At 39.4% G+C, this 144,179-nt stretch overlaps 2 protein-coding genes across 2 annotated transcripts in view; one reads left to right on the top strand and one right to left on the bottom strand.

Annotated features, from left to right (window-relative positions):
- LOC108875774 (zeta-sarcoglycan-like) overlaps nt 1-47,973 on the bottom strand; it is a 303,691-nt gene extending 255,718 nt beyond the window's left edge. The window contains 1 exon segment of the mRNA XM_051070717.1: nt 47,238-47,973. Within this exon segment, the coding sequence (XP_050926674.1) occupies nt 47,238-47,276 (39 nt within the window). The 5' untranslated portion in view covers nt 47,277-47,973.
- Nucleotides 47,974-54,370: 6,397 nt separating this feature from the next.
- Nucleotides 54,371-116,225, top strand: tusc3 (tumor suppressor candidate 3). Its single transcript, XM_018664922.2, has 10 exons — nt 54,371-54,521; nt 78,228-78,397; nt 83,703-83,820; nt 88,092-88,265; nt 90,010-90,150; nt 90,464-90,553; nt 101,891-101,954; nt 107,320-107,394; nt 113,938-114,028; nt 115,956-116,225. The coding sequence occupies exons 1-10, from the start codon at nt 54,417-54,419 to the stop codon at nt 115,969-115,971; spliced, it is 1,044 nt and encodes a 347-aa protein (XP_018520438.1). The 5' UTR covers nt 54,371-54,416; the 3' UTR covers nt 115,972-116,225.
- Nucleotides 116,226-144,179: the final 27,954 nt, after the last annotated feature.

Raw genomic sequence — 144,179 nt, 5'->3', positions numbered from 1 at the left:
AGCAGCGTGTTGGTGGAAAAAGAAGCTTTTATAAAGCCTACATCTGTTCAGCAAGGCAAAAATAATTCTAAACCAATGTTTAGTCATCACCCATTGACTGTCCTGTAAGCTCACAAAATAACCTCCGGAGAGGAAAACAATATGAGCACAATAAATCATGAAACACGCTCGTAAAATAAATCAGGGGTAAAGAAAGAATGTGTTATCCACAGAAGGCGTATTATGCTGTATGACTGGGCTCATAGGTTTAAGCATTTTACCTGTTCCTCCCTTTATCCATCTCATTCCTTCCTTTTTCCATTTGTGATGATGATCAGACATCGCCGCATTTTCTTAGTTTCTGATGTTTCACTTCATCACCTGCTTGTCCATTTCATTCTGTCTGACATTCCCTTTTGTCTCTCAGCATCTCGTTGCTCTCTTTCCTTATTTGTCTTTGCATTTTACTAAGGAAAGATGTCAAGTGGTAATATATTGCTGCAATAAGCCATTGTGTTTCCCTCCATCCTTCCTTTCATCATTCCACCCTATTCTCTCACTTCATCATCTCTGTCTCTTGGAGGTGGAGGTCGAGACTCTTTTTTCATAAGGTGGTGAGATAAAACCACAGTTTATTTCTGACCCGTTCAATGTATTTAATGATAACATTCAGCCACTGACTTATTGTATTTATTGTCTGCCACTGTGCTTGACTGCCTCGTATTAATGCACAAGTAAAACAAAATAAGCAAGAAAACATCATTATTTATGCTGATGAAAACACAGGCTTGTGTTTAGGGAGATATCCAGTTCAAATTCTCAACAGAGAAATAAGTGGAACTTGCTCCTCACTTTACAAAAAAAGTGTAGGTACCCTTGAGCAAAACACTTAGTTTGAGTGGGCGTTTTGGTTGTATGAATATGAAACAGCACTACTTTAAAAAAAAAAGCCTGAATACTTAGTTTGCTTTCCCTTGATAATAAAGTTTTGAAACAAAAGCACCTACAACATAAAAATAAAATATTTTCATCATTTTCTCTATTGTGTTTTCACTCATTTATCAAGCAAAAATATGCTGTCAGATTTGGTCTGACAGATTCACATTGTAACTAGTCCTATCTGTCACTAAGGAAAATGTGCTAATGAGGTAAACTTGAAGCAAAATATTCTGCCAACAGAACAGCACGTGACCTTAATGAGGACAGATATTGAGTATTTTGAGAAATGTGTATGCTATAAACAGCAGCACATAGTGAAATAGGTTACATGTTCTTGAAAAGCACAGCTGCTGATTCATAACTGTTTTGAATGCTCTTTGTGTTGTTATCCTCAAAAATGAGAATTTAAGCACAGATATCCACCTAGACCCTGGTTCAAGATAAGTTCACCTTAAAACAAGCTGCCACTTTATTGTTTATCCCATGACACACACACACACACACACACACACACACACACAGCATGAGTCATGGATTACAGCCTTGCTGAGGCGTATAAGAACACATCTCTATCCTCCCACCCAGCTAGCTGGCATAGCCTACTGTTACACATCACAAGAGCCCATGTCAAAACCACAGCAAGGCTTCAAGCTGCCTCATAGCATGTGTGTGTATGTGTGTGTGTGTGTGTGTGTGTGTGTGTTTGTTGCTTACTGATGCTTTAACTGTTTTCACTGCTCACACAATAGCTATCCGTGTTCATCTCAGTGTGCATCCTGTGGATTTTGTGTGTGAGACAGTAATTGCACTTAAACTGAATGCTGGGGTTGGACAGACACTGACAGCGGCTCCTGCCACCAAATCTAAATAAAGTTCATCTGGATTGGTTTCATTTCTTTTGGTACCATGAGGACTAAATGCTATTTTAGCTTCAACCCCACTGAGGAGCACTCCAGTGAAAAATTGCTGCCATGCGTGGTCCAGGTTCAAGTTCAGGTTTCGGCAAGCATCCACCCTGATAAACTCTTCTTGAGCAAAAACACCAATGCAGCTCCAGCTCCTCTGTGCTGCTCTGTGCCTGATTTTGACCGCTGTCCTCCTTGCCGAGGAGTGGAGGAGAAAACTGAATTTGTTTGATTATTTTCCTGTTTTTCCTGTGTTTTATAAGGAATCATAGTCATCTTGATGAATTGCGTTAGTCGCAGTTTAAAACCAAAGATGAAAACCTTCGCAATCCCCATTAGCAAATTAGGTGACAATAAAGTATACACACATGTCATCCTAAATGTGCACAGGTGTTGCCATTTTATAGGCTCAACTTTTTACTGCACCCATTGCACACAGCAGTAAAAGCAGTAAATTTAGGCACCATCTGAGGATTTTTTATTTCATTTTTAACTGCCTCATTTTAAACTTTTCAAGGGTATGCATGGAACAGTTTAACAATCAGAGGGTTGCAACACATGAAATATAATTTTCAAAAGGAGGTGACATAATGATCAAGACTATTTGACAACAACAGTACATTCCTTCCTGGTTCATTTTGCCTCCATTTGCCTCTTCTTTTAAAGAGTGTGAAAAGTGACTGGAAACTCTCAAAGAGAGAAAGAAAGAAGAAATGTCCATTACTGAAAATGGCAGTGAGTTGAGTTGACTGAGTGACTCTCACTCTGTGATGATGAAATGGAATAAGAAAGAGCTCACCACACACACACACACACACACACACACACACATTAATATATATGACTTCATTATATTTGGTTCAAAGTGTTCAGTGTGGTTTTATATTTTGATCAGTTTGGTTAATTAATGGCTTCTCATCTTGACAAGCCTCAAAGTGCTGCTAGATACCAACGCCCTTGTAGTTAAAACAGATTTGGCAGTGCTCCTAAATGATGCCAGAGCTCAAACATGGCTCTTCCCATGTTAGCCAACAAGTTGTGTCTGCAGATGAAGATTCAGTCTAATAGTTCACAGACCTTCCAGCCCACCCTGCTGCCAGCCCATCTACCCCACAGCTTCCATGTTGTCGGTGATTAGTGCTGGCCATGTTTGTTGCCAGCTACGATGGCTGGTTACTATGGAGTCCAACAGAGAGAGACATCTGGAGCTGGGTCGCCGGGGCAACATTGCAGTATGGGTCCGGATTGCTGGGGTGACTGCCTTGATCGCGGACCTCGTGAGGAAGTGTGTGTTTGGCCCCGTGTCATGGTGTTTAGGAGGGAGTCGGTGTAAAGAGGTGATGACGACTCTCCTTTCTCCTTTCCCCACCTGCCCTCCCATAGATGCAGAGTACCAGAACATAAGGAGAGTGCCAGAGGTCCAGCATGTGGAGAATGCTCATTAGTGTGTTCATCAGAACATTACTTGAGCTGAGTGAAGCTAATTGGTACTCAGACCTTTAAATGGGGTGGATAGTGTCCTTTGGGTGTGTTTTTGGATGAGACAGAAGGAAAAAGAGAAGGAGAGAGGGAATGAGCACTGGATGAGACAGAGAACGATAATGACAAATTTACAACACCTACTGCAGAGTACAACTGTACATTTACTGCCCACAAATGACCCATCCACCATTTACACCTCACCACACAAACTCCAGGCGCCACATTAAGACATCTGAACTCGCTTCGGGAAGTTATATTTCAAGCTCTCTTCCAGTAAGGCTTGATGCATTGATTTTTATTTTCGACTTAAGAAACCTAATATGAACACTTTCTGGAAGGCAAACCTGGAGGACAGTCAGAGCATTACCACCAGATTCCACTACACCCACTAAGGAAAAGCTTGCACTAAAATCCTAAAAAGCTGTTGCTCTGCCTGTCACACCATGTCCGATGGAAGTTTCCAAGCTCATCATGTTGCCAGGTGTAAATTCCCGATGGTTGACACAGGTGTTCTTCCTCATGTGGTGGATTTAATTAGTGTGAAATTAGAAGGTGCTCAGAGAACACAGACCTCAGTACTAACACTGAGCAGTCGTCCAAGTTGGTGTTACACCTACAGATATGATTCCATCTTTAGATTCTAAATATGAATTTAGTTATTTCCCCAAGAAACATGTCTTATAGATTTAAGCAGTTATCTTACAGAATCATAATTACTGCTTGAAGTTGATAATGGTCAAAATCCCAAATCCATGTTAGCATTAAATCCAAATCCATGTTAGCATTACAGTTTAATTAGTTGTTTCCTGGCCCAAAACATGTCTGTCCAGCAGAACTGTTAAGAAATCCATTAATGCATTTTTGAGACATCATACTGACAGACAGAAAAATCAACCGTGGTAATGTCAAAACATAACCTCTTTGGACAAAAATAATGAAGTTGATATCGGTTGTCCTCAAGTGTACTGGCTCATATAATCAATATCAACCCACAGAGGATATGTTGTCTAATTAAAAACTATGAACTTTTCTTTCATTGTTATTAACTGTTTTCCCAAAATATATATAACAGACAACTCAGGTTCCTGTTTGATTGTAGTGATACTGAAGTTTGTGTGAGTTGGAATTACATTAAAACACATAACATTTTGCCTTATTTAATAAATGTATTATGGATCCCTTTTGACTTTATTTTCTCTCAAAGCAACATTGTTGTGGGGCAAACAATTAATTCCTACAATATAATTGTTTGTTGATTATTGAATAGATTGCTCAGGTCTTAGGTATACATAAAATGGACAATGATGCCATGTCAACATCAGATAAGGGGTAATGTCATTAGGTCAAATGTAGAATGTAACTACTGACCTTAACTCTTCTTAAGGTCATTAATTAAGAGTGACCATTCATCAGTAAACTGCCCCACAAATGTCATACATTTTGATTTAAATGAAGCTAAACTCCAATTTGTGCACAGAAATATTTCCAACCGAGCCCCTGCATCCTTCAAACCAAAGAGAAGAGTGCTGAGGAAACACAATTACAGAAATCTCTCATGTGAAATAACTGAAACTGTTAAAAAAAAAATTCAGAAGAAAATAGTGTGCTCATGTAGGAGTCCATCATTCAACATAAAAAAATGGATGTGAATGAGAATTGAGAAAATTGGTTTTCTGGACCTTTAACCAGTAAAAGTGCCAACGAGGATGTTTTACCTCATTTATTTAGCCTGCTAACCTCTAAACTAACTGCACAGACTTAACTGCCCTTTATGCTGTTGTTTCTTCTTGTTTATTTTTGCTGTTGCTGCAATAACACATGTTTCCCAAAGGAATCATCAGGAGTACCATCTGATTAGTGTCAGTCCTAATAGTGTGCAGAAAACCTAAAAGGGTCCATGTGGAATGATAAATTACAAGGCTCTTATTTTCTTAAAAGTGGTCCATAATGGAATACTTCACTCTTTGTCCTGGGAACACCTATGGTACTCCTTAATAAATGAACCACTTGTGATCTACTTGAATTGCCTATCCAGACACAAAAGGAGCCTCTAAGGAGGACATTCCTCTCTCAGCACAAGATAAAGCCTTATGGCGCTTTGCATTTGACATCTGCAGGTCAAACGAGGAGAGAAGGACGAGAGGAGGGAGTACAGGGAATAGAGCAGGGAGGACCGGGACAGGAGGAGAGGAGATGAGAGTGAGGAGAGGAGGAGATTAGACAGCTTAAGGTCTTAAGACTAGCGTCTGAGGAGGTGAGGTCATCTCAAGAGTTGCAGGGTGAGGGGAGACAGAAAGAGAGAGAGAGAGAGAGAGAGAGAGAGAGAGAGAGAGAGAGTCAGGGGAGGAGGAGTGTGAACGGGAATCCATTATGGCATCCAGTAAGCTTACTCTCTTCACTCCTGCCTCCTGGACTCAATACCATGTCCCTTGACACACTCTCTCACTCTCTCTCACTCTCTCTCTCTCTCTCTCTCACACACACACACACACACACCTCAACACACTCCCACATTGCTAACTTTCCCTGAGGATTCAGTAGACCAATTCTCTGTATTGATTTTGATGGAGACCCGAGCAGCTGCAGAGAAAGACTTACTTTAGACCATGTGGACCTAAGCTTTAACACAGAAAGACATGCTAAACCATACTCCATGTGTGTGTGTGTGGCGTGTATGTGTGTCTTGTGTGTGTGTCAGTGTTAAGAAACAGAGAAAAGGGAAGAAAAGAAGAAAATGAGGCCATCAGTTGCTTTGGTCATGTGTGTACGTGTCGGCGCATTTGAGTGCATGTGTTTTCTCTCCTGACACACAGCGACAATTGTATTAAAGTAGAAGTGGGACCCAGCAGTGTCTCTGTGTTAAGTGAAGTCAGTGCCATTTAAACAGGCAGATGTGACATTTGATACAGGGGGAAGGGGGAGGGAGGCACAAGTAGGCAAACAGACACACACTCACAAGCTTACCACAACACATACTGCAGACAGGAGTATTTGCACATTTACAAATGTGACATTTGAGCTGAGGGTGAGGAATAAATGGAAACAGTTACAAACTACAAGTGAAATATTCCTCCACATAGGTGGCATAAAAATATCTGCAACACAACACAGATTTTTTAAATAGATAAGCATCTATTTTTGGATGTTTAAAAAAAAGAAGAAACAAAGGCATTTCTTTAGCGGCTGGAGAGAACCGCGAAATTCATCCATCACTTTCCACAGTCGTGATGTGCTTGGACATGTGAGGTTTCTAACTAATGGGCTGGTAAATAATGCAAATGCAAAGCGTGTTCATTGGTTTCCACAACATACACCCAGAATGTGTGAAGCTTAGGTTAAACTCTTTCAAGTGTGAAACAAAGCATTTCCAGGGAGGACAGCATTGAGACTGTGCAAAGTTACATAGAAATTATTCAGTGGGAAATAATAAAGATAAAAAAAAATCATATGAAAATAACTGAAATTTCAGGATAAACAGTACACCATCAAAAGATTTAGCTCATTCAGTCCACATGATCTCACCTTCGGTCACCCACGTTAATGCAATAACCTAAGCCTTATGGGCTGCTTATGACACATGCAAAGAAGACCAAAAGAGCACATACTTGTTTCAGAATAGTTTCTTTTTTCACACTGCTGGAGACAGAGGGTAAAATCTGCATGGGTGTATTGGCCCTCATACTTTCCTCCTCAGGCCCAGCTGAGTCACACAGCACTAACCCTGAGATCTCAACAAATTTGCTGCTTGACAAAACACTGCAGCTTACCGTCTCTCTAAGGGCACAGCTGCCTGTTTACCTCATATGCCAAAAATGATACACTGTAGAAGTGGATTCATGTCTGCCTTAACACACTTCTTCACACGCAAACATACTCCCCTGACCTTTCCTCCCGAGACTCTACTTTGAGCATTGTCCCAGACAGACGTGATAAGTCGGCTCACAGTCAGCCACGTGGTCATAACATGGAGATACTACTTACTCGCGTACTCACGGATAATGATATGACTCATATTTAGTCATCCACACTCATTTGGTTTTGGCATAGGTAAAATTTAATTACGTCACTCACACACACACGCGTGCACACACACCTGAGTGCCATATGGTGGCACAGTGAAGTCAGTGGTTACAGTGAGTTACATCAGAAAGGTAAGCCAAACCAGTGAGCCAGCTGGACTGAAAACAAACACTGACTTCATATTGTGAGATGCTGCCAAATGATAAACTGAATCATACATAGGGTAAATAATTTCAGCCCAGGAAATGAATGGATTAAACAGGCACCCTTTAGCCATATTTTTAACATATAAGATTGCATCAATGCAGTGCTGAACTTTGAGCCATTTTAACTCACTTTTCAGTCAAACGTGACATAACTCAGCTGGGGTGCATGATGGTGGCAGATATGGGATGAGGAACATCTGATCATATGAAGATATGGGCTTCAAAGGCAAACCATAATAAGTTAAAGCCAGGAAATGTTTGTTTGTTGCCTCATTGTGGGAGTTATTTGATTGAACATCAGTTCAGACTGGGGACACGAAAGAAAAAAGAGTTTGTCCTTACCCTATTTTCAAATCCAGAATCTCTGTAGTGGCCCCTAAAGTGGTTCACTGACTTTTCAATGTCCTTTCCTAATATTCCTCGGCATGGTTCCATAATGATACCTTTTTTTTTTTTTTTTCCAACACCTGACCTGGCTAAATTCCCTCAGCAGATCAAAACACTCAGCTTTGCCCATCTCCTCTTCTATCTTTTCTTGCACATTTTCAAGTAACCTTTACTTGTCCTCACACTGCAGGACTTCCAAACGCAAAAAGAAGAGTGCAGTTGTCCCCTTTTACATGACTGGTCTGACTTTAGCACAGGCTGTAACCCAGTCTAATGAATCTACTAAGTATGACACCACTGTTAAGCATGACAGATGATAAGAAGGGAAGTAGTTGTATTAATATAACATTAAAGACAATATGCTAAACTGAAGAAGAGCTGCCAGCAGCTGGCAGTCATTAGCCATTTTAATCATTCAAAAAGATGATTTGGTAAAAAGAAATTTTCTGTCAGCCTAAACAACATACTCACTCACAATCATTCAATAAGCCAGCTCACTGAGCATAAAATGAATTTAGTAATCATTGTGGTATAAAGTATGTTCATGTAGTGTGTGAGCAAACACATACTGTAGACCAACGGTTCTTAAAAAGATTTTAAACCACAGCAATTTCTCTATTTTTTCCAGTGTGCAATCTAATGTCAGCACAAAGTCTGACCATGAAATGTTATTAAAATTGCACAATAAATAAACAATGAAAGGAACAAATCTTGAGGAAGGCGTTGCAGGAAGCTTAGACCAGAGGTTCTCAAACTGAGAGTTCTAACAGTGAGGCAAAGATACTGCATGAGGTGAAAGGGACAAGTGCGTGCCAGTATTTTAAAATCAATGGGAGGCTAGTTATTGTAGTTTGGCTGGCTAGTTTAGTTTTATTTACCAATGTAGTCAGCAGTTGCGGGAGCAGCACACAGCTCATGGGGCAATTAAGGTACATGAAAAAACTTACTGTCCAAATGCTGCAATTTATGTCAAATTTATTCTTCTAGGAATCATAACTCAGTCAAATCTGAACACATGCACAACACATATTTTTAGTGTCAATGTGACACTAAAACTATTGACTTAAACTTTCCAAAGATATCACCATCTCTGATGTCCATTGCAAATAAACCTACAAAACATGTTTAGAAATCATAGAAAAAAGATGCTCCTTAAGCCTCCAGAACTTCATCATGACATTTTTAAGTTTTCCTCACTATCAAAGCAATGCAGTGATAGTTATCTCTACATACATGGGTACACTGCAAACAGGAACTGCTAATTGGTAATTCGGCATGCTTTTAATAATACCATTTTCCAGGATGTAAACATATATAGACTGAAAATAGGGTACAAATTGTAGCAGCATTACTCACTGAACCTACGGGAACATTATACTTCCTGTTTCCATCCTTCAAAGCATTATAGTGTAGTTCCAAAACTCAGAAAGAGATTATATACAAAATGGAAGTAAGACAAATAATAATAATAGGACTAATAGAATATCTACTTTTTACTTTACATTGTTACACCATCAGTATTTTTTGACACTACTGAGGCTTAGTAATGTCAAAACAGTCCCATCGAATTAATTTTAAATGAGATGGATTAATGGAGCCTGATGTCTCTGGAGTTCTTCTGATGTCTGAATACACCAGAACATTATTTTAATTATGACTATGAGTGAAGACCAAACAGTATTGTTTTGTGATCTCTGGACAGCTCACAGTAATTATTGACTTCTGTATGTCAAAATGTGAAGAAAAACTGATAAAAAGTAAAAACAGTTGAGTTGTGGCATCAAATGCGGCTTTAAAAGGAACACCAACCCTAGTCAACTAGCATGTCACGTTTCAGCTAGGTGCCTTGAAACAAGTGAGCCGGAGTGAGCTGTCAGGTGAGGGCTGTCATTCATTTTCTGAGACACCCCGCATTGATCATGACAGCCAATGAATGTCCACCTTCACCTTGGGGACAACCAATCATATGTTCTTCCCTGAGTCACAAAGGTGGAGGGTGGGGCTTGGGGGGGTTCTGAAAAGCCAGCATCAATAAGGCCATGAGGGGACCTCTGGGTGAATGAGTTTAGTGGTGATTAATGAGATGGCCTCTTAATGGGATACTGACACACTATTGGCTGAGCATCAGACAGAAAATCACCAATCACAGTTCTGGACTGTGGGTACTCAGTCTCATCTGCCCCCCTGATAAGAAGCGGGTGAGTCAGAAAGATAGAGTGGTGGAGATCGAGTGAACAAAACTGAAGCATTAAGAGAGAAAATAAGTGGAAAACGGAGGAAACAGAAACAATAAGAGCTTGAGCTATGAGCGTGGCGCCACGTAATAGTGAGAAATGCAGGAAATAAAACAATTCAAATGATGCAAGACATCCTCTCAACCGCTGCGCTCTGTCTCTCAATAAACACACACACACACATAAACACAGCAGTACTGACAGCTGGTATGAGACTAATCTGACTATCAACATCTGCATTCTTCTGCCTACATTTCTTTCTCAACTCTTACTGTTCTGCTGTGTTGTGTGTGTGTGTGTGTGTGTGTGTGTGTGTATGTGTGTGAGAGTGCTGTGTACACACTTTCCTAATTTGACCTGAAAGAGAGCCAATTAGTTCATATGTGCAGTCTGTTTATTTGTGCATAAAATGAATAAATTATAAAACACATTTGAGTGTGAAGTGTACATACAGTAGGGGTGTGTGAGAGAGAGTGTGTGTGTGTGTGTGTGTGTGTGTGTGTGTGTACTCCCCATGTAACTGACTGTGGTGTTCTATTCCATTTGAAGCTGTTTATGCTGCCTGGTTAAAGTTTGATGAGACCTCTGCTAGTAAATGAACACAGTTAGGAATTTGGAGAGAGACGCATTGCGGAAAATACATCAAGTTTGTGTGTGTGTGTGAGAGAGAGAGAGAGTGTTTGTGTGTCGGCCATTCTGTCAAAATTTGCTCCAGCCACAGCTACACTGAACACAGTTTGTTTGTCAGTATGCAACGAGTGTCTTACATGCTTCCAGGCACAAGCAGTTGTGGCTGCCTGTGATCTGTGTGTGCACGCGTGTGCTTCATCTATGAACCCAGCCTACATAGTGTGTTTGTGTGTGTCCATGGCGGAAATGAGAGTGTGTGAGATTGGCATGTAATTATCAGAGTGTCAGCTCAGTGATATTCTGCTGGGTCATTCATCCTCTGACTGTCATTGCTCCACACCCTCTAGGACTCACTATTCTGTGAGTTAGTGAAAGTGTATGTGTGAGTATCAGTGTGTGTGTGTATGCGTGTGTGTCATACATGCCTTCACTTTTAAAGTGAGAAGGAGAAAGTGCAGAAATTCTAAACAACAAGAAAGAAAAAAGAAAACATCATGGGTGAAGTCCAGCATTACTTCAAAGCTGTCTGTTCCATGCTGGGGTGAAAACTAACATTCGCTGTAGTTGCTCTTAATTCGCATTAGGACTTAAATTTGACAAAGTCTGTGAAGCCACATCACACTGAATAAGAAATGATGTAAAATCCTTAGGCAAACATGCACCGGCATAAAAGACAGATCATTTACAGTTACAGAAAAGCATTAAGCTGTGTTTCTTTGCTTAAAAAATAAATATTTTATGTAACTTACATTAACTTAATACTGATCATGTGGAATTATGAAGGCAAAAAAGGTTTACTAAAGTCAAAATTAGCATATAAGGAGGTGGGCAAACTTCTCATATCCATGTGAAATTCTAACCTATATTTATTCAAGGTAAACTTTGTCCTTGACTCCAGTCATGTTTATCACTGTTCAAAGAGAAGTTTTTAGTTTTACGTTCACCGTCTAAGACCATCCCCATAAATCGTAAAACTAAAGTGGATGAAACTGGATGTAGCCCAAAAGCTCCCAACGTTTTAGACAAATGAACCCAAAAGTGGCTGCCAGAATGAATACCACCTTATTAGTATTTTTGATGCAGTGCTTCCACTTCCAAGAGCTTCCATTATTACTACTCCATTCCTAAAAGCTATCATTATTGTTGTTATAATCAAGTCAAAGGGACATGCAGTCTAATCCAATGGTTTTCTATGTTAGTCATGTGGTTTAATTGGCAAGAGCGTATCCCCAAAGAATACTGTATGTTGCTCTCATTTTATCAGCGCTTTAAGTGCATTCTCAGAAGACATACAACTGTGATGTCTCCTCTGGAAAACATTTTTTCCATTTTTCTTTTTTTTCACCCCTTGACCTCCCTCCTTCATTTCACTCTTAAAGCATAGAGTTCTTCCCACAGTTTAGGATTCCATGGTTGGTTGAGCTGACATGCTACTCTATATATAGCCCATGCCACTGTTTGGAAAGCTAACAATTTCTCTCATTTTTCATCCTCTCTGTGCTGCCACTCAATGACTACCATAAAATATAGCAAAAAGACCTTTTATGGAGGGCGTGAAAGTGCAAACTACACTGAATCTCATTCTGTCATCCATTCAGTCTGAGAGTAAGATTGAAAAAAAATTGTGTTTAGTGTTCAATTTATGTCTGAACTTGAAGACATCTTGCTGTGTTCTTTACCATGCAGTTAAAATAACACAGACTGAATTTAGTGTCACACAAAACAATGCAAATATCTGACCCTGCAGACTTTCTGACAATAAAACCTGTGCTACTGCTGTTTGGTGTGATGCTACCTAAAGCACGCGTCAGCAACTCAACCATCTCAAAGTGTCAATATCAGGAATGCAAGAATGTCATAGAGGTGCATGAATAATTAAAGCGTATTGGGTAAGTATTAGATGGAATCAGCTCTTCTGTTGCTGACAGATCTGCAATAATGACAAAGTAATCGTGATGGATATGACTGCTGAATCATGCATCTAACCATGTGGCAAACAAGAATGCTGCTGAAAAAGGGGAAAAGAAGTTGTTTGTTGCTATGTCTACCACATCCACTCTGTTTTCTACAAACAGTTTTATTTGTGTGGCAAATAGTCATTAATTGTTCATAAAACATGTAATCACACTTTAACTCTAATCAGCACATATGAGGAAATAGAATAATAAAAAGTTGTGTACATCCACATGAATGCTGCATTCATTGTAATGTACTTTTTATGTACTGAACAATCAGCCACCTTGTGTGCTATCAGGCTTTGTGAACCATGAAGAATAAGTAATTACATAAAACTAAATGGAATCAGATCTTTATTGTTGACTCTGAAGCATCCCTGTGGTCACATCGTAGAGACGGATGTGTTTATTGATGTGTCATACAAGCGTTATTAGATCAGTTGGAACCCCATCAGGCATCATGAAAAATAAATACAAAGCAATTAAGCAGAAACAAAATGAAACAAACGGCTTTCTCATGTCGATGTCACAGCAACATATCCAGGGCTTCGCAGCTGCTAGAGAGGCTTGTGTTTGTCTGTTTGTAAGTAAATGCACTGCCGCGCTTTGTGAACAATCAAGCAGAATTAATCTGAGATTAAAAAATAATATGTTCTTTTATACAGGCTACAGCAGCAATACAAATATGATCAGTTTGCTCAATATCCTAATTTGTATATATGACAAAAACATCCCATCAACATAAATGCTACTGAGGTCCTTGAACAATAGTGCCCAATTAAGCAAAAATGAAAAGCAATCAGCTTTCTTTCTTATACATCATCATTTTCTTGAGCTGATGTATTAACTGGTGTTTCAAATGTCTATTAGTCACACAAAGAGAGATTGCTATCATGCTTGATGAACAGTAAAGCACAACTAAGCAGAAATGCAGCAAAGGAAAGACTCCGTTATTTAACTTTATGGTCCTGCAGCTTGATTAGCCTTTGGTGGGATCTTCTTTTTCAAATATGGCTCCTGTGATACATGAAACGAATACAGAGGGTGAATACTAGCAGCTGCTGATGTGGCCAAGACTTAGTGAATGTCTCAGTATAAATAAATTTTTCTAATTACTTATAGGAACTGGTCAAACTTAAATGCAAGTACTGTTCACAAAATGTGAATATGGATAACTCACCATAGTTCTTCACGTTTATTGCCATAACCATATAGCTAGAGTTTGAACACTTATATTCAATTTTCCATTTGAAAGAAATAAAAACAAACATTCTTTTCCCATTTGCAGTTGCAGATGGTGATACATGCACAAGTTATTACTGATTTTACAGAACTTTTTTTTTTTTTTTTTTTTTTTTACATTTCTCAGTCTAACTTCAACTACGATTGAAGATGCAACGACTGTCCTCCCAAGAAAAACAGACTTATGTTTACGTCCTCTAGGTGCCATAGTAATTTTTAACCATGATCATGATTGTTTCGCTAAAACCTTAACCAATCATTTTTATTGTAACCATGACAACAAAGGTCCCTTAGCCTTTGCAAAGTAGTAATTTTAACCCAAGCCATGATCTTTCCCTGAACCTAACTAATTTGTTTTTCTTCCAAAACCTAACCAAACTAGTGCTGTCATATGATAAAACAGATTTATTTTTCAGCTGTGGTTTGTAATGGTCTTGGAGGGTGCAGACAAGTGATGTTGTCCTGCTGGTGGGGGTGTTAGATCAGAGAATGTTTCTATACATCGCGCTGGAGTGCAGGAACCAAGAGCATATTTTGTTATTTAATTTTGAGGACCTTTTTTTTATACCCTTATTTCTTTTCTACTTCAAATCTGTCAAGGTGCAGTAGGAAAACAGCCATGCTGATCACTGTAGTATGGTTCTGTTGGCTGGGAGTCTGCCTTTTGAAGTTTTTGCTCCAGATGCTTCAATCTGAGAAATGTACAGTCATTAAATTAGATCACAGAATTGTGCGTAGATGTAATTTTTTCACGTGAACTGTTGCTCTCACCTAGCTGGGTATAAATCTTCAAGAAAGGCAACTAAAATGGCCTGCTAGTCTATCGTAGAGTTCAAGAGTGAACAAAGCAGCCCATGCTTTTCATTACAATGAATGTTATGTGTGAAAATGGAGAAAGGTTTTTACCATGTCATTGATTTTTCAGTCTGTCATTAACTGTATGGCTTCATTGCTACTGGAAACAACCTTGAGGTGTTCTCAAAAGCTTTCTTGGCAATCTGTGACTGGCAATGTGGTGTTCCTTTGGAGAAAATTCTAAAAAAGACTGAACAGTTTATCTATCTGTAACAGTGTTAATGCTTTTGAAATAAGCTACCAACTGCCTTCACTATGATCTCATTTGTTTGGAGTAATTATAGCAAGGTATCACAGTTAATTAGACAATGTGATGTTCAGAAATGCTTAGAAAATCTGGTTAATGTTCCCTGTGGTGCTACATTTCTGGCATCCGCAATACATTACTGATGATTTGGCTTGGGCTCCCGGGACGGCGAAGCATTCTGCAGACATGAGAGATGATGTCAGCTGTACACTACATGCAATAAATTGCAAATTCACAAAATAAACGGAGAGGAAATTGATACCTAAAGGACAGCAGCATTTTTTCCAACAGCAGCTTAATGAATATATCCTGCCCATTTTTTTTCTACCTGCATGCTCACAATACTGTATAAAGGCCAGTGAGTGGGAGTAAGTAAATAATAAATGTATACTGCAACTGCAGTACTACTCACACACACAGACACATGCACACTTAGCGCATACTGTATATCCAAATAAGCCGCAAGATAAGTGAGTCTTTGAGGATGTAGTTTATTCAGCTGGCCCCCTCAATACAAAAACCTCATAGAGAGAAGAAGTGTCAAAAAAAGAAAAGAAAAGAAACAAGGAAGGACAAAGAAACCAAGAACAGAGAGAGAGAAACCACACATCACACTCCACTAATCTTTTCAGAGCTTGTCCAAGGCTATAATAAAACAGACAATACTGTCCATTTCACCGGGGGAATGTTCCTGTCATTAGAGCAGTGATAATGACATGAGGATGTTCACTGAAGCTAATGTTTTTACTTACTGTAAGTCACTGTGGATACCAGTGCCAGCTAAATAGCTAAAATATCAAATGTAATTACTCAGATTTGCGGCGCTGCACTTGAGGCATGAGGAGGTCGTATTTAGAGCACAGAAGAACTGACCCTCTTCATGGAGATGCAGAGCAGTAGAAAAGATATCTATTGGATTTATTTTGCTTTACTTAAAACACAATGAATGAATTGACAGTGAAGAAACATCTTATTTTAAAGGGTACAGATATACTCGTCGGTGCTGTTGCTTTTGATTATCGTCATCCATATTTTCAACCTTGTTCTTCTCAGGTCTTTTTTAATCATCGAATATCCTCATGGTTCCCATTGTTGAAAATGAATAAAACATAGCACAGTTGCCATCACATTAAGGCCCAGCGGTGACTGTAAGTGGTGCTTCCCCAGCCAAATCAAACCTTTGTGTACGTTTTTTTTTTATGTGGTGCTGAACAATTTTTCTCTTCTTCTTCTCAAGTTATGTCATTTCACTTGCTCCAAAGTTCTCTGAATAACTGGAAATAAATAATTTCTCTGGATGTATGTAGTGCTTAGACCTAAGCATGCATGGCCACATGCTCACACTCTCTCCTCATAGAGCCATTACCAAAGAAGCCTTAGATAAGATGTTAGCTAAGTGATATAGGCTAATTGTCTACTTGAATGCTGTGAATGCTGAACTGATGGTGATCAGTATAAAGCAAGAGGGGGGTGAAAAAGGACTCTGGCAGAGATAGCTGCCAATAGAATAGAATTCAAACACTTACACATGTGCACACAGGCCATACACTTAAGTCAGAAAATGTTTTTGGTGAATGCGTGTGAATAGCAGTGACTCATTTCTCCATTACAAACCTTCACGTCAGTAGCGAGGCCACACACAGAGCTATATCTTATCACATTTATTCAGAATACATAATTGCCTGTTGGAGAAGTGACAGCAGATGAAGGGAAAGAAGCAAGATGGGGGGAAGGAGAAGGGGAGAAAAAGAGCAGGTGGAGGAGCATAGAGAGAGGACAGGTGAAGGATGTGCAAAAGGTGATCTTTCTCCTCTTTTTTGAGTCTTTTTCATCACTTGCTGCTCTCTCTCTCTCCCTGCTATCCCTCCTCTCCTTCTCTGCATCCCATCTCTAGCTCAATTAACACTGCTGCAGTCACTCTCTCTCTCTCTCAGCTTATGCTCTACTTGCCCTCCCCCTCCTCCCTGTTACCTCTCCTCTGTTCTCCTCTCTTCGCGTCCTTTTCCTCTCCTCCCCTCTGTTCACCTCTCTTCGATTCTTCCCTTCTCATCACCTCTCCTCCCAGTTTGTCTCATCTAATCTCCTTTCATCTCTCCTCGCCTTCTCCCTCTCCCCTCAACTCTCACTGCAATTAATGACAAGTTTGGCAGCAGAAATCATTTTGTATCCGGATTAATCAACCTGACTTCAGGATATTTTTAGTCAAATTACCTTTATGTACTAGATCATTTTGCTAATCTTAATGAATTAATCACAACACATGTAAGCATTTGAAAGCATCAACAAGGAAACAGAAATTCATCAGAGCTGCTGGATATTGTTACGATCAAAGAGAAGTAAGCAGATTGTTCAGTTCTGACAAGAACTCAGAGCATTCACATAGAAATCCCAGCAAAGAGCAAAGTTTATAGTCATCTTTCTGTCTTTATGTCTATGCATTCTTACTAAATGATGATTTGTATTTTAGAATGCTTGTCATCACAGGGCCTGGTTTTCATTTGAGCAAAACTCGTACTACTATTCTGCTATGGTATTTATACAATAATACTGCTGGAGTCAGTGCGTAGGGTTTACATTAAACCATCTTAGGTTGTTGGTCAAATTTTGATTCTCTACAACATTCCTAAATGGCTAATTTACACACCACCACCAGTCCATCCATCTTCCCATGAGCTCCAGTGACCCAAACAGAGCATGCATTTACTTGCATATTTCAGATTTGGAGTCATGATTTAAGCAATGCAAAGTAACTGTGAATTTAACTTATCATTGAAAAGTAACTTTAAAAAAATGACTTTTAAACATTGCAAACAAAGAAACAAAAAACTGGTCTTGGTTAGATTCATAGTCAGGGTGGATTACAAATCCCTTGTCAGTTTTCTTTTTTTCCCCTCTCCTCTCCATCCCCATTTCTTCTCCCCCTTCTCCTAATTTCATCTCCTTCCTACGGCCTCCTGCTTTTTGTCCCACCTCTCATCATCATCATCATCATTCTCCTCTCTACACATTCACTTTGATAAAATCACAGTGGAAAAAGGCAAAAATCCTGAATGACCTTTTGATATATCCAGCCAGGTCTGGCTTCCTGCTCTAAAAGTCAAAATGGAAGGGAGGAAAGGGAGGGAGAATGAGAGGGAGGGGAGTTATTACTTGTTCACAGTATACTCTCTTCAGAGAAGCTGAGCTATGAGCTCCACCAGCCTCAGACCGTCCTCTTCACTCTCTCCTGCTTCCCCCCATTCTTGGTCTTGTTCAGCAACCCTCTGTATAATCAATAGAAGAGTTCTTACTGGAGATCTCATTGACGTACTGAGACTCACTCTGCTCATCAATAGAAACAATGATCACTGGGAGAGAGGGAGATGGAGTGAGAGAAACAGAGAACACGCTCTCTACAATCTCCATGTTTTCCTCAGCACATCCTGTACTTGCTTTTGAAAAATAGCTTAAATATAACTAATTGCCTGCTCTGCCCTGAGTTACATTTATACACACCATTGACTGGCAACAGTACTGCACCAAGACCAGGATCGGAAGTTTCTAATTGGCTGCCCCAGCCAGAAGAGGGAAATATAGTGTCCTCATTATGTGTCTCTGATGCTGGACTAATGGAGATGGTGCAGAAAGATGACGGCAAAGGGGTCCTATAAGATTATGTCACTGCTAGAAATCAAATGGATAGCAAAATTATATAATCCTAATTAAGCAGATTGATAATTCTACCATTTACATCATAGCCCCTATCCTAGCAGACCAGGCTGCACAATTCTTGAAGGGACACTTTGTATTTACGTTAAAACAAAGATAATTTCAGTCCTGAGCACATTTATTTCCTTTTTTTTCCTGATGTGATCAATGTGATCTCTTGTCCCTGGGGCAACCTAATAGGTCAACAACCATTAGACAGCCATGGAGCGCCCACGGTAGACAATTGGAAAGGGTTGTGGGTATTTCAATTGTTCAGTTTGTCAATACTTTAAAATAAATGAGTTGAATTATCTCACCGATGAAAATGAGCTAGATGGTCTGATTAGACTAAAATCCATCCATTCGTGATCTGATGCTGCTTATTTTATGGACAAAGACACTAGTTACTGTATCTGCGGACCTTAGCTGCCATACAACCTCAGCACCTGTCATTTATTCTGCAGCAAGTATATTTAATCAAGCACAGCTTCAACAAGTTCACATATTCACATTTTCCCCTGATAAATAACTAACATTATGTGACATTCAAATGTGCTACTTCATCTACGAAGACAAACACACCTGGACCTGTTAAATAGGTAACACATTTAAACTCACACCCTTATAGCAGAAATTTATGACAAACCAAAAACACTTAGATATGATTGGCTCATGGTCTGAGAGTAGATATAAATGTAGAGATGTAGATACTGGAGGTTCTATATCACTGTAAGAATTTAGTAATGGCTTTAAAACATTAAGCAGTTAATTCTGTAGTTGACTGTTTTGGTAACATCAGTTAAATCTACAGTCGTGACAACCTGAATGAAATAGGCTGGAAACAAAACAAAAGTTTAAAATAGGCAGATCACTTGTTAAAATCTCCAAACTACTGAGGAAATCCAGCTCAGCTCAATGAAACATAACATGCTCCCTCTTCAGATATAACGCTTCTGAACAAGGTACTGGCCCTGAACATCTCCCTGTGCAGCTGCAGTTGTCTGTGGTATAATATGTGCACACTCTGCTTCTTTAGTAAATATGTAATACACATGTACAAAAGGATGAGAGGGCTTCAAAAAGGCCCTCATGGAGAATATTGGAAGCACATTGTTTGAGGAGATGAAGAATATTTACTAGTGCATCTCATGTATTAAAATCAATAAAAGCACACACAGAGCAAAACAAATATAAGTGATTGAAATATGCAGCTAGATGAGGGAAATGTGTTTCAAGTCTCTTCAGTGCAGCTTGAGGAGGAGCACTGACCTTAAAATCAGCCTCTCATGTCTTTTCTACAGTGCTTTATTTTCATTTCTGCAGATCAATAGAGGCTTTAAATATCAATAAATAATATCAATATAGGTCCAAACCTATTTTCAAGTACTGCAGATGTCCAACAGGTTTTATAAGTGAACACACACACACACACACACACACACACACACACACACACACACACACAGTATAGACTTTCTATGCACAGCTCTGCATTTGTGTAAATGAAAAGTTTAACCAAGAGCACTTTCCCCAGTGTCTGGTGTACAAAGGAATAGAAAGCCTACATCAATATTTAGAGCAAAGGTGCATGAGTGCCACATCACTCACTCACTAACTCACACACACACACACACACACTCCAGATCTGTATACAGTGTAGCCAGTTGTCACCAGTAGACTGTAAATAAAAGGCTGAAGATGGAACCGTTTCCAAACAAAAACTGCGTGGCTTTATGTCTGTGTGTGTGTGTGTGTGTGTGTGTGTGTGTGTGTGTGTGTGTGTTTGTGTACTTTATGTCTGAATACCCTGTAGAGGCCAAGGCATTTGCCCAGTCCACTGCTCTTTCTTCCAGTCTGGCAGGCAGACAAGGGGAAGTGAAAGAGATAAGTTGAAAGGAGAAGTTCCTGGAGTCAGCGTACGGGCAGGATATGGTCTGATTGAGATAGACACTGACTGATTGCTATTTGGACTCCACTTACATCATCAAGCCGGTCTCTGTCTCCACCAGGTCTGGGGTCAATACAATCAATTTAAAATAGAAATCAATTTAAAGTGCAACCATGAAGTGATTACATTTTGTAAATAGCGTGCCTTTATAGTGCAATATACAGCCATGACAGCTGAAAAAGTGGGAGTTATGAAGTTAAGTATTTAAGTTCTGTAAACTTTCATTTCAGATGGACTCCACAACCTTGTTAAATGTTATGATTCCACCCCTGTTTCTCTCATTTAATAGGTATTTGTTGGAGTGTGAATGAATTATAGCAACAAAGTGAGTGATTTGAGCTCAAGTTACTACATGAAGCCAGGTTTTAAGCATATGTCTGACAGATATTATTACCATCACAGTTCTGTAACCAGCTGTTGGGTCGCAGATGCATTTGAAACTAAGGATTGACTCAATATGGGGTAAGGATACAGTCCTGAGGAAATGCATCATAATGGAAAATAAATTAATTTTATGTGACAATGTTTATGTGAGATGTGAATGAATGTGTGTGACTGGCAGGTTTTACTACTGTAAGAGAAGTATTGGCAAAACAGGCAACCATGGTGTATTGTTACTAGCTAAACTGTGAACAGAACCAGGATGAGTAACTGAGCCCATGGGTGCTGTGTGCTCAGTGTGGGGTGAAAGACTATAATCTGTGACACACACACATATACGCACACTGACACAGACACGTACAAATTCAGACACACAAAGGATATCAAACCTAGAAACACTCAAACACCTCACAAACACACAAGGAGGCACACAAACACACACATCATAGAAATATGAATAAAATGCACAAAACATATTTACACCTGGAGGTGTAAACATGTTTTGTGCACATGTGGAGGTCACATTATTTTACACCCACTCACAGAAACACGTAGATACATGCAGACAAACACACAAAACTGAGGACACACTAAAAACTGTGCACTGCTAAAATACAAATTCACCCACATATCCATAGAGTTCACAAGCACTCCCACACATGAAGGGATAGTGCTATGGGGGGCTTTGCCCGTCTGTTGTCCCCCTACAGAGCAGATCAATGCACAGCTTCCATGTCTTTCATCGGCTCAGACAAAAAAAACACACCCACATAAAGTCAAGTCACACTACAGGAAAGAGACTGACAGTAGGTAGGGAGAGAGAAAGACACACATAGAGAGAGAGTACTAATAGTAGTCACTTTTGATTCATCTAGTTATCAAGTTTTGGCACTCTTATATAGTGACTGTTGGTTGAAGAAAATGATATACATTAAAGGGTAACTCCACTGATCTAACACATCAAAGTGTGCAGGTTTTTAGGAGTAGACTGCTATATATGTGAAAAAGGTTGCATAAATCCTTTTGTGGCCCCAGAAGGAGTGAGTTTGTCAGACCTCTGTAACTTTGCTTAAGGCTAACAGCTTGAGGCTACATTAACCACAGCTAGCATAACACACCCAGATCTCTGACATAAACTATCAGTGGTTGAGCTGCATCGTGGGTAATGTAGGTTGCAGGTTTTGAGAAGGAAGAAGGAGGCATAAAATAATAATAAAAAAAAAAAGACTGACTCTAAGGCAATTTTGATAACAGCCCATTATGAGTCTGACAACATTGTAGGAGTGCAAAATCAGTGGAGTACTCTTTTTCTTAACAGTTTTATCTTTGTTATTCTGTAGTGCCATCAAATGAAACCTATCCATCTATAATAGTTAGCCTCTAGCCTAAAAGTATTAACATTTTTAGGCTGACAACAATACTTATATTTAAGACATAAAAACAAAAAACACTTTTTGATAATATAACAGTAACATTTTGAAAAATACACTTCACGTCAGTGCAGGTCAAACATATCTTTTCTGTTTTTGTACTTCTGGCAATATTAAAGTGTAATGGGTATAGATAGATGTTTCTGTACTACAGTTTATGATGTAACATACATTCCAATACCAGTGTCTCTATCAGCCATGCTAATCTTCTATTGTTTCTCACATTTTTCACAATACAAGTTTTTCACAACCAAAAGTGAACATTTTGCCTCTCAAGTTTGCTTTCTTGTAAACATCCCATTCCATTCCAGGTTTTTAAGTGATTTAAGTGCTGTGTGTCTGGTGTGCAGGTACTTTTTCTGACTTGATTGAAATAAATAACACTGGCTGAACAGACTAAGGAAAGAAGGCCACCTAGAGCCATCAGTAGAAAATCAAGATAAAAAAGTCATCACAGCACTGAAAACATGATTTGATTGACAGGTGACACACACATTGTAAACACCACCTCTGTCTTCTCTTATTTCCCTGTCTTTCTTTCCATCTCTTCCTCCTCCTCTTCTCCTCTCCAGTGGAGCATATGTGTGTGTGAAAGTTTGTATGGGAGGAGGGCCTTGCTACTGTTTTCACAGGGAGATGGCGAGAGGCCAGAGAGTGGGAGGGATGGAGAGATGGAAGATGGAGACTGTAATGCAGGGATGGAGGGAGCTTTACAAGTTGGAGAGAAAACATGTTGAGAGCTTAGAAACAGCAGTATAAGTTAGGTGATTGATTTTAATTTAAGCTTTATTGCATACTTTCCCTGATTCCCAGCTTCTATGAAGTCTTCCTGGTCTAGAGGGACTACTTCCTGCCGGTATAGAGAGACATTACTTGAACAAGAGTCATTTGAAGCCATATCCTTCTTCATTACCTCTGAAATAGCACCCAGCTGACACAGCTGAGCCTGTTTTTACAAACAAATTGATCCTTTTGTCATCAAACACTTGAAATTAGTTTGACAAAGTGGAAAAAGTGATTGAGTCACATGCCTGGTTTACATTTCCTGTGACAAAACAGTACAAGACTTGGGGGTGCGCTTGATAAGCTAGCGACCGGAAACAAAGGCATGCTGACATGCAGTTTGTACAGCTAATTATAAAGAAAGCATTTCATGATAAATGTACTCACCTCCTCATGAACTACCGCCGAAGGAGTCTGAATTAATGCTTCTTCTAAAACAGCTCCTCACGCCCCGAAGATCTTAGTCAGCAGCCGAGTTACACTGTTCCCCCGTGTCCCCTTCTACACCACAGACTCAGCTGTCTTAATCGGGTGAAGGCCAGGGAGGATGCAGCATCTGCCACGTCAACTTAACGCTCCCTAATGAACGTCAAGTTGGACCACATTCTGGTGTCAGTACAAAGTAGTTCACCACATCAAAATGAATAATATCTTTCTTAGCATTTGTTTTTTAACATGCATGTCCTACTTCAGAATTAGCAGTGAGACACAGATTCTCAGTATGAGACCCAGGTTGATCTAGAAATGGTCCAATCACATCTACGTGTGCTAGTGAGGGAACTTTTTCTTTCTTTCTTTCTTTCTTTTTTTAAAAACTAGCTGCCTGAATGTTACTGACATTTTTTAACAATTAGACCCAAGTCTCCCACCATGTATGTGATGTAATACAGCTGCTATGTAGACCCAAATAGAGAGCTGAAATTAAACTGAAATTTTGTTCTGTTCTGCTTCAGAAATAAGAGAAACTCATTAAAAAAACAGTGGTTTGGTACACAAATGGTTACAATGCATGCCTCATAACTGCAATGTCCACAGCCCCATTTCAGCTTGGGACCTGTGTTGCATGCCATATCCTCCAAAAAATAATCCTACCAATAACAATGATATGTGTATACACAAATTATTGCCCTGAGAGGTAGCCCTGCTTATCTTTCATTCAGTCTGAGAGTTCTGTGTATGTGCGTGCAGACAGCTAGCTGCTCTTGTTGGTATTTGGAGTGTCTATACTGCAAGTGGAGGTTTACTGGGTGTGTTTTTTTAGCTGAAGTGAGCAGAATATTAATCAGAAATGGAGAGAATGGAGACAAGACCAAGATGACGGATAGTCCTGGATTCATTTCCTCAGTGTTTGTGTTGGAATCTTTTTAGTTGGCACAAAGAAACACTTCATAACCTAGGGGCAAAGAAAGGCACACAAGACCTGGAGCTATTTGTATGAGAGGTATAAAAAAAATATTTAAAATGCAAACACTCTCAGCTGTATTGACTGTGGCTCTCAGGAGTGGCTAATGTCAGTGGCTGACTGATTGCCTTAAATACATCAGTTTTTTTTTGTTTTTTTTAAATTAATAACAAAACAAAAATGTGTATTGAACACCATGTCTATTTAAGGGATAGTTTTCTCCATGTTGCACGTCAGAAAGACTAATAAATCCAGAAAACATTGCTTGGGGCTTATTGGAATTAAAACGCATAATTAAAGAAATAAGAGGTGGAAGCTCTGTCTCTGAGGAACAGAAGGAGAGAGAAGAGAAAGTGCAGAAGAGGGAGATGAAAGCCAAAATGGATGAGAGTCTGGCCCTAGAGATGCCAGATTTCAGACTGGGTGACGGTGGTGACACACACACACACAGGGTGTCAAGGTATGTTCATGTATATGTGTGTATTAGTCAGAAACTTAAGCTTCAGTTTCTCAGTGCGTGGAATGAAATCTTTACCGACACTATCATAGTGTCACACTGAGAGAGATAGAAGGAGAAAACTGGAGGGGGTGGGGGGCAGAGGGAGGGAGTGTGGGTGTAAAAAAAGAGAATGCGCCTCAGGCTAATCTTTGAATCTCCCTCCAACAAAAAAAAAAAAACCAACAACAACAACAAAAAAAAACGTGAGACGTAAAAGTGTGTGTAAGTGCATTGTATGTGTGTGTGTGTGTGTAAATGCACCAGTCATCAGTGATTTGGGTTGTCATGTCTTATCCAAACAATTCCTTTGATCAAACAGCTTTTCTTTTTCACTTATTTCCTCAAAAGCACTTGAAATGCAGGACAGCAGCAAGGGAGTGAAAGAGGGATGGAGAGCAGATGAAGCGAAACAAGAGAGGGAAATGGGAAATGTTGTATGGGTGTTTTCCACCACAAGAAAGGCTATATGTGCGTATATAGTGTTTGTATATTAGATTTTTTTTATATGTTAGGTGGAGATAAGAATTGATATAGACATCATCATTAGAGACACTGGAAGTGAACAGACAGAATGGATAGAAAAAAAGGGAAAACAAAGAGACACAATGTTTATTTGTATTTTGTATCCCTATACTGACTTTGCTTAACAGCCAAGCCGATGAAGTTATAACACCAAACTAAGAGGATGAAAAAGAGAGAGAGAAAGTAGAATATGCCTTTTTGTTGGAGAACAGCAATGACAGATTAATAATGCACAGAAATAGACTCCCGCCTTCGAAAGAGAGAGAGGGAGTGAGGGGGGAAGAGGGAGACTGGATAGCTCAGTCGAAAGAGAGAGAGAGATGGAGGATGGCGAGAGGTGATGAAGACAGTGATTTAGAGTGAGGAAAAATAGATTTACGGAATGGCAAGTAGCCATGAGAGAGGAATGTGGGGAAGGAAGCTGGCACCGAAGAAAGATAAGTCCGGGGGAAAAAAAGGGACAGGAGGGAGGGGAGTGATTTACAGACAGAGAGCGGGATTTGAAAAATGAAAGGAGGGAGAAAGAGTGGAGAGACAGAGAACGTGTAATGAGAAAGAGAGGATTCAAATGAGGGAGTAGGAGTAGTGGGATGCAGAGAGGGAAAGATGGTGATGGAGGGAGAAAAGGTGGAATGAGGCAGCAATGACAGAAGGAGGGAGAAAAAGTGACAGAGAACAACTGTGCACTGCTGACATATTGATCCATATAGTGACCACCCTCTCACTCCTTCCTCCTGCGCCTGGCATGGATTACTGCTACAGGCCTCAAACCACATAGGTCACCGGTCACACGACACTCAAGCACACAAACATACAAACAAAGATATATGGACACACGCAGCAAAAAAAAAAAAAAAAAAGGCAGTTCTATCTACCGCAGTGTAGACAGGAAATATGTTAGATATACTTGTTTGGGAGGTTTAAACCAAACAAGAGGCACACACACAGACACACACACACAGATTCCTAGGGGCAGTGTGACACCATTCTTTGTGTTCATTGATCCACAGTAAGAAAAGTCAGACCACTCAAGCTGTGACACAATCTTGGCTCATGCACACACTTCTACTTACACACATATATGCACACACATAGACATGCACGCGCTTGGCCTTCTAGTGGGAGTGTGTGTGTATGCGTGTTACGTGCGGGGTTGGGGTAGGAAGATAAATGGATGGCAGGAAGGCAGAAATGAGGGAGGGAGGAGGAAAGGAGGAAGAGAGGGAAAGAAGGCGAAGATTGCAGGAGTGCAAAGCAGACGCAAAGGTGAACTAGACAGGAGAGAAAAAAGAAGATGATCCTGGGAGGATAGAGGGAGTGAGGGATGCAAGATGAAGAGCTAGAATGGACAGAAAAGTAAATGAGAGAGAGGAAGGAGAGAGGATCGCTGACATATTTACAGGATAAGACAAAATCGCCTGTCTGGTCTAAATGCATGCTAGATTAAAGCAGGACCTCTGCGTGTGTGTGTGTGTGTGTGTGTGTGTCTGTGTGTGTGTGTGTGTGTGTGTGTCTGTGTGGTTGTGTGCTGATGTCTAACCAGACAGCAATTCCTGCTCAAGGCCAAACCTATATAGATCATATCCCAATCATCATATTATTGCCTTCAGCTCAAGATGGAAAAGAAAGAGAGAGAGAGAGAGGGAGAGAGAGAGAGAGATAAACACAACAACTAACTGCCTCTCTCTCGCTCTCTCTGTCCCTGAAACACACACACACACACACACACTTTCTCTTCCTTAAATCCTCCAATTCACATCCCATTAACTTGCTGTCTATCCCTCCATCTCCTCTCTTCACCCTTCTCATCTTTTCTCTGCTTTTATATTTTTGTCTCCCCCTCCTACTTTTCCCTCGTTTTATCACCCACTTTAAATCTGAACTTTTTTTTCCATGCTCCTCAAGAATTTGAACTCTGATTCAACCTGTCCACTTAGACATTTGCAGAAACTATGGTAACAACAACCCATGACTGTGAGGTTTGCCAGAAGCAGGAGCTGGTCATTTGAGGGTGGTTCCCTAGAAGAGTCAAGGGAACTGTTCCCATGTTCATCTAAGTTTTACTGACATGTAATTTAGTAATAAATAACCGTAATGGGATTACAGAAATTTAATTTAAAGTTATTTTTTTACCCTAATACATAATTGACTATTTTAACTGTATTATTATTATTATCACACGGTGAGCTACTTAAGCCCACACACCAGCGCTGTTGTGACACAGGTGGATACATGGTGATGCATCAGGATTCACCACAGGCTCAGGGATGTGCTCTCCAGAAAAAAACAATTTTATCACATTGTCAGCTGTTGTGCACTGCCTGCTTAACAAAAATCATTTTTGTTTCAGTCGCCTCTTTTCTTCCTCCTCCTCTTATTATGGTATTTTGTCATTTTTACCCTTCCGCTGCTTCTTTAATTCTGTTGAATTTGCTCCTCTATCTATTTCTGTCCCCCTTCTGCGTCTCCTTCCTACATTCATAGTTGTTTCCTGAGAGCAGAATGACAGCAATTGTTTTCATTACACGATCATTAAACCTTTCAATAACACTTACTCATCGGTCATGTCACACATCTTTAATAGACCATATAACAGGTAGCGTAGCAGAAATGTGAAATAAAATTGGCTGTGCAAAGTAACACTAATTCTGTCTTTTTTATTCATAGTTGATAAGGAAACATGTTGGATTGGCTCATCATATGAAGTCATGAAACATACAGTACAGTCATTTGACAGAGCATGGTATAAATGGCATTGGAATACAAAAATAAGCTAACCCTGACAGTGACAAAAAGAAAACAGTGACATATTTGTGTCACAGTCCTACAGCGAAGACGACAGATTTCAGTCTGCTGCTGAAATGTTCCTGTTTGTTCTTTGTATCCTTCAGTGAACCAGGTTCACATTTTGTGTTAAAGAAAACAAAACAGTGCACTTTAAACACCATGTTCACTGAATTGCAATTGGTAAATTCTAACCCAAAGTTGGCCTCCATAGAAAATGGTGCCGGGGGCTCCAAAAGTGTAGCGCTGGCCCTGCCAAACCTCTCTCTCCCTCTCCCTCTCCCTGTCTTTCTTTCTCTCTCTCGCCCCCTCTGGTGAGACCAGCTGTCTCATAGCAACAGGATGACACTGTTCCTGACTGCCTGACCACCTCCACACACACACTCTCCCTCTATCTCTCTCTCTCTCACACGCAAAACATATACTTTATGTATATTCCAGAGAAATTTGTCACTGTTTCATTCTCTGCATTCAGTGCTCCCCGTTTCCTTAGTTTTAGCATAATCATGTTGCCATGATTATTTCTTTCACCATGTCACTCTTCTTAATCTACACCTCCATCCCCACCTCTGTCTCTTCATCCTTGCTTCTTCCCCATCTCTTTAATGTCACTTTCGTTAATGTCATTATTATGAGAAAACCTAGCATTACAGGAAGCTTGGATTTTGTGTGTATACACGTGATGTACTGATGTAATATATTCCAAACTTAGTGTCCATGTATTGTGTGTGTGTTTGGTTGTGTGTGCATAATATTGGGTCCTCATTGCAACAAAGTCATCTGCTACTCCAGTTACCCACATAAGGTTGTGTTATGTGTGGTTTTGTGTGTGTGTCCTCTCTGCTGTAACAAAGACAGATCGATAGACACAGCAAAAATCACAAGTTCCTTTTCAACCAATACAAACCGTGGCAGAGCGGTCCAGCGTTCTGCTTTTATTTTGTTCTGAAAGCAAGCCCCCCCCCTTCCACTATCCTCCCAGACACATCTAAAGTCATCAGCACTATTTTGTTCCCAGACCTCAGCCTCTGAGAGGCAAGTAAAGCATGCTGCTGCGATCAATGCCCCTTTAGGACTGCGAAGGTTAAAAAAAAAAAAAAAAAAGAGAGAGAAGAAACCTCTCTAGGCTTTTTCAAAGAAGCCACTTCCTTTCTTGTGGCGTCACTTTCAAATGGAAGGAAGGAAGACGGTTAAGACAGCCTCGTCTTGGTAAAATTACAAAGGTTGTATGCATGATGCCCTTGAAAGGAATCTGGTAGAAGTGTGGGGACGTAAGACACACACACAGATGCAAACTGAAAGTCAAACACACACACTCATAGATGCACAGACACATCAAACCCATCCAATACAGACACTATCTGCGGCCTCTTTCATGTCTGAGGAAAAATCAATACAGACAAAAGTATGCAAGAGGAGAGAAAGGAAGGAAGGAAGCAAGAATGGAGGAATGAAAAGGCACCATTTCTGCAGAGGTGCCCCTCACAAGGAATTGTAAAGTATCTATTACACATCAAAGCCATTTCACTCACTTTTTCTTTCTCTGCTCTGTTTGCCTGCAATATAGAGAATAGGTTTGAAACTGGCAATGGAAGGAATAAAAGGTGGTTGAGAATCATGGTGGGAAGTGAGAAAGACACATGGTGGCCCACTTACAACTCTGATGGATTTTATCTCTGGTGTGTTAGCCATATAAAACCTTACATGCATTTTTTTAAACTTAGGTTTTAGGTTGTATGGGGCTTTTACTCTCACTGGGGACTGTTCAAAAAAAAAAAAAAAAAAAAAAACCAGACCTGGGTAGACTGACTGTGCCCGCATTTACTAATTTATTCTGTACAGAAAAATGTGCTATGCCTCACGCCAAACACTTTATTTCAGTCCAGCCTAGTGAAAAATTGTCATCATTAGCCAGGTTTGGAATGCAATGTAATGAGGATGACGTGGTATGGAGATATAAACTGACGTTTGGCTACACAAAATCTATAAGCCCCATCCCACGCTCATGTCTGTGTGATGGTTGATAACTGGAAGATGAAATGGGGGAAAGATATGTTGCAGTTCTTCAAATGTGCCTTTGCCCTGTGCAAATCAGTCTTCATGTGCACACTTAAACAATTTTCTCTCTTAAGTTAGCCAGTTTGTCAGTACAATGACAGCTCAGTCCATCTCAACTTGCAACAGAAATGATTGTTCAACTTGTTATTCCAAGTGGCTGTTGTTTGCTGCTGAGAGGGAAAAATCACCTTGTTAAGGTGGTTTCTTTGTAGAGGAGTCGGGGAGATTTTGGGACAAAGAGGCAGGCTCCAGTGCTGCACACTCGAAGACGATTTTTGATTTGAGAACGCATGTGGTCTTTACAAGTTCAGATTTGTTTGCAGCATGCTGAGAAAGGATGAAGAGGGTAGAAAGGATGGGAAAAGCTCAGCCTGGTACAAACAACAAAAAGCTGACATCAAACCATTCAGATACAGGCATATGCCTGCAAATTCACTAACACACAGAGTCTGACGCCACCACACATACACACTGCACAGACAAATTCACAAAGCATTAAAAGCAGGTATAAGGACAAGATCAAGAGAATCGCCACAAAAAAAAAATTACATCAACAACACAGTATCAAAATAAGTTTCTTTCATGTCAATAAGAGAAGGGAGTAAGTTATTTTCCCACAATGCATTTTTCAATTTCAAGAATGAAAGTTGTTGCCCATCTACTTTTTTGGCTTGAACAATATGTAAAGCTTTTTCAGAGCTAACAAGTGCAGAAGTAATAAGCTTGAGCCACAGCACAGCTCTGTGTGTTTAACAAGCATCTCACGGCACACTGATGGTTCAGTGTGCGTGTTACTGCTTTGTTAAACTTTTTCTATGTCAAACTCTATTGATCTCTGAAAGGAAGATTTATCCCTGTACTCTTCTATGCTCACACAAACACACACACTATGTGCTCGCACAGTACACAGTGATAGAATGGGAACACAATGACAGCATCCTTAAAGCTAAAGTGACGCTGCTGCTGTCGGATAACACAGGGTCAAGCATGGGAGCCTCTTTGTGTGACTAGCACAACGTTACTCACTACCCAGAGTTGGCAGTCATGCTAACGGTTGTGCGGCTATACTTAAAGACACAGTGTTGCTTTGAGCTAAACTCTAATGTCAGCATGGTAACACACTCTCATTGACAACGTTAACATGTGTCATGTTCAGCAGATACAATTTTTACCATCTCTGTTTAACATGTTAGCATGCTAATATGCACTCATTAGCACTAAAGACAAAGTACAGTGCAGCTGAGGATGATGGGAATGTTAGTTTTGCAAATTAAAATTTGGCCTGGTGATGACACTATAGGAAAAGGAAAAGTTGTTCTGTGATAAAGACTGTGCACATAACTTCCTTTTTATTTAGCGAGTAAAAGTTCTTAAAAATACATCGATAATCAATAATTAATAATTTAAAGCGATGCAAGGGATGATTTGTAAGAGTAGGAGATTTGAATGCTGTTTCCTATCTTGTGTATTTTTTTTTTTACAAACTAATCAATGTGGTTGTTTTGGGATTACACGTTCACAACTGTAAATAAGAAAAAATGCAAGAACTGACTAAAATGTGTTTTCAATGTGATGCATATTCATGTTTTAATTCATCCACAACAACAAACATGTATTAAAATGTTATTTGTATCTGGCTGTCTTAACTAAAAAAGGAAAACATATGAAGCGCAAAGTGTTAACACACACAACTCTGACTACATCAAAATGAGAAACGATGTGATGCCAGACCACCTCAGTGGGTGGTCAGTTCTCAGCCAGGAGTGTCTGCACTCAGTACTCTGTGTTCTCATTTGTGAGAGAGTCCTGCCTTCTGGGTAGGAGCCTCACTCTGAAGTTTGCTAGCTACCGAAGAAGTCCTGCATGATCTGTTCGCATCAGTCATCACTCCTTTCCCTCGTCCTCAGTGAGTAAAGCGCAACTGTGTTCATCATATCTGATGCAACTTTCAAAACCATTACAAAACATGACTCTGTCCATCCTGAATAAAGATTTAATCCAAGCCTTGATATCCCTTCTCTGTGCACCTGCCATGTTTATTCAAGCTGACAATGCCTCTGTTGAACCTAATGCCTACATAATATATACAGAAATGTAGCCTGATGACAGTGAAAACAGCACAGAGGCAGATAAATACCAGCTGCAAATGCAAAGGCAATGATCAGATTGATCATTATCCAAATAACATATGTGGAACAGATTGCATTTTCATAACAGCAATAAAGAGGGCATCAAACTAGATACAACACACATGTTTATGCTAGCTGTCAGTTTACAATGTCTCAGTCAATGTTGCCTGATAAAATCAGGCTTGAATTTGGCAAGCTGCCCAGTGAGCTTTTACAAATGTTCAGGGTTTATGTCTAGGGACGATGATAGCTGTCCTCTTGTGTCAATGCTACAGGTTCAAGAAAATTTTCACTACTTTGGATTTCTGATCTCCTCTGCTCCTTCTGGCCTTCTTTTTTTTCCCACCTACCTTGGACTCTTGTTCTCCGACTCAGCTCTGTCTCTCTATCTATATTATCTAAACCTTTCTGTGCCTCATGCCTACCTCTTTCTCTCTTTCTTCTTCTTTCTTCTAATTCCTCTCTCCTCCTCTCTCTGCCCTCTGTCTATTGCTGCATTATCATCACTCTCCATCTGTGGCTCTCTGAGGCGAAACACAGCCCTCTGTCCTCCTTTCCATCACACCATCTCTCTCCATCCTTCACTCCCTCACTCCTAAATGACAGGGACAGGCAGTGACAAGGACCCTGTCCCAGTCTGCTTCATTTCTCTTACACATTCAGTATTTTTTGCTCTTAATGTTGACAAAAATGCATGTAAGATTCAACAAGTCAGACAACATGTTATTACAGTGCATGCCCCATGCACGTATGTACTGTGGGAGTGACTATCAGTCTCTATACACATATTCAACCGGATCACTTAATGCAAATCAGAAAAGCATCAGGCAGCACACTTGTCAAAATGGATTGTCAGGATATTTATACATGCATAAGCAGGATGAGGTGTTTATGCACACTTTTACAGGATGGGGATATTATAAAGGAAATGACATTGGCATTTTAGCAAATGAAGGAGAAATCCAATTCTAATGTGTATACAGCAGGCATATTTCAATATAAGGTGTGAATGTAATCCGAGTGAATTAAAGAGTAAGCATGATGTGGAAAGCATTTTAATGTGAACTAGAAAGAGGACTGTCCTATCTTTCCCTTGCCGCTGTTTCTCACAGTCTGGTTGTCTGGCTCACATGCATAGAAAATGATTTTATTCCTCATTTTCTGTTTCACCCTGTCTCTCAATTAAAGTCATTTTCAGTTTGTCTGCATGAAGTACACAAAGTGCTACAAACAGCAAAAACAAAAAAAGGAACAAGCACAAACAAGCAACGGATGACAAAACCAGACACAGCAACCTTGACAGTATCACATTAATAACTAAATGGTTAACAAATGTCACTAAGGGATGAGTTAACTGAGGGACATACAATAATCTCATATTTTATTATTACTGGGCAAACATTTTTGTATTAAACAAAGCTATTCATAAGTGCTACACTGAGTTGTAAAAGTAACTAGATATTCTTCTTTTAGACAAGTTTCTCTTTTCACTCTTCATGATTTTACCCTTCCACCCCCCACCCTCACTTTCTCTCTACCTCTGTCTCAGTCCCTCCACATTTCCCCGAGCCTATTTCATGCCCCTGAAATCTGGTGGCTGGTGGCCGGTCGCCTCGCCGGCATATAGCTCCACTCATCCCCCCTCCATATTGCTCCATCGTTCCGCTCCATCCATCCCTCCATCTCTCCTCTTTTTCTTCCTCCTCTCCTTGCCACTCTTGCTTCATTTGGCTCATGATGAGGTGTCACCGCTCTGCCCTTGAGTGGGCGAGAATCCCCTCTGACGAAAAAGTGTTTGTGCGTGCGTGCGTGCGTGCGTGCGGATGCCGGCGTCTGCGTGTGTAATGTGATTGCCTGTTCCTGCTTGGCGGTGTGTATGTGTGACTATGCTCTGTATGTGTGTGGCCTGGCCCCGGCCTGTAGATGTGACAGACGTCGGGATTGTGCTGTCACAGCAGGAGAGGAAATGATTTACTTGTCAGGGGGCTGAGGGACAGGAAGGCAGATACAGCGAACAGATAAATGCGCTGTGCTGCTGGTGGGGTAATGTAAAGATGCTAGGCTATACCGCTGGGACATATACAGTAGTGCTTGTATGACCATTGATGCAAAGTGAGCCAGGGCACATGTTGTCTACCTGCTGCAGTGCATGTTACAAATCATGATTCAGATCATACCACCCCACTGTCTGATAGTCCTGACTTACTCTCCAACCAGGCGAGATATACTTTCCTGAGATCATGTGGTGCTGTGTTCAGCTGAAAGAACTAATTGTACAGTGTCAAATAAAGCTGAGAGTTCATTAAAACAAGACTTGAGTAGACTATTACACTAACGTAAAATGCCCTTGCCTGGACTAAATTAGACTGAAGTGAAAAAAGTGAACTGACTGAGCTTAACAGGATTTTTTTTACTGAACTAGATCAAACTTAAATGAACTGGCTCTGGACTTTAACATGTCTAGAGTGGACTGAATCATCTTCTGATTTTTGACTACTCTTGAATATCAATACACAACTGAACTGGTTTGGCTAAAGTAGACCAAACTGGACTCGATGCGGTGCGTGACTGAAGTTGTCTCCCTCATTGACAGTGGAAACACAGTTAATCATCAACAAGGGTAAAAATCACCCCCACCCTAATATTTCCTTTGACTGTGATCTTGAGCCGAGTTCATGTCATGAGTGGCAGCAGAGGCTGTGGTTTGGGGTGGGGGAAGCGGGGGTGACAGACAGAACAAGATGGCGTCTGAAAAGACGAATATTAGCCTGTCATTCCAGTGTCACTTCCACAGTCTCTGTAAATGATAGCTATGCTGGGGCACATGATAGCTGGCTTGCTGCAGGGAAATGACAAACTAAATGTTATCAGGGAATAAAGGTTATGCCACATGTGTGAGCTGGAGGTTGAGGAAACGGCGAAAGAAAATGGTGCAACAAGCCCCTTATCTGCTTTCAATTTTGTACATCTCCCATATCATTAACATAGATTTTGGCAGAATGTTCTGAGCATTTTCTGCAGGGTCCTTGGTTAGACATGAGACTCAGCATAAAAGGTATGCAAAATGTTCATATTTTCTTTCAGTTTATGAAATGCACCAATATTCTCTTTTTGTTAATAAATAGTCTGAAAACTAAATATCATACCACCTTTATTTTAAGTTTAATTTAGGGACAGTGAACATTAATGAGCATGAAGGCAAATGGGCCCCTGAAGCTAAAAGACATTCACTTTCATTTATAATCAATGTTAGAAACTGCTAAATCAGCTTCTGCACCTCCACCATAGCCACAATAAAGAGGCATTGATTTGTGTAAGTGACAAAAACGCAGGTGATCATTAGCCTGTCGTAGCAGAATCAGGTAATAATTACCAGATCATGATTACCTTGCCCTTGTAGCATAATTTAATTTTAAATTATAATGTTGTTGACAAATTGAGTCATATTGCAATAATCTCCAAATGATCATGGCAATTTGGGGAAAATTAAATGACTGAGATTAATAATGGATGCAAGTCCCTGTTTAGCCCCACAGTTGCAAAGCAGTCTATTAACTTGTCATCGATGGACAGGGGGACATAGCCCACAGCAGTGCACATAATGACAAATGTAAATGTTCCTTCATGGTGGGATACACCTCATATTAAAGTCTAATACTCCATATGTAAAGGCTTGTGGCAGGAGCAGGGATTTAGGCTGTGGTTGAAATGGAACAATGTCATTTTAATCACATGGACAAAATTATCACTTAAAAAGGAGAAGTAGGTAGAAACACACATGTATGAAACCCAAAGTAATAAATCCACATCCTGGTCATATACACATTATACATTGACTGTAGCTATAGCTGTAAAGTTGTGATATCAGCAGTGATTTATGCAGCACATCACTAGATAGGCAGTTGATGTACAGTAAGCATTTGAGTGTCAATGCCAGAATCAGAGCAACAGTTAAATCAGGGCCAAGCAATCAACCAATTTGACATATCAAGGATAACTACTCCCATTGATCCTTGATTGCTATATTGAAATTTATTTTCTAGTGCAGAATACCTGAATCAGCACACATTCACTACCCCTCATTACAAACTATCTCAACAAGTTCAGAAAAGTATAACAAAGGTTTATTATATACAAAAAAAATCATACATGAGAAAAGAGCATTTTCTAATGTGACACATTTCGGTGCAATATTACCACATTGTCTGCTATAATCAATATAAATGACAAAGTGAAGGTTTGTTTATAGTCATACAAGCTATGTGTTTGACTGAAATAACTTCAACTTTCAACATTTACTGGATGGATTGGCACAACATTTTACAGACATTCATGATGCCCAGCTGATGTATACCACAGACTTTAGAGATCCTCTGACTTCTCCTCTAGCACCATCAGCAGGGTAACATTTGTGGTTTTGATTTCCAGTTGGCAGCAAGGCTTGTGTAACCATTTCAAACTACCCTGGAGTACTGTATGATCTCAACAAACTGCACCCAACCCAGGATCCCCAAGAATTAGGGAAACAGATCTCTCCACTATTTGGAGTGCTCGCTCACTGCTGTGAGCACAGCGACAGCTTGTATTTTACAGTTTTTATTCATTCAGCTATTCTCTGTTGCTGTGCTACATTGTGATTTAGGCGGGTAATATGGCTATAATTGTACATCAAAATCTTGCCTACTGCAGCGGGAAGCATAGGCCAGCTTCATCCACATATCCTCAAAATGCCAAGCTAAAATGACAGATTTGGGTAACTGGTTTATTAAAGCAGTAATACACACACATCTCTACCCTGCACTTCAGTAGAAATTTCACACAAGCTATGAGATGAACACTCATATCCTCTCCAAGTGTGTAAACTGGTTTATTATTGTTGTAGTTTGGTTTTGCTGCAAAAGGGAGTAAGGAGATGCCACTTAAAGGGCTATGAGCCCTCCCACATAAAGTACATACACTGCCTGGACTGGAAAAACAGCATATAGAGTGACAGCAGTGGAAGTCAAAACAGGACTGTGGTGCAGATAACAAGGAGAAAAATCATCATGTGACAAATGTAAGAGGAACACACTGTATGACTGGATGCATTGCTCTAATTTGCTGCAGAGAAAGCATAATGCTGTATCATTTGCAACTGAATTAATGTACATACACAGAAATGTACATTAACTTGACACACTTACTCATGCGCACACACACACACAGGCATCAAAATGACTGCAGTGAAAGAGGGCCTACATAGCTGCCAGAGTATGTCAGAACACGAAGCTGACAAAGTATTACCTCATGCCAGGGTCGGCTAACATGGGAAATAAAAGTCACACATACACACAAATGCCCACATGCGCCATCACACACACCCTGAGGCTTACAGGGGAAAGGTTGAGTGGCAGGTAGTGAGGTGAGGCATCAGTCACTGTTAAGACTGAGCGTTCGTTTGGGAGCTTTAGGCTCTGTGTGTGTGTGTGTGTGTGTGAGTGCGATTACTGCTGTGAGTGGTGACCTAGGGCCAAGGTGTACAGTAAACACGCCTGAGGCAAACATGTGTTTGCGTTCATTTGTGTAGCTGCATGTGAACATGGAGGGTCATATGGTATGTCGCTGCATGCATTTTCCCCTCAAGCTATTATTCACAGTAAGTGTTGGTCTGTAGGGCTGTGTGTGTGCCTGTGTAATTATTACCAGTGTACACTGATGTGAACCCTAGAGCCTCCCCAGGGCCGAGTTCAACACCATCATGTTTTCTCTCCGCTTACAAAACACCTCTGCAGTCCACTCTGCCTTCACCTCCCCAGGTGAAAACACACACACACATATACACACACACCTTCCCTGTCTATAATTTCTTCCCTGTGGGTTTGAGAGGGCCTCTATATCAGTAATTGTTACTCCGAGGATGCTGCCTGTGTCCTTAAAACATCTTGGACGCTCCAGTAAATTCTGCTTGAATGTAGTCAGTGTTCAGTGTGTAATTTCATGCTGAGAGTGCTTAGCTTCCAACACCATTTACTTGCAGAGCACACAACTTAACTGGCAGCACTCACTCGTTTCTGTGAAGCATTGGCTTGGCAGTGCCCGTATTTCTTAAAAATAATTAAATTTGCCCTGTTGAGCCCATAGCTCATTAACCTTCAGTTTGACCCCCTAAGTCTATTGGACGTTATACTAATAATGATAATAGATGGCATGTAGCTTAGTGGTCTGTACAGGCCTGTGTTTTTAACATCACACCCACCTACACCTGCTGCTCTGTGCATCACCTGCCTACACCCACTGGAGTTTCACAGCACCCATCACCCATAATCCGTTGTACCGAGCCCTCTTTTTAGCTGGTAGTCTCCATTCTGTTACCATCACGACATCAAATAAGGTTTGACTGTCAGAATTTGAAGAGCTTTAAATGCTGTTTAGTGTTAACCACTAGGTGCCAGATTAGCAATTTGTTCTGAGCCCAGTAAGCTATGGCTCAGCTATTCAGCTCCTTACAAAACACCATCACCCATCTAGGTCTTCATGGAGCTGAGGCCCTCTATATCTGTACAATAACATAATGCCTTTCACCCTCTCTGCACAAGCCAGTGCATGTTTTCAACTCACAAAGGAAATATAACGTATATACTTCACCTTTGCAAATTACAGCTAGTTGCTTTTGTGGAGTTAATAGTAGCGAAACTAATTGAAAACAATCACAGAAAGTTACAAAGAATTCACCACAACGTACACACAGACAGACACACACTCACAATTAATATAGTATGTGTCCTTAGGCAAGATCCAAGCAATGAATTCCATGGATGCACAGAGTCATATAAATAATTGGAAGTGTCTTTAATGAGATTGCATCAATTGTTGTGTAATATATTGACAGACAGATGGAAGGAAGTTCATGCATGACTATACCAATTAACTGCTACAAGTTTTGCTCTGATTGTGTACTGCCCTATGTCAAAGATTAAAGATCTGAAAAAGAGATGTGTTGCTTTTGTCTATGAGAGGCCTAAAGAAGACTTTAGGACCATTTTGGGATAGGGACCTGTTTGCTCTGTTGCCTCCGCTGTGCCTTCACTTCACAGAAGCTGTGTAGTAGATCCAAGACCTTTTTAGACTCAGTTTGGTCAGCCTTGGAACAAATAAAAGCTAGCCTTCTCCAAAAGAGAAAATATAGACTTAATTCCAACTGGTCCAAAATCATCTTATTTATAGTGTTAGCAAGGTATCCAGAAATACTTTGAAGAACTGTCTAGTCTTTGTTCAAAGTTGTGAACGTATGCCATGTTTAGTTGGTCATTAAATACACCCACCTGTGTATAACTTTCATTAAACCACAGAGGCTTGTTCCTGTTTCTAGATGTCTTAAATACAGACACATATTGGACATAGAGTACATATGACAGCATTCAAGATGTTGGAGGGTACTTTGATAGGGCTAGGTTAGTTGTTTCCCTCTGTTCCTATTCATTGTGCTAAGCTAAGCTAAATGTCACAGTGCAACTCATTCAGGGAACACAATTATCTCATACTACTTATCTAACTATCCAGGAAGAAAGCAAATAAATGTAATTCCTAAATTCTTGGTGTCCCTTAAATGCTGTGCAGCACCACTGGTTAAGTTCACCTTCAGCCTCAGTATGTGGACTGATGGGAAGTTCACGCACAGATAAAAAAGCACATACACACACAGATGCAAGTAATGTGGAGGTGAGGGGTTCCACAGTGTGAATGATTTCACTTTCTTGTTCAGCAAACAAAACTAAATTGTTCTCACACACATGAATGTGTATGCGCACACACCACACACACACAGTTTAACTACTATAAGTTAACCTTTAGAAGGCCAATGGTAGTCCTGCTAGCTATTAGACCTTTCAACACTGCTACTTGAGCAGCATGCACACACACACACACACAAAAAATACAGGGAGGAAGTGCTTCAAGGTTGGAATTCCATTCTTTGCCATCACACACACAAATGTAATGAAAGTGACATTTCTGTAAGAACAGCTTATTAACTGTAAAATGGACTGATGTGGACCAAAAAGGTGACTGACTAGACCTAGCAACTTCCGTTGAGTATTGCATGCTCACGGTCCAGGCTGTGCATGTGTTAGTGTGTGTAAGAGAGAGTGAATCAAATAGTTGATAAAGTAAGGGAAAGTATGAGAAGGCCTAGAGTAAATTTGAGGGCTTTGCAGTCAACCTTGCCTTTGCATTTGTCTGCACAGACAGACCTCTAATGTGTTCATGTTGTTCTGCAGCTGCTGGGGTGGTATAAAACCTGTCCCAGTGATAAAGTGCAGTGGAACTGCTACATGCCTAAAAATATGTTTTGTTTTTTCTGTTTTTCCATAGATAAGAGGAACTCAAAGATTTTTTTGAATTTGGATGATTTACAGAAATGGAGAGAGGAAAGGATGGAAGGGATGTCCATCAGTAGAACTGAAATGTCTGACAGAGGGAATAAAATTGTTACAGTAAAAACAAACTAAATTAACTATAGACTGCAAACTTTAATTAATAACTAACACTAATCTGTCACAGTTTGGGTAAGAGGGGGCAGTAGCCAAAATGCAGACACAAGAATGTGGTGAAGCTGTCCAGAGATTTACTGTAACCAAAGCAGAAAAAAAAAAAAAAAAAACTTACGGTGAAGATGGAGATGGTGAGGGCAAACAATTCCAAAAGAAGACAAGGGGAGCACCCAAACAGAGGGGGATTAAAGTCCAAAAGCATGAGAAGTCCAAATACACAGGTGAGCACGCAGGTTACACTGGGGAACATGAGAAGCACAAACCACAGCTCACAGACCAAACACAATACTCTGACAAACAGGCTGAGACAGGACTATATATACACTGGGGATGATTACAGATGAGACACAGGTGAGGCCTGAAGAAAGGGGGGAAAGAGACAAAGACAGGAAATAAAAGCACAAGAGACAAACCAGGAAAAGTAACTACAAAATAAAACAGGAAGTAACAAAAAAAAACCCTGCAAAGAACACAAGAGGAAGGGGAATACCAAAATGAAACAAAGAAATGAAAAGCCACCAGAAGCACAAGAGAAAAACTGAAACTAAGAAATGAAGGTCACTAAGGGAGCAGGTCATGACATGATCATCAGATTGCACTCGAAAGATGTCACATCAGTACAATAAATGACAGAAAGCAGGAGTGTGTCTTGGTCTAATAGAGCTAAATAAATCACCTGACACTTAAGCTGACTTATTTTATAAGCTCCAATATTTTCATGACCACAGTAGTGTGTTTTTAGTTATAAAGTTGTCATTAGCCTAAGTGTTGTACTCTTTACTATTCCATTTGCATGAGTACCAAGGCTCCTCCGAATGAATTATACATGATGATATTTTCCAACATATTTCATTTATTAGTTTTTGTTTAGATAAATAGTAGTGATGCATGTGGGGTCTCTTTGCAAAGATTGAGAAACTGCCTGGCAGTTAAACCCACATGTGGCTGCCTCTGGAACCATTTGGCACCCAGAGGAGGCTTTGTTATTAATGCGATGTCACCCTCAGTAATCCTCATACATCGTTGCCTATCTGCTACGGTTTTAAAAATGGAGTGAGCACGCATGCAGATGTTTGGGAAAGCTCCACTATAACAGGAGTGAAGTCTGTTTGGCTCGGAGTGAGGTGCCCACTTTTCAAATTGTGCAGCTGTCACACTGGCAGCTTCAACAAACATGACTGTCACCACAGTATAATGTATTTCACACTGCAGCACATTAAGTCATCAGTGCATGCGTGGTTTATGCTTGTGCTTGTAACATGGTTAAACTGAACTGGTGCCTGCTGATACACAGATGAGGAATTGTGCTTGCCTGAAGGTTAGAGAGGCAGGCATGGAGCTGGCTGGCTTAAATGAATGAGTAATGTTCTCCCATCCCTCAGCAGCTACTGTTGAAGTGCCCTTGGAAAAGGCACTGAACCCCCAATTGCTCCAATTGAGCTGCTCAGCGGCCAGAAATGCAAAACTGTGGCTGCACTGGGTGGTTACCAAATGGGGTTGTGTGAAAGAGTGCAACCAGGGTGGGAAAGCAGCCACCATGCAAATGCTGCTTCATTCTGGCTGAAGCTTGTACCATAAGTTGGTTTACTTTGCCAGCCACTTTGGCAGGTAACTAACCATCATTTGGTAGTTCTGTTCTATTCTGAAAATCTAGTTGGCCTGTAAAATATTTTTTAATAAGTATGTCTAGACTAGCAGCCACATTGTCAACTAGCCAGCCGTAATTTAGAGGTCCTACTCTAATAGGTCTTTAATTTAGAGGTCCTACTGTAATTTCAGGGTCTTAAATTTTAGTTGACTAGAAAAATAATTTAAGCGCCTAATAGGTTTGGATATTTTTGTGAGTCACAGTGAACAGTGGAGAAGACTTTTCATGCCCTGCCGCTCTTCCTTCTTGCCTTGGCTGGTCACAGATACAGGTTTCTAAACAGTTGTTACATGCATAAAAGCAACATTTTTAATGCCTTCGGTTGTCATATTATGTGCTTTTATTTTGTTTATGTTTCATATTTTTTGTGTTTAAATAATTTATTCTCTGGGACAGTGTAGATCCAAACTGAACTGGTTGAAACAGGGTTAAATTATAATTTTGACCAAAATTAAACTACTCTTTTGTTTCCCAATACCTGTTCCTGTTACAAGTTGAAAGCCTCTGATCTAGAGGGTCAAATTCAATCTGACTGCCTTTATTATAGTGCATATAATTTATGGTGCAGCTATTACTAAAGATCAATAGCACTTAAACTGCTCCATTGATATTGAAACCTGCACTGATTTACAAGCAGATAGGTCCTTGGTCAAATACACACACACAAACACACACACACACACACACACACACATACCACTTGTATATTTGATATAATGCAGTGTCTTCCCAATGTCCCAATGTTGTCCTTGTTCATTGTTCATTTCCTGTGATTGCTCTTTGAGGCACACACACACACACACACACACACACACACACACACCACACACAGAGTGATCTGGCTTTTCATTAGATTGGATTGCTGTGTGTGTGTGTCGGTTTGCCTCCAGTTTACTTTCAAACTTTGAAAGGCCAGCTGGCCAGGAAACCTTTACACACTCATGCAAACACACACAGAGTTTTTTTATACTTGAAAGGATGCTGTATTGCTTATGAAAGTACAATGGGTTGTGAAGGAGTCCTCACAAGTATAGATAAGCATGCTTACAACGACACACAGAGTCACACACATCCTTGTACACCTATCTTTATGGGTACCTGACATCATACAGTCTCTAGCCCCTTACTGTAACTTAACCATCACAACTGAATGCCTAATCCTAACTAATTCAACCCTCAAACAACCCTCTAAACTTGCAATGTCCAGCATTTTGATCCCCATGAAGCTGTTGGACCCCACAAGTATAGCAACACACAGACACACACACACACACACACATGACCTTCACTATAGATAAAGCACACTGCAGGAGACTGTGTGTTTGTGTACATTGGAGTGCCAACTACCTATGCACTAGGACTCAGGGATTGTCAGCACTGCCAAGGATATGACACCGGCTCTACAGAAAACTACCAGCAGATGGATAGATAGATGGACTGGTGGAAGTGAATGGTAATCCTTTCAACTCATAGGGCAGAGGGATTGACTAACATTGTTTGAAATGTGATCGACCTAATTTTATCACTTGGGTTCCACAGCAGGAAATTTTGCACAACCATGCTGATTACTTACTTACAAAGGAGCAGTAATGGCAATATGCTTTGAATTTGGAGCTACAGCCCTTGGGTCACCAACACTTAAAGCGCACTTATCAAAATGGAAGGTGCTTTTAGTGCATGGTAAATGAAGGAGTGTGTGTGGCTCAGACTCAGGTAACAGAATTATGCAGTTAGCTACCCTGGCTAACCCAGAGGGCTAATTTATGCTATTAATGCAACAGAGGGGTGACGGAGTACAGGAGGCGTGGTCATGTCATGTGTGACGTGGAGGGTCAGGGGACATTGAGGAGGCTGCTTAGTTTAACATGGGCAGAATCAGAGTTAACCAGCCATGAGAAGCTGCTGTCGGACTTTCTTTTTCTCTGATATGTTGTAACTGAGCTACTGGCTCTGCAGTGAGAGGCTAGTGTATGTGTCTGATGGGGGTGGTGGTGGTGGTGGTGGATGGCGGAGGGTCAGTACGTAGCCATAGCCTGCTGTTTACCACGATTAACGATACTGTTCATCAGTTTGTTTCTTGTTAAACTCTGAATATAGTACAGTTTTCAGAGGGCCAGTGCTTTTAATGCCACTGCAGAGGAATAAATCTTATTCATATGCAACGTTTTTTTTCTCTATTTATCAAGCTTGCCAAAACAAATTCTACTAGAAAAATCACCTATATCAATATCATACTCTTTGTGATTATGGATCCAGCACAAAATGATGATGTAATTACTCATTAAACATCAGAGCTATAACATTATAACATCCCAGCTGGCAAAACTACTACTACTGTAGGCAAATATGACTTAGAAAAGTGCAGACAGCCCATACAGGTGACAAAAACATCAATACTCCTACAGTTCCGCAGGTCAAGCTCATTGGTTTACAGTTAAGGTCATTTTTAAATCAGAATGTCAATTTCCATCTTTGGAATCTACAACCAGCCGGCTGAGTCAAAGTCAATTTGGAGCACCGCATCAGTGCAGAATCGAGGTCCCACTCTCAGAAATTTGATCACATAAAATGCTACTTGAAATGTCAAACCCCTGGGGAATCTCATCGATTTGCTGATTTATCCAATCACTGGTTATCAGTAACAGCAGCAGCACATAGAAAATGGACATTTCCACCCACAATTCCTGTCTACATGACATTCCCTGATGAAAACTCAGTATGGCATTAGACTTACAGTACGCATTTGGCATTTAATATCTGGCATGATAGTGACCTGCCTGAACTTTTTGGCTTATTATTGCTAATGGTATCACTCACATAGTTCTTAAGATGGAACTTTTGTCCTTGTGCGGATCGATACTTTTTGCCATGGAAAACTGTTTTCGTTATGTCACTCAAACGTTTACTATCCAGGTTTTGGAGGGCTTCAAGTGACAATATATATGTGCACACACTCAAAAACAACACACATAAACACCAAAATGACCAAACAGCTTATATAAATGGGATTTATGAGCACAATTTGGAGCTACATTTTCAAATTACTGGTGCAAAGCCAAAATTTGCTGAATGTTCTCCTGATGCAACCGCTTCCAAACAGATTTTTTCCATGTTTTCGCTTTATTTTGTTCTCCAGTATGAAGTGCAAGATTACTCATCCCATAATTTTTCACCTGTACATAATTTGAGCTCCCTAGATTCCAAGTGAAATAGGGGTTGAACTGAGAATCACGCACCCATGCTCAAGCCACTACCCACTCATCTCCCCTCTGACGTGACATGTGGATACCATATGGACACAGTAACACGCGAACATACCTGTGTGGGGAGGTGGGGCAAAATTCTAACCAAGAGCAGGAGAGAGAGAGAGAGAGAGAGAGAGAGAGGAGAGAGGAGAGAGCGATATAAGCAGCGACCCAGATTCACACACACACACACACCACACACACAGGCAACTGAGGGTTCACGCGCACACAAGTAGAATATTTATTTCTCTCTTGAGAGGCAGGAATTGTGGACTTTTGAACAGGTAACACACTAAACTGAGAAATAAACATTAAGTCAAACTAATTTGCGAGAGAGTGGGGGAAAAGGAGAGAGAGGGAGAGATGTGATAACAGGATAGCGTCGTCATCTCTTCCCTCTCTCTCTCTCTCTCTCTCTCTTTCTCTCTCTCTCTCTATCTCTCTCCCCTCTTAAATGTTTACACAGACCCTCTGCACAGTAGATGCCGCCACGTCGGGCAAATCCGTCCCGTCTATCGAACGTCCCACCGACGCCCACAACAGCTCTGCAACAACTCTCCGTGCAAGCAAAACATATTGAAATTCACCCCACGCACCGAATACTGACATAGCCTACAGACTCCCCTCTCTCCCTCCTTTATTCGCGAACCAACAGAGAGAGAGTGTGGGTTTGTGTATGTATGTGTGTGTGTGGGGGGGGCAAAGAGGTAGAGACAGTGTTGCAACAACCCAGAGCTGGGTGCCCCAGCTCTACTGGCAAACTCCTCCGTTTATTGCGTTGCAACCTTGCTCCCCAGCATCTTAAAACCCCTGGGTCACTCAACGAGCCCCAACAGGCGCCCGTTCACCCATCCAGCCACCTATCATCCAACCCCAGTCACCCAGCACAGCCACCAGTTTTACCATCAGTCACTCTGCCGCGGATTAACCTAACCAGCCATCCAGTGATAACAGTCATCCGACCAGCCACACATCATCCACAGTCACCCAACAGGCCACCCAGTCATCTATCCATCCAGCCACCCGACCATCCATTCATCCATCCATCCAGCGGCGGGGATCGCAACTCTCCCCGGAAACAAGTGCGCGCCACCGGACTGCGAGCGCCTTACCTTGAGCGCTTCAATATCCAAAGACGTCGACCGGTCCATGACAGAGAGTGAAGTGCTGCAAATCAGTCACTAAAATACAAGTCCCACGGGCGAAGAAGAAGATGGTGAAGAGGAGAGGGGAAGAGATTATAAAAAGGGAGACCAAAAAAGTTGGGATGCTCTCTAGAGTCTCAAACTCTGCTGCAACATCCCCTGAATCTTAGGTTATAGATATTCCACCACGGCGACGGATTTTCTCAGTTTCATTCCTCCCGGTGGGTTGCTTGGTAAAATCAGGACTCCATAACGTGGAAGTCCTCCCCCCCCACCTCCGGTCCCCGGTTTGTCCGTGCAGGGGACGGAGGGAATAGAAAATAATTAGAAATAGAACTGAATTAGCCGTGCGCAGCCTAATGTTTCAAGCAGTGGGCTTTTGCGCACTTAACGATCCGGCGCGTCTTTTTTTCTTTTTGGATTGTTGTTACATCTGAGTGAGAAATATTTCCCCCTGTGTTGGAATGAAGCCGGGATTGAGTCTCTCCTGTTTCTCGGTACGCGAACAAATGCCGTTATATCCCGTTGAATCCCTGTTAATGTGAGTGCGGCGCTGTGTCTGCTCGCGCAGCGGACGGCAACTGGAGAGAAGGAGTCAGGATCAGACAGCTGATATTCTGCCTTGCCTGGGCGACTTCCATGCGGCAAACCGCCAGAGATACCAGCTCTCCACGAAAGAAAAGAGAGAGTGTGCGTGAGTGAGACAGAGAGAGCGAGAGAGCGAGAGAGAGAGGGAGGGAGGGAGGGAGAGAGAGAGAGTGAGAGAGAGACCTGGTGGGAGAAATACTGAAGAGAGGAGGTGAGGAGAGCTGCGAGAGTTGAGACGAGAAGGGGGGGGGGGTTATTCTGTATATTGTTCCAATGACTGACGCACCGGTGTGTGGTGTGCCCGTGTGTGTTTGTGTGTGTGTGTGTGTGTGAGAGAGAGAGGGGGGGGGCGAGGTAAAGGAGGGGGGGTGGGTGGGGGGGTGTCTAATCAAGTAGATGAATCGAAAATGCTGCTTATGGACGGGAGATTTAAATGCAGAGACTGTTGGAAGGCTGTTGCAAAAAGTCTGAGGCTGTGTGTGTGTGTGTGTGTGTGTGTGTGTGTAGATAGGGAGAGAGGGAGAGAGAGACATGTTTATGTGTACCAACTGATTAACTGGTATTTTTTATATTTTGTTATATGTTTATAACAGAAATACAATCAAATTGTGACTGTAGAGAGAGAGAACTGGCTGACAAAAACTTCTTCCTTTCTTCCTTCCTTTCTTTCTTTCTCACTGAATTATCGTGCAGATTGTCTCCATCCTTCTCCTGCATAATAAGGTGTCGCCGCCTGCCGACCACCGGGGCTTTTCATTATCTGTCACACACCTTTTGAATAAGGAGAAGAGCAGAGCAGTGGAGAGGAGAGGAGATGAATGAATGAATAAGACAAAAGCAATGGATAGAGGAGGAGGAGGAGGAGGAGAACTAAAAGAGACAAGAAGAGGAGGTGAAAAATTTAGGAGAGGGCAGGAGGCAAATGAAGGAGAGAGGAGCAGTGGAGAGGAGAGAGCGTACAGAGAGGAGAGGATAGAAGAGGATGAGGGGAGGTGTGGGGGCAAAGGGAGGAGAGAAGAGGGAAGCAGTGGAGGGGAGAGAAGAAAAAAGGGTTGAGAGGGAAGGAGTAAAGATGGTGTAATGACAGGGGATGGGAAGGGAAGAGAAACGTTTAGGAGAGTTGAACAGGACAGAAGGAAAAGAAGTGAGGAGAGGGAAGGAGGTGACGATGACAAAAGGAGAAGATAAGAAAAAGAGGAGAGGGGACAGGAGGGAAGGAGGCAAAGTGAGGTGATAGAGAAAGGAGAGGAGAAGTGGGGAGAGAAGTACTATTGATGTCTATCTCTACTTTGTCATTCTGTGTTAGTGACACGTGCCAGCCAATAATCTATTATTATCTCAATTTAAGGCAGATTGTTTTCTTCAAGGTCTGTGGTCCATACTTTAGATTTTGTAATAAAATGACAGAAAATGAATACTGTGTTAAAAAAGAAGAAGAAAGAAAGAAAGAAAGAAAGAAAGAAAAGAAGCCAAACTGCCTTGGAAACAAGTTAAATGTTGGAGGGCAGATTGTTATTGTCCTTAAATCATTTAATACCACACTATTTGTAACACAGAATACAAGATTAATTACTTTTTTTGATAAAGTACCAATTGTAGTGTACAAATCTGCAGACCTCTGCTATCTTTGGCAGTTGTATTTTGCTCACAGAAATTTTTACTATTGTCCTCCTGACCTATCATATTAGATATGATGACTGCAGGCGAGGCAAGACAGGTAGGATATGCTGAATAATGTTCTCTCACAGACTCAGACCTCCTCTGCTAGCCAAGCGGAAAACACCTTGCCATGCTGTAACAAGGAAGGATATGATTATCACTTCACCCAAACCCTTTATCCAATCTATTCTGCTGAGGATTTAAACCATGTGAATTATTATCTATTCTATCATTTATAATTTATTCATATTCTATAAGTCTGCAAAGCCCAAAAGTTGGGTGTTTAGCTTCATCACTAGTTATCTTTTATGTCTAAATGCACTGTTTACCAGAGTATAATATATAATTAAAGTATAGATATAGAAGATAAAGAGAAGACCATGATATCCTGCTATTTTGTTGATCTACAACCTCAATGACTCCTCGAAGAGGTCATCATCCTTGTCTTCCACAGAGATTTCTGCTGCAGTTTCAAAGCATGCAATGCATTAAGGACCATCTGAATCTTTTCTACTTTATACTATTATGGTGTTCCATAGGCTACAAGTGCAGTATGCCTGTGTTCTATTTAATGCATCTTTTGAGAATAGCCACACATGGCTACATCACATTGAGATACTTGAAGAATTCATACGCATAGGTAAACACGTACACTCTTAACACACACACTCACTCACACACACACACACACACACACACACACGCACCAACACACACACACACAGCTATAGACCTATTGAATTGCACACAAGGGAACACAGAGGAACATTTGTTGAGGGAGTCGGCCAGAGAGAACGAACATCATATTAATGAATGCCTTCCTCATTCTCTCTGCTCCTCTCTGTTTGTCTGACTCTCTTCTTTTCTTTCTCAGCTCTCTTGATACATGCCTCTCTCTCTCTCTCTCACTTTTCCTCTTCATCCCTCTCACTGTCCCTCTCTTCGCCTCCAATCCCTCTCTACCCCCAGATCTCTCCTGCTCTCTCTCTTTCTTTTTCCCTTTTGATGTTGCACTCTCTCAACCCCTCTCTCACTCATGCTCTTTTGCTATTTCCTGCTCCTCTGTAACTCAGGGACCCTCGCCACCACCTCCACCTCCCCACCACCATCTCTCTTTCTTTTCTATAAACTTTGTGCTGTCGGGCAATTAATCATTTTTCTGAGCACTCGTTATTTTTTATAAGGGAGCGGCTGACCTCGGATACGGGCACCCAGTCCTGTGCCAGCTGGAAATGACATCACCCATCTCTCCCCTCCTTTTCTCTCTCTCTCTCTCTCTCTCTCTCCCCGTGTGTCCAATCTCCCCTCTGCCTTTCCCCTGCATTTTAAAACACTATAAACAGTTTTCTCTCCTTCCAGACTGTATCTCATTTACTTGGCTTTATATCTCTGCTGCCTTCCCTGATATGTAAATATACAGAATCTCCTTCACTTATTTCAGTGGTTTTATTGCCACAACTGTTCATCAAAAGCAAAAACAGCTAAGCACTATACTAAATGTAATTTGCTGTACAAAATGGCACATTTTATCATATGAAACATAGTTTCCCATGAGATATAACATGTGGTATTCACATGTGAAACCATGCATTTCACAATTGATGTATCTCTTCTTGTCCGTTTATCATGGTATACTGAAGTCTCCATTCTCACGTGTTTACCTGCACCGCCACTCTCAAGAACTGCGATGCAGCTGTGCAGCGGCAGTAACTGACTTTAACAGGCTTCTCTGTCTCTCTCTCCATCCCTCTGCTCTCTCCCTCCTACAGTGCTCCTCTAGGCTGTGATCAGATAGGAGCTTTATTCTCCTGCTCAAATGCAAAGTGCAGCTGTTTGCCTTGCTTGCTGCAGAGAGAGCAAAAGCTCCTGGGAGGGTCACATTATTCTTGTTGTCATGCAGCACAAAGTTTGACAGCAACTCGCAAGTTGATTAGCTTTATAGCTAATCTGAGATAACATACTGGATGCATGTGAAAAAGGAGATGAGAAAGTTATTGAATGCTTCACTTGCTGAAACTATTTAAGAATTGTTTTACTCAATAGTATTTCATTAATGAAATAAGGATAATTGGTGTATCAGTAATACTGTTTGGATCTCTCCACAAACTAGAATCATATCTATCTTTATCTTTATTTGGGAGAGAAAAACCTACTATCATCTTCCCCATAACAATCTATTATGAGGTTACTTGAGTGACCAAAAATTAATCTCCTGCTATTGTAAAAATTGGTGAATTGTTTAAGTTGTTTTTGAGCAAAACAGCCAGAAAATTATCTGGGTCCAATCTCTTGAATGTGAATATTTTCTGTTTTCTTAGTCATCTGTGATAGAACACAGAATTTATTTGTTTTTTGGACAAAACAAGCGATCTGAATATGTCAGCTTATGTTTTGGGGAACAGCAATGGGAATTTTGAATTATTTTCAAACACAGACCAAATAATAAATCATTTAACTGACGAAATAATCTACAGATTAAGTGATCATCAATAATTAATGGATAATGAAAATAATCATTAGCTGTAGCCTGAATAGGTGTTTCTTATAAGACAAAACCTTTCCTAGATGCAATCTTTGGTACAGCTTATTAACTTACATGACCTTTACATCAAAAAGTTCAGGAACTTCAGTGCTATGTAATAACCATGTGAGGCAATTCCAAGGGAATCATTTGACAACTTTTGCAACCAAGCCCAGCAGGTCTACGAATGTTTCCATGATTGAGCTGCTATAGAGCGAATGAACTGTGGTTTAACAAGACTGCAACATGTACTGATTGTTTCACGGTGCATTGGCTTTAATATTCCAACATGCGTTTCATTTTTGCAGTGCCTGTGTGTATATGTGTGTGTGTGTGTGTGTGTGTGTGAGAGAGAGAGAGAGAGAGAGTTTGTTCTTTCATACATGCTTAATCATGTCATCCATCCCTCACAATTTAAGATTTTTGTGTTCATTTGTGCACTTGTGTTATTAACATTCAGTTGTACTTCAAAGATATTGCTCTCGCCGCTATTTGACAGAAGATTCCAAAGCACTGGGCCAGTATGCAAGTTTCTTTACATTTCTTCCAGCAGGTCATCAGACCTTGCACAAGCCATTTACGCATCTATTACTGGGCCATTAACACCCTCCCCCTTCACCCCCCTTGCTGGAGGGATCCATTCTCACTGGCTGTATTGCTGTAACATATCAGCACATAAACTGCCATCTACCATAACATCTACCTCAATGCCCAGTTACATTGATTCTGTAATTGATGTTTGTTTTTCAAACAGTTAGTGTTTCATACCTGCAGTTGAGGTTAAATATTAGCATGACCTGTGCTGGTGAGAATGTCCTGCACTTTTTAAATAGCATTCTTATGTTGTGTTGTGCATATAGGATGAGAAATTCTAAAGGAAAAATAATCATTAACTTACAAGAATGACAGATATTGGCTTTTTTGTCTGTTTGTTTTTTTTCTTAATTTAAAGCCCTGAATAAATCTAGTAGCATATTTTCAACACTATTTACCAACTGAAAGTAATAGTTTGTGGCTAAGAGTTGAAATGAGTCAATAGAGGGTGTATCACCTCAGTAGGCATGAAATCTGAAAGACTGGAAGTCTTTTTTGCACAGAAGCGAGTGAATGTAACAAAGTAAACTAGATTAGGCACTTTCTCTCTCTTGCCTCTGGGTTATAGATACAGGGAATTATGCCAAGTGGCCAGAAAAATGGTAAACCATGTCCACTGTAATGGAATTCAGTACAATATCCATTGTGGTACTTAAAGGCTTAATGGCCATTTTTTGCTGAGAGTGCATTAAGGCAATGAGGTTCTAGTTGCTTGTGATGTTGCATTGGACTGCATTACACTGAAAGGTGTATAACATCTGTATTATGTCAATGACAGTACCAATTCAATAAAAAAGGGTGAAAAGTTTTACACTGGTAATATTTATTGCAAGGCTAATGTACTGCATTGCATTAGTCGCAAACTGCTTAGGTGTGATTTCATGGAGAGACAGGGAGACAACTCACCAACGGTTTCACATAAATCATTTGTCCCCCTCAATTAACGCTATCAAGTGTCTGTGACAGACTCACCCCTCCCAGTACATATGAGCAAGAGAAATAGAGAGACAAACTCTGCAGTCCTTAGTTGACATTGGTTCACACTTTTGACAAATTGTAGGCCCAGCTGCAGACCAATAACTTAATCAGAGAGAAATGTTCACTGAGTCACTTGTTCTGTGTCTGAAACACATTCACAACTGAAACAAAATTAATTAAATTACAAAATGGCAGCATGTTGATTGAAATAATGCTGAAAATCTTGTGTAGTGACTACTGATGAATTTCATAATATGAATATTGATATCTTTCTCCACTCACATGGTTCACCCAGCCCAGAAAGCCTGGCTAAGACACAAATTTAGTCATCTTAATGTGCATTTGACTGCACACAGAAATTATGTATTCAGTTATTTATACAATCAAATCAATTAAGTCAATCATCATCAATATCTTCTTCCTGTTTTTGGTGTTGCTTTTTCTTTTTCTATACAGATCAGAATTAGGCCAACACCTAACTTGTCCTGGACTCATTACACTCATTAGGTCAGGATGACATGTTAAATGACAATGTATTATGCTGTCTGTACTACAGTTTATGCAGTTTAATACCATTACACATTGCAAACATTAGGCTTTCTAATGCCACGTTAATTGTACGCCTCTCAAGATGTGAATATAGTGTATTAGTATCATGTACACTGTTCATGGTTAGAGTTGCTGACGAGCTCAAAAACTACAAAATCCAGAGGCTTCGGCGCTTCAAATCTCTTTATGCTGATTGGTCGCTTCAGAATTCAATCCGCTGGCGGAGACGTGTTTCCTAGTCAGAGCATCCTTCCGTCATGGCGTCTGTTTGGGCGAAATCCTTCTCTAACCTGACGGTCCTGCCTGTTTTCCTCCTCCTGCTGCTATGTCTACCTCCCGGTGGAGGACAGAAGAAGAAGGAGGTAACTCTTCAACCGCGTTAATTATTTTTTTCCAGCGAAAATTGTTGTTTTGTTTAATGGAAGGACTGTACGGGTTGAATCTGCCGGTGTGCGTTAAGCTAGTGAGGTTTAGCAAGAACAGACAGGAAGTTAGCTGGGCCTAAGCTCTACTTGCCTACTCCTGGAGGACCATTGTTGCTACGCATATGATGCGAATGAAAGAGACTCTACTTACAATTCCCCCCTTTTTGTACATGTGCTGCCTGTCTAAGCTTTGTTCGCTCTCTGTGATGACATGCGTATGTACAGGATTAGGCATGGCACACTAACTAACTAATGTAGCCTAACTACTGTATTGTGTGCTTATAGTCGTCTCTAAAAGGTCTTTTGTGTTGGGGAACACCGCAAACGTATCCTCCGTGTTTACACTGACATTTTATATTGCTCCGAGAGGAGCTTCACAGCTCAAAAAACATTATTGCGTTATTGGCAGCAAGGATTTTATTTTGAAACTCGTCTTGCAGGAAGTGCTCTGTTTTACTCCTTGGCAGCTTAACAGTGATATTAGACGATGCTTGCGAGAATCACACAATAACCACAATAACAGCTAGCTGCGTGCTAGCTGCATTTAGATTGTTGCACAGCTCCCGAATAGCCACGTGTCACTACTGCTGGTTAAGTGCAAGAAGCTGTCATGTGGACCTTTTATTGAGGCGATAGTAGACCAGTTTCAGTTGAGCAGGAAGTGAGGAGGAAGCTGTCGTGGCGTGGTTGCTCGACCTGATTTGTCACTGGGCTGTTTGGTCACATGCTGTCTCTTTCCGTCTTCTTTTTACCGAATCGACTCGGTTTACTTATAAATATACTGTTGGTTATGTTAGTATCATGCTCCCTTATGATAATACTGCCAGACACACGTATTGGTGATAAGTTTAGCAGTGTTACAGCAACCCAGACGTTGGAAGTGAACGTGCAAGTTGTGATTGAACAGGGGTAATCTTTGGGATCATTACTCTGATTTGCATGCTCTGCATGCTGTGATCTTTTTAAAACTGTTGCAATCAAAGCCAGTATATCATGTATGTGGTGACATGAAACAGCATCTTTTTGTGCCGTTGATTCCTGCTTTTTGTTTTCTATGGATATTTTTTCTTTATTTGAAAAACTAAACACTGTTATTATTATTTAAGTTTGGGAATAGTAGTTTCACAAAATAATCTTAAATTGAAATTCATTTATTAGCTATATCAAGAGGCTTCACCCATCTCACATAGACTACGAAATTAGATTGTAAAACTATATTATTCATGGACACTGTCTAATTACACTGCAGTTTAGCACAGCAGAGCAGCAGTCTCATTTAACAGCTTACATGTTAAGTCTCACATTTTACCTATTGTTGCCTTTACTGGCATCTTACATGAGCATCATCTTGATGTAAAAACATCAGATTTCCACACAGTCAAGAGAAATTATAATTTAAAAAAATCTGTCCACATAATATTTAGGTAGTAAAGACCTGATGCACTGTTGGGCACCTCCAGCAAGGCTTGTAACAGCGCTGTTAGGGAAACCACATGGGATGGCAGCACAGGAAGCGGTGTCTGTATCTGCATTTAGCATCATAGCTGTGCAGGCGAGAGTGTGAAGAAACACACAGCGAAGACGGAAACATCACGCTGCTCTGCTCTCCTTTTCTGTCATCCCTCCTCCTGTTTTCATTCAAAGCCAGGTTTCCAGTTAGATCATTTTGAGACGACACTGTATCCTACAATAACACAACAAAAAAAAGTAAGATCCGTCACCTGTCAACATGAGGTTCCAATCTGGGGCTCAAATCAACATTTAGTGGGCAGCCTTAGTTGGTTGTAATATATTGCCATGAACCAAGGCTTCGAACCAAGTCAGAGTGCTATTAAGTTTACTGTTGCAACGCCTCATCAGCACCTTTCTTCTCAGCTGACTTTGCATATGAATAGAAAATTGATTGAGTGGACAAATTGTGGAATGAATAGATGAAGAAATGCATGGAAAAATACATGACAGGTGAACAAATATTTGAATTAATGAATAAAGAATTGAATTTGTCAATAAATGAAAGAACAAAGGACTGACTGAGTGGAAGAATAAACTGGTGAGCAAATGGACAGATTAACCGATGATGGAAAAATATTTGAATGAGTGCGTGAATAGTGAATAATTGAGACTGACATGTTTGCCCAACAGTTCACTGTAAACATTTCATTTTTTCTGTCTCTAATTTTGATGGCTTACATGGTGTTTGCGTAATTAATGTGTCACTTCTTGCCATTTTAACATTCAGAAGACTTTCTATAATAAAACAGTAACTTCTTTAGCCACATTTATTTTCTTATTACCTGTATTAGACACAGGGAACATTTTCAGTTAGAATGATTATGTAAAATCAAAATACATTTGAATTGTTTTACTTTTGAGAATGTAACATGTATGTATATATATATATATATATATATATATATATTGCAAAGTAAAACACAGAGAGCTGAAGATAGTTAGTACATGGATGGCAGCATTATGTATTGTTAACATTTTCCTGGTGCAAATTCTGTTCCATACATTGACCAGCATCCTGTTTAAAGGGCCTCTGTCAAAGCTTTGTGGGAAAAAATCTTGTCTGTGTAATGTCTCTAAAAGTTGTAGTGTAAAGGAGTTTAAAACTCAGTTTTACAGGTAATAATGAATTCTCTATTAAATTTCTATTTTTAACTTTTTTACCCAGGGACAGTCTGCTAACATCAGTGCTTATTTTCAGCAATGCCTTGCTTCACATTCACAAAAGTACACCAGGGAGTTGCCCATTATAGCCACAGTCTGCTGTTAGGCACTGACCGGCTCAAGGACACCTCAACATTATCTAATGAGTGACAGAGAGAGCATTTCTCAATCACTTACCCAGCTGAAATTTATCCAGCTATTATTAGTTTGCTTTTCTGACATTGAGGTGACTGTCTTTAAAACCTTTGAGCTAAATATTTTGTTAACTTTGGTCCATCCGGTCTGAAAGATCTGAATGTGACTCTCTAGTAACAGACAGAAGCTACACATAGGTGCGCGCGCGCGCACACACACACACACACACACACACACACACACACACACACACACACACAGACATACTTTCAATGAGCCACAGGAGAGATATTGAGGGGTTATAATGTGAGAAATGTACTTTCCCAGTTGCCTGCCTGGGGCCATGGCAGAGGAGGTGGAGGAGGCAGAGGAAGATCTTATTTAGCTGAAAATGGACAAAATGGTGAAGCAGCACTTTGTATTCATCCCACCAACTTCAGCTCTCCCTCACTGCCCTTCGTCTTGCCCAGGCCACCATATGCTTTAACTCTAACTTTCATGTTGTCTGCATTTGCTTCACAGTAAAAGCCTTCTAGTAAGTTAGTGGTTACAGTTGTTACAAAAGTATTCTTAGTTGTGTAATACAAATTGACTCCATAATATTGATTTACAGTTTCTTTGTTATTCACCAAAGTCAGATGGAACTAAAACACTGCTGGAAAGTTAATTAAATCTAACAAAGGTATGAAGTATGGAGCCACCACTATAAGTCTTCCTCATGAAAGAGCAGTAGAAAGTGTTGAGTTTGCATTACCAGAGCAAGGAACAAGTAGTTTCATTACAATTCAAGTTCACGTGCAATGGTGCTTCTATCTGTTAAGAGCAGAAAAAGAGATAAAACAAAACCCTCCATATCCATTCTATTACCCAGGACATGCACAGTTGGTCTTTTAAATATCTCCTGTTGCTGCCTGCATGAAATCACATCTTTGGCAAATCAGTTGACTGACAGTAGAGTTCAGCTGAGCGTGGGCTTGGCTTGGTAATGTTGCTTCATGAGCTTGCAGTGGAATTTCAGATCAGCACAGTACAGTACAACACTTTGCAGCAAAAGTGTGCTGTATCATGCTGATGGAAAATGGTATTACTGTCAGAGCCAGACCCCAGAGCATTGATAGTGACAGTTTTGGCCACTATTATTTATGCCCTAGAAAGTTTAATGTGTAAGAAAGCACAGAAAATGTTCCCCTTTTCTTATTTTCCTCTCCTTAGAGCTAATCAGGATGGATGTATGATTGGGTAGAGGATAAAAATTTAGTCTGAAATGGGGTAAGGAGAAGTTAAGGAGAAACTTAAGCACTGAGATCGGACAGACAGAAAGAAAGAAAGAGAGAAATTAAAAGAAATAAAAAAAAGAAGTTAGGGCAGCAGTGATGGACCCCTGCCTTTTTAAATCCTGCTATATGCCCCTCAGGGAATAGAAGAAATAGTCATGGAGAGAGAAATGATATTTATATCCCTTCAATACTCTCTCGTTCATCACCACAGCTCTGCCAGATATTATATCTAGCTTGTGTTGTGTTTCTGTCTTTAAGGCTGACTACAGCACAAAGAAAGAACCAATGTAAGCACTTCCTATACCCAGGCATATGGAGTCAGGGGAGGTAAAGAGAGGAAAAAAGTCCAGGACAGCGAGTCTGAGGCAAGGAGAATTATATATCTAGAGAGTTATATATCTACAGAGAGATAGAGATTGCAAAGTAGTGGGCTTGGTAGCACACCCAGGGACCAGTCTAATAAGTGGATCGGAATAATAAGAGCCTGCTACCTCTGCACACAGAGGCGCAATAAACTACTGGGTAGACCCTTCAGGGCATAACCCAAGCCACTTGCTGAGTTTAGACTGGGGCTTATGAAGCTGAACACTATGTAAGCACTATTGACTCTTGGTTTTTTGTATGACCTGTTCATCAGAAAATAAACCGTAGCTCACTGTTCATACTTATGCACTGTCTTCCTGCCCATGGATTTTAGATTACAAGCGGGTTCTCTCTGAGAAAGCATAACTTTTCCCATTAATTTGTTAATGCATACTAAGTTTTTGACCTGCAATGTGTAAAATGTATCTGATCAAAAGTGTAAATTGAAGTGGAATAATATGATAAAAATGTAAAGTTTACAAATGATGTCTAAAATACTGCCAATATCTGACTCTGACACAAATTGGAGTTGGGGGTACAACTAAGAAAAATATGGATTCAGTGAAATTTGACCAGCTGTCTGATGTAAGGATTATTTTGAGAAAAACAAAATCTTTGGGAGATGGGAGACCCATTTTGACAAGTGCTGATCATAAGAATACTGATTTGAGATGGAATTTCAGTAGAAGTAAGTTAGTTAACACCAATAGCTCTTAAATCTGACATTAAGACACAGACTGTAGGCATATATTTCTTGATTTATAGCATGTCCTAACATTTAAGTTTTAACATTCATAAATAATTGATATGAGCTTAAGGGCTGTGAAATGTTTTTGTTTGGATTGATACTCCTAGACTGGAGCTAACATACAGTAGGTGTGACCAACTGAATGATCACCGAACAGTTTGTTGGTCAGTGTAGTTCAAGCATGCTTCAATATTTTATATATGTAAAGATAGCTCTAAACTTTATTTTTAACAACCACGCTGTATAAATGAGTGCTTGTTTTCATACTGTGTAGGGAAAGTGGGTTGTAGTTTCAATAGTGTCCCATGCTGTGTAGGTACTGGTGTCAGTGTGTGGAGTTGTTTACTTTGTGTGCATCTGCATAAGTGTGTGTTAGTTCCAGTCATCTGTCCAATTCCAGACACCATACTGGGTTTGATTTGGGTTTAGAGGTAATTGCACCATCTGGGTTTGTCTTTACATTTCTGTCTGCACCTTAGCTGTTTCCACTGTCAGCGCTCTCACTGAGACGACAGATTCCCTTTCATCGCTTCTTTTCCTCTTTTTTTTCTTTTCACCTACTTTATCACAGTCTTTGTTAATTTCTGTCTGTATGTCTTTTCTCAAATGGGTCTTTTCCTCCTCTTTTATGCATGCACGCCAGTGCTCTGTCTCGGTTGATTCTCTCTGTCCCTTCTTTCTCATGAAAATAAATGTGAATGTTTCAAGGGTTCAGGAGAGATGAATATTGTATCCCAACCTCTTTCCCTTGTGTGTTGCCAATATAGCCCAAACTGCAGCTAAAAAGCAGCCATAATGGTGCCATATTTTGCTCAGTGAAATGTTTCAATGTTCTCTCAGTGAATTCAGGGGTGATTTGTTTGGATCTCGCTCATTAGCCGTAGTCATCTGAATTATTGATGCAGTAGTGTCAGGCCTGCTTTCCCGATGACTGATGGCCTGTGTTCCCAAGTCATTTTCCTCCTCTGTTATTCCTCCCTCTCCTCCTCCTTTTTCGTTCCCTTTCCAGAACTTCTATAACTAATTTTCTGAGTGGCCAAAGGATTTCCATCTCCCGCTCTCAGTCCCCTTATCCACCCCTTTCCACTCCTGTGTCACCTCCCCTGTATTTTTGTTCCTTCAGCCACCCTTCTCTGCACACCTCTTTGACATTTCTATAATTATGTGGTGACATGAAATGATTTCTCACTTTCCTCTCACCCCGTTCCCTACTTTTTTCTTCTATCGGGTCCTCCCCCAGTCTTCTTTGCTTTCTTCTTCCCTCCCCTTGTCCCTCCCTCCTAACTCTTTTGCCATTTTTCTGACATTTCTGAGACTAATTTCTGTGCCAGCCCTGTTAAATTTGAGAGGAGTGCAGGATGTGTCCTTGTTGTTGTGGCCATTAATTTCTCACTGCCATTCATCAGAGGTATTGGAACTTTCTCCTTCTGAAATGTCTATATGCGTTTGCTTGGTTAGTTATTGAGTGAGTCATTTACTGAATCATGATGTCGGTCACCTATTCAATACATCAATTATTTATGCAGTCATTCATTCACTTACTCAACCACCATTTACTCAGTTGGTCATTTACTCAGACATTAGACCTACCCCTCAGTGTCACATAGAGCTTCCTAGTCATTCTGGTTCAAAAAGTAATAGAACAGGCCATTCACAATTTTTTGCCCATTGATCTCTTTGTAACTTGCTGTAGTCATTCACTCAGTCAGTCACCCAAACACTGACTCACTCACTCAGTCATTTGTTGACTTGTCAGTCATGTACTCAGGTTGTCAGTGAGTCACTCACTCACTGGGCCATCCCTTCACTTCCTAACCTTTTCAGTAAATCAGTCTGCCAGGAAGACTTGCTCTTAGTTTCAAATAAATCAGCCTGTCCCTCAGTCCCTCAATCCTGGATTTGGTCATTCATTTAGAAAGTTTGTTAGGACCTTCTGAAACTTTCATGCCATTTCAAGGTTTCTGCAGTTTTTGACTTGTAAATAGCATTCACCTCAACACTGAGTTTGTATTTCAGACTGGGAAACTTTTTCTGAGATACACCCAACTTGGGGAAATATAATATGGAAATAAGGATGTCTGTCATTCAACCTGATTACAACCATATATGTAACCTTACGTGTTTAGTTCTACAACGTTCTTGAGTTTTCTGGTTGCACGTTGTAAACATAGTCATAGTAGAGTCTTTCCCATCTCTACCATTATATAAAGTGAACACAGCATTAGTCTCACAGTCAGTCACAGACTCGCTGAGTGACTCGCTGAGTGACTTCTGTTTGACTGCTGAACTCCAGCAGTCAAACAGAAGTCACTCAGCGAGTCAGAAATCTCAGTTGCCGTCTGACTGTTGTGTCAGGCAAACGATGCTTAGATAGATACTGGTTACTGGACAGTCTGTCTAACTGCTAATGGTGAACATACCTCTTCTCTGATCATTCATCCCTGTCTGTCTTCATCACTCCTTATCTCCAGAGGGAAATGTTGTCATAACAATTCTCCCTCCATTGCCCCCCCCCCGTCGGTCACTTCTCTTCTCATCCCATTTTTCATTTTCTTTCTTCATCCCTCAACCTCCCCCCATCTTCCTCGCCTCTGCTCCGTTTCTCCTTTACTCCCTCCTGCTGTTCCCCCTCCCACCCACCTCCACAGTGACAGGCCTTGCCGTATAGCTGATATGAGGTGGCATGTTATCCTACTGTGTGTCTATGTTTGTGTGTGGGAATGTGTGTTTGTGTGTCTGTCTGGCTCATGGCTGATAAGACGTCACACTCTTATCCTCCCAGACAGACCTGTGTCGCCATGACGGTTCACGGGCCACACACACACACACACACACACACTCATGTACACAGACACAGCTACACGCAGAAACACGCATTAACACATATGCACTTTCATACACACAGTCTTGACTATGCACTAGGTTGTTAGATATAGTGGAGCTTTTACTAATGCTGTGTGTGAGTAGCTGTGTGTGTGTGTGTGCATGTTGCCTGTCATAGATATCTGATGATTCTCTCTTATTAAACTCTTAGTCTTTCTGCTTCACTGGCAGAAAGCCTGTTAACACTTGCACGGGGCTAAAAGACTGTGTGTGTGTATGTGTGCGGGTGTGTGTGCTCATTTGTGTTTCTCTTCATGGTAGAGAGGCTGTCATAAGACTGCCTTATTGAAAACACTTGTCATGAGAGGCTAAGTACAGAGGTGAAGGGGGAATGAGACAAGCAGATTTCTTTTTCCTAGAGTTGTGTTTAGTCATGTTTGACCTGAGGACAGTGCTCTGGTGGGCAGAGTGACTCCTTGTTAGGTAAAGCTACACCTACAAATAATCAAACCAGTGATGAATTATTGAATTATGTTATCACAGCCTTTTGATCGTATTTTATTTGTCCAGGGAATGTCAAGTCATCACCACGGCCTTTCCAGCTCTCCTCCTGCTTCTCATTCCCTCAGTCAAACATGGTCACACCAGGGAGCTGTGTGATAGATGCAGCAGCAGGAGGAGGGTGTGGTGGGGATGGTGGGAGGGTTGATGGGTGTGTGAGGTGGGCGGGCATCGCTAACCTCTAGGCTTTGTCAGTTATTATGGTTGAAAAATACATCTGAAAGTGCAAGTCCTGAGAGAAAAAGTTAGAAAAGTGCACTCCCTCCTCTGCCCCGTTGCATTGAGATTTATTCTGAATTACAATTCTGTCTAAGCTCGCCTGTCTAACTGACAGGTTATTTATGGCCCCAAAATAAGTTATTAAACACACACTACACACACATGCACACACACACACACACACACTTGCACACATACAGAGCAATATGGCAATATAACGTGATGAACTGAAGCAGTTTAGCATAAAGCTGTAGTCAGGATAAATGCTAAATGCCATTTAGTGTCAGACCTGGTCTCTTTCTCTCTCCCTCTCAATTTCTCACTTTCACTCCTACTCTTTTTCTTAACCTTTTTTTAAACAAAAGGCAATTTGTTGTAAGGTATTTGTGGGATTTGTTAGCATTTACCTTTCATTACATGATAAGCAATGTCTATAAGTGACCCGTGTGGCATACTGTACGTTTGCTTATGTTTCTGTTTAATTTAGATAATTAATTTAGAGGGAATATTAGATTTGATGAAGACCAAGACTTCTGTTCCATGAGGATTAACGCAATTCCTTGGTGGTTACATTGTATTTGGTCAGAAACTGTGCAGTCATTTTTTTTTTCCTGGCAATGAAACAGGGCAGAGGTGATGCATCAGCTGTCATCTTTACATACGATGCCTTGTTGCTGCTGATGCCATCACTTTCCATAGTTTAATTAAAACATTCTGTAATTCTGTGACTGGAGAAAATGGAAATCATAACATTGAAACTTACTTTAATTCACAGTGGTTAAGTGGTGAATATTAAAATATGTTTCAATAAATTATGTAAAAGTCAGTGCTTTTCCTAATTTGTTTAATGTGATCACCAGTCAGAAGAGACCTTGCATGCATTTTTGTGCCTAAAAATAGAAACTAAGCATGGATGCCAGGAGCCAGGTTCATTTTTCCAGAGTAACAAATATGGTTGTCGAAGAGGTTGTCAGAGCAATACACAGGCAGTGATGGAGTTGCTGTTTGGTAAGGAATGAATACTAATTCGGATGGCATTCAGTTGTGGGAATGATGACCTGTATGTAACTGACACCAAACGTCATACTGATAAAAGTGAAAGCCATATCTGCTGATTTCACTGACTCAGGTGCTGATACAGCTAGAGCTTTAAAGCCTGCAACAACTGAATGTCAGTTACTTTAGAGTGTGAATCTCATACAGTGATGGAATTAGCAGCTTGACTATCACTGCAAACTCTTTAGCATCATCCAAAGATAAATACAGACACACGCATCATCAAATTTGTTTTTTCCAACACCTCCAACAAGCACATCATCACTCCATTTAACAACCCATAATTTAAGTCCAGACCTCAACTATGCAGTTGAACTGTTGTTCTTTGAGTAACTATAGCACATAATTGGCAGCTCTGTTGCATATTCTTTCCATAACAGTCGTCTTGCAGCAATGAAACAATACAACTTTTGGATGCATGATAGATAAAATCAAAAACAGTTGACAGACGCCCAGCTGGAATGCAGTAAAAGCTTATCCTGATTCTAACTGTTGTCTTCACTGAAATAAAATAAGAGAGTAGGGGAAGGCTCTTTGAACTATGGCTGACAGATCATGTCTTTAATGAGGAGCTTGATTTGCGATGATTGTTGCACCCCTTGTTTCAACTGAGCAACTGGTGGTCACTCCCCTTCCCAGCTGTTCAGATTATTGACCAGCCAATTAGTCTCACCAGCCAAGCTCAGAGCACGATATGATTAGTGCAACTAGCTCACCATCTCCCTTGTGAGACTGACACCACTTTGCAGTTGGCGGTAAGACAGCTGTAGCTTGCTGGGCTAGAAAAAGTTACATTACTCTTATCACAGACTATAAGGCTGCATTCAGAGTACTTGGACAGGGAGTAAAGCTTTAATGGATGCATTTTTTTTGAGGCAATAAAGTAAGAAAGGTTCTGGACAGCAGCTTTTCTCTAGTGGTTTTATTGCCAGCTCATTCTGAAATGAGCTCTTTAGTCAGTGCACCAGCCCATTCAGGTCTAACTGATTCATCAAACCAAGGTTGTGATAAAATGTCAGTGCAAGTGCCTAGTGGTCATGTAAGATGTTCACAGGATGTCATGTTGTATAATGCCTTCTCTCAGTTCTCAGTTTTTACAGTATGTATGACCAAAAATCTTAACAAAAAGCGATAGTAGATCCACAAAGACGGCTTTCATATACAGTAGCAACAATCTTCATATTATCCTTTGTCATGTTAAATCTTTGCAGTTTATTAGTCATGAAAAATAACTTAAGGCTTTTCAGATGTCCCTTTTTTCCCCACAGACTGCACATTGCTCATTGTTTTTGACAGCCTATTTACCTAAATTTGTCAGATGTGTGAGTCACTGGGCCATAGGACTTTGTCTCAGACCAAAAGCTTAAGTCTTGCCACTAATAGTTTGTATGTAAATAAAATGAATAAAGCCTTACATACAAGAAAATGTGTGTTATTTATGTAAAATTCAGGGCGGCACAGTGGTGCAGTGGTTAACACTGTCACCTCACAGCAAGAAGGTTCTGGGTTTGAACCCTGGTTTGCCTGGGGCTTTTCTGTGTAGAGTTTGAAAGTTCTCCCTGTGCCTGCGTGGGTTCTCTCTGGGTACTCTGGCTTCGGTCAACCAGTAAGTCTAAATTGCCCGTAGGTGTGAATGTGAGTGTGAGTGTGAATGGTTGGTTGTCTATATATGTTGGCCCTGGGATGCACTGGCGATCTGTCCAGGGTGTACCCTGCCTCTTGCCCAGTGTCAGCTGGGATAGGCTCCAGCCCCCCTCTGCGACCCTTAATGGATAAGCGGTATAGATAATGTATGAATGAATTAATGAACATAAAACTTTAAAAAAAAAAAGAACACCAAAAGAAATGGAGGCAGGCAGACCAGATAATATCTAAAACATATACACATACAAATTATAAAGTAAGATTATTAATTATGGGACTTGGCTGAAAGCACAATTAGTTTGCACTTCCATTAACATTTTTAAAAAAAAGATACATAGCAGCTGTCATCGTGCTGTTCCTATATATAGCTAATCCTCTGAACTGTACTCTGCACATAGCTGATGGAAGCATTTTTACCTGGGGTAAATTTCTGTTTCAAGGTAACTCATGTATGTAGTCATTGTTTACTTTGCACAATAAAGTCGGGTGTACTTGTGATATTTTTGGAGATTCCTTTCAGAATTGTGGTCAAAAGCTGCTATTCTTCCATCTTTAATAGGTCTAGTGAGACTGAATGCTCACCTAAGCAGAAGCAAATAACAAATGTGAATGGCTTATAAGGATAATTAGGAGCACATTAATCTCACAGTTATTAGGCACTAATACTATTGTTAGCTTCCAAAGGTTAATGAGGTAGCACACTAGGCCAATTACACTTGTATTTCTAATATGCTTATACAGTATGTGCATTGTGTGCCTGGCCCTGACTTTGACCATTAAAAATGATCACTGCAGGCAGATTGGCATGGTCTATGTGCTTGACAGGTGCTTAAAGTTAAGACAGAGAGAGAGAGGGGAGTAAATGGAAGGTTCAGAGCTAAAGGTCACACAGTAGAGAGACATAGTACATCTGGGAAGCAGAAAAGAGGAGGGCAGTTGACCTGGTGCTGAGACAGGCTTGCAATTTCGTGACCTTTAGTGAATCTAAACCCCTCACTTCCACGTTTTCTCTGTCTTTTGCTTTCCACATAAGCCAGCAGTTGCCACTTTTGTGTCTCACCGTCATCTTGAACTTACTTTTGTAACACCAATTATTGTTGGTACAGTACTGTAGGTAACAGTAGTGAATTCCGGTCAATCCTTCCTTTGTACCTGGAAACAAAGATGTGACATTTTAGAAGTTTTTTGGATTTTTGTTTGATTGATTGAGCTCCTCAGTGGATTGGTTAGGATGATTAATGAAACAGAAATATTTAGTTTTGGAACAAAATTTATTTCATAATGCATGCCCTTCATATTAGGGCCGTGCATCTTTAATGATCCCACAATTTGATTTGATTACATCAATTCTTGGCTGGGCTGGGTACACTATTTCCTTTACAGTGGCAGGTGTTAGCTTCTCAGGGTGAAAACGGCTAACACGGCTACGTCTCATGCATCGCTAACGAGAGGTAATTTTGAACTTTAAAACTTTATTGTCCAGCCCAGGCCAAAAAATTGGGAGGCAATAATCGATTATGTTGTGTCACTGCATCGATGCAGAAAATTCATTTTCATATATTTTGATATCTGAGACATAGCCTAACATAAGTGACTGTGATCAGAGTCCATGAGTTGGGCATGAAACAAGTGCTTTGCACACATAGACATTAGCTGCTAAGGCTATGAACTAGCCTATGCAAAGCTTTATTATTTATTGACAGAAATTAGAATATTTATATTAACAAAATCTAACTTTTGCTCAGAGCAGAAACTTACTCTCCTACCTGATTACTGATGGAGGCTCCTTTGCCATGATTAAAGGAAAACAGATAAGCACTGTAATAAGCTCAACCCTTCATTCATCCCTCAGAACATGTATTTCATTATGGGCACTTGAAAAAATAATTTTCACTTCTTCAACTCTGAAGTGTCAAGTCTATTTACAGAGTTGTATCTAATTACTATGTGGAAATGGACAGCAAAGCATATTACATGGAAAACTACTTCTAGTTCTATTCTTATATTAAGGAAGGACTATATAAATAATGAATTTATAAATCCAATGATGACCAATTAAAAGGGGGAAAAGTGGCTGTTTTCCTTTTGTTTCCCTCTTCCTGGTTGCATCCTTCCATTTTTATCCTGTGGAGTCAAACTGGGTTGTGTGAACCTTGAATTTGTCTATGCAACTGTAACTTTCCTCCTCATCTCAAAGTCTCTGACATCCTTTTACTGAAGTCCTTGATTCTTAAGTTTATGTAAGATGGATGAAGAAGGATGCTGCTGTACATCAAGTTGTGCCTCTTTTTCTGTTTTCTCATTAGTGCTTAATTAAACCTTAAGGCCACCCACAGCTGACCTGTGGTACTAAAATTACTAAGCGAGCGGGATGCAAAATTTGGACACTTTTCTCTCTCTTATCATTTGATCACATAACACACATAAATGTCTGAAGCCAAGCACTTAATGCAGGCAGATGAAGACTCTGCACAGAGACAGCCAGGGTGAGTGTTTGACCCCAAACATGCGGAGTCTGGAATTTGTCTGATCACTCAAAAACTCATGGATAATTCTAGAGTAAGAGGGAGAGTGAGCCTGAAGTAAAGATAATAAGGTTTGGAAAGACTCAATGATAACATGTCCCCTACATCGTGATGAATTAGTCGTATGTCGGGGAGATGAAGGAGCCCTCGTATTCACTTTGTGTTCCTTTCAAATTCAGGAGAATGGCCCTTTGCTGCGACTGACACATCTCCAGGGCTCCATTTATGTCTTCTTTTTTAAGATTCCCAGTAGTTAAAAAAAAAAAAAAGTTCTAAATCCATTTTTCTTTTTCTCTGTTTTTGCCCTGCAGTTAGTTTTGATTGTTTTGTTCCTTCCTTTTACTAAGGGCCGATAAGTATAATGTTGGCTATGCTTTTGGTGCTTTATTAAGTGTGACCTGAATTAGAGTTATAGTTATTTTTACCAATAGTCTGACAACTTACCGCAGACTATTAGTTATCGTAATATATGCTTCTATGGGTTTTACGTTAGACAGTCTGCAGTAGTAGTTGCCCTAGTAGTTTCTCACCTTTGTTTCTCTGGTGCCTGGCTCAAGGATGCAACAGATGTTGCTCTGCAATACAGGAAAAGCATTTTTTATTCCCCTGCTGTGCACAGACATTCCTGCCTAGCCCCTCAAGGTGTTTGAATTACTTCTTTTCAAATCCCGTGATGCACTTTTTTATTATTATTAGATTTTCACCTGATGTTGACTGCTGTAAGCTTACTTAAAATCCCCCCAGCAAATGTAAATCCTTGAGGAAACTAATTTACACACAGATTTGTTTTGCTTTTGCTTTTTGCCAGATAATCATGCACTCCCTTTGAAACATGCTTTTGGCTACTAAAAATAAGTAAAAGTCATTTTGTTTGGTTTTTTTTGGGATCATTACAAGAATGCTAAGAATGCTTGTCCAGTTGTTGCTGCCAAGGTGAGCATTGGGCACACGACAGCACTTAGGCTTTAGACACACTTAACACTACGTATTGTGTTGATCAGCCCGTGCTACAACAGGTATGAGGCTCAGAGGTGTAACTACCATATATTTACTGTATTCAAGTGTATATTTTATTGACTATTGAATACCTCTGTGTTACATTTCAGTTTGAATAAGCATTAATGGAAAAGTTGAAGGATTTTGATGGATTGTGATGGGCAGGGCCCTCTTTGACCATCATGCATTGGGACACCACTGTACTTGTCCACATTTGTGCATTGAAAAACATGTTTGAAATACTTAACGAAGGGACGACCCAATAGCCGAATGGCGAATAAAGGCAAAAAGCCCCCCAAAATTACTTAAAAAAGAATACTTAAAGAAATTAAAGTCCTAAAAACAGTGTTGCATTCATATGATCTTTGTCCAGTAGATGCCAGCAAAATTTAATGAATCTTAACTTACTTTCGATGTGATTTGTTATACTAATTTGCAGCTATAATATTTATTTGTGTTCGATACCAGCATAACATATTGTTAATGTATTAAAAAACCCAACCTGAAACATAGCTGCATGTTAGTGCTGTGTTATCACATTCTACTAACTAAATTTTTGTCTCTCTGTTTCTGAACTACTTTTTATTTATAACTCCTGTTTTCTTTTTTGCTTCTTTGTTACTTCCTAACTATTTTCTGTCTCTCCCTCTCAGTTACTTTTAACTCGAGATTATTTTCCTCCATTTTTCCCTGTTTTCCTCCCATTTTTTTCATTTACTTTCCTCTCCTCCCTCCATCCCTCCATCTCCTTGGCTTTATTGCCGTGAACAGTATAGTGACCATATGCTCTCTGAGTGCTTGCATTGACTCCCTATTGTTTCTACAGTAGGATTGGCCCCTTGCCCTTTGTGTCCATCCCCAGTTTTTATTGGGATGCCTTTATAACAAAATCAAACTGCAGTGATGCCCCTTAAACCCAATTTGAGCGCAGTGCTTTCCCCAGAGAAATGATATCTGCAAACACAGGGAAAAGAAAAATAAAGGGGGGAAGGAGGGGTGAGAAGAGGTCAAGCAGAGTGACTAAACAATTAGCCTCAGAATTCTGCTCCTATTTTGTGACAGATAAAATGTAACTAGAATAAATTACAGTCACCAGTTGATGATTCAAATGACTTGGCCAGCCAGTGTGTGTGTGTGTGTGTGTGTGTAGCTTGGCCACACCATACAATGCATTGTTAAAATATTCTTCTATATGTTTGAACACACTGTGCCTGGGGAGGTGAACGAACAATGCTCTTCCCTCATTCATTTCCCTCTACAGCAAATATCTTGCTCAAGCTGTACCAATAGAAATAACCAGGAAGAGCTGAATTGAGAATTGCAAATTTTGAGAAATCTGGAAACAATCCTAGAACCAGATGGAAATAAAAAAAAAAGTTGTAATTTCACATGGCAACATGTTATTCTAACTCTAACTGAAACAAAAATGGTCTTTAGTGCCGACAATTTTTTCGATTTAGTTAATGGTTATAATTGAGTTGTGTTGTGATGCTCTCCCCATTAGAATTCAACCCAGCCACCCACACCCAAAGCATATTGTGTGTTATCATATTCACATTTTATTTCAGCTTCAAAATTAGACTTATATCTCCCCCTAACATTTAAGCCATCTAAAAAGTTTAAAAGTTAACTTGATGAAACTCGCAGACACCCTAAACCAACAAACACAAAAGACTTAGACAGGTGCCCTAGGAAAAGGAAATGACAGAAGATTTAAAATGTCACACCATGTGCCTGGGAGGTTTAGAGAGAAGCTGTAATCTGTGAGCCAAAAAAAAAAAAAAAAAATCAGACAAATCTTTAGACATTCTATAAACGTCGTGGAGAGAGACACAACTGCTGGCACTAATCGGGGAAAGATATAAAATAAAATAAAATCAACGGAGGTTGACGGATGAGAAGACACATGGACAAAGGCAGGGGAAATGCATTTATTTCAAGTAATTGTTATTAGGCAGATAAGCTGACAAATCCACCCCTCCTCCCTCCACTGACAAGTCATGGTATTTCTGGGAATTGAAGATTATGGGCTGACAAATGTGGAGCTGGCAATATGAAAGCATGTTGGTTTGACTCAATAGAGGTGAGAGATGGCAACAATAACATTGACAGACAAACTCTCACACAGATGCGCTATCAAACTGTGCAAAGGTATATGTTTTTACCTCTCTGTATTAACTGTTCTCTCTCTCCCTTTACTTACAAGATGCCTCCAGTGTTTTGTGTGTGTGTGTGTGTGTGTGTGTGTGTGGTCTCCTAGAAAACAAGCAAACTGCAGCAAAACATGTTTACATTATGGTTGTGTTGGTGTGGAAAGAACTGTTGCTCATCATGCTCCTCTGCTCACTTGTCCATCTTCATCACTACTCTCTGTCACCTTCACTTCCCTTCCTGCTCTTGTCCCTTCTGTTTTTCTATACATTTCCTTTCTTCTCCTGTATTTTCTTTCTCCTTAATCAAATCCTCAGGTCCTCCTCTAGCTTCTTAAACCTTTGGGTCACCTTCTTTCCCTATTTCTCATCTAATCCTACCCTTCTGTTCCTTTAAAAGAAGCCATAGAAATTAAATAATAAAAAAAAACATAACATTTCTGAGTAATGTTGCTTTTTCTTCCCTCCTCATTTGTTTTGCCCTCCTGAGCTTCCTTTGTGTGTGTCTGTGTGTGTGTTTTTAAGTATTTTCGATTTAACTCAACACAGAAAGTCCCCAAGTCATCATAAGGACACTGTGATTACCAGAAATTGACTTGCAATAAGTTTTTGTTGGTTTTTACAATGGGCAGTGTACTTCTGTGTGTGTGTGTGAGAGAGAGGGAGAAGGCGAGAGAGGGAGAGTGGGAGAGAGATGAGTCTTTGTTCCTTGTTATACGAAGCCAATTTTCAGTAATCCCCCTTTCAATGGGAGAATTGGAGGAAACTGTATAGGAGCCTGATGGCCAAAGCTGAGACCCATTCACTTACAATAGACCTCTGTTTAGACCGCTCAGAGCAAGGGATTGTGGACTGAACAAATACTTTTAGCCTTTTCATGAGGAGGGCTCGCAGATCAAACCCCTGGCTGGCTTGGGAAATCTAGACTGTCCCCAGTAACTACAAGGCACTTAAAAGTGCCCTGTGGGGGGGATTTCAACACTATAATGGCACAGGAAACAATGTTACAATAAGCAGGTCTCCAGACTTCGTGTTAGGTTTTTCAGATTCAAACAGTATGTATGTAACAGAAAGCTCTTAGCATGTTATGCATGTTACGTTATGCCATTACCTCTACATAATGTCGACCACCTTATTTTAAAAACCATATCCTGAGCACTTCCTGTTTATAACTTCTCAGATGGTTTGCTCCCCAGTACACTCAATATGACAAAGAATTTCATCTGTGATATTTTCTTTTATACAGGCACTGAAAATCAATGTAAGGAATTCAAAAGGCGCCACAACAGAGATTCACTACAGCGGTGGTTTCTCTATAGTGTGGACCACACAGGGGTCAAGCACTCCCACTCAAAAGAGCTTGAATATAGAAGTGACTAGCTATGCCTAGCTGCCATGGCATAAATCCCATCATCTTGGTGTCACTAAAAGAAACACCATCATTTTAAGAGGTCCTCTCTTCCTTCCATTCAGTAAACATTGGCAGCACTTCTTTGACTGTTTTAAGGGTCAGGTTTTGTGGCCCTGCTGTCTCTGATGGTTTACAAACCATATGTGGTTAGTTTATCCTGTGTTGAAAAGTAAATGTATCTGTAAATCTGTAAATATAAAAATGTACTTGTATTTTCTTTTCACACATCATTGATCTCTTTTAAAATGTCATCTTTTCTCTGTTGTTTCAGAAAGACACTACCACTCAGCACTGCTGATGTGGTTTTGTACATGCAGCATTTACTGCTGAGTAAACTATAATTTTTAGAAGACAGGAGTGAACTAAAGGAGAGGTTTGGGATGTGTCATCAAGTGCCATCTGCTTTTAAAATAATCAAACTAAACCACCTGACTATCTACTGCTTAATTCACTAACTGTGTCTTTTAGTGATTGATAGAAACTTTATCCATTTACTATTTCACTAACTAAATAAATAGTTAACTGGCTGACTGGTTACCCAACTGGCTAAGTGACTGATGATTTGTCTGACAGCTTTCAGGCTGGCTGGCCAGCTAGCAGAGTGACTCTGTGCTTGAATAACTGTTTGGCTGATAAACTCACCGTCTTCGCCGATGCCCCCCCACAACCTCTTGCTGTGTGGACATCAGTGCATGAGTCAATTCTGCCTTACATTTCATGTGTCATCCTCTTCCTGTCTCTTATTTTCTCTCGCTTCATTATTTACTTTCCTCTCTCTACTTGTATCCCAAAACCCCTTATCAATTCTTTCCCTACCTTTGGAGTGCTTTTTCTCTTCCAGTTGGTAGATCTTCACATCTGCTTCCCTTGGTGTGTGGATACTCTGCTAGTGAGTGTTTTACTTTTAAAGCAAATTTTATGTTATTTCTTTAAACTTTATTCTCTATTTAGTCACAATATCAGGTTCTCAGCTCACGGCACTACCTTTGTGTTGCAAGAAATGAAAGAAAAGAAATACTCAGAAAAGAAAAACTCGAAAGACTTGAAAATCAAGTAGAAAAAAATATATAATAAGGAAAGAGAATTAGAGCAAATGAGTAAATGGGCAACTAGAGAGAAAGAGCAGTTCAGTGTTACTAATACAGTCTGCTGTCTACCCTGTGACCTGTAATGTGTGTGTGTGTGTGTGTGTGTATGTGTGTGAGAGAGAGGTCATGACATTCACAGAGTGAGTAACAGAAAATCAGATGGATAAAGCAGGATATCTGCAGACCATTTGTGCATCTTACTCACTGGCGTGCGCGCACACACGCACCTATACACACTGTGGTTGTGACTCATTTTAGTGACCTCTGTGCTCAGTGGGGTAGAAAATAAATGTTTTTAATGGTCCTGGGCTGTTTGGAGTGCTTATGTATCGTACATGTTTGTGTATGTGGATCAGGTAAAGTAGGGAATCATAACACTGATGTGTGGGAGTCACTTGAAGGTCTAACATATATCTCTGTGCAGTAATTGCTCCTTAGAAGTCCTTTAAACTACTTTGTAGTTTACAGGCATCAGTTTGTCTCAATACAGGCATTAAATATTACTCTGCATAGCATCCACAGCATCATGACAACAACACATGCCATATTCACTACCCAGCTTTCTCAAGTTCTCTGTCTTTAACAGAAACACTATTCTTACTCACTAAACAGTCCCATTTGGTTCTACTTTGTAATTCTTTTTCTAAAAATGAAACTGCTGTTGATTATTTCCAGATTATGTTTCATCTTAAAAACTTTCTAGCAGTTAGGAGAGGCTTTTAATACTACAATGACAAAAAAAAAAAACAAAAAAAAAAAAACAGAGATAATTCAATATCAACCACCATAGTTCTGTCCTTCAACTGCACAATGTGGATTGTTGTTCTTTGCGAGATTGGAAGTTTGACAAGTGCTTTTTTTAAAAAACAAATGTACCCATGGTAAAAATTTTTGTTTTAACAGCTGTGTTTGTGGTATTAAAGCTTCTGGTAAATAATGTATTAATTGGACTCATCATACTCTGCAGTAGAATCATTATACCACTAGACAGTGTTAACATAAGATACAGAACCCAGGAAATCAGAGGGGACCCCTGGTAAAATTTAAATCCAAAACTGGCATCACTGGCCTCACTTATTTTTCAGTACTAGTAGGACAGTTCATTTTAAGACCTCCCAAACAACAGTTTTGCTTCAAATGTGCCCTATATTATGGCAAATATTCTGTCTTGCCATCTGCACCACTCTCCAGTGTTTTCCAGCACCTTTATCATCGCTTACACTTCCCTCACAAATAGTACTTTCGGTGTATTTTCAGCACTGTGTGTGTGTGTGGTGTATGTGTGCGTGTGCATGCTTGCTTGCAGAACATGAGTAAGTCAGTGCATCATTACTGCCAGCATGATTGGCATCCAGGACTGACAGCTCTCCTTTTGGGGCTGAATGCACACGGGCAAAAACTTGGTAGATAAATTAAAGACAAGAAAGCAAAGGTGCACAGAAAGCACTTTGTACCTCCTCTGGACGTGTGCTCCCATTTGTGTGTGTGTTTGTGCAGTGTTTCTTAGCAAACCTCCCTCATTATAAGTGGCTCATTGGTGTGGGAATGTGGCTTGTCTGAAGTGAATGAGCAATAGAGCATAAACACACATCTTACTACTGTGTGTCTTTCCCTCTCTGTCTCACACTCTTCTTTATCCGCGTCCGCTTTTTCTTTTTCGTTCGTCTTTGTCGATCTTGTCTACAGGCAGTTTACTGGAGAGATTTAGTTTACAGCTCTGCGCTGTGGTTGCAGCCAAGCCTATGAACTGATTTGTGTGTGTGTGTGTGTGTGTGTGTGAGTATGAAAGAGAGAGAGGGAAAGGGAGAGAGGGAGATTTTGTGCCCGATTAGCAGTAGGAGTGAGGTGCAGTGCTAAATTATTTAGCTACTGTCTACTTGATCCAATACTCGTGAACCAGTGGGTAGAAAGAAGGATGGAGAGGGAGAGATAGAAAGTTACTGTACATAGAGCACAGTATGAGATGGGATGTTCATACCATCACGTTACCCCTTATAACTGGTGTGAATTGGTTGCAAACTGAGAAGAAACTTTTGAAAGAGTACAACCACAAAAAGCCACCACTCCTACCTCTCAGCTCTGCATCAAATGCCCCTCTGCACAAGCGAGACTTGCATGCATATGCTGGGTGGCAACAGAGTGAAAAGCATGAAGAATGTTGAGAAAGTCAGCACACTCAGCTGACTCACTTGGCAAGACAATTTTAATAATACATTTAGAAATAAACAACAAAATGGGAACAGCAATGTTTGTTACGTGTCCAGCAAAATAGAGCAAGCTCAGCATCAAGCCTCTTTTAAAGTATGATGTAGCATTTTTTCATTCACGAGAAGAATTTGTGAAGAAGTGCATTTTTAAACTTACACAATATGCTTTAAGATTTGAGCTGATTCATTTAGTATTAGCCAATGTCACCACTACTACAGACATTTTCTAACTGAATGTGTTTTTATATGTTTATCAGCATACTACAACACCAGCCCACTTCCATTCATTGTGTTTCAACCGGGGTGCCTTATCCAACACAAGTTAGAACACAAGCATTACATCAAGGTCGATTGCAATTGAAAACTGTGAGTAAAATGATTTTATGAGTCCAAAGCATGAAATGAATGTCAAGACAACAGCACTCTTTATTTAAAAAAAGGTAAAAACTATGGCAAAAACAGAGAGTACTCTGCCCTGAATTACCCTCTCCCTGTTTAGAAGTTGTGTTAAAAAATGGGTTGAGAAAAGAGAAGGAAAAAAACAGTTATCAGTGTTTCTGTATGTGCTAAAGATGCAGACATGGTGGACAAAAGTCTTTAATGAAAAATGCATGACAACGCCTCTGCACAGATTTAGCATAGTCTCGTTCACAAAAAAAGAAAAAAAGTTTTGTGCTGTAAATTGAAATATGCTTCTCGGACAGATTTTTATTTATTTATTTATTTATTTAGCTATACAGTTTGTTCAGCAGAGAAACAAGTGGGAAACAAGTGTTTCATCAGCAGTCTCAGTATTTCATCAGCCATCAGTTCAGAGCTCAAGTTTGGCAAAAAATGGTGCTGGTAGCAACTAAGCAGTGTCCTGCTGAGAACTTACACAGTCATACAGTAGATTTGCAGACACACAAACAGCACAGGGACACTTTTGCACACACATACATTCAGCTACACTGAATCATTACCGTACCCCGCTGCATGACTTTGCCATAATAAGCATTTCAGCTTTAGACACCTTACAAAGGCACTGGCTGTGTTTGTGTACACACGTGTGCTGTGTGTTGTTTACCTTGAGCGTTGTGTTCTGACGCTGACTCTGTTGTGACCTTTTAGCTAAGCCGGCCCGAATTTAATCAGCAGCAGACTCTCACAATTCACACACAAACACAACCAAGAACTTTGGCTTTACTGTGCATACGCACATACCTAGGCTGCCAAGTCAGGGCTCCTTCTCTGTAAATAATGGTTTGGTTTGTTGTATTCCAGATTCTTTGCATCCCATTAGTCAATACAGGCCAGGAGTCAAACCCATTAAAATTTAGATTTAGTAACTTGCATCCAGCATTACCTTGGCCTGTATCAGCCTTGGACTTTCAAAGCAGCCAGTATATACAGCAAGGTTCCTCCTGGTCGTGGAATAGTTGGAATATTACAGAATAAGACATTTTCTGTTTTTCAGACAGGAAAAGTAAAGGATTTTGATGTATTCTGTGGGGAATCTGGGTGACATCTGGGGAGTGTACAAATGGGTCATTTTATACGAGTGTACCAGAATGTCTTTGTAACTTCTCTGTACTGTCATTTGACTATACATGATTTTCCCCCATGGTAGAGTCAGTTTTTGACATTTCAAAAAATTTAAATGCCTTTATTATTAATCTGCTGTTCCTTAACATCATTAGACTCATGGGAATTACTCTTCTGTTTGAATCTGAAAAACCTAACACGAAACATTGTCCTCTCTGCCCTTTTCGTTTTCTGTGCATTCAGAATCTGCTGTCAGAGAAGGTTGACCAGATGATGGAGTGGTCCTCTCGGCGTTCGGTCGTCCGGATGAACGGTGACAAGTTCCGTCGCTTCGTCAAGGCCCCACCCAGAAACTACTCTGTCATCGTCATGTTCACTGCCCTGCAGCCTCAAAGGCAGTGTTCTGTCTGCAGGTATGCATGCACACACACATACACACTCAAGGCCAAAGCACCTTCTGTATGCCACAACCTGGCATAGCTCCTACCATAACAACCATTCCTCTGTCCTTCTCTCTATTGCCGGACATAACTCTCATTCCCTCCTGCAAGTTTACTTAGTGCACTGAAGTTCATGTACAGTGGAAAAATCTGTAAGCTCTCAAGTCACACACACACACATGCACACACACAAGCACAAATGTCCTAGACCTGCACACCTTGGGAAACACAGAAAACAGCATTATATAACAAGAACCTGTGGGTCACGTTGACATTTGGATCAAAGGGACTTCAGCCAGCCGTACTACCAAAGGGGAATGAATAAATTCCACAGAACAAGGCCAACAAGACCTACTTACCCACTTGCGTACTCAAAGCATTTAATACATTGAGGATATTTCCCAAAAATCCCAGTAGCGAGTTTTAACTTAATTTTTTCATTAACAAAACCAGACTTGCATCATGTTTGCAGCAGAATCAAGTGCAACACAGCAAAATCAAGCACTACCTCAAAATGCAAATACAAGATTAGAAGTTTGATTTTAATTTTTAGCTCAGAATCTAAATGAATTTCCATCTCAATTAAACAATTTTAACACCCTGTCAATCCCAGGGTTTCAGCACCATGGACAGCTGTGCACACAACACTGGTATTTATAATAGATATGACTGTGGAGCTGTCCGTGGTGCTGAAAGCTCTACACTCTATGGCATTAAATGATAAAAAAGGACAGAACCCACTGTTTGGATGTGTGTATGGCATGTACCCAGCTTTATTATTTTTGTCATGTTTTTCTCAGGGTCATGTGAATTGCAGTCAGTGCTACAGTATTTCTCCTGTAGAATTTGATTTGGTTTTCATCTTTCGTGCTTGCTTCGATTGTTTTTCATTTTAGTCTACTGTTGATTTCCCTTTTGCGTTCATATTTCCATATTTATGATGCACTTTGTAACTTCCGAATGGATAGCCAAAGGTGGTGGCTGCTCTGATGTTTAGGAATTACTGATTTCCCCACAAATCACTGTCTCTCTCTGTCTGAAAAGTAGTATTATTTGGTAAACCTAGGCTTGAGTTGCTTAGATGTGTGTCAAGGAATAAACTAATGTGAAAGGCTTGTGACTCATTGTTTAGTTAAGAAAAATTCTGTATCATTTAACATTCATTACATTGGGATGCATGGTATATAGTATGTTGTAGCAACTTCTGCCTGTGTAGCGTAAAGCAGGTAGTCGACCCATGTCCCAGTGTCCTACTAGAAGTCCAGCTAGTTGATGAAATCAGCACTGACCTCCTCTATCCTGACTTTGCCTATTACTGTAATCAGCCACTCTTCTATTTCATCAGTCATTTGATTAGATAACTTATTCATCACTCATGTCAGCACCTCTCAGCCACCTTTCTTTCTGTGCATGTTTGTCTCTGTATCTCTCTCTCTCTTTCTCTCTTTTGTCTTAGTAAAATATATTTTTGTTGAAGACAGGCAGAACAGACACTCACAGTATTATCACGAAACACAGACAAACTCACTCTCTTTTTATTTCTCTTTCGTTGCTGTAGCCTACTCTAAGAATTCCACCAAAGCAGGTTGTACAAGGTTTGCAATTTTACTCGCACACTCTCAAATCTTCTCACCAGTTGCTGTGGGCTAACCCTTGACACACACACACACACACACACGCACACACACGCACACACACATTTATCTGTTTATCTCAGAAGCCATTTCTCTCCTCCTTCTCTCTTAACACTAAACCAGCCAACTTGCCCTCTTATTTCAATTTAATAACCAGATGCATTCATTAATGTCAACCCGCTCTCATTTACCCTTATTTCTCTTCTTCTGTCTGCTTCCTCCTCTCTTTGTTTGTCTGTTTGTACCCCCCCTCCCCCTTTCCACTTCTCTTATTAACACTAGCGATAGCATCACATCATTAGTGAAAGACAGAGAGCAAGAGATGGATGTTAGATGGTGACCTCTGTCTGTGTTAAGAGGAACATCAGACTGTGAAAAAGATGGCTAATCACTGAGGTCCTCACTAACATCACTCGTAAGCTTTGTCCCATGTCCGTACTACATACTGAGTACTGCTTTCATACTAGAAAGGAGACTAATTTAAGTATACTCAACAGTGACAGTCTTCACACTACATTCATTTTTAAGCTTAGTATCAATGGTATGGTGATAGTATTTTCACACCATGTACCATCATGTATAAATTATCTAGGGGCTGGAAAAAATGGCAGATGGTGATGCAACAGTTCAGGCTGAACCCCAAACTAAGAACAGAAGTAGAGTTTTCTCCTTCATGAAGCTACCTTTTCCTTTACTGGAATGATAACTACTGTTCTTATTTCTTTTCTTTGGTTACTAGGTTACATTTTGCAGGTTTCTGTGCACTTTTGACTAATGTGATTCTGTATTATTGTTGCTTAGTAACTGCTAACAAGAAAAGTAGAGTTTAGCATGATTTTAGAAGAGCAAGACTTTTCTAGCTTTGATCACATAAAAATAACAAGAATGCATAATCACATGTGAATGAATTTGCAGGAGACATAGCACCAGCAGAAAGCAGGTTCTCTATATGCACGGCATATTTGTTTTACAACAGAAGGCATTTCAGTGGCATTGTTGTTTCCCCTTTCTTGTGCAAACTAAATATCACATATTGTTTAGCTCAATTGTAGCACACTGAAATAAGCTTTAGTGCCAAATTTGCACAGTGATTCTCTCACATATACACACAACACACCCCCACATTATATATAAACAGTCATAAACTTAAACGCACACGTACACAGCAAAATCAAAAGTGTTAGATTTTCAGTGTTAGAGTTGAAAGTATAAATATACTGGGTGTACCCTGCCTCTCACGACCCTTAACGGATAAGCAAAAGTGTTGAATTAACACTGTTGATTTTGCTGTGTACATATGGATGTAGGCACACTGCTTTGTTGAGGTATAGTTGCTTTAAAAAGCCTTTGTCATAGTGGCTGTATGATCAAAAGCAAGACCAACAAGTCACAATTTTCACTGCCACATCCAGCACATCTATACTCAATAAATAAACACAATGTCACAGATGATAGTAACAAAAACACATAATGTATAATTAATATATTACGTGCAAAATTACATAAGGAAAACAAAAGAAAAAGAGGTTACATTTTTTTCAAGTCAAGAAACAGATAAAGACTGAGGACAGTGGCCACATTAATACATACTGTAAATTATAAATATATACAATTAATGAGAATAAATGTCATACTAAAAGACATTGCATTATTGTTGGAGTTCAGAGGGGTCTGTAGCATTTTTGTTTTCACTCTCACCATATAATTGAAAAACTGTAATTTTTTAATAATTCATATCCCTAGCTTGTTATACTGGTTAATTTATTTTGCCTTGGTGAGACTGATACAGGGACTGCTATTAGACTCAAATAATTGGTTGTCATCATCTTTTAAGGCATTTATCCATTCCACACAAACCTGACTCTCAGTTGAATTTGAGGTTCACGTACTGTAGTTGAGATTAGTCCGGTTTGGGAAACACATCCTGAAAAATTAGTACATTTTAAAATTATTGCTGTATTAAAGGCATTTTAGTAGATAAGTGCTTGTCTCGTGACGTTGTGTAAACATGCAGCAAGAATTCATATGCTTTTGTAAATTAATAGCAAAAATATTTAAATATTCAATATAATGTATAAGTAGATAATATTAAACTAAAATAATTAATAAATGTGTGTAAACTATCAGGTACAAGTGGTTTAACATCTTCCATTATCATGTCCATTTCTTAATCATTCACCCCGATTAGTAAAATATTCTTTTATCATTCGGACAGTTGTCAGGAAGCAAGCCAAATAAACGACAAATGAATAAATACCGTGGAGTATGAGCACAATAAAAGCCAGATCTCAGTGACACCTAGACAGTTCCAGCAGAGGGGTGCTCACAGACAGAGACGCACACCACTGTAATCCCAGACAGTCTGCTGGCCTGAGTTTCAACTTCATCTCTACTGACTTTTGCTGTATACACTTCAAAGGGACCCTCCTAATATTAGCTGTGAAGATAACAATGTAACATCACTGCACATAACAGATCCTGACAGTCGATTTCCCACTAATTAAAGCCAACTCAAGAGGCAGTTGACATAAGACACAATGTCAGAGAGAAGGAGAGAGGCATGTAGCTAAAGTCAGAAACAAGGGAGAGAGACACACCATGGAAAAGAAAGACTGCCTCTTGACATTTTACTGTTTATCTTGTCGTGGAGGAAGATAAGGTGACAGACTGGTTTGACCATGGCTGGTTAAAATAACATCTTCATTATGCTTTGTTAAAGGTAATAGAAATTAAATGACAAATCAGGTTCTAAAAAGAGAGGAGAGGAAAAGAGAAATGAAAATGTAGTATCTTCACACGTCATGAACACTATGTAGGATGAAGAGAGTGACATCAACAAGGATCTAGTGTACATTTTCATGTTGTTCCAGTGCTTACTTCCTCTCTTTACCCTCCATCTACCCTATCTCTCTGTTTTTGAGGTCACTGGTGTGGATTTTCTGATGAAATTGTCCTCCTTTTTCATGCGCCTGTTTGTCTCTTCATGAATAAATGCATTCATTTCATCCTTTGTTCAGAGCCTATACCCATGGCAGAATAAGATCTTCTGTAGGACAAAGAGCAGCTGTATAAATGTAAGAGAACTGAAAAGACAAACTACAACTGTGTACTTGTAAAAACATAATTGACAACAATGTAAACAAGACATATTTGCCGCTAAAAGATGAGTAAGGAATTTAATTACAATTCTTATTAAGAACATGGTTCTGAAAGAATACAACATTCTGCTAATTAAAGTTACAAAAAGTATACAAGTATTTACTGCAAATCTAAATTTCTTGATGTGGCACATCCATCATTTTAATCAATCACAGTTTGCTCTCCAGCATTAGTTCCACAGAACTTGAGAATCCACATTTTGTCAGCTCTCTTTTCAGGTACTTGAAAAGCCTGACATTGTCACTCATCTTTTGGACAACTCTGTTAATATTAGTCAGAAATTATGTTTCATTATGTTTTTAGAACTTAAGTGACACCTACTTTTAGTGATGTCTCCTTTCAAAAAGTTTTGTTTGGCACAGAAGAGATGGTCTTGAATAGAATCTTAATCTTTGGCACGGTTCTTGAGTGTGCAAGTGTTTTTTCTAAATGTAACATGAATTAAACATTTAGTTTTTTCTTTCTGTGTCATTGCCATCTTATAGGCAGGCGAATGAGGAGTACCAAGTCCTGGCAAATTCCTGGCGTTACTCATCTGCGTTTTCCAACAAGCTGTTCTTCACTGTGGTGGACTACGATGAGGGGGCCGATGTTTTCCAACAGGTATATCATTGTTTAGTGTATTGTCACTTCCACTGTTACCTAATGTGATACTTTCCTTTTTCTGCCCCCAGTCCATCCTGATCCCTCTGCACATAACACTTCTAGCATTATGTAGGTGCCTCATCATCACCCAACCCATAACTTTAATGAAACACATTCACAATCTTGTGAGGTCTACAGAAAATACCAGTAGGCCTTGTTCCAACTGCAGTAGCTTGGTTTAAAATCCTTTGGCTTCCAACTTAGTAAATCAAAACATTGCTTTTTTGCTTTGGAGATTTTTTTTGTGTGAAATAAAGATGATTTATATGACAAAGATAAAAGTATGAGAAAAATTTATTGGACACCAAAAGCTAATTACTGTTTTGCTGGTATAGGATTAGCTTTATCATAGGACCCACCAGACTGCTGAAGGTAATTTGCTCCACTAAATTAATAGCTGCAAAAAGGTAGGTGGTAAAATTGCCTGTTTTTTAAAGAAAAAAAGTTTTTCTTCCCACCCTGTCAAATCTGGCTCTTTTCAGCAGCTCTTCCTCCTTCTACTATTCATTCTCTCCTTCTTCCCTCTCTTCCTTTGTTCCATCCACTGACTAGCTGATTTCTGCTTGTAAGGGGCTGCCTCAGAATGTCAGCAGTAGTTCAGTAAACAACCTTATAGAAAACCTTACAGGAAAAGGCATAAAGTACACACACAAAAAGTCATACATACACACAGGGAGACGCAATCTGTGGGAGAAAGGCATCCATGGACACACACACACAAAGGGCAGATACAATACGCATGACGTAGATACGTGACTTTTTTCACTCTACTCACACAGAAATTCACATCACATGTTCAGTCCTGTTTTCCTTTCCTTTTCTTTTGACTCACACATGAGAAGAAAATTCTTTTACATTATATTTTTTGTTTTTATGTTTGCTTGCTGTTTATTCTGAAAATTGAGAAAAATGCCTCTAACAAGTTTCTAGAATCCAGGCTGACACATTCAAATGTGTTGTTTTTTTGCCAAAATCAAGACATTCAGTTTTCTTTTGCACAAACTAAACAACAAAAAAATATTGAAAGGGTGATTAATAAGTTTGTGGCCTAAGGTAGAGGTAGATGAGCAGCTCTCATTACATGCATGTGCAGTTCAGTTCTGCAGATAGTTTGAAGTTAATAACGTTTGTGGTGTTTCTGTTTTGGGTCATTGCAAATTGCAAGTCAGCACAGTCTTGAGAAAGTGGACATCAGCCTTCATGCTGTCATCTGCCCAATGTAGTTTTGACTGTGCTAAATACCCAATGTGGTTTTTTTTCACCTGATTTGGAACCCTCAGACTACTGGCTCTTCTGTAAGATGAAGAAGGAGCTCAATGGTCGCCATGTTGACAGTGATAATGACACTGCTGTGGACCATTTTCTCAGACTGTGCTGACTTGCAGTTTTCAATTACCTGAGACAGGAGTACCTCAAAAGTTATTAACTTCAAACTTTATGCATAATCTCTCAAAGAGTTCAAATGCACATGCATTTAACGAGAGCTGCTTACTTATCAATCACCGCCCATAAAAGGATGGATGACTGAAATAATACCTGGTTAATTATAATACATACAGTGTTAAATTTAATAAAAACAGTGTTTTATTTTTGATCTATTTTTGATCGAATGACAGGCTTATAAAGTTAGACAAGCAAACACTGCTGTGCAGTGGAATTGATGGTCTTCAGTAGGTTTTCAATGGGAGGCACAGCCGCTCAACGGTTGTCACTTTGCCACTGTGGATATACATACATTTGTGTTGCAATTTACCACTGACACCAAAATGGAGACGGACTGTGCTCCCCCAACAAACAACAACAAAAAAGCTTTTAAAAAATGTAAGCGTAAGTATTATTCACTTTGGAGACATTTTTGTCACTAGAAAACTTTGTTCCTCTGTGTTTTTCTCTGGTGTGGCTGAGTAGTGCTGAGTGCTGAGTAGGTTAAAAACTCTCAAATGCAGGCAGCACCAAAAACAGGCAGCTTTCTGCAAGCAGCGTTACCTAAATACAGAAAAAGATACAAAATACAGAGGTTAATTCCCTGTTGTCATTTTTATTCTACACTTTATATTCTTGGAACTTTAAATAGCTATGCTCAATTAAAAATAGACTGGTATTTAAAATTAAATAATCTTTAATATTTCTTCTTTTCTCCCTCTTTTTTCAGCTTACTATTCTGCTAGCCATACTTTCTTTATCTTCTATTGCTTCTTCTCTGGCTTTCTTGTGATTTCTCTGATATCTTTTCTCAAGGCTATTTGAATCTCATGATTCTATCCATCTGTCTACTAGTGTTAATTACATCCTCATCCCTTTGCTTTGTATTTCTACTTGTATGCTTACATGTTCTTACAGTTCTAGGAACATGAGAAATATATTTTGCATAGCAACTCTCCACTCATTTCTTTCTTCCTCTGTTTTTGTTTTCTCTGCTCATTGCCTGTCCTTTTCCCCTCCTCTCCATTTTTCTCCAGGAATCTTGGGGAAAACAGAAGAGAGTAAACTAGTTGACTTTATTGTTGCTGATAATTGTAGGGAGTCCTGGGATTCAGAGTTAAATGGGTGTGAAACGAGAGAGATGAAAGATGGGTGCAGATTTGGAGAAAGGAGATAATCAACCTCATTTGAAATTCCCGTTTTATACAGTTGTCTTTATTTAGCTCTCTCTGTGTGTGTGTGTGTGTGTGTGTGTGTGTGTGTGTGTTTGTGTTTGTGTTTATGTTTAAGAGGACAGACAGAAAACAAAGCAATGCATTTGTACAGACAAGTATATTTATGCAAAGATAGAATTATTGGAGATGTCCTCTCTATCTATTAGTTGTGATAGCCAGCACACACCCACTTACTGTCTTGTAATTAGATCAGTGCGCACATGCATACACACAGAGAGGCACATAACATGATAGAAATACAATACACTGGTGTAGTTTTATATCTAATGATCTTGAGGTTATTTTTGTCATTGTTCTGGTCATAGTATGAGTATCTGCCGAATACAGAGTCCTGGCCTAAGTTTTAGATTTTCTTACAAGATACAGCTGCATAGTGCAACTCCAAAGCCGATCAAATTTGGGTAGGTTATTTTGACAAATGAACAGCTCTCCATAATATAATATAATCCGTATGACACATCTTCTTTATTGGTTTTCTATAATGTTTGTAGTGTCTTATTGTGTTTTGTGTAATGTATTTGAGGAGTGTCTGTCTGGAGATGTTGTGGCTGGAACAGCAGGAACAAAATAATGAAGTTCAAATGCAGTTTTCAGCCAAGAGCAGCACTTCATAGGTATGGTGCAGCTGTAAAATGCCACTGATGCAGGAGAGTGAGTATTTGCAGCTCAGCTTTGTTCTCTGATGCCCTATGTCAATAAGGATATCTTCATTGAAACTGCTGGCTGATTTAGTTCTGTGTGCTCAATTCAATTCAATTCAATTTTATTTTATTTATATAGCGCCAAATCACAACAAAAGTCATCTCTAGGCACTTTTAATATAGAGCAGGTCTAGACCGTACTCTTCATATTATAATATTTACAGAGAGACACCCAACAAATCCCACCATGAGCAAGCACTAGGCAACCGTGGCAAGGAAAAACTTCCTTTTAAGAGGCAGAAACCTCGAGCACTCACTCACAGTTGTGTGTGTTGGAAATAGGTTCCTAATGGAGCACCATAGGAATATATACTGTGTCAACATTTATGTCACAACACTGATATTACTTACTTTTAATTTTTTGAGCATTAGCTAACACCGGAATTTTATAATAGGCTGATGACTGTGTTCAATGGGCAAAGACATTATTACAAGTGAAAAGTAATAAAGGCATGGTTTACTCTTAGAATAAACCAGTTAATAAATATGTAAAGAAAAGCTCAAAATAAAACTGAAATTCATACGTATATGGAAAAATACAGATAGAGCCCAGACTCTGAAGTATAGACGTCAGGTAAAATCACTAATATGAATAAAACAATAAAAAATCTAAATGAGAATAGGTTTCAGAATTCAATTCTAAGGACAGCAAGCAACTGAGTATTAAGTCAAGGAATGATTAATAATGGAGACTGAAAACTTTGAGAGAGGTAGACCTATGATATAAGCCTATGCCATTAATCCATTGGTTAAGATATTACGATCTGTGGTGTACCTACATCGATGGGTGATATGCTGCCTAATATGTTTGACAAGTTGTAGATGACATTAACTTGACATCCCTACTGTCATTTTCTCCTTTTTTCTCTAGTTGAACATGAACAGCGCTCCAACCTTCATGCATTTTCCAGCTAAGGGAAAGCCAAAGAGGGCTGATACATTCGACCTGCAAAGGATTGGCTTTGCTTCAGAGCAGCTGGCCAAGTGGATTGCAGACCGCACAGGATGTTCAGGTACTACATACACAGATATTCACAGTCACACTGTGTCTCTGAGGGTATGGACAGACAGGATTTCCAGCATGGTTTTTAGTTTGCTAAAAAAAGGAAGAAAAAAATCCACTTTACAAAAAAATCCACATTACATGAAGTCATATGGACCTCATAAATTAAGATAACACATCAGGCAACGCAGTGATTGGACAGTTTTGGTGACATCACCATTGTTTTCATCATCATTATCAGCTGAGACTAAAACTCAACCTCATTATTATTATTATTATTATTAATACTGATGAACAGGTAGAAACAGGACACACATCTGTTTTAACTCCCTTCCACTTTCTAATCTCTGAAGTCATAGCTAACATATTATGTGTTACCATGGTTACCAAATTAGCTTCCATAAATATAGTACTCTTTTAACAAACTGACCAAATGGGCAAATGGATCTTTTTTTTTTTTTTTTAACAGCACCCAACAGGGTAGGTGTGAAAGCACTCGTAGTCATTGGACTGGCAGATGTAATGTTGTAGCCTTTTAAGCTTCACAGAACAGGGTGTTACACATGCACATGGGTGTTAGTTGCCCTTCCTTGGAGGCCCTGAAGTTGCTGGCCCCTGGTAGAACATACCTTTGACTGTCCAACTACAATTTTTTTCTTCCCTGGACTACCTGTCAGCCAAGCACTGGTAAACATAGTCGAAGGATCACGCTGACTTCCTGTTGATGGTTCTAGATTCAAAAGGCTGCCTTTCATTAAAGGAGAGGGGAGCACTTACACTAAGTGCTAGCTTTCAGGCTCTTCACTGTGACTTTACTACATGAATAAAGAAGAGAACAGAAAAAGGGAAAAAAGAACGGACAAGCATATGATCAAAAAATAGTGAGATGCGTAAATATAAATTTGTGTGATGGAGGAACTTGAATGAAAGTCAAGTGCCACTGTAGTGTGAAAGAATAATAATAATGAATGGCAGAGGAGAATGGACTGTTGTGCAAACATATCCGACATTAGCTCATGCTGTTCTTTTCTGTTCTGTTGCATAATATCCATCTCTTAAAAAAAAAAAAAAAAAAAAAAACTCACAATGACTTAATGTACTTTACAGTACAGTCCTTACATACACAGTCATCACCATTATTAGAGCTTGCTGTCTCTTTGTTGTAACTACTGTATCTCAGCTACAATGAAAACATAAAAATTACTAAAGTAGACAGTGCTGTTTTTGAAATAACTATATCTCTTTTTCTTTCTCTCTTCCTCCCTGAGTTACACATACTTTTAATCCAATAACACTTCGCTGCAGCAGATGGTACACACATTTTCAATGGTGATATAATCACTAGAGGTGACACATATGTGGTCTGTATTTTTTTCTGGAATGTTTTACCCTTGCATCTGTTAATAGCAAACACAGTATGTTGTCAGTTTAGGGAATACCGAAATATTGTGATGCTCTGGTGGTGGCTGTGCCAGTAAATCCGTGATGTTAATGTCAATGGAGGCTCATCAAAATGTGATCAGTTGAATATTAAACGTTATACACTGATTCTCCACTCATGTGCCATTAAACCATAGCAGATGAAGGGGGTGCAACAAGGTGATGTCATTAGGAGTGCCAGTCAAACCTCAAAGGAGAAGTTTGACTGGTTTATTTGCTGCTTCCTGTCGGTTTTAAGCTTAATCAATACTTTACACACTCAGATTGTACCAAGATTATTCATTCTAAGGTTTTAAAGATTGAAAATGAATGAATTATTTTATTCTCTCTCTCTCAATCTCTCCAGATTCGTGTCTTCCGTCCTCCTAATTATTCAGGGACTATTGCTTTGGCTCTGTTAGTTTCTCTGGTTGGTGGTCTGCTGTATCTGAGGAGGAACAACTTGGAATTCATATACAACAAGACTGGATGGGCCATGGCTGCACTGGTATGACATGCACACACACACACTAGGAGAAGTTAAATATATGCCCTACCAAAAATACACACCTTCACAAGCTAGGGAAATGGACTGGAAGTTGAATGGAGTAACCTTACCTCATTAGTAGAAATGTCTGCATGTTTTCAACAAAACCTAGATTTTAATGTCTGAGTGATTTTTTTGAGAGGGATATATTTCAAAGTGACTCAGTTAAAATCGTGATAATAATACTGATATTTCCATGCTGATTATGTTTAATTCACATTCTCTCCTGTCTGTCTTTGCCCCCTCTCTCTCTCTCTTTCTCTCTGTGTAATAGTGTGTAGTTTTTGCCATGACATCGGGTCAGATGTGGAATCACATCAGAGGTCCTCCCTATGCTCACAAAAACCCCCAGAATGGACAAGTGGTATGACTTACATCATTTTTTCTTTTCTCTATATATCCATGCATTAACCCATCTATCCATTTTTACTGTTGTCTTCCTTCTGTTCTTCTACTTGTGTCCTTTCATTCAACCTTTCATCTCTTTACTACCTTCTGTTTTGTTTCATTCCTTGTCATCCTCCATCCCTCTTTTCTTCCTTCTGTCTACAACTGGTACATGCGTTTTCAGGAAAATAATAATATTTTAAGCTTCTTTTTAATCTGTTTTGCATTGTGGCGAGTGAGGCTGTGTTAGATCAGTGATAGGAACATCTGTAAGGCTGTTGGCCCCGAGTAAAATACACTCTGTACTATTACCACCTGCAAACAGGTCAGCACTGGGTCAGTGTGTGTGTATGTGTGTGTGTGTTACTGGACAGCTGGGAGCAGTCATTGTGTGTTAACATCACCCTAGAAACATGTCAGAGTCATCTTTGACCAGGCAGAGAGAGAGAGGACGCAGAGAAAGTGTCTTCTTTCTTTATCTTTTATTTATCTGCCTCACCTGCTCCATTTTATACAGTTAGTCTGTGTTTCTGGATAATTACCATATACCACCAATATGTGTGCAAACATGCACATGCACAGAGCATTTGCAGATATAGTTTTGCTGGTCATCATTTAAGTTTGTTCACTCGAGTGTGAAATTAAAATAAAAATATGAGAAATCCTCAAAAATTAGGGAGGAGGGAGAGAAGGGGAAGTGAAGAGTAAGACAGGAAGGGACACAGAAGAGAGAGAGAGGAAGTGAGTGAAGGAAGAAGAAAATTTACCTTAAAAGCATGCGATTATACGTCTACTGTATTATGTTGTCTGATACGTGCTTGTGTGCATTTGCACAGACACAAATCTGTCCACAGTGAGTGATGCATGGGGGTCACAGACACAAATATACAGAGCAATGCGGTTGTTGTGAAAAAAGTCAATTCAGCTCATGCAAAGAATGAAAAAGATTGGTGTTCCCTGTGGCCAGCACTCCTACAGAATGTACACAAACACACAGTGGTGGGGAGTGCCTACACACAGACACACTCGGAAAGTCAAACGAAAAGGAAACCTATATTTGATATTAGGATAGGTCTTATAGTGCTACTTTTATTTTACATTTCAGAGATTATATATTTTGTTACTTTTCTATCTCTGCTGTCTTTCTTCCATGTTCTCCTTCCTGTACTCATAATGACTCACTCTTTTTCCCCTCCTGCTGCCTCTCTATGCCTTCCCTTCCCCATCACCTTTTCACATGTCTGTCTGTCCTCATACCACGTGAAAGTCCTCATAAGAAAGAAGTGCAGTCAGCTAGTTTGAAACATTCACACCTGCCTGCTGCTTCTGTCCTCTCTTCCTCTCTTGTTCTTGCCTTTGTATGAACTGAGCAGGGTGACAAGGGCAGCATTAAAGCTCTGACATACTCAAGTGTTGAAACAGCATTTTAAATAAAGACAGAAATTAATTCCTGAACTGTAGGGAGCAATAGCCATAGGCATCTGATTCAAATGCAAAGGTGAGCAGGTTATAAAAGATTTATTACTGAGCATGCAGAAAACAAATTATGCCAGTTAGGGGTAGCAAGACTGAGGAGCTGGCAGGAGGCCCATTGTATGCCCCGTTGAAATTGTGAAACTACTAGTTGACCCAGAATGCTGGGATTTTTCAAACCACAAAGACAGCCCCTGAAACAACTGAAAACAGTCAAGTGAAAAGTATAGTCAAAATTTTCCTGAGATTCATAAAGATAGATGTTACAGCAGGGCTACCTTGGATTGTACAGGTAGACCCAATAAGGGGACTGTGTGAACCTGTTGTGTGAAGCTATTGATGGTTGGCTCTATTAGGCTTTACTTTCCTGTTAAGCCCCGTACAGGACCAGCCTGCTAGGCCTCATTTCATAATCTTAATCATTTCACTTTAACAGCAGTGGCCTCACTGATAACCCCAGTGACATACAGTACATGCTTTAACACAACCACATTTTCTTGAGCTTTCAGGCCAGATTGTTATTTTGCAGCCACTCAACCAAAATAGCACCAGGGATTGCAACATTAGATCCTGTGTAAATGGCCTTCATCTCCTTCTTATTTCCCCCCTCCTGTCACACCTTTTCCACCTCCCTGTGCTCTCTCACTCTTTTCCACTCTTGGTCCTCTGACAGAGAATGGCTTCAACTGGGCAGATGATATTGAAAAGATACCTGTCTTATCATTCCCGTCCTCCTTCCCTCCTCTTTTTTTATGTTACTTCCTCTCACGTTTCTCTAATCTCCCACTCTCCTCTCTCTCCCTCTCCCCCCAGACAGCGTAATTCCTTTAAAATGATGAGCGAGCGAGGCCAGGTAGACTATATTGAAAGGATTTGTCAACTGACGAATGGCACAACCAAGCAGATGAAATTGTAGTGAGCATCTCACTGTGCAGCCAAAAAAATACAGCCAGCTTATTTTTGCCCAGACACACATACACACAAAATGGGACATAAACACAGTTGTGCTTGAACAAGCATATCCACACACTATGACAGGCACAAGCATGTACTATACCGAACCATATGTATACAGGTACCACTCCAAACTCTTACATATAAAATACTAAAACACATTCAAACACAGTAATTTGAAGTTCTAGTATTAACATGGTGTAAGCTATTTCAGTCTGGAAGGATGGGGATCTCAGGGAAGAGACTAGAAATATGAATTTTGACATCAACATCGGGGAGTCCCTCTGTCAGTGTTTCTCTCATGGTTTTTACCATGAACAACCACATCTTTATTTCCACACTACTTGCTGATGACATTTCCATATTTCCAGCTGATTTCACTCGATTGGTTGACAGCTTTTAGCAACCCCTTCTACATTACTGCTAACCTTTCATACTGTATTTTAAAGAAACATTGCTGTCACTTTTTTGGGTTGGTAATAGTTGACTTTTGGCATGCATGGGCATCAGTGTGTTGTGTGCATTGGTGAGTGTGAGTGTTGCTTTATTTTTTGCCTGTACCTGCACAACTCCCCTTGTGTGTGTCTGTGTGTGTGTATGCATTTGACTGAGTGAGAGAATGCTTGTGTGTTTATCTGTGTGTTTTGAGCCGATATGGAGTGAATTGAGCAGTGTAGTGAAGCAGTGAAATAAATTGTCCTTTAGGCTGGATATTTGTTCAGACCAGTAGATACTGACCATCGCTCTCTGTCTTTCCACTCTGCCGCTCACACCTCACACTCGCAGCCATACACAAAGTGATTGGAACCATTGTTTTAAGCAGAAAATGTTAATTAAAAACCATATATTAAACATAAATATCCTGGAGGTGAAAGAAATGGAGAGAAGATTGGTGTTGGTGAGGAAACGCAGCGACAAAATGCAAACCATATATATAGTTCGGGAATTAATACAAAAGAGAAAATATCTAATTATATTTAAAATATATATTTTAATCAATATTCATTTAACATCTCATCTGTTGGAGCACACTGGAAAATATTTGGCTCTATAAGCGTCATGATGTAGTGACTTCTTACAGCGCTAGTGGGTAAACTACTATAGCTAGCAAGGTAGTGGCTAACATGCTAGCCACCTATGCCAGCACTAGTCAGTTCTTTCTGTTTTCTAAATTCCTTGGCCTCCTACTTCCTCTGGCATTTTGTTCTCAGGACTGCACACCATTCTATTAAATAAAGAGTTATTAAAGAACTCTCAGAGCTAGCAAACTTTCTCTGACTTCCTCACTAGTAAGCCAGTTAGCTCAGTCTAGATTAGTAAGCAAGTTGGACCAATTGCTAATGGGACAATAAGTTTGTACATTTAAATGAAAAGATGCATTCCTAACATCTACTCCTGTCTCATGGCTGTCTGCAAACCATTGCATTTTTACGGAACAGTACACAGGAGGTAAAATAAAAGTGGACGGTGCAACACAGCCAATTAGCTACAATAGCTTCCTCTATTTTGGACTCTGGCTTTCCATTTCCTCAAAGGTCAGCACCGTCAAGACAGCTTGTTATTGATTAGTGGCACAAATTTGTGGGTCAAAGTTGCATGGATTTACTTTACCTTCACAAGGGTATCCATGGATTGCAACAATTCCATTGTAGTTAATAGATTTCACTGCAGAATTGTGCAGTCATAAATGCTGGTATGACTGGGGTGAGTCTTTAGACTGCTGGACTTTGGAGTTACTCCTATTGTCTTACACACACACCCTTGAAAAATGACTGGTACAACTTGAGCTGTTGGCCACTGAGAAGGTTTATTGGGGCAGCTGGATTTTAATTGGTTTTCTCAAAGGCACCTCAATAGTGTAATAAGAGAGTGGCAAGTTTTTCTTTATCTGTGTTATTTCTTTTCAGATTTATTCGAACTGTCTGTGGATTGAACCAGCAATTCTTGAAGTCACAAGTTTGTGTGCATTTGTTTGTGTGTGTGCTCTTTTTTTCTTTTCTTTTTTTTTTTTTTTTTTACAGTTCATTGCCACCAGATGAAAATCCCCTGCATATCCCAGAAAAACAAAACACAAATAAAACTCAGTCTTTAGAGGAAATGAAAAGTCACCTTCATTTTACTGATTGACATGTTTTCAAAAAACAGAAAACAGGTTTTAAATGGCTTTAATTGACTCTTGGGTAATTAAACTGAACTCTCCATGGAGTGTGTAAACATTGAACTGCATAAACAGTGAGTAGATAATGAGATTTTAAAGCATCACCTGAATCCCTAAAACAGACTACCATATTTGTTCAGAGGAAGGGTTCAGTGAACCTGTCCATAGTCCCTCTGCTGTTCTGGATAAATCATCCCCATATGGTCTCAGATCTGGTTAGTAAGACATTAAATCATTGATGTGTTGCACCATATTTCTCCTTTAACTAAAATATATTTAAATTCAAATATTCTAACTATCAAACAAAAAACATTTTAATGGTTTTATTTCCACTCTATAATTATCTTCAACTTAATTTTTTTCAACATTTTCTGTTGACTCATGACTGAGCTTTATTGTGCTTCAGTACAGGCTTATGTGTTCATTTCAGTTTAACAGGTCTGATTCAGTCTAGTTGTGTCATCATGCAAACACTTATCCCTCTCTCTTGTTTTCCTGTTTCATGCTCCTGCTCTCATTTTATGTTAAAGGTATTTAGCTGACACTCTTACCTAGAGTATCTTGCAAGGTTCACTTCCTAGATCGCCTATTATTATACCCATTCACAACGACACACACAGTCAAACCCATCCTTTGTTTATATAAATGAAGCACATATTTCCACTCCATCTCTCTTCCTCTCTGTTACTTTCTCCTTCTCCTCTCTGTTCTTTCTGCTTTGTTGACTTTTCATTTATCCCTCTTCCTGTCTGAGTACCTCCTGACCTTTTAACAAACAACACACACAAACACACGTCCACACACAATATACACAGAAATACATGATACAGGATGGAAAAGGATGAATATAGCTGTTTGTAAAGGTTATCTGGCCCACAGCTATTAACAGCTAACACTGCAGTGGTTTGGTTTTACCACTGGTCAAGTTAGGTAAAGCAGGGATGAAGTATGCTCATTGCTCATACACTTTGAGTTATCAGTGTGGAATTACCTAATCACTGATGTCAACTGTTACATTTTTATTAATACTTATGTTCCTGTCTATGTATGTTTTCTGTGACATTTAGCAAGGTCGGATGTGACACATAGAGAAAATCATTGATAGCCACTTGCCAGAGCCAGCACAGTAATAAACATGTGAGATGCCTATGGCCCCTGTGTGTATGCATGTGTATGTGTGTGTGAATGTAAATGCATATTATACGCCCGCATTGGTGCAGACACCTAATTTGCCTCAAAGTCTAACAAATGGGCTGTTTTATGCAGTTCTTATATAAACAAGGTTTTTTAATGTCAATGTATTCAAATGAGTGCATGAAAACAGAAATGCACGGGCTGGTCACATCCTTGTTCTTGTATGGGAAAGAATGTGCACACATATATTCACTTGGTCCTAAGAGCATGCTACTGAAAAAAACACCACCTCAGGGGAGGTGTTTGGTAAAGATCTAGACATATTTTAGAGTTCTAACGTTGATATTTAGATTCTTGATTGAACTAACCTTTTACCATCTATTTTCTCAAGACCCTCTGGAGGAATAATCTCATCACCAAGATTATATTTTTCCTAGACTTTTCTTTCTGTCAACATTATTCAGTGAATTTTAAATGTGTGTTACACCCAGGGATGTCGTAAATAAATAGCTGGATAGAATCAAATTGTTTTTGAAATTGCCTGAGACAATCCTCAACAACATTGCAGTTTTAAAGACATGTAATATATTTCCTTGTGTAAAATTTTTTGCTTCAGAAATTCATGGCAAAATAATTAACTTTGGCCAAAATAGGTGGTAAAATGTATCTTTTGAATACAATATTTGGTAAATTGGCTCTAAGTAGGTTAAATGATCATATATCCCCATGGATTGAAGACAATTTGCTTTTATTTACCAGCTCAGTCCAATTCTTCCACACATACATCATTTCATATATTATTTAAAGACAAACAGGCTTGATGTTTCAACCTTATTTGCAGAAAAGGGGATCTAATCCATCAGAATAATTGGAACAGTAGTAGTCTGAAGTTATACCAGAAAGCTCCACAGCGTGAACCTGCCTAAATTTATGAAGGTGAGCCATGGTGAGGCTGTTAAAAAGGGGAAAAGAAAGTATGGTAAAATTACATCAAAAACAGTGATAGTATTATAATGGTTTTATTATAGAACAAAAGTATGAACATACTATAGCTTTGTTTGTGTAAGACTGACTACTAAGGGTAAGTCTGCTGATATGTTTAACTTTTCTTTGTGTCAACAAACCCCATTAAACATCAAAACCAACAATCAGTGAGATATATTGTTGCTCTGGGTGACATGTTTCTTCATTATGATGATGTGCATCCCTCACACACCATCCTGCTGCCATAAAAACTCACTTGTGCACCAAATGCGTATTTAAATGCTCAACTAAAAGCAGTCTCCAGTTATAAACAGTTTTTAGTGACACTTGCTAAAAAAAACTTCTTAGCCTTTTTAAAACTTGAATCCGTTAATATGTGATCCATTTTTAGAAGCTGTGTCTTCAGGAGGATCCAATAGGCCTAGGGCTGAACTGAGAGCATGACAAACATATTGTTGGTTTTTTTGGTCTTTTTTTGTAATTTGTTTACAGTAACAAAAACAGAGACTATTGCTAACTTTAATCTTTAACACTAATTTGGCTGATAGCACTTACCCTGGTGTAAATCATTGCTCCAGGCTGGAAAGATAATAGGTTTAGCTCCAGATTTGTCAGACTTTTGTTTCATTCTGTTCCCACAACAAGCAGTTTATTTGATGCTGTGCTGTATTATGGCACACAGTGACTCATGGAAGAAGGTCTGATTTCATCTACTGTAAACTACTGTCTACTGTCAAAGTTCAAAAAAAGTATTGTTATGACCTTGCCATTGCCTTTTATAACTTTCTAACTTAGCTTGCTCTGCAATACTGTTTAGGCAGTGTTTATCCAAAAAAAGAGAAAAAATCCAGCTGAAAGATCAATAAAAAACATCACAATTTACCTCTATCTCAAACAAGAGATAGACCTATTCTTAAAGATGTGCTTTCAAGGTATGCACCTATAGTCTTTCAGATAAATGTGAAGTCCTGAAAATCTTTAGATGGCTGTAATGGCTGTAAATGACTGTAATAAGGTGCTTGCCCTTGCCAGGTGCTTAGACATTGTAGCACAGTTTTGATGCGGGGCACATGCTAATGAAAGTTAGATCAATTCAAGCATTTACAGGATCAATTCCAGCATTTACAGATAGGGGTAAATATATGTTTGTATCACCGACAATAAAAAAGTTGTTTTAGCCAAACACAACTCTTCTGTTGATGTAATGTACATCAGTTAAGTGCATGGTGGTAATTTGGTGGCAGGGGCATTGGAAGCTATATCTTTATTATGTAGTTGTCTCAACAGATGAATTTGTCAAGACAATTTTCACTTAATAGATGTGAAACATATCCTCTTATGCATAATATCTTGCTATATCCAGCATCAGGCCATATTTCAAAGACTGCAAATTTATAGGTTTGTGTATGTAGGTAACCTGTGTGTGTAATTAAGTCAGAGAGCAAGCAAGTTGTAGACTGTGAACGTTGAGTTAGCGCCTCCATTCATCTCCATGTTAGATCAGCAAGCTGTGACTGCTTTTACATCTAGACCACCTCGATATATGTTCTTTTAATGAACACACACGCACACATACAAACTTTTTTCCCACATAGAAAAATGTTCCCTAACAGTCCACTTCACAAACACACATTCACTTAGTAGTTTTCAGTATACACATGCATAGCTACATACACTGAAACACACACACCCTCAGCTCTGTGCACTAATGAATGGAACTCCTGCAATCTAATCCATCAGATTAATTGGAAGTGCCTAGCCATGGATTGAGGAATTTTTCATCCCCAAAGTACCACTCTTTCTCGGAGCCTCTATCTGCAATTTGTGTTTGTGTTGAGGGGGTAACATGCAGAGAACAGTGTCTTGAAAAATAGTATGAAGTAATGTTTTAGTTTTAGTAATGAAAAAGAATTCCACCCTTGGAAAATAATGCAGTTGTCGCTCATTACTGTGCGGTTTTTCCAAGCTTTTCAGGATCTGCCAAGTTACATTTTAATATATTTCAACATACAAACAATCTTAATGCCCAACTACAACTTATTTTATGTAGTACCATAGTGCTTCACAGCTTTGTTAGTCAATCAGCACCCAAGTCATTCCACTAAATTTTATGTTCTTGTTTGTCCAAAACCCAGATGCCATAAAGACAGCTGTGTCAGAAAGCGTTAGACCTTTCTAAGCTTGTGTGTTTTTCCACATGGATTTACTGTCAGTGTTGCATCAGCAACACCTTGTGCTAATGAGTTTTAGTTTTAAATAAGCTGGAATTTATCTAACATTTTGTTAAATTAATATTATATTATTAGCTTTTGATTTAAAGATACATTCCTTTACACTGCTGAGCCTCAGCAGTGTCAGTTCCTCAAGGAGTGATTAGGCAATGCAGGAAATAATCTTTCACCAACTTCCAAATAAAGAGCAGCACATCCAAAACAAAGTTTATTGTTCTAATAAAGGAGTTTTGGTTTGTCAGTCAATAAGGAAAGCATCTTGATAACAATTCAAAACCCCAGGTTTGTATTGAAGACAAAAGGATCTGTTTCAGCTTTGAGCCTTTGTCGTCTTAATGTCTGCTTTCAAGTGCAAAAATTCTTCATTTCTCTCCACTGAAGCAAGAAAAAGCTGTCCACCCTTTACTCCTCCTCCTTTGTCATCTTCTATTCATCTTTCCATCCTTATTCCTGTCTGATAGAGAAAGAAATGAACATTGGGGCAATCAAGTGGAAAAAGACACCCTCGATGTGCCGTAAACCTAGATGCTAATAATCTGCAAGTACTCAACAGTGTGAAACACGCTGAAAGACTTCCTCCCTCTTCTATCTCTCCCTCCTTCTATTTGTATCAGTTTTCACAAGACTTCCACTTTGTCTTCTCTTTTCTGTTTCTCCACATCTCCCCTTTACTTACAGGCAGATGCCAGTAGAATTAGGCCTCTGACGCTTTCTTTGGATTGGAGACACTGGCATTTCACTGAAGGAGCTCTGTGACCTTAGTACTGACTGTAACTACATTTTTTGAGATCGATAAATAGAAAATTGATGTGATGTGTTATACTGGTTAGCCTTTACATACAAATACACTGTTGGAGTCAAGGTACACTGGTGGATATAATGATTTGCAATACCCTAACCCTAACCAAATACTTATTCTAAGCAGAATCCCATCTAGTTTCAACTCTTAAACAACGCTCAAAAGGAGAAGAAACTAAAATTACCTTTAGGCTGAACACTCAAACTGGTTGTAACACACACAAACATACACCCCTGCTTGGGCACAAAGACAAATACTAATACTAAAATAGTAGTGTTATATAAATCAATATTAATAGTACATCTTTCCACCAAATGTCACCAGAGCAGTGTTATATTGTGATAGACGTAAAAAGCCAATGGTGTAAAATGAAGTCTGATGCTTCTATCCCTATTGAGAGAGGAGAGACCATCTGCACATGACTCTGGACCACTTATGAATTCAGTTCATAACTAAGACAAAATATGCACTTAACACAAAGGGCTGTGTTCTTTGTAGCGCACTGCTTTCTTCTCTTCTTACAGCCAATGAAGAATGACAAATGACAACCTGTGACATTACTGATTCCAGGTCAATGGATGTGCATCATGTAAAGGGCACAATAAAAGGCCAATAATCTCATCTCTTGTATCGGCAAGAGAATCCAGATCTAGACAAAATAATCATCTGTTTTCTGGAACAAAGCAGACAGTTTGACATTTGCTCGACTGATTTTGGGACTTGTCCTCTGAAATATTTGGAAGCAGCATTAATGCAGAATAGATGTATTAAGAGAAGGTGGTAGAGTAACGGCAAGTTTAGCAGTGGGAGTCTGCACTTGGAGGTTTGACAGTTCATCCAATCTTAAGTGTGTCTTTGTGCAAGTGTTCCTGAAGGGTTAGATTGACCTGCCTGCCCACTCAGTGAAAAGGTAGCACCTCTATACACCTACGGACTACATGGGTGAGTTCATGTAGCACTCACAACACTCTTAAACTGTTCTGCAAATGACCTATTCTTGCTCAACATATTCTCCCTCATAGCTTTGCCAAAACCATGTGTGCTTGTGTGTGTGCTTATATCATGTGCTTGTATCATAGCATATCATGTTATATCAAGCCAGGAATACCATTTTCATTTTGGCTTCAATAAAGTGTAGGTTTGTTTATAACAAGGATAGTTATTGTACTCAAACCATAAAGGGATTTTGGGCAGCATTTTAGCTTCATAAGCTCATTAGAAGTTTCTCTCTTGGGATGGTACCAGATAGAATTAAAAGTGAAACAGGTTGTCCATTTTGGATTTGTGTGGTATTTTCCCATGACATTTATTCTCTGTAACTTAAGTATAAATAAAAGGTTTATGCTCTTTACTGGTAATTTTCCAATCCTTACATAATTCAGTGTTTCCAGCTTTTCTGTGGGAAATCTCCTGACCATCTCCCTTGTCACTGTTCCTAACTCAATTCTCCATTTCTTCACTGTATTTTTCTTTATTTCTTCAATTTGAAAGTTTCACTTTGGATGTTACCTTGCCTGACCTTTTGTCAGTTGAAAATAACAATGGTCAACTAATGTGTCTCTCTCTTTTTCACTCCCACAGAGCTATATTCATGGCAGCAGCCAGGCTCAGTTTGTGGCTGAGTCTCACATCATCCTTCTTCTGAGTATCCTTTCACCACTGCTTTTGTGTGTGCATGTGTTTCATGTGTTGACATAAATTGAAACATGGTGCTGCAAAATGCAAATCATCCAGAGCAATTTCACTCTCAGTGTAATGCTCAACAGATTGTCCTGGAAACAAATTCCTTTAATTCTCCATTTGCTTACACACAATGCCCAGGAAGCCACCTTTTTTATGTCTGAAACGGCATTCCAATTTCTCTGTCTGCTACATTTATTTTCACAACAGGAAACCTTTGTCATCTGTGTGCATTCTCCATAGGGAAGCTACCTGCTGGACCGAACAAACAGACAATGCAAAGACAAGAGATTGTCCTCTTTTAACTTCACCTCCTTGCCTGATTTGTTCCAAATTCAACCCCTGATGATAGGCTGTGTCTGTGTATATGTGTGTATGTGTGTTTGCTTGTGTACTTGTTTGGCTGGATAGATGTTTCTGTTAGTGTTTGTCTACTTCTCTGTCTGCTTGTCTATCCGTGTGTACTTGCACTGGTGCTTTTGTGTGTGTGTGTGGGTAATGATACTGTTCATTCCTAGTTGTTGTGCTCGTCCCCCATGGGAAATAGCAGGTCCAAGGTCGCACCTGCTGCAGAGCAATATTTGTTTGTCCACGCTCACACTGTTTATTTTTTTATTTTCTGCCCATCTGATTACATCTAAATGAAACACACACCTCACATTCACACCTGCTGAAACGCTAACACACCTACCTTGTTGTCTGTGCAGGTGGTGTAAACACATTTTATGACCGTCATAGACGCAGGTTCCCCGTGGATGTAACCTTGTTTAATTCCTCACACATGCAATACCAAATACAGCATAACTATACCATTTTAGGAGACAGAAACAGATATACAGTCCAGACCCTATGTATTTGATGTTTTTAAGGCCTATTCAATATGAAATACATTAATGAGTACTACATTAAAGTAATGCTAAATTCATCAGCTTTAATTTGAGTAGGTTTATATCAGTATAGAAAGATATACATAGTACCCAAAGTTTAGGGGTTCATGCGTAATTGAACTGATATAAATAAAGTTGAACAAAATCATCCTTTATTTTGTAGAAAATCCTATGCAGTCAATAACTGCCTGAAGTCTTCAACCAATAGACATCAGCAGATATTTCCCAGTTCCTCAGTGATGCTCTCTTAGGCTTTCACTGCAGCCACCATTGTCTCTTGCTAATTGTGGGGCCTCTCTGCCTTTAGTCTGATCTCTAGCAAGTGGAATGCAACTCAGTTGGATTGAGATCAGGTGATTAACTCAGCCAATCAAGGATATTCCATCTTTTCACCCTGTGGTTCTCTGGTTGCATTGGCCATATGTTTGGGATCATTGTCCCACTGAATGATGAAACGTCATCCAATGAGTTTTGATACATTTGGCTGAATGCACAGAAAAGCTCCTTGTATACCTCTGCATTCATCTGTCAGCAGTGAAATCATCAATAAATGCCAGTGTGCCAGTTCCAGTGGCAGCCATACATGCCTAAGCCATAACAGAACCACCAGCAAGTTTGACAGATGAGGTGGTATGCTGTGGGCCATGAGCTGTTCCTTTTTTCTCTTCACACTTACCTCTTTCCATCATTTTGATAGAGATTGATTTTTGTTTCATCAGTCCATAGAACTTTGTTCCAGAACTCTACCAGTTTCTCTTTGTATGTTTTTGTGAACTGCAGCCCGGCCTCTCTGTTTTTGGGTCTTACCAGGGGTTTGCATCTTGCAATGAATCCTCTGAGGTTATGGTCATGAAGTCTTCTCTTAAGACTTCATGAGACATGTCTGGGAGACATGTCTGCCTACATCCTGGAGAGCATTCTTGACTTGCTCTTAAGCCATAAATGAGTTTTTCTTCACTGTGAAAATGATTTTATACTCATCCACAAGACTTGTACTCCTCAGTCTACCAGGTGGTTTGCCATTTTCTAGTTTTCTTGTGCCCATCTGCTTCTTTAGATTGTATCCAACTGTCAGTTTTGCCATTTTTTTGTTTGTGTGTTTGTTTTGTTTTTGAGCCAAATTCTTTTCTTCTTAACTTGGATGATAACCTTTTTACTTCTTATATTAATAGACAGTTCCAAAATCTAAATGGAAACTTTCAACTCTCCATCATTTGTGAGCTACCTGTGAGCTATGTTTTGCATGAACTAATATTGAAACTAACACACAACTGCCCAAGAGAGATTTAGTAGCTCAGTGTCAAATTACTTTTGAACCCTCACAATTTGAACACTACATGTTTCTCACACACAGTTCTTTCAATATTCATCTAAACTAACGCTCAGATGTGGAACTTAAACAGGTTGGATGTACTGAAGCAAAGAGCCTGAATAAGGACTGTCCAAATACTTTGATGCACATGCTTACTCACACACCAACATATTGACAAACAAATGCAGCCATGTTGTCCCTCCAATTTTGATCAGTTGAGCTTATAGTAAATCACAGCCTTTGGCAATGAAAAAAATGGAATTTCATTTGGTCCTTGCAGATGTTTTTTTCTGCTTTGTGCCTGTTTGGTATTCTGGTGACATCTCTAAACTTGAGTAGTTTCAGTGGAGTGGACTGGAGTGGAGTGGAAGCAATTGATTGAAATTTTGGTGCCAAGGAAAACTAGGATTACAGCTTTCAGCATCCAACCCATTGTTTATATATATATATATATATATATATGCCAGTTTTTAGTCTGATGATATAGTAGAGTAGAGATGACTGTTGTGAATATTTTCCAGGATGATTGGGGTGCACAATGACCAGTACAATTAATGGCAGAATTGGCAATAGGATGTCCAGAATGGACAGTTGCTGTGGTGGCAGGACACAGTGATCTGTTTAATCTAATATGCTTCACACATTTCTAATGTTCTGTTGTTGTAGACAGGTGTGGGTGTAGAGTGTCTGCAGACCCAGGGAAAAGTCTGTCTTTTCTAATTACAATTCAATGCAGTTGTATGGTCTGAATTTCTATACTAATAGGTCCTTATTTATCATAATGACTTGATTATCATCATTAGCTTCCTGCAACCACCCCTCCTTCTGTGGTTCAGCTTCATTGCTGTACTTGGATGCATTGCTAGTGTTTGTGTCTCACCAGCCTATCGTGTCATTTACCATTTCATCAAGAGGATACCTCAGTTTCTGCTCTGTATCTCCCCATGTGGTAGTCTTTGTTTGTGCACCCCATCAGGTTTTTTTCAGTTACATGGATTTGTATGTAGAGCATGCTGAGGAGAAAAATTTGTAATTAGGTCCTAAGCTATGTGAGGCTGAGGTTTGCAGTGATTTTATCACAGCTCAGATGTTGAAATGAGCGATTCTTGATGTTCACAATTTTGTATGAACTGTTCATAATTAAATATTTTGATTATTATTTCAACAAGACATATAGTTCTAGCAATAGCCAAATAGTACAAGAATGAAGTATCAATGTAAGTCAGTCAGTCTGAGAAATTAATCAAGTAAATCAAGGTCCACATCATCAGTGGCTTCACACCCAGTCTAAGCTCTGTTCAAGACAAGGGAAGACCAGGGAAACTCTCCAAAAATGGTAAAACATGAAGTAAGCACAAGAAATCACAATCAGAAAAAAAAAAATCAAGTCACATCATCAGTGGCTTCACACCCAGTCTAAGCTCTGTTCAAGACAAGGGAAGACCAGGGAAACTCTCCAAAAATGGTAAAACATGAAGTAAGCACAAGAAATCCTTGCAGATGAAATTCAAAGTAAGATCTTGTGGTCAGCTGGATCTGCAATCACAGACTTGGAACAGCATTTATAACTGACTGTAAAATTTATTTTCAGGTTATAGATAAGTGAAAATAATAGATCAGAAGAGATCTACACATAGTCACTTTTTGCCAAAAAACCTTGGCAGTACATTTTTTTATCTTTGCAACAATTACTTTTTCATCTCCTAGTCAACAAGATTCAAAATCAGCTCAGTCAGAATTAAATTGCTTTACCATTCTGCAACTGTGTTATTGTAGTGCGTAACAATTCTACAGATGTGAGGAACATGACCATGTAGCATCAAATATAACCGGTTCTTTTCTGTAAACGAATTCCACCTCTTGTTTATTAGATAATTTAAACAAATGTTTATCAGAGTTGTCTGTGCATTTGTGCATTCACTCATTCGTGTCTCTTTTTCCCACATGCACTTCTTCTAAGGGGCACTAAGCTTTAGAAGCAGGCATAAAGAAAATACAGTTGCACTCACACTCAAACAAACATCACTGAGGAATGAATATCCATTGAAGTTATGTTTTAATTGATCAATAACATATTCACTTAATAAAATGAGCTAAAACATAGCTAACAACATCTCTAAAGCTTAAGTATTAGTATACAGACCCTCAGATGTGACACATCTGGTTTCACACCATTTGTGCTACAATCTGGAAAGGACACACTGTCATAAGATAGGTCTATTGTAAGTAGCACATCTAGATAAATGGAAAATAAAAAGTAAAGAGATCTTCATTGTACAATGGCCACATGTCCCTGGAATATTGAATGGTGCAGTAACAACTTCTCCTTTTTAGCCTATCTATTGTATTTATGTTTGTGTGTGCATGGGTGTATTTTAAAATCAAGGTTGTGTATTATGCATACATACAGTGTATTTGTGTTGATCTCCTAGTTAGTCTGTTATGTATGCAGAGTTGACTTAACATCATCTCACTGTGTGGGCTTTTTTTTTTTTTTAAATCACTGAACCTGGAAACCATTATGATGTTTTCTTTCCAGGGATAAGGCTGTACCACTGCAGATTTATTTGAATAGTTTAAAGAACTGCTGTGTTGCCGCTTGATCCCTAATCCTCTCTTAAACAAAAAGCTAACACAAAACTTCATGTGATTATTTTAAACACCTTTTCTCCTTTTTTAAAACATTTAGGGAAAGGCGGAGTGACCTACCAGCAAGTTCTCTCCTGTTTTAATTTTAGTTTTCTGTTACAGCATATAATGCAATACAGTACACCATTAACTATGGACCTTAAAATTAGCAGTTTAATTAACTCCTCTCTGAGACAGTCTCAACAAACATGAAGGTTATGACCCTTTAATTAGTCTGTATTTATGCTAGGGCTGTTTAACTGGGTTGCATCATATTGTGCAATTGTTCATATTATTGTGTCCACACCCTGTACATATCCTTTAAGCTATAACAGCACATGTGCCTGCTGTTCTCACTAATCTGCTTGAGTGCTTCTATGCACATGTATGTATATGTGCAGATCTGTATATGTGTCCAGCATTTCTTCCTGGGGCGTTGTGTACTTCCAGCTTCTCCCTCCCCTTTATGCGAGTGTGTTGTTTCCTTGACAACCTCGTCCCAGATGCTGCAATCACCATGGGGATGGTGCTGCTGAATGAGGCTGCCACCTCCAAGGGAGACGTTGGCAAGAGGAGAAGTAAGTAGAGATGATTGTTTTCAGCTTTTTTTCCTTCTTATTGTCCTTTTTCTTTCCATTTTCAAGCTCCAGTTCATCAATGTTGGTACATTCTGAGTGATGCAGTTGTCAGGAGTGTGTGCAAGGTGAGTGTGTGTGTGTGTGCTGGGTGGCATAGTTCTACTGCCACCTTGTAACTACCAGGTAAGTGATTTATCCTTACGATGCTTAGTGTATATGCATCAGAGCCCATGTTTTAAGAAATAGCACTAGTCCTGGAGAGGTTAAAATTATTCTATACACTGTAAAGCATTGATTCTTATAAGATGCACAGTATAATAAGATGGGTTATAATTATAACTGAGAAACAAAGCAACACAGTTAAAAGTTAAACATACACCAAAGTAGTTGCACATATTATTTGTATTATTTTAGAAGTATGTAGTAATTCAAATCCTGTACAATTGAAGGCAAGTACAGGTTTCAACACTAAATTCCTCTGGCTGCTGTTTACAAGCTTTTGGTAAAGGGCGTCCTCTGACTGTAACATTAACAGCAGGGAAGTCCTTTTGTTGCTCAGGATCTTATCTATCAGACTTACTCTGAGTGCTGAGAGGATTCTCCTTCTTTAAGATTGGACTTACAGATGCCAAATTCATAAGCAGTTATTTCTTTGTGAGGCCTCTCTCTACCACTCTCTATCACCAGAAAATAACATTTCATTACTTGGCTTCCCAACCACTCCAGGCTACATTGAATAGGACAAATGTTTTTTTAGCTTCCTCTTGTGCTTTGTGCTCACTTGCCTATACTTTGTTGGAATACATGTCCTGTTTATGTAATTGACACTTTGTGGATTTGTGGGCACTTTGGAAGATGATTTAAGGACATGTGGCATGTTACAAGATGCAGTTTCTTTGTGGGTATACAGATATTTCCTGCATGTTTTGCTTCAGGTGGGATCTCTTTTTTCCCCTCTTGATACATAAATAAATGTGTGCCAGTGACAAGAAACATTTACTGGTGAGAAACACAGCTGAAATCTTAATGGCTGGACAAACACAATCTGGAAGGTGTTCCATCACACATATCAAGCATGGTTGATACAGATGCAGGTGCCCACTTGGTTGCAGCATGGTACTGGCAGTAGAGTGGTGAAAGATTGTGAAAATTTGAAACACCAACAGATTTATAAACTCACACACACAAGCAGAATCATATTAATAGTCTTCTTTTCCACACAGTTTTTATTTAATTTTTTATAATTCTAAAGATCTGACCATTAGAATCCTACAATCTAAATCTAGGGAGCAACTGAATGTATTTTATGCATATAATACTACTTATATGTTTATAGAGTATATAGGAGTAGTGGGAAATGGTTTGTCCAAAAAAGATGTCAGAGAATAGTTTCTTAGCCTTGTAAAAAAAAAAAACTTGATTGCTCAGATCAGTGGAATAGAGATTGATCAGGTGTTCTTTTACAAACTGAGATATTTCTGCAAATTTGCACCTGCTCCTGAAAGGCAGAGAATTGTTTAAAACTACTTCAAAAATGAAGCCTGCCATGGAAACACAAATGTGTTCTGTTTCAGCATGGCACATTGATGACAGCTCAGTCGATTGAATGGTATGTTGGGTCTTGTTGGGAGGTCTTAGGGTGTTACACAGTTATCATTTAAGATGAAGGCGGTCTCTTGACCGCAGTAATTGCTGAATGCACTGGCTTTCAGCATTTTTCCTTTAGCATCCAAGCAGAGTCACTGCATAATCTACAGATTATGAGAGGGGGAGTTAAATATTAGATGGCCTGTACTGGTAATTACCTCAAACACACAGACGCAGTTACACACAAGTGGATTTAATTAGAGTCAGTGTGATGAAAAAGCAACTTGAGAAGCCTTTCAATTGCCTCTGCGAGGCCACACACTCATACATACACACATACGCACACGCATTGAAAAAAAAAAATCTAAAGGCAAGATTATCAACTTTTTGTTCTGCTTTACCCATGAGTTCTCCTTGAGATGTTAAAGTCTGGCAATTAAAATGATAATGACTTTGGAACTAGCTCAAGACTTGTTTCTCAGTATCAGGAGCAGTCACACACATCTACTATACATACATATACAGACACATATGTGCTCATATAATTATCACCTGTGTAATACTAACATGTACACATGTAAAGTGTGGAGGACGCTCTTATTCCCTCTGTTCTCTATCAGTTCCAGCAGGTCTTTCTCTTCCTGTCTTTTTCATCCTCATTCTTCCTCCATCTCACTCTCTTTCTCCCTTTCCCTCTTTTTTTTAGTGTCAGAAACTTGTATTTTGTAATATATCAGCTATTTTAATTCATCCTCCTCCTTTGTATAATTACCACCTGATAATTTCAATAAACTGAAGCAAAAACATCATGCAGATTACATTTTACTGCTGCACAAGCAATACTTATGCTTACAGGAACCTGTTACGTAAACACACACAATGTCAGCACCCAAGCATGAATAGAATTTTATATCCCTCACAACACTGTGACTGGAACAACATACTCACACATATGGACACACAAATTAAATAAGTGCATTATAAAGCAGCATAGAGAATAGTCGTCTGTCAGTAATAGAGAGAGGATTAAGCTTGAATTGTAGTGTAATCACTGGATGTGGGTGTTAAATCCCTGGCATATAGCTTCCATACTGCTGAGTGCAGCTACAGGAAGTTATCTGCTGCTTGCATGACCATCTGCACCAGAAATGACAGCGCACACACTGTGTTTTTCAACAAGGGAGTTAACTGAACATGTAAATGGAGTTACAAAATTACCACATATACAGTATTGGTGGATGTACAGTATGTGTGGTGGGTGGGATGAAGTAGTCAGGGAGGATGAAAGTGAAGGAGGATGAAATGTGAATAATAGTGAAACATCAGGGAGGGGGAAGAGCGAATGGGAGAGAGAAGTTGAAGAGTCAGGAAAAAGTGAGATGGTTCTGTGAAAGAACAAAATACAGTATAAACAAAAATAAGGCCACAACCCCAAAAATTAATCTATCTCTCCAGTGAAATGCCAGCATGCGGTACAGAAGCACCAAATTTCAAGACAATGGAAACTTATTAGAGTCTAATTGAAATTCAGCCAGCAATAGGACCAGACCCCAAAATGCAAAATGATTTTTTTTTTTTAGTTCCTTATTTTGTTATACTGCTGAATAACTTCCTCTTGCAGACCCATGAAAGACAAATGTGTAAAAAATGGATGTTGACATAGGTTCCAAAAAATGACATTAAATGATAAAGTAATAATACAAAAATACAGCTTTCTATCAATGTGTTCTGTGGTACAAGGAGTATTCAGATCTTTTACTTAGGTAATAGTAGCCATATTACAATGGAACAATACTCCATTACAAGTATAAGTCTTGCCTTAAAAATCTTAAGACTGATCAGCAAATTTAGACTTAAAGTATAGAAAATAGAAGTCTTTAGGCAGCAGAATCTGTGATGTTATAATATATCTTATTTCTTAATTATTATTTATACTGATGCAGAAATGTGTACAAGGCATTTTAGTCTCCTAGTTGGTTGAGGTGCAGCTAATTTTAACTGCTGTCTACTGTCAGGCAGGTTAATCTATTAATATGCATCATGTTTTATAAACAAATCATCATGTATTGTCTGAAAATATTAGTCTGCAATGCAACGATCAGACAAATGTAGTAAAGAGCAGTAAATTAATATTCGAGATATATATATGTGTGTGTGTGTGTGTGTGTGTGTGTGTGTGTGTGTGTGTATGTGTGTATAATATATAGCCTGGTCATGTGCATGTACATGTTTCACTCAAAAAACATGCAGGTATACTGTACTACTGTACACAATAAAAGCATGGTCACATTTGCACAGAAACACACAGTACATACACACACAAATATCTATAAATGTACATAGATACTCATAGACACACACATGCTGATTTATAGATATATATTAACAGTAATGAGATAGGGCTAGGACAGCTGGAACAGAACTCCTACCAAAGGCCCTCATCCATGTTAAGATCCTGTTACCAGAGACATTTGATATGTCTCTGATTCCTCTGTTGCTCATGTCTAAGAGATTTGGGATAGGAAAGCTCAGAATTTTGGATGTGGTGTATGTGATGCTATTGATTTCATGTTTGTTGGAAACAGTTAGACTGGCAAAGAACCAGGATCTTGGAATTTATCCAAAAGCACTGGTTTGTTTGTAATTGGGCAGTGTGAACCTTAACAAGCCAAAAACAAAAACAGGCTTTTCTATTACAATTTGGTGTGAAAGCAATGAATTGTGGGTGCTTGTATCCAGAGGTTGAGCCACTTAATGTGTCTCGCAACCAGTTGCTTATCAGAAAATAAACTGTTAAGAGCCATTTAGCATCACAATATCTATTCATACTTGTCCTCCTAATGAGATAGGCTTACCTTAATATATTTATTGGCTTCCTCCTGCTTGGGAAATGTAAATGTATTTATTCATTTATTTATTTAAATATGTCATGATTTGAGTTGAGCCAAGTCATAGTCAAAAGAGGGATTACCACCTTTGTCATTGAGGGAAATCATTCAGCTTAAACAACTTGTCATTTCGCCAAGGTCATAAATCTCTTAGCATATTAGCATGCTTATTGCGCACGTACATGGGAGTGTCATTATCCCTGGATGCATACTAAGACATCCTCTCAGTCATAATTGATGCGCTATGGGAAATACATCCCACTAGGCTTAATGAAGATACACAGACGTTCTGTCTGTCGCTCACACACTCGTCATACGTAGACGTGGCAACCCAGGGAACATGGGGGCATAAGGGCTCTCCCTGGAGACACACTCTCAAATATGCAGTGCTCTCAATAAAGTCACTCCGTCAATGTCACACACACAATATGTGTGTGTGTATGTATTGCAATACTCAGGACATTGTCTTGAATTAGTCATCAGCATAACCTTTATATAACCCCAGATCTCTCCTATCACCTCTAAAAAAATAATATATTTAAAGTGAAGAGAGTGTTTTAAGCAATTTATCCTTGTGGCTGATGCCCTTTAGTAGAAGTAGGAGGAAATACACACAAATACACTGATTGCTGAGTGGGCCTCCTGTGTATTTGTGTATGTAAGTGTGTATGCCTGTGGTAGATGGATTAGGACTCGATTGTCATATTAATTGCTGTCTCACACACACACAGACACAGCTCTGTCACAGCACAGGGCACCCCCTGGGGTTTTTGACTGTGTGTGTGTATGTGCACCATGACTCTTGCATTGAATTGTGAATGGACGATACATGTATAAAGTGAAACAAAGAGGGAAGAGGAACAGTTATGGGGCTGACACTGAGCGATGGCAGCAAACATAGTCTTATACATACATGCATTATCGACCGCGATATACACACATGTCCATATACACATAAACCACCATAACCCTGAAGATGAATGACAGCACGTACACACAAATTGACACTGAGAATCTGTCTTACATTCTCCCTGCCAAATCATTTGTTCTGACATTGCCTGCCTCCTCCCTCTCCTTCTCTCTCTCTCTCTCACACACACACACGCACACACACATACATACATACAAGTGCACACAGACTCACAAGTGCACACACACTGAGAACAAGCGGATATCTCACTATTTAGTCTCCAGGAGAGGTCCTCATCCTAATCCCTGATTAACAATATCAGTCGGTGGTGACAGTTTAATTTAACACAGTGCTTCTCAAGGATTAGCTTCTACATGTGTAGTGTGTGTATACACTCCCACACCCATGCATACGGACACACACAATTCCCCTGCAGACTAAAGATCATGCTTATGTATAATTTCACTTTAGAATAGCCACTGAGGAAATAAGATGATAATAGCTGCAAACACAATTTTCTGCAACATGGCAAGGTTGATAATGAGAAAGAGGCAGTGGCATATACTGTACGTTGAGGGATTCTCTAAATAAATATTAAAGAGTTTTGGCACAATGATGAGCACCAGGTGTTGTTTTAGAAGTCCTCTCAACTAGCATTTTAGCAAATGCATGAATATCTTTTTATGATATCATTGAAGAGTTTGTATGTTTGAGTAGGTGCTTACATACATGTGTTTGTGTATGTGTGTGTGTAAAGCACCAACACGAAGAGAAGAGGATGTTTTCAGTGTGTACTGTGTCTAAACCCTGCAAGCACATTCAATTTGAACAGAGATCAAACAGAGCGTTGCATCAGCGGTTATAATGTGCGTGAAATGATTTAAATGGATGCCTTTAGCCAGGAATCAAATATTCTCACAGGCCATTGTCTAATAATTATTATGCATATATGAGGGTGTCTGCAGGACCTGCAGAAATTTGGAAAAATATGTAAATTCAAAAGCATCAACTGTAGTTATAGTAACTTTAGTTTTAGAGATCATGTTGCAGTTTCTTCATGTTCTGTCTTGTTTTTGTTTGTTTTTACCTGATGTTATATGCTTATACTGCCAAACCAGAAATTTAGCTTGATGACTTTATGTGTATGTGTCTTTGCAGTCATCTGCCTGGTTGGCCTTGGTCTGGTGGTGTTTTTCTTCAGCTTCCTGCTCTCCATTTTCAGGTCCAAGTACCATGGATACCCCTACAGGTAACTATAGCAACCATACGGTAGCACTGTACAGATGCCCGCACAAGTTTCATCCAGCTTACTTGACAGTTATTCAAACACAGTATGCAAGCATACAATGAATCTCAAAATCACTGAAGCTGACATAAAATCACTGCACAGTTATTGCAGACACAGGTGCAAGAATCCAGGCCAAAACAGGATCCATCCATTCCCATTATTCCTTTGATTTTAAGACAGTTGTTCGATTGGAAACACTCCCTCTGAAATGTACAAGCCACAGAGCCAAAGTTCCTTCTTTAGAGAATAATCTTACCGCTAAAACTTCAACAGAGATTTGCAGTCTGGGTTCTTTGATTCATAACATTTCTTCAACATTTTACAGCACACTCAATACACAGTGTATTTGCATAATTTTTTCTCTTTGCCCCGAGTATTAGATATCACAGATCCATCATGGATATTTTTTCTGTAGGTCATCATATAGTGAATGTGCTTGGACACTAAAACCCTGCAGCTTAGTGAGCCAGAACAGCAGCAATTTGATCCTACTTTGAGCTAAAGGTCACCACTACATAAAAAACGATTTAATGTGTGACAGAAAACACTCTACAAGTTTGCAGAGTCTAGGTCCAATTCATTGCCACTGGGGCATCTGTGGGATATTATAGTACAGAACAGGTCCAGCTACAAGAATCTCACCTGAAGGGCTGAAAGGGATTCAGGATGTTGAGGGCACTCTACTTCTTGAAATTGGATCAAATTGCAGTATGCCTGCTCAGTGAGGGGTGTGGAAGGTTTACTTCGCATGTGTGTGTGTGTGTGTGTGTGTGTGTGTGTGTGTGTGTGTGTGTGTGTGTGTGTGTGTGTGTGTGTGTTTTTGACAGGTCTGTAATTGCCAAATATTTTCCTGATGTCTGATACTTTTTCTGTAATTTGCTACTAATTGTGTTGAAAATAGAAAACCCTGTGAAGTAAGAAATTTATGAATCATTCATTTCTTACTTTATTCTTCATACATATATGTTTTCTTAGACAAGTGTCACATTGCTGTCCACAGACTAAAAGAATCTCCAATGTATTCACTTAAAAGTGTAGAAATTGAGCAACGTCTGTGTCCCCTATAATATTAAGCAAATTGCAGAGTTTGATCCAGGAAACAGAGGTACAGTGTTTGAGGTGGAAGTGCTCTGATAGTCTAATCTGTTCCTCCTAATAGTCAGTCACTTCAACTATACAAAAGACAGATTACAGCAGGTATTTATGTGAAATGTGATTTGTAGAGCAGTAACGTTGGCGCTGGTTCTTGAAATGAAATACAGCCTGAGAAGGAACAGTTAAGGATGCGTTTTTAAATTCCTGAAAACTAGATCAGTATACTTATATAAACATTTGAAATGTTTAGCAGTAAAAATGAGGAATGTATAATTAAGGAGGAATCAGTCAGTATCTCTGTAGTGGCATAAGTGGATGAAGCAGACATGTGTTTAGTATAATTAGTACAATTTCCTGCTGATCCAAGAAGTGCCATTTAAAAAAAATGTTAATATACATTTACAGACTGTGACTTCCTTTTTCTTAGTAAAGTGTGTTTGGAATTTGAAATGGCATATGGGCACTTTGGGAGCAAGTCTGCTTCTCCTGACTTACCTTTCCTGTTTGATAAACACAGATGCATTTTCAGCAAGCGTTTGAGCAATTTTGCATGATTACGTGCTTCCAGAAATGGTTTGAAGTGTTTTCAAATCTTTTTCTTAATCATCAACAGCCACAGGTTTTTAGTTTTTTCTTTTCTTCGGCCTCTGCTAAAAATGTGTTATCATTGTGCAACATGAGCAAAAACAAAAAATAACACCTTATTTATATCAGTTCTATCTTTTCTCCCTATTCTTTCCTTTGTTTCTCTCTTTTCCCCTTCTCTACCTTTTACTCCTCCTCTGTCTCTCAGCTTCCTTATTAAATGAAGAAAAGGCAGAGGGGGAGGTTAGAGGATGGCGAAAAGGCAGTAGGTGAGGAGAAGAGGAGTCAAGAAGATACTTGAAGAGGAGGAGGCAGCGTTACAATTGGGTCTAGAGTGCATGGTTGGGTTTCTTTTTTTGTGGGTTGTTTTTTGATTTCTTTTTTATTATCGACCGCTATCATCAACTCTGCAAGCTGAGTAGAAAATAAATTATTCCCTCTTACACTGGAAAATAAAGGTGTTTGGCATGTCTCTGTATTTTTGTCATTTATTTGTGGTTCATTTTAGTGGTTGAATTTCCTGGGTGGGTAGATACACTGACCTGTGTGACTGTGGTGTGCTGTTTTTCAATCCATATACTAGATCTTATTTATGAAAACTTAGGAGGGGGGGGTAGGAGATAACTGAAGTCACAGAGAGTAAGGTCTGGTGTTGAAAGGACAGGAATGAGTCTTGACAGCAGGTCAGAAAGCCGGTTTATAAAGTTTTACGATGAGTTAGTCGGCTTGCTTGCTAACCAAATGCAAAATCTTTCCATGTTCTTGTTCTCTGATGATTATACATTGTGCAGTTAATAAACATCATATTCTAGGTTTGGAGCCAAGTCTGACTCACCTTCAGGGCAGAACAGTTTTGAATGAATTCTGTGTGACAAAAATATTAATCACTCAAACAGTGAAATGTACATAGATGTACACAGACACACATGGAAAAAGTCCAGTCGCTTAGGGGTTGTATGGCTGTCTGAGCTAAAATGTTTATTTGCGTCTGAGGTTTAGGCAGAGACACGCTTTAATCTGTCTGCAAGTTTACATCTTAAACTGTGGTTGCAACTGATTTCCTTGGACCAGGATCAAAATATGTTCTTTTCCTGTCTAAATCCCTGTAATCTCAGAACATACATTTTATATAATATCTGTAAATTGTTCACTGCCAAAGCCTTTCAGCTGGATATACAACATACTGTATTTTCAACATGTTCGTGTCAAGCAGCTAGAACCCCTTGGATGAGGTCAGGTAAACTTTCTGGTCATAGTTTAACAGCATGCCAGTGGCAGAAAACGTAAATCACAAATGCAAAATAATAGCAAATGAACCGAGTTCACTGAAGACTGGCCGCAAGCGATGTAACTTTTCTTACCAAATTTGAGAAGCATAGGTCATTTAGACAATGCATACATTTCTAATTTTTCCACTTGTGGGCTGCCCACTAAAACACTGAGTGGGCTGGAGCATTGAAACCATTTATGTAACCTGCTGTGCGTGGGCAGACGGAGAAATGGTGCTGCAGATAGACCAGTTTGGACAGATGTAATAAAAATATTCCCTCTCAGATGTCCCATTCTTGTCTATTTTTGTTGTTTTAAATCTTTGACAGAGTGAACAGTTTTCTGTGTGTGTGTGTGTGTGTGTGTGTGTGTGTGCGCGCGCGCGCATGTGTGTGCACGTGCACACAAGCTGATTGTGCCAAAACTCACTCAGGACTGAATAAACAATCTTATCAGAAACCACATCTCACTTTTTGATTTTCTACATTTCCTTCCCTTTTTCAAGTAGTCAGGAACCACAGTATATTGAACTGAAACAAAAGATTTAGTTTGCTATTGACTTGTTGAACAGTGTATTTGAATGTCGCAGTACATGGAGGCAATGGACCTGACTTAAAGGTTACTGAGAGTGCAACCCTATTTACAGCACAGACTTAATAAAACTACCTTTATAGTCCAGATGATATGTGAAAACTGTACAGTTTTTCAGCATGGAACTTGATACACTGCCCATAGGAAAGTAACTTCACTCTATTGAGAATGAGTGAAATAAGCTTTAACCACACTACATTCAGCTTATTGTTGGGTTTTTTTTTCTGGAGATAAGATCATATTTGTGGTCTCAGACTTGTGTTACAATAGATTTGAATGACTGGAACAATGCTGATTGTCAGCACTGAGAGCACAATTTCCCATCTGTTTCCCCTCAACTGTTGGCCTTTACGTTGTGGAGGAAATAAGCAGAACAAATCTCACCTTCAGGGGGGGTGGGTGGAAGTATTGGCAAATGGAGCGAAATCAATGTGGGTATTAGACAGAGGGCAGTTGTAGAACAAAAGATATAATGACGTATAGAATAATTTCTCCACTGCTTCAAAAAGTCACAGCACAGCATGTTAAAATTGGTGACAAATCTTTCACGATTTGTTTGTATTACTGTCATTAAAGGTTTGAATTAGTGTGCTTTTCACTGCTAATGTGCAAATGTTATCCTGCAGAAACTACAGAACAATGTGCTCTAAACCCTGTGATCTCAGGCCTCAGTGCAGGCACTCAGAGACTGGAAATGGACCACATAGTATACAGTTATATACAGTTGTCATCAATATAGCATCGGCTGCTGAACTTAATACAGATAAGCTTAAGTCAAGTTTAACCTTTGAAACTGGCTTTAGTTCCTCATTGTTTTGGATGCCAGAGACCCCACTATTGTGTGTGTAAAAGTACATTTTAAAAAAAGAAGCAAAATCTTTTAAGTTTGAAATGGTAACATTGCCCTTTGCCAAAAACTGGACATTTGATGAAAGTGGCATTACTTCTGTATTTTATAGTCAGTTAGATCCCAGAGAACTAGAACTCCCTGTTTGACCTCCGATGAACAACTCAAACAATTGGTATATTGGTATAAATAGAGAAATAAATAATAAAACAAAATGTCATCAGGTGGATTTGTCAATAAGTGTGAATAAATGTAATTGCTTGTCTCTTTCTCTGTGATGTTTTTGCGGTCCATTTAGTGTGCCATCAGCCCAGTGCATCTAGGGATTTGCTTCTGCCACACTAACTAGAGAACGTTCCTAAATTCAATGTAAATGTGTTGTACAATTCAAAGTATGAACAGCTACAGATCCAAAATGAAATCAGGTGGGTTAAATAAAAATAAATTGGGTTCCTGAACAACAAAAGAACACATTCACAAGAAAAGAAACCTTTCAAAAATACATTAATGCTCTGTGACTAGTTGTTATTGTTCTTTTGTACCCACTAATGTTTATTTCCATGCTTCCATCTGAACAAAAAAAAAATATCTAAGAAATGCAGGTGGCATTTGGATGGTGACAGCAGGTTTGACATTTATGGAGGTCATGGTGGACATATTTTACAGATTTTTTTTTTTTTTTTTTTTTTTCCAGAAGCCTCTTTCTCATTTCGGATATCCTGTTGAAGAGTCACTTCTTTATTACACACAGCCAGCAAACACTTTCTGTTGTCCCCTAATAAAATCAAGGTGGTGACAGCAGGTTGCTTCATCATTCTTCATCTTTTTAATTGGAATTTTGCTCTGTCTCTCTTCTGTTACACTTGAACTTTCATCTCAGTTTTGACCTTTGACCTGCTACTATTACTGCTGAGGCTGCTTTGCAATGTCACAGCACCTATTCTCTGTGCCTTTGAGCAGTATATGCTGGTGTGTGGGCATTTTGCAATCTTGACTGATGTTATAAAGCCTCGGAGCACTGCCATTCATGAACTGCTGTGTGGTGAATTTGTTTTAATCACTGAGCCAAACCTTGACAAAACAATTATGGTTTATGAAAATGTCTTCAGTAGTTTCCCTGAGATTTCCATATTCCATTCAGCTTCTCTAACTTGATTTATTATGATTAATTCTAAATAAATTAACAGCTACCGGTGTGTTGTTTCTCAGCAGTTGTGGTGAAAACCCGCCGTCTGGTCTGATTTGACTGTGTTGTCTGATGTTCCTGTCTTGTCTGACCTCTGTCTCTGCTGCGCCACAACAAACTTTGAAGAAACTCTTCTGCTGTTCTGTCTGTTCAGGGCATGATACCACCTCGCTGTGGACCAACCTCTCCTCTCATCTGCAGTCCGCAAAGACTTTCTCCAAGCATCCACACCACAGCTACAGTAATTATCATCAGAGCGCTGCTTCAGTTATTGCTGTTTTGTTGCATCAGTGTCTGTGTTTGTGTGTGTGAGTGTGCGTTTGAGCTTGTTTTTCTGTGTGTGCGCACGTGCATGTATCAAAATGTGTGCATGTGTCCATGAGTATATGTTGTTGGGATTTTTTTTTTTTATTTATTTTTTTTTTTTTTTGTGAATTGGTTGTGCAAATTGGCATGTGTGATTTTTAGAGGAAACAGTCATATTAGATTGAGAAGAATGGGACCACAGTTACATCTCTGTCTCATCTCTCTGGAACAAATATCTCCCAATAAAGTTTCCCTTGTTTGAGGAACTTTCCCAAAAATGAATCTGTAAAATGTTTCAAGATAAAATAAGTCAGAATGAGAAGATAATACATATTAGACAGCTAAAATAATTTCTTAAATGAAATGACTTCTTAAAATGGAGATTAACTCACAGTGTTCTTTCTTTTTCTCTCGTTCTCTGATGATGCTTGGCTGCTGCCTCTGCTCAGCAGTTCTTTTCCTAACGTGTGAAGGCCAGGGCAACTTATGAATCTACACATGAGAAAGGTTATTTTTTTGTGTGTGTTGCTTTTCATGCACATGACAAGGTCAGGGTCAGGAGTCCTCACAAAAAGAATTTAAAGAAATCTCTCAACGTGTCCTCAACAGTGTCTTCACTTCTTAGATATTTCTTGTGTAAATGCTTTTTTTTGTGAATTGTAAAAAGGGTCACAGGATCAGTTTATTGATAAGTCTTCATTAGCCTTTAAAAAGAAGGCCAACTGTATTTATTTCAAGCATGTGAAGCTTTGCATCAACTCGCCATGCGTCATAATCCCCAAAGTGTATGAAAACTCATTTGTTTTCATTCGACTGAATCTCAGCAGCATCTTCGAGGGCCTGCGAACACCCTCTACAACTTCCTACAGTAATCACGCCACTGATGAGAAAAGATATTTCAGGAAAGTCATTGCAGAGAAGATAATTCAGCAAAGTATAGCCTTGATTCCACCCCCCAAGCCACCCCCCATGCTCACCGCTGAAGCTGCCATAACCATTCCTACTAGATCCTGACTGTAGATAAGCTTGGATCTGCCCTGAAACATAATCACAGAGATTTACAGCAATCACTGCAGCGTTATCTGAGAAAGGGAGAGATGGGGAAAGCATGAAGAGTCTGTTAAGGGACTGAAGAAAAAGCATAAATAAAAAGATAAGTTTACTGGTAATACTTGATGGTGCTGCGATGTGACAGCATCTGAGGGGCAGGATTCAGAAGTACCATCTAACTCATATGATATTACAACTTCCATTTGCAGGAGGAACTCATTTTGAGGAGGGATTTCACCTCAAATCTATTTTGCTGATGAAAAATAGATAATCACAAACAGCAAGGGAAAAAATCCTAGAAAGAATCTGCAAGTAAAGGAAGTGTGTAACTGTGTGTGTGTGTGTGTGTGTGTGTGTGTGTGTGTGTGTTTGTGTGTGTAATCGTGGGAAGAGGAGATGTCATGTTATCAATTTCATGAAACTCATTTTCATTTTTTTGCAAAACATCTACTCGTTGCATTGAAACTTATTAAAACTTCCTACTCCTTAAAAGTTCTTCCAGCACACATTCCACTTGGATCAGGAAATAGACACATTTATTTCTTTTGATCATTAACCTTGTCAATGTATAATATCAAGCTAAAAACAATTACATTCATCAAGCAGGAACTTCTGCCAGTGTCTGCCAAATACTGATGCAGCCAGGGCTAAGTTATATTTCAAAGAATAATCTCATTAAGATGTCCTGAAAAAATTCATTTTAATATATACCTCATATAAAGTATAAGGCTGGTGTTAGTCACTATTATTCTTATTGTCAAAAGACACTTTTACTGAAGCTCATCTTTAAAAAAAAAACTCATGGGATGGCAATGTTGCTGTGTGTTGCTGCGTATATATATATATATATATATATATAATATATAAAATAATATATATATATATATATATATACACATTTGTGGTTTTGAGTGAAAAATCAGATGGATTGGCATAAAATTTGGAACTGACATTCACGTCCCCATCAGGATAAATTGTAGAAAAAGTCTGGTTATCCCTTAACTTAAACAGCACTGTCATCAAATCAAAATTAATATTTGTCCAATCCTTGCTTTATGTCAAAATACATGCAAAACCAATTACATTCCCATCATCCTTAACCGTACTTTGCTTTTACTGCTAATTACCACACTATTGTGCAGATTATTGACTATGCTCAAACACAGCCTGACTCACTTATTGTTAAAAGGCTCAGTAGTTTCCTGCTGTAGATTTAATCAAACATTACTCAACAGGAGTAAATAGTGAATTTTCAGGGGACTATTTTTAACTGCCAATGAATATGTCCTAGTTTATGGAATAAAATGAAATTTCTAATAAAGAACAACAGCATTAAAGGTAAAAAGAACATTGCACATAATCTGTGAGAGTTCAGTTTAAGCAAGGATTAATTCATTAGGGCTGAAAAAAACTGAGTTGGTTGATGTGTAGTTGCAGAGAATTACATTCCTGGCTGTGCCACTAATAGAGAAAGATGACTGGCTAAAGTCTATTGGAAATAATAGTTATCTCTGGTTGTCTGATTTGCATTCCAGAGGTGCATTATTTTGAAACTGACAATTAGTTATTAGTTTATTAATATGCATTTCTTCTTCCTACTATGGACACAGGACACAGGACTGTACAGAGCACACAGAATGTGCATCAGACCCTCTCTCTCCCATGCTCCATCACGCTTTCCTTCCTCACCAAACAACATCCTGAAGCCGTCAAGAGACCGCAGTCAACTTCCTCAACAAGTCTGAAAGTTTCCTCTCGCAGAGATCTGAGGAGCTGTTGTCAGTTGAGACCTTCCCTCCTATAACACTCAGCACTGTCTCCATGGCAACCGCTGCCCTCAGACCTATATGAAGTGCACTTACTGTATATCATAGTAACAGAGTATGAGTAAATGTTTCTGTATATTTACTGAGTGCATGTGTATGGGAGAGACACTGGGAGAAAGTTGGAGGAAAACAAGATAGTTACACAAGCTTCCCGACCAAAACACGCATTAGCATTTTCTTCTCATGTCTGCTAAATATAACTTTTACAGCTTTTAATTACATTGCATTTAAACAGGATTTCTCTACATGTTCTTTTCTTTCCTTTTTTTAACAGCCAATTTTCTTTGCAGTTTCAGACTTGCGGAGGGTTAGTCAAGTTTTTTTTCCTCTGGCAGTAAAGCTGTAATTGCACTTTGTAATACACACACACACACACACACACACATACAAACAGACACATGCACACACGTACAGACACCTACACAGTTATATTCACATGCACACTGTACCATGCTGACTGTAATTACATGCTGTTACAGTGATGGCCTTAGGACCTGTCAGGCTGCTGTTTGTTCCAATACCTCAAGTAGGTGCAGTCTACACAAACTCACAAACACACAGACACACACACACACACACACACACACACACATACACACACACACACACACACACCTCTGATTCATTTTCTGTGAAGTGTGCTTGTCGTACAGCAACATGTAATACAGAGTAATTGTCACTCTTTACTCCTCTTCCTAACTCACTCACTTTCCCGTTCCCACCACATTATCACTGTCTCTCAAACTCTCTCTCCACTTCACCTTTCCCTCCCTCTAAGGACATGGAAGAAGACAACAATCACAGTTCATCAAACCACCATCAGCTCCTAATTAACAGTATAATTGTGCCTAATTAATAAATTGATTAAAGTGTCTAGGCAGGAACCAAACAGACCCAACCCTTTGTCTCCCAGAGGGCTGTCAGTGGCAAAGCCCTCCTCTCCACCCTGCACACAAACAAACGCCTCCCTCCATGACTTCAAAGGGAGGAATTAGATAAGTCACTGGCTGTCCTGCAAGGGAGCACCGAGCTAATTTTCTTTCACAAACAAACCGTCGAAACACATGTTTCATACGACTACCCGGAGGGGTCTGAGATCTTGATCAACATTACGACTTTAAAGAGAAGTGCTTCTTTTTATTTTTTGGTTGGGTGTTAAGAAAAGAACCCTTCAAAGGGTAGCCTTCAAAGGGGGTTTTAATTATTACATGGAGATTCTCAGTCTCTGTCAACTTTCTCTCTTTCTCCCCCTCCATATATTTTCCTGTGTCTCCCTCAACAACAACCTGCCAGATTTAGATGAAATCAGGTGAAAAAGTAATAACCCTCAAAATTAGTTTTTAATTATATCAACACTCTCTATCTCTTGTCACCCACCACCACCTACTTCTCCAATGCTTGCCAGATTCACTAACAAGGTGGAAAAAGTATAGTGACACTCAGTTGAATATATCAAGACACACACACTCACACAAAAGTCTTGAGTTTCTCTTTTTCATTTGTCCTCAGCCAAAACCAACCCAGATGCAATAACTGCAGTCCAGCTGATTTTTCCAACAAGTCAACAAGTCCTCCAACCTAAAAGACCATATTGGTTGTTTGTCTCTGCCCTCGGATACAACCCATTGGAGCATCTCCTGAAATAGTGCCCCTAAGGTGGCAGGTGTACCTGGACATTCATCATCATGGTCACAATAAAAAAAAACAAGCTTAGTTCCATTTAGTCTCAATAAGTACTTGGCTCAGTTTAGGAAAAGATCACGGATTGGGTTGAAATAATTACTTCCTAAACAGTAGAAGACCATTGTTGTCATGGTTACAGTAATAAACACGCAGTTAAGGTTGCGAAACAGTCGTTGATAACAAGAATAACTGTTTGAACAGTTTGAAATTGGAAATGAAAAGTCCTGCATTTTGTTGACCTATCCATCCACCCTTATCCACCTAACATCGACTTTGTCACTCTATACAACATCACTCGACTTCCACCTTTGCTCCTGTCATAAGCAGCCTACTACGGCTGCTAGAGGCCAAAATGTTACTATGCCTCATAATAAGCTGCTTCTACAGACGGCCTCGGGGGCTTGCTTTTTACAGGAGGACGGTATGTTAACTGTGTTCTTAATTTGACAAATCTGTCGTAAAAGACAGTATTTAGTTCCCTACAAAATTATGTTATGTGCATGAAAAAGCTTCTGACTTCTTAAAAATGTGTCTTCTATCTAAATAAAATTTCACATAATAAGAGATTATTTAAGATGATGTGTTTCGTCTTTTAACATTAAGGAATATTACAGGGTGGTTTTAACCTCTTGTCTGCACTTTGTATGTACTTTATAATACAAGCTATTTTCAAGGCTGTATTTTCTTCTTACTTTACATGCAGTCACTACTTTCATTACATGCCAGGACAATATGAAAATAAACTTTCACATACTCTCATTGATTTTTCTTGACAGTCCAGAAAGGCAAACCGTAACATCTGACATTTAGGGGCCCAAAAGCAATTCACTGATACCAGAAAATTTAAGAAGCGAAACAAGTCACAAACACAGACATTGTTTAAGCAGTGTAATGTTCAGCAGTTCCTTTCACACACACCAACAAGAAACAGTTTTCATTTCTAGCAAGTTTTAAGTCTTAACATGATTTTGTGCTGCACTGAAACTAATTCAAGCCAAGCGCTTTGTGCAAGGTAGATAATCAATCTGAATAAAAGTACAGAGTAAGAATATGATATTTGTACTGCATGCAAAACAGCCTGAATGGTCTTAAAATTAATCTCAGAAGTAGCAGAAACAAGCATTACCATAGCCAATAAGCACAAACTTTACTAATTAACTGTGTGATTTAGTAAAAATTGTTGAATTGATTTATAGCATCTTCGGCTATTTCTTTATGGTACAATGTGGGAACAAGAAGCTCTGCTTGTTGTGCTGATTTAACATTTATTGACTGATACAGCACACACAGACATATTTTTAACACTTTTTCAGTATTCTTCAGTAAATATTTATAAAGAATACCTAACAATGTCTCCCCTCTGCCTGCTCTAGTGTCTTCCCAGGCTCTTCTCCACATCTGCTTTACTTTTAGAAAACATCTCTGAACTCTCAAAGACCCTGCTCTCCCTCTTTCCCAACTCCTTCCTCAGGTTTCCCTGGAGACTCTTCCTTAACAACCCCCTGAGGCCCTGGTAACTGAGACAGCTGTGGTTGCAAAGACAGCTCAGGGACAGTTGTCATGTATCTACAGAGAGATGTTGGGCAAAAATAGTTACTATGACATGGAAGTTAAATCTGGTTTGGGCGACTCACCCACCCACCCACACACAGACACACACATACAGAAAGTAAGGTAATACTCATGGTGTGTGCCCAGTGACCAGAGCTTCAAAAAGAAAGTTGTATGATGGGTTACCACGGTTACAGCAAGTCCTGGGTAAAACATGGGACCTCATTAGCATATCTGTAATTTGCATATCACCTCTGTCATTTGTTTTTGACGCTGATTAGTAGGAAGCTGTCTGCGTGGCCTTTCTGCTGCTTGACACACACACACACACACACACACACATAAACATCCAAGAACACATAAACAGACTATCTAATGTAAAAGCATTAAAACACAGACACAGAGTGAGACACATAGAAAAACACACAAACAAACTCAAAGCTGACTACAGATGATAAAAGAATCATAATAAGAATCGTGACATACACATAAATACACGAAAAAGAAACACAGACACACTCACCCACACAGAAGAGACAAACAAGAGATTGTATTTAATTTTTAAATGAACTGGTGTGTGTGTGTGTGTGTGTGTGTGTGTGTGACACATAGATAAAACATTATCTGAAACACATATTGTATGTGTATTAATTCTGTCAAACATGCTAACATGTTGAATCCAAACTGAAGTATTTTTGCAGACGTGTGCACAAGCTTTAGATTTGTCATTTCGGTGGACACAGACATTCATATTTGGGAGACTTAATCAACTTACCACTCTTACCTAATTTTAACTTACCTAACTCATCATTAACAGTAACTAGTTCTAACCTAATTTAGCAGTTTACTTGTGGGACAATATATTTATCATATTTACTCTTGCTTCATGTTGCATATATTGTGTGTGTGTGTGTGTGTGTGTGTGTGTGTGTATGTATACAGCATGCATGTGTGTGTGTGTGTGTGCTGTGTGTGCTATGCTGATTGCATATGCAACCTAACCTGTTCATGTCACCATAGTAGCTGTCACTCAAGTAAATTACCATTATTCTAAAAAAAATAACAAAAAAAGGAAAAAAGGAAAAAAAAAAAAAAAGAAAATTACTATTAATGGCAATAGTAATTATTTGCTGAGTAAATGGAGCGCACACTGTGTACTTGAGGGGAAAAAAGGACTGAAAAAAGGATGCATTTTAAGCCACACTGAAAAACATTAAACTTGCTAGTCTGCCATAATCTGTGTTTGTTTCACAGATAGAAGCTATGGAATGCTATAGACAGACAAGAAACATATAGACAGAAGAAAACAACACATGAAACATGAGGAAACAACAAGAAACCATAGGGGTATCATCTTTGTCCTACTTTGCATTAATGTAGTTTCACAGTGATGTGTTCATCCATCCACACACACACACACACACACACACACACACACACATGCACGGTCATAAATACAGGCCAATAACATCCAACTAAAACATAACCAGGGATATAAATTAAATAAAAAACATATTGTAGATATGGTAATCTTGACACAGGTCAACACATGCATAAAGACACATACACACAGACTTAGAAACAAGTGCAAACTGCAAACCCACACAGTGCACAAATTTGAGTCTGTCTGTCTCTCTCTCTCTCTCTCTCTCTCTCTCTCTCTCACACACACACACACACACACACACACACACACATACACTGGCACATATACATGCAGACTCATTACAGAGTGAATACTGCCTCATCTTCTGACTTTATATCGTTCTCATTAGTTCAAATATCAGCTCAGTGAACAGAATGGTAATGGAGGATTGAGCAAGGAGGTGAATGTCAGATGAGAGGGAAGTGAGAGTGAGGATAGAAAGTAAAGGGTGAGGGGGTCTCATGAGGGAAAATGAGTTGGGAGAAAACTGCCCGAGAAGGTGATTAAACACCTACTGGCAGCCCTATTCTTGGGCAAGGGTGTTTAACAAGGGCTTCTTCCATTGCTAAGGAGATCCTACAAACTACTCAAAACCCATAATCAACATATTGTTCACATGGTTACTTTGTGTGTGTGTGTGTGTGTGTGTGTATTTTTCTAGGACCTCAGATCTGATATGATGATGTGATATATATTTATGTGTTGAGGAAAAGTCAGGTTGTAAATGGCTTGATATATTTAATATGAATTTCCCCAACTATTAAAAGCATTAAATGGTGATATATAACCAGGTCTAAAGATGATTTTCCAGGGTGATAAGAGGATAATTTGTCACAAACGCTTTCTGACAATTAGGAAAACACAAAGAGGATACTCCAATACCTCTGCTGTTTCTTCATTAAGCAATATTAATTGTTGTTTTGGACATCTGAAGGCAGCACAACAAGACATAAATAATTTTAGCATATCACCTCACACCCTAGTTGGTCTGGCAAACTTCTAAGTGAACAGTTGCCTTCAGCAGACACGGTGCATTAGTATTGATTAGGGGTCATTTTTGAAATTTTTGCCAGGTAAGAACAAGTCTACATTAGCAAACTTTCAACTTGTTCATGGTATTAAATGACCATATTTATGATAAAATAAGCAATGCTTTTATTTCACAGTTCATCCATCCATTATCTAGACCGCTTATCCGTTAAGGGTCGTGGAGGGGCTGGAGCCTATGTCACAGTTAATTTGTGCATTAATTCATTCTCTGTCTGTTTTTGCCATATTACTAATTCTCCTGTCATCTCAGACCCTGCCACTCCAAGTTGTATCTTTCCAGCCTTTCTCACCTGTTATGCCTGTTTTTGACAACCTGCCTCTTTTTGGATTTTGGCTTTTTCCTGTCTCATGTGAAGTAGGACACTTGAGATGTCTGCAAATTTCTTACTAATTAGCTGACAAGTTTCTTCTGTTTAAGACAAATTAGTAAAAGTATTCTCAGAACAACATACAAATTGAATATTATCATATTTGAGTCATGCTAGCCTGACATTTACCTCAGTCTTGTTGCTTTGATCAAATGTTTTCCTTTTGCATCCTTCTCCCGTGCACCATGATGCATATCACTGCATATCACTGCCTCCAGAGACCTGATGGTCTGACCTGTACTCGATTCAGCTTTTTGTGGCAGCCAGGTCAAAGAAATGCAGGACCGTATGGACAGCCCATTTTCTTGTGTGGCTTGACATTGGGTAAAAGTTGATCATGCAGTCACACAAATCAACTCCACTCATGTTTTTGTTGTATTCAGCCACAACAGCGGGTCTAGTCACAGTAACATGACACTTCTCTCATGCAGCTGTCTTGGGGCTCTATCCCATGGACACTGGAGGCCATCAGAACTGCCTTATTGTCCTGCCACTTCGTCACAGCAAACTCTGATGGGTGGAGTTGATTTGACCTTTGACCTGGCTGCCTCAAACAGCTGGATTGAGTACAGGTGAGACCACCAGGTCTCTGGTGGCTGAAGAAATTATTGCTTAGGCAAGACCAAAGATGGTTGAGGCAGTACCTGAGACCTCCTGTTTCCTGAAGTATGGAAATTGGTTACAAACTGGAGGTAGGTAAGTCCTGCTGTCCACTACAAAGGACATTGAATAAAAGTTGTGTTTTGAAAGGGTTAAAATTACTGTAAATTTCTGAAATCATCCTAAATTGAAGTTAAGACTCTCATATTGGAGAAACAAATTGATTATTAGCCAAAGAAACATAATATCTGCAAAAAAGTGATCGTTTATCTCCCTTGTTGCCATAAAATGTGGAACATGAAATCCCCGCCATGTTTAAAAGAAAGTCAGTGTGCTCTGTTCACCACATCCCCACAACTGTGATATCACTAAAAAGCCCAGGATGTCCTGTTTACAGTAGCAGTAGGATTCAGACAGATTGTATAAATGGTGTTTGAGTTAGAGGTCTCAGACTCATGTCCCCACAGAGGACAAAAATGAATTGCCAGGCCTATGTATGTACTGTATCTGCGTGGTTTGGTTTAAACTTGATGGCTGAAGACAGCATCATTAAGAACCCAAGGCTTGTAGGTAAACATGCCATTAGTATTTATTTTCCCATTAGTGTGATTTTCAGACAAAAACCATCTTGTTGTATAAGTGTACAATTACAGTGTATTCTCAACCCACAGTAACTCAGTCCAGGCATTAGTTAACAAGCCCAGAATTACCCAGTGGCAGCAAATGGCCCTGTTTTAAACGTGTTTACTAAAACATGTGACTTACACTGACCGAGACAGTCTATCTGTCTATAGTATCTTGGCAGTAGCAATGTAGATGCATTTGATTAATGCAAAAGCATGGATAAAATCAATTTATGTGTATTTACAGTACCTATACTGTAGTAGACAGTGGTAATGTAAAGAAGTTTTCCCTTGAGGTAATTATTCAGAGAACTATTTACTACATGCCAGACCCTGTTTTCCAGAAACTGCCCAATTATCGCAACAGTGTCTCATTAAATTTTCCTAAATTAATCTATTTCATTTTGAGCGTATCTGTGTCCTCAAAAAGAATCTCTGAAGCTGTGGTGAAATTCTTTGAAACGCTCTTTAGAGGCCTAAAGCAGGCAACACTGTCTGGTATTTGAATGAGTAATGGGATTTTCTGGTATAATCAGGTTTAGCAGGTATTCTCTCTGGTGTACCCTGGATAACACTTTTAATTTGGGAATGAGATTAGGAGTTTTCACCGAAACTGTTATGAAACCTTCACTTACTCTGCCTTAAACAGTACAGTGAAAGCTACACCTGTCACTCATCTGAATTTACCCTTGCCATTAAGGGATTACTTAACTCTCAAAAAGGGCCTGAAGAAAAAAATTAGCTGGCATGGTTGCAGCAAACTTTTGGCATATGCTTACTTGTACAAGGGAAAAGACTCAAATATTTCACCTGTAGGATGAGATAAACATTGTACCAGTCTACTTAGTCCATTTACAGAATTTAGGGAGTTTAAAATGTTTAATTAGATGATTTATTCTTATTTACATCATTTGATATAGATAGTCATGTAATTATTAAATAAAAGAATCATTTTATATTTTCAGATCCGTTTGATGCATTTACATGTGTTTTCTCTTTTTATGACCAGAACCACAGATCTGACGACAGCCTTCATCTAAGACTACAGTATCTTTTAGAGTTTGATAAAAGAAGTATATGACCATGGACGATTATGTACATAGCAAGGTTGAGGTGGCTTAACAGAGATAAAAGATCACTTTTTGTGAGAATGGCTGCAGTAGACTGGGTTTTGGTAGGTGCTCCGATGCGAGACAGCTTGTCTTGTGGTAGTGATGCTTGCATAAGCACACTATCGAGGGTTCTGCCCAGAAATTCTAAACATGTAGAGGGTCCAACAGTTTTCTCTTCTGAGAGAAGTACACCTAACTCATAGAAAAAGCTTTCGAATGTTGAGATGCTGCCAGGTGGCAGAGATGAGGGAAAATCAACTACTAAAAATCATCCAGAAGATGCAAGATGAAAGGGAGTTTACAGGTGTTGTAGAGAATCCAGTATAATGCTTCTGACAAGGTGTTGAAAATGGAGGGACTATTGCAGCAATCAAATGTCAAGTTAACAGAGAGATAAAACTTGATGAATGAATATTGGTTGATTAGGGGCAGGTCAACCTTGATCAGTCTCTGATTTAATTTCTGAACGTACATGGCAGCTTTGGCAGAGAAGGATTGCTGATATTCCTAAAAGAGGCAACCCCTGTATGATAGAGTAAGGTCTGGTGTAATAGCCAGACAGGTGGCAAACACCTCCCTGCATTGCAGATAAACTTCACACATGGTGTCTCTAAAGACACTAAATTAAATTCTGCTATGGTCAAAGTTTTTGATAGTCACTGTCTTTGAGAACAATTGAGAAATCCCCACAATCCATGAATCTTCTGTCAGCAAAAGAATGGCTGCTGCAGGAGGCAAGAACCTGTAACCCATGGTTGGAGCTGGGACTGCAGTTCCCATAGTCCTTTGGGGAGTGACATCAGCAGAAAGCGGGGCGACTTGAACTCGCTTGAATTGTGTGGAAGAGCGCTGAGGAAGGGCCCAGATTGTTGTACATTACAAGCAGAGCAAATCGCGTTGTTTCCTAAAGAATTGGAACTGGAATTCATAACATTGAACAGCTGATTTCACTTGGAGAAGTGAGGAAGGGGGTGGATGCTTCAGTTAAGGGGCCCGGTTCTGACTTCTTACCTTTGAGTGAAGTGATGTTTAGATCACCGGCGCTCGAATTTAACTGCTGGGCATCGGCATGAGTTTTCATTGATCAGAAGGTGATCGAAGAGCCCCCCCGTGATTAAGGCTTGATGGAACTGAAATATTGCGGGCACATAACTCTTCTAGGATGCGGTGCACAGGCCACCTGGCGAGACGTTTGCGGGCGATGTCGGTGTTACAGCGTGGACCAGGGGCGTCTGATTCATGTTCGGTAATTAAGCCGACTTCTTCTCCTGAAGACCGACACTCACTCTCCGAATCAGAGATTGCAAGAGACACAGCTATCAACAGAGCCAGGAGGTAAGATGACAATTGCATGAGAAATTAAATAGACCGCCAAATTAAGAGGGTGTGTGTATGGTATATAATTGGAGAGTGAGGTGTGTCATATTAGAAGAGTAGAGCAGCTGATTTTAAAATAAGTATTAAATATTAATAATATTAATATAGTATTAAATATATACATTCCACTGAACTCAGTTTGACACCATAGCCAACCCTGCTCTCCCATCACCTCTGACCTATAGTAATAATGGGCTTCCTATTTTTTAAGCGTCAGTGTTTTTTTTGTTTCTCTCTGACTTACTCTTCTCAAATATTCTCAAGTATTCATTTTTTCTTTCGTTTGGTCCTCCTCATCTCGCGTCCAGCCCTGTGGCCTCTGATTGTGGTCTCTCTTTGTTAATATTCTGAGGATCCCGTCAGGTTTGACCTCAGGGCAAGCCCTCTGAAAAGATCTCATTTTGACTGGAAGCTACCAATAATGCTCTCATAAAGTTGTAAAACAGGGCGAGTAATAAAACAGTAGCGCAGGCACCACACCACACATAAAGTACATACAGCACAAGAAAACGTGCACATAAACATTCTGTATGGGCACACACATATTCATATACCACACCTTAAAGTGCTTGAGCCTGATGATGCGAATTAATATGGAGTATTTATTAAACAATAAATCTGACAATATTGCAGCAGATCATTTTTAAGTAAGCTGGACCATTATCCATTTCTGTTTCCTGCTGTCTTGGCTTGGCCAGCACGAAGAATGAAGAACAATGACTTCAAACAAGATGAATGTCTCCCTCTGAGTTCCTGTGGTTATTGCTCTCCTCAAAGATCTCATTCCAGCATACAAATACAAACAGGAAGGACTGTGCACATAGACTGTATAGACACGTTGTAGATATTTTTTTTTAATCCAATATGTGCAAATTGTAATTTAATAAATTGGATAGTTTAATATCTTCAGGCTTTTGAAAATCAAATTGTCTGTTTTTTAAAATTATAAATTGACAGTAAATTGACAGTAGACAATCAATTATCTTGTGTGTGTGCGCCTGTCAGTATGTGTCTGTGATGATACTGTAAGCATGTGGGTGGATGGTGGTGTTGAGGGATGTTGCAAGAAATTACTGCTCTGGATAATCACTATATTTCTTGACAGCTCTTCATTATCAAGCCATGGTGTTGCCAGGTTACTAAACCTAATGTTTTAGCCTACAGGCTTCAGAATTCCCAAACTAAACATCAAGGGGTAAATTATTCACTAATCTATACAGTCATATATAATAAGAATTTAACTTTGCCAGGAACATAAGTGTTTCTGAACCAGGCTGAGGCTAGTGGAAAAGACAATGTTTTGTTTTTTGTGAGGTGTGTTTAGCACCCTTTTTAATATTTCACCATTTGAAAAATGGGTCCAGCGATTTCAGCATCAGTTCAACCAGTGAATGATCTCTTAGATAAGAGATCATTGATCTGTATTGGTCAGGGAGGAGCATGAGTTAGAGTCCAGGAAGACACTTGTGGTTCATAAATACAGTTTGTTCATGTGCTTGTGTTAGGTTATGGATATTTGTTTGCTACTGCTAGCATAACTGTTAAAGTTGTAACTGCACTGCAGTAGCACAAAAGTCATTCTCCTGCTGGCGTCTTTGGCAGTTACCAAACTGCTTCAGATGCATTACCACCTCCTCCTGGACTTGGAGCAGGGTTGACCCTGATTTGCCTGAACAAAAACAATGAACCGAAAGACACTAAAAATCTCCTTAGAGCTGAGAGAAACTAATAATTCTCTGTAGGTTTGTCACTGTGAGTGAAACATTCATATAAGACACCATCATTTGATCTAGTGTTAATATAAAAATATTGATTAGTACACCTTTAAGTGGACAGATTATTTGCCAACGATGATCAGATTAAAAATTCCTTTAATTAAAAAGAAAAAAAAGGTTCACACCTTCTATCCTGTGCTGGTCTGATAATTTTCCCACTTTTTCAGGTTTTTAATTATGCATGTTCTGTGACGATCTGAGGGACTGGAGCATGAACAGGCTTTCCAGCAGGGGTAGGCAGCAGCATTGGACAGGCAGAGGAGAGACCAAGGTTAGTGTAGCCCAAAAACATGAGGAGAATTCTCTTTAAACTGCACAAGTTTAGTCTGAGTGGCCAGAGAGTTGCCACAAGGTAAACACCACACCCCTGCTGAGAAGCGCACACACACACACAGGCAGGCAGACATGGAGGAGGAGACACAAGGGAGACCAATGGGGAACACAGACAAGACACTGGGAGAACTAGGTGAGAGGAGGGGACCTTAACAAACGCAAAGCCTCAGTTGTAGCAAAAAGGATATTCCCAATAAGTCTGCACTTTAATGGTCACAGACATAGTGGGAAGATAGAATGTGTGCGTGCGTGCATGTGTGTATGTGGGCGTTCAGATGGGTATCACTGTAGGCCATGAAGGCCTGGGCTGTTTATTTAAAGAGCCACTATAAATGTTGAAGCAGTGATAATGGCTGCGGGGCCGAGGGATGACATTTTGACAAACACGGCTTATTATAGAAATGGTTTTATCAATGTGTTTATAGCACCATCCAAGTTGCAGATTGCGTGTGAGTGTGTGTGTGGATGTGTATGAAGGTTTGTGTATATATGAAAATGTATGTGCTGAAGTGTGACAGAGTATCTCTGTCTGTGTGTGTGTATGTGTGTGTGTCTGTGTGTGTATGTATCTTGCTACCAGCCCGTTGAATTGCTAGAACTGGAGAGTGAGAAAGACAATAACCACTAAATGTGCTTGTTTTCTCTCATTTATTTTCTGAAGTGGGAAGATGGAGGGGGAGGAGATGGAGAGAATAACCTAACGACTAAAAACAAAAGATAAAAGGAGAGAGAGGGGGAGGGACGGCCAATTGAAGCATAATAACTTTTATACATCTTGTTTTCCTTCCTGCCAGCAACTTTTCCACTCTTGGTTTTTGGAACTAGGCGCCATCGATTGCTCAGACAGAGTCCTTACACACACACACTTACAGCCTCATGCACACCAAGATAGACATGCAGGCAGTCACATTCACAAATATACAAACACTGCATGGATCTTCCAATAACTGCTATGGCAACTTAACCACAGAGCCATGGGTGCCAGCTCCCTTAGCGAAAGTGTCATGTCATTTTAATATCCTCTGCAGTGTGTGTGTGTGTGTGTGTGTGTGTGGTGTGTGTGTATATGTATACGGGAGGTGAGGCAGCGCTAGTATTATTATAGTCACATTACTGAGGCATCATCACCAATTATAACACTGCCATGTCAGGGCTTTGCACAGTGTTTGTGTGCACGAGTGCACACACATGACTTAGTTTCCCATCTCTGCGGAACAGCTGATCATTCATTTGTGTTGTGGCTGTCATGATTTCCCCAGTTGGCCTGTCAAATGATGTCAGACACAGTCAGTCACAGGTGTTTGGGCTCCTCATGATGACAATGTTCTGCATTGGGCCTTTTGTGGGCCATTAATCTGTCTGCATCTCTGTCTATCTTTCTCTTTTCTGTCTGTCTCTATTCCTTCTCCATCTGCATTCACTCCATCTGCTTCCTTTTAAAAAAGATGTCTAATCCTCAGTAAACATTCATTAAGCAAGTTAATTGTTGGATCAGTGGTGGCAGACAGAGCTTTTCAGAAAAATGCCATTCTGCAGCGTCTGAGGTTTAATGAGAATAACCAAAACATATCTGCCCAGAAGGCCAAAATCCATCTCTGACAGAAATCAGAAGAGAATGGAGAGTCTTGTGTAAGTGAACAGGTGGCCTACAAATGTGCACATAACAGTTTTTATGCAACAGTGATGCTCTGAAGGGCATCTCAAACCACACCACTCACTCAGCCTTGAAGGAAATGGGATACAGCGGCAGCAGACAATATTAAGCTCTGTGCTTTTCAGTTTAGAACAATAAACTGATGGATGCTTAACTGGTTGGCCGAAGAAAGGAAATATGGTTTGACAAGTTGTAATTTCTTTTTTTTTTATTGAGATGAGTGAGTGGTTCAGATACACAAAAATTTAGAAATCCATTAATATTCTGTATAGTCACATTTTATATCTGTTTTATGGAATTTAGATTCTTCCATAGTGTTCCATGTAACAAACCCTATTTTATCAGGCTAGTTTGATTAAAATTTCCTTTCTTCACCTTTATTGTGTTCCCATGATCTTTTCCACATATTGCTCTTCACAGTGTAGTAACATGACAAATCATTTGAGTATGAAATCTCATTACCAAGAAAAATTAACTGGGGAAACTGTCAGACTGTCAGACTTTAAAGAGAATGTCACAACAAATTGTGGGGGTTGAAAGGCCAACACACAGACAGTAAGTGAGGTTGTGCATTGCAGCAAATGAAGACGGAGATATCAGTACAAAAGAAACCAGACTAATAGCCCATTTAGTGGTTATCAGAAGCCTCAATATTTAGTCCACCCAAGATAATTGGTGGATTGAATAAACAATGTACTTAATGATGATGAAATGATGGTCTACTCATAATATCAACTGTAACCTATATAATCTACAATTTCTTATTTTCCATTAGTAAATCATTAGCTCTTGTATGTGCAGATTCGATATATTGAACTTATGGTATTGGAAGAGGAAAGCTGGCATGACTGCAACAGATTCATCTTCAGGGAACCATAAACAGGCTCATTACATTTCACATACATTTCACTATTTTACTAGATGCATTTTACTAGCAAGCAGGGCACGAGGTCACCAAACTCATTAGCAATCGTTCGCTTGGTACAGTGATTATCCACACTAAATCTGATGGTAGTCAGGCTAATACATTCTGAGGTATCCTTCCTCCTTGGGACCTAATTGTTTGTCAGACTGGCAGATCAACATCTTTATCCTTCTGCCTCACTGATAGCAGAGCAAAAACAGAGACGTTTTTAAGAGAACTGCTTTTAAAATTGTGCAACATTATCATTTATTTTATTTAGTTCTGCAGCTGATAAAACAGTAGGAGCTACAGGGCACAGTTGTGGGTAAATCAAAAGGTTAACACCCCATTCTGATTGTAACAGGGAGGATTGTCCAAAACTGAGAAATGGCAGAAGGGCCAGGACTTCTGAGAAAGGTTTCTGGCACTTTTTTGAAACCATGCTGCCTCCAAAATGTCAGTTTCTTAGGGAAACAGTGCAAGTTAGTTGTATCGCATAAGTGTTGACAGTAGCTTTGGAGGCAAACTGAGGCAACACATGGCAGAACACATAGTAAAACAACACATTCGATTTAACAGGTGTCTTAAAACACTTTCTATCTTCCTCTCTCTTTGTCATATATACACGCAAGCACATCACAAATGCACACAGCAGAAGTACACTTACCTGTCAGTTCTTCTCCCATAAGATTATCCAAAATGTATCTGCCTTTCCCTGCAGACCACTCCCTGTCACACTGTCCCACTACAGTAACAAGACAGTGGTCTGATCTGAATCCAGTGTACCTTATGTAGCTCTTTTTGTGTATGCTCTTGACTTCAGCACGTCACGCTTTTGTTTGACACGTCTGTTTTTTTTTGGCAAGGTCTCACCTCTTCAATGCATTTGTGGTTCTCCAGTGTCTTTGCCAGATGCTACACGTAAAGTATCCCCAGTGCAGCAGAATCGCAGCTTTATATATTTGTCACTGCTGGAGGCACAAATGTTTTTTGACTAGCAACTAGAAATGTGTCAGTTTTGTGGGAGAATAATTCAGTTGTTTGTCTTGTTTTGCGCAACCACAGAAACAAATCTCCATATTGGCCCTTCAAAAAAAAGAGAAACATAAGAAGTTTGACTTTTTTGATATGTACAAATTGCACAATGACACATCCTTGGTCAATTGAGAGCATAACTTTGACTGTTGGTTAAACTGGCTATGATATTGAAAAGAAAGCTAAATCTGATATGTGCTGCTACATTTGACTGTAAGTTCACTAAAAGATAGTTGGGGAACTGCAAAGTAAGAGGTTCCATTCAACAGAGCAATTATACTCTGTTTAGTACTGCAGGATATTAGTGATAACAGGATTAATTTTACAAATGGCCTTCATTTGGCAGACCGCTTGTGCTCACCAACACACATTTCCACTTAATTTCCAATCACAAATACCACGTTGACTCAGTGATTTAACTCAGGTTGCTCAAGAGCTTTTGATAATTATAGAAAATCCACGGACAACATATATTTAATTGGTGAAAACAAGGTTGCATTATGAATCTATTAAGCCAATTATAATCAAACAGGGGAAACATTGGGTCGTTTCAGAATTGAATGCTGTGAAAAACTATCTTAAGGACTGCACTGAAGCTATAAGCTTTTAATAAGTGTGTGGGCTTCTGTGTTTTCTGCCAGTGCTGGTTGTGATGCCAGCTGGTTGGCTGCACAAGCACCTGGATCTGCTGTGGGTGGCTGAAGTCATAGCAGTGGCATCACAATGACCCAGTAATAGTAACAAGATAGCAGCACAAAGCCTTAAGGCCCACAGAGCTCTATCATGGTAATCTGCCTGGATAAAACTAAGACAGCAGGATCCAAGTTTCCAATCGTTCATGGTTTTTTGAAACAAACAAAATCCTTTGCTGGTTAAAATGTTATCATGATGGATTTGGTGTTTGTATTCAAAGTATGTTTTTTATCATTTGTTTTGTTGTTAGCCTTCAACCCAGGTGTTTGACCTAAAGTTTAGTGGATTTGATAACCAATTTCACTTGTACACTTGCATATTTATCTGTTTTTGGCCATACAAGTGGTCTGTCAGTCTGACTTTTTATTTAGCTCCACTGTAAGGCTGACATTTGTGGTTTTGAATAAGATGTCTTCACAACTAGTGAATAGATTACTGTAAAATTTGACATCCCCATCCATGCCCCTTTCAGACTGTACTGCTCATCTATTGCCATCGTTCAGTCAAAATCTTAATTTGATGTTATGTTGGTTTTTCCCTTTAAAATGCCTTACATTCCTGGGGGCGCCCCTATAGCCGAATGGTTGGGGCGCGTACCACATGGGCCTAAGTGCCCTCAGCAGCTGGTTCCCAGATCGACTCCTGCTCTGGCCGGATCTTTACTGCGTGTCATTCCCCCACTCTCTCTCCCTGTTTCCTGTCTCCTCTCCACTGTCCTGTCAAAATAAAGGTGAAAAGCCCAAAAAAATAACTTAAAAAAATGTCTTACATACCTGTAGTTTGTGTTTTGGGCCTATTAGCAAATATTAGCATGCTAAACTGAGATGGTAAACGTTGTAAACATTACCTGCTAAACATCCACATTTTAGTATTGTTACTGTGAGCATGCAAGCCAGCTAATTTCACTAATTAGGTCAAAACACCATTGTGCCTAAGTGTAGCCTCACAGAGAGGCTAGCATGGCTGTAGACTGTAAGTGTATATGTATATAAATGTATCTCTTTTCATACAAGAGCTTGTTTTGACATTCACTTTGACGTGATTAAGACAAATTACATCATTTTAACAGTTGGTCGTCATTTTTTCTTCACATCTCAGTGCAGCACTAGAATTAGCAGCCAAATGATGCATTAAAAAAAAAGTAGAGTGATACCAATATATCAACACAAAACATTATCTGTTAGTGACTGACCAATTCAGTATCTGTTTGTTTGACTGGGAGTGCCATTAACATTTACTGAACCTGTGCACTCTAATCTCAGACAAGGCAATAGATCACTGTCTTTAGCCAATAGCAGCACAGTGAAGAAACAGAGAGAGTGAGAGAGGGGGACAGGGAGAGAGAAAGTGTCTTTTCTGTTTCACGGGTGACTTCAATTCCCCTTTTGTTTCCTGCTCAAAGCCTGGTGGATTGGAAACACATTTTCACCCGAAGTCTGCACCTCATCCCTGAAGGCTCACACTCAAGCACACCCACACACTTGCTCACAGGCTGAGACCAACACACACACAAACACAAAGCACATAACACACACAAAACTGATGCTCTTCTTTACTCTCTCTCTCTCTCTCTCTCTCTCTCTCTCTCTCTCTCACACACACACACACACACACACACACTCTCTCTTCCTACTTCTGTTTCGCACAAACAGCCAAAGGCCAGTGGTAAACAGCCATTTGCATTGGCCCGCAGTCCTGATAATCAACCCCTAATCAAGGGCTTATAGGATCGTTAAGGCTCGTTAGGGCTCGTTAGGCACTGATTTATACACTGTGTATGGATGGTTCCAACCCACTGCCTCATATTCATGGGGACATTAGGAGATGGACATTGACATTTGCATTGATATATTGGTCTCACATCCTCTAACCCCTTAATTTGGTCTGTTTGTATACTCTGTGTGTGTGTGTGTGTGTGTGTGTGTGTGTGAGAGAGAGTGTGCGTGCGTGCGTGCGTGTGTGCGTGCGTTTCTGTCTTTTTCCTCAACAGCTGTGTGCGGAATAGTAATTTTGATCTTATCCTGTAATTTGTTAATTACCATAATCACGCATGACATCGTGAGGATAATCAGACATACACAACCACAAATACACTCACAAAATGACACACACACACTAATGTATGAACACTTTTGCAGAGGTGTAATTGCCTCCAGCCAGTTGATAGGAGTCATCTCAACTTAATTTTGTCTGAGATCATGCAGTCATGGTCTTTCTTCAATGTATAATAGCTTTTTCATCTTGTGTGTGTGTGTGTGTATGTTTGCGTGCTGTTTGGTTTATTTTAGGGACACAGGTGAAATTGGATGACACATCAAATTCAAATGTTGACCAAGACAAGCTTCTGTTTTTTTTGTGCCATATGTTATCAGCAGCACAAGTACTGTTTACTCTGAGTGGTGGTATCAGTACCGCTAATGGACTAAAATGGTGTGGTATATTAAAATCAATGAGGTGTGTTAAGTGTCTGTGTATCAGCCATATTACCTACTCATACCTGAGGCTTTTATTACAGCTTAACATAATGTTACTGCAGATGAATAAATCACTACATTGTTTTATTTATCTATTTTTTACATTACATTTTTATTTAATAAATTCCATTTAAACACTAGCATACATTTGGAGTTGTGTTTCTAGCGATCTGACCAAGTAAGCATAATGTAATATATATAATAATATATGCCATTCTTTTAGTTCTGTTTTGGTCTTCACCAACTTTTGAAGGAAATATCTGACTCTTCAGCTCCTAAATGCTCCAATGTGTTCACCAGGTAGCTGTTAATCTTGTCTGTCTACCATTTGGTGCTATGCAGGTATTTACAATGGGTTTTTCACTGTTTTACTGAACCATGAAACCAAAAACAATGAGCTGAAAGCTGTAAAAATACTCTGTAGAGATTAAGGAAAGTATTAGCTTACACAGTTTCAGAAAAAAACACAGAAATTGCAAACAGATTTTAAAATTATCTTTTATCTTTGTAGACTGAAAAACAGCAGTTCATGATTATTAGTGAAAAACTTTGTGAAAATCCCTGTTGACTTTTTAGTGAGTAAGTGACCCAAACTTAACGTTAACTGATGTGTATCGCATTGGAGTTCTGGCCAGTGCACTCAGGGGTGCTCGACTAATGGCCTTTTAAGCTTAATGACCTTAGCCAAGCATAACTGAATGTTTATAAACCTCCAATTTATCAGTGGAGTTTATTCGGGCGATCCTAATGGATGTCTTCTAAGGCCATGCTAAATGAGGTGGTTGTTCTTTAAATCTGCTGGTTAAATGGTATTTACATCTTCGCTTCAATGCAAAATGAGAGAATTTGTTTTACTCATTTCCTCTGTTTGTTTTTCTCCCATTAATTTATCAGCGAGAAGTTTCTCAGAATAACAAGGTTGTAAAGGCAGGTGAGAATGGCACTAGATAAAATAAAAAGGAGAGGAGATTATAGTGCTGTGAGTTGACAACCATACATGTACAAGAAAAATCAAGCTTTCAGGAGGGCAGAAACCCCAGCTGAGCATACTTGCAATCCTTACATCATTTTGGAGTGGGCGTCGCAAGGTTTTTGGGGTCATAAATCGTACCCAGCAACATTTTACTCCCCAATGACTGCATAACCTTTTAATTTATCGAGAAAAGTAAAAAACACCATGTTTTTACACAACAAAAGGGTAGAAGAGAGATATATGTCTGATAGAATGTAGGAACCCACAGAGAAGAACAGCCTTTTTCCTCCAAAGCTTCATGGTGAGAGACTTAACAGGATTGCATTGATTTTAAGCCACACTCTGTGAGGTGCAGTCATGGCAATGAGCTACAAACAAGTTACTTTTTTTTCTTCCTTTTCCTTTTAATGGAGTTTCAAGGGGTAAACAGGTAAATCAAAGGGGAAAAAAATGTTGGAAAGAAAAAAGTTATTGAATAAATAAATAAAGCATTTGGGGAAAAAAATGCAAGCTTAATTGGCTGGATGATTTATTGTTGTTTTGGAAGGAGATATTTCACTTTTTGTTTCTCTCTGTTTCTGTCTGTCTCCCAAACAAGATAAACAGAAACAGAGCAACAGAAACATGGACAGGGAGTTACATAAGAAACTCCAGGACTCCAGCCTGTAATGAGCTGTAAAAGCTCCCTGGCTGTGCCACCACTGTCTCCATCTCTGCCTCTGTCTGAGCGTTCCAGTCAATCAGTTGCTGTATGATTTTGCTCTCTTTGCTTCATGCTAGGGGTCAGACAAAGAGGACATGACCATTTCATAAGGATATATATATATATATATATAAAAAAAAAAATAAATATATATATATATATAGCTTGTGGTGCAGAGCAAAAAATGGAAGCTGCTTAAAAATATTTATTGTTCAAGCGGGCCATTCAAGGCCATTTCATGAAATATATTAATAGTTGATTCCACAGCCCTGATGAATGTTAAGAGTTGAGATATCACACTGAGTTTTGGAGTTTGAGAGATACTAGCTTTTAAAGGCCCACATACCCACTATATTGCACTAATACAATGTAAATAGAATTGTGTCTCTTTTCATTTATTGTAAAGTTTTTGTCTTTATCTAAGAATGTTTTCACTGTTAATTTTCCCCAGCAGTTTTCTCCTTTTTAGGATGAAAAAGCCACTGAAAAGGACCATTAGACCACAAGACATTAAATAAAGTTTATGGATGTGTTAATGGATATCTGTAATAAGGTGCGTGAATTTGAGGTTGTAATGTGAGGTGCTAAAGCACTTCAAAGCCTCAGCTTATACCTCTGCCTCTCCTCTGATGTTGACTGGGTGGTGTGCTCTCTCTATGGGTGCACTAATGATGAGGTTTTGAGGTCAAGTTTGGACTGCAGCAACCCATGAAGTGGGTAATGGTGGAGTTCTTATTTTCTATCGAGGAGGGCCAGAATGACAGTGTTTTTGAAAAATGTGTCTGGCTCTAACAGAATGTTCTTGACAGCTCCTGCCATAAACAACCATCAGCTCCAAAGACGTTTTCATAGATCAGTGGTTTTCAACCTCTGAGGATTGGGACCCCATAAGATAAAGCAATACCCACATTATCTCATCACCCATGCGCCTTTCATTCATCCCTGTTTTTGATAAGGTAAAATACAAATTGACAAAAAAAAAAGCTCCGTAGTGGCCAATTAGTCATTTATTTATACACAATA

This window comes from Lates calcarifer, linkage group LG5 (assembly GCF_001640805.2).
Source record: "Lates calcarifer isolate ASB-BC8 linkage group LG5, TLL_Latcal_v3, whole genome shotgun sequence".
NCBI lineage: Eukaryota > Metazoa > Chordata > Actinopteri > Centropomidae > Lates > Lates calcarifer.
This window is presented reverse-complemented; position numbering and strand designations above follow the sequence as displayed.

Bases quoted from the DNA above. Each gene is read 5' to 3' on its own strand.
- tusc3 (XM_018664922.2), top strand. From the start codon at position 54,417: ATGGCGTCTGTTTGGGCGAAATCCTTCTCTAACCTGACGGTCCTGCCT. The intron at 101,955-107,319 runs GTATCCTTTCAC...ACCTCGTCCCAG, and splicing joins TCACATCATCCTTCTTCTGA to ATGCTGCAATCACCATGGGG. The intron at 107,395-113,937 runs GTAAGTAGAGAT...GTGTCTTTGCAG, and splicing joins AGACGTTGGCAAGAGGAGAA to TCATCTGCCTGGTTGGCCTT.